We start from the raw sequence: 144179 nt of genomic DNA, 5'->3' as shown, positions 1-144179 counted from the left end.
CAAACTCAATGACTGAATTCTTTACCGTTTTCCGTCTGGGTACGTGTGTACGCTATGTGTACATATAGATTGATAACCATATAGATAAACACTTAAAGTGTTTAATTTTCAAAAGATATTGTGTACATGCAAAGTAATGCAATGCTAGGGCTATTAAATTCGAACAATGTATATGGTGAGGGTCGGACTGATACTGGTTCTGCTTGTTCTACAAATAGCGAATGTAAGACGAAGTATTGGGGTGTTATTTTTTAAACAAATATAAGTACTGCTTTCTTAAAAGCTTGCATTACTAAACAAAGTACATGTATTTCATTGGATGCAACTCAATGACTAACTTAAGAATATTGGTGGGGATGGGATCTAAGTCATATGACTTAGAAGCCGAGCTCATGATAAGTTTACGAACTTCAGTTTCTGTTGTTGATTAGAAACAGTCCAAAGGAGATCCACAAAATTCTATAACTGTGTTTAAAGTATCAGTCCCTAAATCCTCTTTTGAAATAGTAAGTTGGTCTCGGATGATTGATATTTTCCCGTTGAGAAATCTCCTAAAGGTGTTTGCAAGTTCCTCTTTGTTGTCATGAGTGGGTAAAATAAGAGCATTACTATTGTCCAAAACGTTGTTTGCTATTTTATAAAATGGTTTCTGATCATTTTCTACCTCCGCAATCTTTCCGGAGAAGAATTTCTTTTTTGATGACAGTAGTATTCTACAAAACTGTATTGATTTCCTTATGGACTGTTAGTCAAGTTTTTCGCATACGTTTTTCATCTTCACGTTTTTCACGTTTCGTCAGTATAAGTTCGTCAGCATACCAAGGAGTGTTTGGATGTTATGTTATAGATCTAGATCTCAGGGGCTTGTTGGTCCAAAAGAGTGCGCAATTCCTGATTGTAGCAACTGACTAGTTCTTCAAAAGACTTGTTGACATCTGTGAGTGTGTCCGTTGAACTCAAGTCCAATTCAAATTCTACAATTCATACTTGGTTCGATAACTTCAATTTTTCTATATTCAACTTTCCTTACTTATTTAGCAATATAACTTCATCACCTGCATATGGTGTTTTTGTCTCTCGGTTAATTCGATACGTTTTATGGCGTGAGCGGTAGAGACGCCATCAAAAGCGTTAAATAAGTGTAGATTTTTTTAATTAAAATTTGAAAACTGCATAACTGCATTGCGAGGATACTGAGTTCCGTATGTTTAATATTCAGACTTCGGCTGGGGCACACATAGCTATATCTTTGATATGATGTGTTTCCACGTGCTGATAAATTCATATTTTTAAAACCTATGGAAATAATCTTCTACATCGATGCGTCTTACAGAGAAGAAATATAAAACAATTGTTTAAAAAAAGAATTTGAAGGAAATTGGCAAAATTATTCACAGAACATATAACACTCTACAGTGTGTTACCTTATAAAAATACCACAAATTTATTGTTTAAAATAATTATGATTAATATTTGTTACGCGATACTGTGAAATTGTTTCTAACAGAATCATGAAAACGCTCATGGAATATTGGTGATAATTTTATGTGTGGTGTGTGTTCGTATGAACAACCAATGGTATGACTAAAAATAATCTTATTATAGAAACGCATATAAATAGCATAAACGTATGCTCAGAGCCACCAAGTGATGAGAACAAACCCACTTTAGTTTATCAATTTAATCAAAATGTGTTATCCTTTTCGCAAAATTGTATATTTGACGCTTTTACAAATGACTTTTCGTTGTTCTTTACAAATGAACCATGGATCCGAAATAAATGATGTTGATGGCGAAGACAATGAGTTTTTATTTAACCTGACTCATATTCTGTACAAAGGAATTTTACTTTGTGGACCAGATATCGTTTGCGACAAAAATATTTTGACTAATCTGCACATACCAAGTACCTTCAGTGCAGTATCATTATGTCCAAAGTGTTCATGTTCCGAAGAATGTATTTTTGACCAAAGCATTAAATGCTGTCCCGATGTTAACTTCAAATACGGATTCTTGGAATGCAAATTAATGAATGTTTTAACCAATAAGGCTAGCGTTCGTTATCGTGTGATTTCAGCATGTCCTATTGACTCAACCTTCAACTTATCATCAAACTGCAGGAAACAGAAGCGGGGATATTTCGAAAAAGTTTACAACCCTCCTGTTATTAGTAAGAACAATAAATTAGTTTATGAAAATGAATTCTGTGCAATTTGTCACAATGAAACAATTTATGATACATTTAATAATTTCTCTTTAGAGTGTTCAAAAAATGTAGATTTTAACTATGTTTCATCTTTAAGAGGCTTACTTGATTTAGCGAAGAGGAAAACATGTGAAATTAAGAATCAACATCCCTCATTATCTAAAAATGTTTGTTCTCAAACAGACAAAAAGATTTCGGTCTGCAATACTACGAGAAACTGGAAAGCATTTGACTACCAAATCGCAATGGCATGTCAAAGTGCATACGATTTTCCATTTAGCGCATTTAAAAATATATTTTGCGCAATTTGTAATCCACCTGAATATACAACACACTTATTGATAGAAAACTGTCAATACAGCAACACTTTTGAAGACGCTTGCTTAGATCACAATACCTTAGAGGCTTCATTTCCGTATAAAAACTTTTTTTGTTTAGCCTGCAACCATGGTAACGATGACGTTGGACATTTTAACGACGTTCACGTCCTCTCAAGTAGAGACACTTATAATGAACAAGATGATCTTCCATATAGGGTCGATATTGAATTCCTCTATTTATCAGAAAGTATACGAAATTATGTGGAATTAACTTTGCAGTCAGAAACACAGGAACATACCGCTACCAAATCGATGATGATAGAAGAACCGAAAGGGAGTAAGTTACACACGTTACAGTTGAACCGATATGTTTGCATAAGTAATGATTGGTTTTTTGGACCTGTGCCAATTCCACAATATTCAAGTGTTATTCATTCGATCAATCTAACAAATTTAGCAGAGGTCGGTTTTGCAATGACTAGAAGCAGTTCTTGCACACCAGGTTTATTAGAACCGTACACACTTTCCCTACAAACTAACTGTTCCTGTACTGTTGGATGTGTTTCAGATTGCTGTGACGATTTTGCTTTTACACAGTCTTGGGCTTGTATAAACGATATGTATCCGGGATATGAAAATGAAAATACAGATAAAAAATTTCGAGTAATAGACAAATGCCCTCATGACATAAACCCTTATTAAGACCTGTGTTCAAATAAAACTTTCTCTCACTTTTACCATCATATTCCGGTGAGAATTTTAAAAGATGAATTTGATGAGACTTTTTTGAATTTGTTCTGTTACTTGTGTGGAAAAAAGTTTGAAGATATTACAGAAGGGGCTGTGACAGATATTCGTCCATGGCCGCTTGAGATTAGTTGCACAAAATACATAAATTACAAATATAGTTCATCCTTAAAACATCTGATGGATATAATTCTGAAGCAGACGTCATGTGAGCTCAGTTTTCAGACTCCAGCTAACACAAGAAGTTGCTCGTCGTCTTGTGAGTTTGAAATAGCTTCATGTAATATATCAGGGACCTGGAAACACTTCGATGAAGACGTCTTAACAGCCTGTGAACACACAGATGTTTTAACCTTTACACCAGTTCAACATAACTACAAACTGTATAAAAATAAGTTTTGTTTAATTTGTAACCCAGAATACAGCGAAATCTCAAATCAGATGATTGATTCTTGCAAGACAGACGCAAATGAAACTTTGGCCAAAGCTTGTATGCAATTTCCCAACAGTCATGCTTGTAAGAATTACAAGAATATATTTTGCCAAAAATGCAATGACGTCAACAATGAACTAGGGGACTGTTTTGATTTCCAGAAAGAATATGAAAAGGAGAAATACACTGATAATTGGAATTCATATGAAAAGCCTGATCTTGAAGGTTTGATATTTTTCACTCTCGAAGATTTTGAAGATTCGTATGTCAAAAATCATCAAAACAACACAAAATGTTCCTTTGACCAGATTTATGATGATTTTGCTGTGAGTTGTTATTTTGATATTATTCTTTTCAAAAAAGATTTTCTATATAATCAATGATATTAGAGTATACATGTGTCTGTTCAATTTTCAAATCTTTACAATTATTTTGTGACACTGCATATAGACTCACCTTTACGTATAATTCTATATTTCAATTTATATACACATGTGCGTAAGTCACTGTGTAGCTTTTCGCTTTTCTACCAACATTACAGTTATTTTGATAACGATATCAAAACACTTATGTTCGATTGTACCATAAGATTATATTATCAATTAAAGACAATGATTGGCATTACTATACGTGCAAAAAATAGTTAATTTCTAAGGTAAAAATCTTTGAAACGGGAAAATGTGTATTTAAGTTATAGAATTGAGTCTTAATTATATCTCTCCTTTTTCTCTTATCCTTTTCTACATTAAAAGGAATAATTAAAGAAGTATGACAAAAGAATACCATTTTTTAAATATCAAATCGATATCAAAATCAATATCTTTCTTGCTTATTTTCTTTTTTCTGTGTTAAATCTTACTTGAATCTGTATTTGGATTCATATAAATACGTTCGAATGGATCTTTTCTTTTGTAGAACGTCTGCAGAAATCTTTCCTGTTTTGACGGAAAACATTTACAAAACGGTTCCTGCATCTCCTATTTGAAAACTGCAAAAAATTTGCGTTATAATCTAGCCGTTAAAATAACGTTTACAACCTTTACATCTGCCAATGCAACTGTTAAGGAAACGCTGCAGGGTTTTAAGAGTTACATAAAAAACTTTGTCAATATTACTTGCAAGAATCCTAAAATAGAGGAACTCATTCTGTTAAGCTACGACAGCTGCAATGCTATTAATACAAGGAAGGGGGATTTTTTTCTTTTTTTGAAATTTTTTGTAAATAGCAATGTTATTCGAGATGACATAGAAGCACGATTAAATATGTTCGTAAGTACATCTGCAAAATGGGACCTTTCGGAAACAACTAGTTCCAATGTTACAGTATCAAGGAGTGAATCTGCACTTCTTCTGCCACTGCTAATGTGGAAACTCGACAAAAGGACTCATTGTTTTGTAGAAGAAGAAAACCTGGAAGTAGGATCAACTGAATACTTTGATGCTGTTGTGAGCCCACTGTTGATTTGTCAGAGCCTTATTATAAAAGACTACGAATTTGGTGTTGATTGGACTAGCATTCGCAACGAATATGCTTACAAGGGTTTAAAATTGTCATCACCTCACTTTGATGCATACGATGATGGTTTAAGAGTTTGCAAAACGGATATTACAGTTTATGTGAACAAAATGAGAGAATCGAGTTTAGGTTTCGAAAATATTTTCTTTTCAATGTTTAACAAAACCTTAACTACATTTACCATTGTTTGCAACTGGTTTTCTTTATCATTTCTGTTATTGACACTGGTAACTTACATCATTTTTCCGAAGATGAGAACTCTGTCTGGTGTTAATAATATGTTTTTAGTATTATATCTAATGCTAGCTCAAGGAAGTGTGTTGGTTACACCATTATTACGCCATCCATTTTACAAAGTCATAGCGTCTGCATTTAATCATTTTTCCTGGTTAGTGACATTTTTCTGGATTCAAGGTTGTTCCTTTCAGATATTTCAAATTTTTCGATACGAGATGGTCAAAGAAATAACAAACAAAACTATCATAATAACGGTCATGAAATGTACCATATATGCAGTTGGATTATCAATACTTCTTGTAGTATCAACTATTGCAATACCATTAACCATACTTGATCAGATTTACATGAGTTATGAAAAAACTTTGTTTTTGACATACAAAACTGAGTTTATTGTTACACTGTTCGGTCCACTGGTTTTTGTCTTAATTACAAGTACTATCCTTTATATTTCTACAGCCCTCAGACTTGAGGAACCCAAACAAGACGAAACATTTAATTCTCTTCTGAAACAAATGTCGTTTTTCCCTAAGGTGCTGTTCTTGTCTTTCGGATTTTGGTTGATGAAGGTTTTAGACACCTTGGTTGATGTTGCTAGTTTCTTGTATGTTGCAGATATATTTAACGGTCTTCATGGAATGCTCATCTTTTATTGTTTCTTATTCAACAGTAAAATATGGGCAGCGTTCACATCTCTCTTCGAATTCAGTGTTGCCCATGATAGAAAAGTTGATTAGTTTAAAATCAGTAATATGTGACGTTATAGGGAAAAATCTGGAACTTTATCTTTTAATTTTAAAGATAAAGACTATATTGTTTCAAATCGTATAGTATTTTCTTCAATGATTGGAATATATATCGAATATTTTCCCTAACTCCCAAAAAGAAAATAGCCTTATTAAAATAAAGCATTAGCTAGAAAAACATTTTTTTACATTATCGAAGCTTTTTTCAAATTGAATGTAATTTTACCAAACAGTGTAAAAAATTGTTTGTTTTCTTTTGAAGCATTAATGGTGATTTTTGCTGTAGGAGTATGGTTTTTCAATTAATATGCTCTGCTTTGTTTTAATTTAAGTAAATCCTTGATAAGTTCATAAAATTGTTTTTATGTGTTTTACAAAACAAGGTATGGTAAATGCAGATTTGTCTGCAAAATATATGATATTTTCATCATTGTTTTCATTTAATTCAAATTTTAGGCGATTGGGATTGGAAGAAAAAAATTGGTTTATAAACAATGCATTGTTATAAATTGCCCTTTGTTTTTTTTAATGGGTCAAAAGATATTTCGAAGACCAATATATAATACTAGGGATGTCAACGAGTACTCGAGTATCGCTCGGTCACACCGATCATCGAATAAAATTTTCTTAGTCGATTACTCGTTATAAAAGGGAAAATGTGAGAAAAAAGTTTTATTAACGCGGCAGTTTTTTTTTGGGGGGGGGGGGCTACAAATTAAAATAACAGTTTTTTTTCTCGGCATTTTTGATCATGTTCCCCTCTGTTCCATCGAACGGGTGTCCCTGGTATATATTTGAATCGGCTAATAATTGATTATTATTTTTTTTGATTTTGTAATTCAACTAATTGTTTTGAATATATGTACTTCAGCAAACATGTATTTAAAGAATTCAAATTTATGGTTCTTCTAATCAGTTACTTATTGGATTAGATGTTTGTAAAATGAAAAATTAATCATATCAGTAATCATCTCGAAGCGTTTGTTTTAATATCATTAAACTAATTGTTCATTTGACACGGGACAATGCCTAAACATGCTACAGGTCACATATGCTTTGTCTAAGATGACATCGAGCTTAATTATGTGCAAGCGACATCAGAAAAAGGAAAAGCTAAGACATTTACTAATAGATATTTAGATAAATTAATTTTCCTCTTCTTTCGGTATAGAGTTGACCTCATTAACTGAGTGATTATAACTCCGAGTTGATACTGCGCATGCGTTGGAGGTAAGGCCGGTTTTAAATCTGGTCCGTGATTTTTGAAGTTTTTTCTTGGATTTTTACGAAATGAACTGCATTATACTTCTGTATTTACTCCAGTAAGTGATTGCGATGTAAAATGAGTGAAAAGGTTAACAAAAATAAGACAAAGAAGAGGAAAAACAGCAATAACATTAATATAAGTGGTGAGAGTGAAAGCAAAGTACACGTGAGTACATCTCAATCAGAAATCCCAAGAATTCACGGTAACGGTAACGGTAACATGGAGCCACACTTGATAAACAACGTGTGTAATCCTGGTTTCAATCCTGGATTTGTAAACCAATCTACCCCAGCCCCCCAGAATCAGTTTGTACCATATAGTCCCCAGGCCCCTCAGGGTCAATTTGCCGGGTTTGTGTCTCCAATACAAAATCTACCAAATGTAGACATACGCGAATCGCTCAAGAATATGTGCGACAAACTCGAGCAAATGTCGTTAAAGCTCAGTAAACTCGACACTATTGACAATAGGCTCAGTGATCTGGAAAGGAACATGCGATCAGTAAATACCGATGTTCAGGAAATGAAAACGAAAGTCCGCGATATGGACAATAGTATGACTTTTATGAATAGTCACTATGAAGAACAAAAATGTGAAATCAAAGTGATCAAAGAAAGTATGGCCAACTTTAATGAACAATCAAACCAGATCATGAATAAAAACAGTGAAATCCTAGACACAGTCCGAACACTCAACGGGGAGCTAAAGGAACTAAAAGAGCGCCACATAGACCTCCAAACAAGATCGATGAGGGATAAACTCATTTTCGACGGAATTCAGGAGCAAACAGAGGAAGACACGGAGGAAGTTCTGAAAACCTTCATTCAAAAGGAGATGAATATAAGTGATGATTTACCATTCCACAGGGTCCACCGTATGGGGAAAAGGATTCCAGGGAAGCATAGACCTATAGTTGCCAAGTTTGTCCTCTTCAAGGATCGAGAAAAAGTACGACGAGCGGCACCATCGACTTTAAGAGACAAACCTTACGGAGTGAATGAGCAGTTTCCGCGAGAGATCCACGAAAGAAGAAAGCAACTGTATCCGCACTTTAAAACGGCCAAACAGCAGGGGAAAAGGGCATCAATGGTGGCGGATAAATTATTCGTCGATGGGAGACAAGTTCATGTACAATTTACGGAACCAAAGGCACCTGAAACAAGAAGACACGATCCGAACGCCGCGCAGCCCCGCGCCAGAGAGCAAAAATCCAGAAATGCGACAGCACAACGCTAGGATTACCTTACCTTCATGTGGTAAATGTAAACAACCAACGTAACTCTCTCCATGTGTCCGATATTAAAACTCGTAAGTTTAAATGTTTGCGGCTTATGTTCTAAATTACGAACTTCAGATTTTCTAGAATTTATCAACGAACATGACATTGTGTGTTTAACGGAAACCAAAACCGATTGTGCTGATGTTATAGACGTGGAAAATTACACCGTCATCAGTAAACACAGGTCAAACCTATCATCTCGGGTGGAATTGTTGTTTATGTACGTAACACTTTAAGTAAGTTTGTCTCTTTAATTACCAATGAATGTGACCATGTTTTATGGATTAGAGTTAAAAAAGATGTAGTTCATTTATATGAAGACTTGATTATAGGAACTATTTATATACTACCTGTAAACTCTCGTTATTCATCTCTAGAAATTTTTGACGAACTTGAAAGAGAAATTGTAACATTTTCAACTGTTACTGAATGTATATGTCTAATTGGTGATTTTAACAGTATAGTAGCGTGTGAGAAAGACTATTTCGATCTCGTAGATTTTGAAAATCCGGTATTAGATGACAACATTTTACGAAATACATGTAGCTCTAATGATTTTATGGAACTACAAAAATATGGATTTTTTGTAGACAGAGAATCAAATGATAAAACCATTAATCAATATGGAAAGAAGCTTATCAACATATGTAAAAACTGTAATATTTTTATTCTGAATGGTCGATCCAAACATGATAAAAATGGTGCATACACCTGTAAATCTTCCAGTGTAGTAGACTATTGTATTGCAAGTGTAAGTTTTATCAAGCATGTATCAGAAATGAGGGTACTTCCTTTTTCACAGCTATTGTCAGATGTGCACAATCCAATTCAAGTTATAATGTCTTCCATTAAAAGTATAAACACAGGTTTATGCACTTCAACAAACGATTATGAATTGTCAAACAAATGTATGAATATAGATGTTGCAAAAAGATGGGTTAGTGATGACAAAGTTACTTACCACAATGTTGTAGATGGTAAAATATCTCTTATCAATAGTCTGGAGGATAGTCTTATATGTTGCACAACTGAACATGTATCTTTAGATTATATTAATAGTATTGTAGAAGAAACTGGTAATATACTTGTACAAAGTGCAAAAGAAGTTTTTGGTACACAAAAACCATATTCATGCGATAAAAAACCCAAGGCTTTTAAGAAACCATGGTTTACAGGAGAATGCAAATCTGCAAGACAAAATTTTAGAAAAGCAAAAAGATTATATAAAAAATATGGTGGGGAAATATTTAGAAATAATTTGTATGAAAAAGAAAGATTATACAAGAAGAAACTAAAACATGCAGTCGGTCACCATAGAACAATTATGAAAGATAGATTAAAGTATTTGCGAACAACAGACCCGAAGGAATATTGGAAAATTTTCAATACCAATTGTGGTAATAAGTCAACATGTAATGCTGACTTGAAGGATCTTTTTGATTTTTATAACAAATGCTGTAATACTGAAAATGATGGACCTTGTGAACATGTATTATCTGAAGATGAATTGAAATTGTTATCTGATGGGGAATTTAATAATTCTATTAATCAGCCAATTACAAGTAATGAAATTATAAAATGTATTAAAGCACTGAAAAATAATAAGTCATGTGGAATTGACAGGATTTTTAATGAATATATTAAAAATACATGTGACATTATGTTAAATTTTTATGTGAAGTTATTTAACAAGATTTTTGAAACTGGAATTATACCTTCACAGTGGATACATGGAAACATTATCCCAATTTATAAAAATAAAGGTAACAATACTGATCCATCAAACTATAGACCAATCACACTTATAAGCTGTCTTGGGAAATTATTTACTTCTATCATCAATGAAAGATTGACTGAGTATGCAAATAGAGTAGAACTTATTTTAGAAAATCAAGCTGGGTTTCGTAAAGATTACTCGACTATTGATCACATTTTTTCGTTATATTCTCTGATAGAATTATCAAAGACATTTAAAATAAAATTATTTTGTGCTTTTATAGATTTTGAAAAGGCTTTTGATTCTGTTTGGCGAGTTGGTCTATGGAACAAAATTTTGTTGAACAATATTGATGGCAAGTGTTTTAATGTTATCACAAATATGTATAAGGGAATTAAATCTTGTGTAACTGTCAAGGGTTTAACCTCTGATATGTTTCCATGTACAGTGGGTGTTAGACAAGGTGAAAATTTGTCACTTTTTTTATTTGCACTCTATCTTAACGATTTAGAAGAATTTTTATCAACATATGATGTAGAGGGTTTGACATCACTATCATACCAATTAGAAAACAAATGTAATTTATATCTTAGACTTTTTGTATTATTATATGCAGATGATACAATACTATTATCTGAATCTCCTGATGATCTTCAACATCGACTTGATGTTTTTCAAAGATACTGTAAAAACTGGCATCTCAAAGTTAATAGTGATAAAACAAAAATTGTCATTTTTAATAAAGGTAGATCACGTGTAGATTATTCATTTAAGTATGGAGACATTAGTTTAGAAATTGTAGATAATTTTAAATACCTTGGAGTACATTTTTGTAAAAATGGATCATTTAATCTCAATGTGAAAGAACTTTGTGAAAAAGCTACTAGAGCTATGTATAGTGTAATAGCCAAATGTAGAAAACACAATATGTCAATCGATTGTAAATTAGATATGTTTGACAAAATTGTGAAACCTATTTTACTATATGGATGTGAAGTTTGGGGATTTGGTAATATAGCACTTGTTGAAAAGTTACATCTGAAATTTTGTAAACATATCTTAAACTTAAAGTCTTCAACACCAAATTATATGGTTTATGGGGAACTTGGACGATACCCACTAATAATTAATGTTAAAGTCCGCATGATATCATTTTGGAGTAAACTTGTCTTTTCACAAAATAATAAAGTTGCGTCAAAACTACAATATGCAATGGGTAAAATGAACAGACCCTGGTTTAAATTTATTGTTAAAATATTGAATAATTGTGGTCTATCTATTATTTTGTATCAACAAAATGTAAATATCCAGTGGCTTAAGAAAACAGTTTTTCATATACTTCTAGACCAATTCAAGCAGTCATGGAATAGTGAAATGTATAATTCATCAAAAGGTATTAACTATAGAATTTTTAAAACTACATTATCTTTGGAAAAATACTTATTAGATCTGCCATAAAAATATCAGAAATCTTTCTGTATGTTTAGAACAAGTAATGCTAAATTGCCTATAGAACGAGGTAGATGGTATGATATACCTCGTGAAAACCGTATATGTACCGTATGTAACTGTATTGAGATAGGAGATGAATTTCATTATTTATTTCATTGTACAGATGTAACAATTAAAGAAAAGAGATTTTTATACATACCTTCATACTTCTACACACAACCAAATGTTTACAAATTTCAACAACTCTTTAATACTAGTAATAAAAAATTGTTGATTAATCTGTGTAAATTCATTAAAGTTATAATTGAGAGAGTTAGCTCTCTAGGTTAATTGTTTATCATACTTTTTTCCCTTTTTCATTTTTTTTTTTCACTTTTGTATTGTCACTCCAATGCATGCAATGTATGTATTATATGTATTATTGTTCAAAATTTTTTTGTGATTTTTCTCAACACTGTAATTTATACAGTTCAGAGAATAAAGAAATTGTCATTGTCATTGGCATTTGGTTTATTTGAAATCAAATACATCTATCATATTAAAACATTTCAATATACTCATTATCATAAGTTTTAAATGTTCTTGAGTTTAAGATACATGTATGGTGTATGCGACAGTAGCATTATTTAATTTGAAAATGACACGCAGTTTCAAATAAATCAACGAGTGCTCGACTATCGCTCGATTTAAGCCTCCGATTAATCGACTAAGCTAACCGAGTAAAATTGACATCCCTAAAAAATACGAATACGTTTACCGTAGATATTTTACCTTAAGTTATATTATTTGTAAATTTGGTAGACATATAATTTAACAATTATTTTAAATAATGTGAAATAAAAACATTGAATATATTCCTTCATTTCTAAAAACTTTTTTTAATTTTAATTTTACAAAAATGAGATTACGGAGCACTATCAGATTTTTTTGGAGTGTCAACAATAACCAAATAATTTTGAGAGTAATGTTTCTATAAACTGGGCTTGAACAGAAATCAGAAAGTAAAGACAAATAGTCCTCATTAAAATTGACTTGAAACGTTGACATTGGTGTACGTCATGAAGCAAGGATAAGTGGACACAGTATGGGTTTAACTCGGGAAAAAGCCAAAGCTTTAAGAATGACCGGTGATGCAAATAATATGTCAACAGTATTTCGTGTGTTTGTGTTGAATTGTGATATATTTTGCGGAGGCACTATTAACTGTATTTTGGACATCAAACGGCCAGAAAGAAGATAGAATATCAGTTAGCATTTGGTCTTCGAAAGAAGTAACGTCATTAGACGATCAGGGTTTTCCCTACCATGAACGAAGAAATTCAAGGTGGAAAAAAAATTGAAAACTTCAAATAACTTACGTATGATTCTCAAACAAATGTAAGCAAATAAGAAGTCAAGTGGTATATAGTGCCGTTTTATATTGTAGGGTGAAAGACACTTGAAACTAAGCGTAATGTATAGATAGGGTGTTTTGATAAACTGTGCATGCATCATATTCATTATCTTCATAGATTATAAAATGCAGATATGTTAAACTAGATTTATATTAAAAGAATTCTGATGTGTTTGTTTGTTTTAAACGGTTTATTTTTATGATTTGAAACGCATATACGATGTATTAGTTCTTGTTTAACTGTCTTTACGTCTTATTTGTCTAAGAAATCTTGTCATTAATTAAATGGGTTTTTTTTTTTGGGGGGGGGGGGGTGTATGTGCGTTTAAATTATCTTAATGTTACATCTGATACTTGTTTTAGATTTCGTTCGTACAGCTTGTTTTTTTTTTAATTGCATAATAATACATAAAATCATTTAACTACATTTATCTCTGTTAAGCATTGACAATGAAGTTTGGTATGTCATATTTGAAAATTTTTAGGTTAAAATTTGTGCATGGGATTCGAATTGTATGTATGTACATTCTTCAGCTGAAAAAAGTGTACAGCTGAACGAACAGTCTTTGAAGGATTTGTTTTAAATATTATAGCTATGATGTACAAATATATTTTTCCTTTCCCCCCTAATTCTCTTGTTAAATTGTGTTGTGCAGTATACTGTGGAATCATTAGATTTCGTGGTGGCTCAATTTTCGTGGATTTCGTGGGTTCCTCTCAGCCACGAATTAACATCCTCCAAGAATAATATATTAGGGTTATAAAGTCATATTTCGTTTTGTATGTATAAGAAAATACACGAAAGTACGTCCCCACGAACCCATAAAAGTTCAGCAATCCACGAAAATTGGCCCCCACGAAAATTAATGATTCCACAGTATGGCTTGTTTTGATGTTTAATAACACTGAAATATAAACTATTTAATGGTCATTTTATTCTATTCTAATTGCATATTTCTAGATATTTGAGAATACAAATGTTCATAAAGGGGGAAGAAATGGACAAAGGGAAACATTTTAGATACTTACTGCAAATCTTCCGAATGTTTGTTATATACATGTACAGGATTCGTGATTTTTTTTAAAAAGAGCTAAAAAAAAAAAAAAAGGTTAACTTCATACTTTAAGACATCAGAATACATGTCAAAATACTTTTCAATAATACAAATAAGGTAAAATTAGAAAGATTTTTATTATAAGACCAACTTGCACGTGGGACATACGTTACAAACATCTTTAGTTAGGATATCCTAACCTTATAAAAGAGTTCAATTGACTTTAAAATTCATAATTTTGTGGTTTAAAGGGAAACCAACTGTAAACCATTGATAATTATCCCTTTTTATTTGTATTAAATGCACCAGGTTAGGCCTATACGTTAATGAAAAATAAACGATATGATTTGATCAAATTTAACTAACATTAAACCAACGCTGCAAAGACGATGGATTTGAGAAGATGTTGAAATAGATTTGTATAATGCATCAGCTTTCTTGCAATCCAGAAGCGACAGGGGAGGCGACTGGCCTCTCTCCACCATTTTTGCAATGCATATTTGCATTTTATCGATATGAAGTATCAGAAAGATACATCAACGTTCTTGAGTCAGAAATGCTCTGAGAAATTACTTGGGACAATGCAGTATTCTTGAACATTCGTGGGACACGTATATACTGTATTATATATTACAGTCAGTTGTGCAAAAAAACCAGAAGTCAGTTCGGATAATGCGAGAGAAGAAAGTAATCTCGCGGCTGTAAGAAAAAATGATTTTATGGCTGCCTCCTGATAATATTTGATCTTGTTTTTTCCTGCGCGCATCTTTTTTGTATTTATTACTAAGCACACTTGGTTGCCTGTTGTATCACTAATAATACAGACCCAGTACAGATTTATACAAAAAGCCAACGCCACCATTCCTTTTTTTTCTTACATTCATTTTAGATAAGCAATCATTTTGATATGTATATTCCAAATAAGAAACTAAGAGAACCATTTATTTAAACTCTATAAAGTCCATTTCATTTTTTTAGAAAGTATTTTTTGGTGAATCTCAAATATCAATACATATATATTATGCTTACGTATAGCAATCGATTTGATAAAAAAAATATAACTGTTTAGAGTTTAGGATCATTAAGACCCAATGACTGTATTATCCTATTGTCAGTTAAGTTTTTTTAAACCTTTTTCAACATTCTGACAACAATATCAAGAGACCCACTTTGTAGAAGATTTTAAACAAAAATGATCACGTCAAGTCGTTGTGCATCTGAATTTATATACCCAATTTTATCTGTTGGTCACCTGACGTTTGTAATATGCGGTTGAATCATTTATATTTGTAGTAGCCAATGTTCGTTGCGAGCCAAAATTTCCTGGTTTCGTGGGAACGAAATTTTATTAGTAGTGTAATCCGAATTATTGTGATCAATATTAAACCAGTGCTTGTATATACGTTCGTTGGGGTGTAAATTCGTGGACAAGGGTTTCCCTAGAAAGCCAACGAAAATTGGTCCAATGATGATTCCACATTGTCATAGTGCAGTACATTTCGTTACAATTTTAATTGATATAAATCAAGACTAAGAACTATAACAGTAAAAGATTGGGCGTTCGGTAACATCAAAGGATGTATCTAAGGAGACTAGAGTGGACTCTCCCAGAATGTTATTTACCCCTTTGACAGGTGGAATGATCCAATGTAATATAAGGACGCGCTGAGATGTTCTCAGAGAGAATTGATCTAGCAGCTGAAGAAGAAAGACGCCCAAGAAGAAGAAGCGAAAGAAAGAGAGCAATGGTTGAATTAAGTTGCACCAGTGGTAGGAGAAGTCTAGAGGAATGGTGGTGGGGTACCAGGAGAAGTAATCCTAAATAAGGGTGAAATAACCTGGTACTCCACGAACACAATAAGAACTCTGACAAGTAACACGGTGCAGGGTGCCCGGCTCTAGGACACATACACACACCTCGCCTTATATTGTAAATCCAATCATTTATACTCAGGTAGAGTAAAGGAAAATTGTTAATATATCTATGATACCCTATTCCCTTGAAAACAACTAGTAGATAACATGTTACAGAACATTCAACAACTGTGCGTAATGATATGATTTGAAAGGAAAAGTCTCTAGATCGAGTCTTTTTAGTTTCAGATTAGTTGTAAACATTACAATATTTGAATAACTCTTCTCCGAATTTTTGGCCTCTGAGACAATAGTGTAGAAAATTGAAAATTTTATAGTCATTATATTTTAAAATACGCGGAGAGTAAGCCGGATGCCTATAATCAATTTGATCATTAAAGAGCCCAATTTCATAGTTAATATTTTTATAGATATTGTGGTGATATAATAATTTAATTCATTAATATTTTATATATAATTAATTTTTATCAAAAACACAATTCTTTATTATGTTATATTAGAATAAGGTATGGATACGCCTTATTATATCAAGCTATTGATAACAACGATAACTAAAAAAAATCATTAAAAAATATCTTCAAGTCGGGCAATATTTTTTCCCTCGGGGCAATATAATCAATGTTGTTCTCAACCCCAGTCAATATTGTTAATCAGCGACTTAATTATGTCAACATGTGAGTAAGAAGTAAACATACAAATTGATTATGTCAACATGCTAGATTGTAGACTGATTTGTAACTTTATTATGTGAGCATACAGGATTACATGTATAATGTTGACATGTGACTTCTTAATATCAACATTCGAGATTAGTATATTAGCATAAAATATCTTCGCATAAATAAATCAGATTTCAACATCACTATCAAGCATATTGATATCTGGACTTACCTTTTAAAAAATAGAAAATCATGAAAATTATTCCCTTATCATCTGTTTGCAGTTAAATGAAAAAATCGAATGCTTACTAGATCAACAATAAGATTATCAAGAACGCCGGTTGCTAAACATTTTACTACACATACAACTTAGAACAGTAAACAACTTCTTTATAACCTTTTATATTTTATTAGTATAGAGATAATCCAATATGTTTTACCCGCCAAAATTAACCAGTATTTACCTTCGAGCGAGATTCAGTGTAACATAACCTTGGGACCCTACTATTCATACGTGACTTGAAATCTATTCGAACACACTATAGATACTATATTGCAAGCATAAAAATTATAAATGAACATATATATTTCCATCCATTACGCTAACATACTTAAAATCGAAACGTCGTGACCTTTGTACTGTGTGCAGATTCAACATATACTGTGGAATCATTAATTTTCGTGGGGGCCAATTTTCGTGGATTGCTAAAATTTTACAGGTTCGTGGGGACGTAATTTCGTGTATTCTCTTAAACCTATAGAGGAAATATGACTTTATTACCCTAATTTATTAATTTGTGGAGAATGTTAATTCGTGGATGAAAGGTACCCACGAATTCCACGAAAATTGAACCACCACGAAATCTAATGATTCCACAGTAATTTTAATTTAAAAATGACATGCAATTTTTTTTAGTTTTTAAATTTCTTCTGATGCCATTTTGAAAAACCTTTAATTCATTTATAAAGCTTACACGCATGCGATAAAGGAAAAACATTATTGCACAGTTTTAAAACAAAAAAGTAGCAAACAATTTTGTTAAAGTATATTTCCTGCGTTGACGGGTTATCTATATATTTTTGTGCATTGATTGTTACCTTCTCATATAGCCCGTATTAAACATCAAGTCTTGCATTTAACTTACATATACACCTAAATCATTTAATCAATTATCAAAAAAAGATTAAGAAAAAATATTTATCATTAACGATAAGATTATTTCAAAGAAGTAATACCGATTTTTCTTTTCTTAATGTATATGTGAAAATTACACGGTAAAAATACCTTTTTTAAGCCTATAGTTAGCTAATTCAAGTCGTCTATTACGTTCGTGTTCTCAATTAAGCAAACTTGACAATAGATGAAGAATACAAAAAAACGACACAGTCAACAACAACATATAATTGACGATATTAATGTACAATGAAGAAACAATTCATCAGAGCCATTTGAAATGAAATTGATTTTTTATTATCTAGAAAAATAATTGAAAAGCAGTAGATTTTGAATGTTTAAGTTAAAAAAAAACCTCATTATTCCACATGATGACCAAGATTTGTGTATTCGTTACATTAGTACAAGAAGAAAAACTTTTCGAGCTGTCCATTTCCATTTTTTTAAATAAGTCAGTATTCTAAAAATAAATATAAATAATAAGGTAGTTGAAACTTTTTTGCACTTCCGTTTTAAGTCAACAATTCTTTTATGTGGTACAGTGATGAGAGGGGACAATGGCAACTACTCGGGGCTTTCCGGTAGATCTCGGAACAACACATCAAATGCAATGCATCAACTTCTAATGAATAAACGCCGCTTAATGATAAAAATATCATTAAAGTAACTCCATACTCGTAAAATCCTCTGATGAAAGTTGAAAAACCGAACTGCTTTCAATTGAATAGACTTTAATTTCATCAATTGTTATAAAAAATATACATGTTTTCACACTTTTTGAGATGCTAGATAAACATAAAATAAAGCATATTTTAGCATCAGGAAACCGTATATTTTATTTGTTAAAAGTAAATTTTTTGTAGACAGAAATTTGTTTATCTTGTTTAATTTTATCATCAGAAAACTAAAACTACAAACATATTTTTAAAATTATTTGTTGGGATAAGAAAAACTATAGCATTTAGACATACAACTGAGAAAAAGGTAAGAAAAAGAGTTATTTCCTCTTAGAATAGATAAAATGTATTTTTAAAAAATGGAAATTTAGGATAAAATTAAGCTGCAAAAATATCTTGAACTTAACAGTATTTCTAATTACATCCATGTGATTATTTTCACATAAAATATATGAAACTTTCTTGCACAAATTTTAAAGAATTCAAAGTTTAACAAAAAAGTATGACATCACAGAACACTGGGTCTACTTTAAGCGTTTTAGTTGCAACCTCTAATGCTATAAATTCTTGTATTGATAGTTGACAACATCAACCGCTAATGATAAATCCTCGCTAAATGATAGAGTTTTGTTATCAAGCGTCGAAAATGCACAGCAGATCTAGCGCTTAATATAACAAGTAAAACGCTACATGGTCAACCCCTAAAGATACAAACATTTTTTTTCATTAAGCGTTGTAATTGCACTCTTAATGATATAATAACATACTAAAATGTAGAACTCTGGCCAATTTTTCTATATATCTAGTAAAAAAAAAGACAAAAGAATAGATGAAAGGAAAGATAAAAGGGACAGCAATTTACGAATATTTTAAACCCTCGTTGGTTTTAAGGTATCTGTACTTATTTTTTTTAATGTTTAATTTTTTTTTTTGGCAAGAGTAATTGTATAACAGGTTTTTTCTGCGTCATGTTTTTGCGCGTTTCATAACATAAAACGGTATATAAAATTTATGCGAATCAAATTTTCACTATTTCAAAGTCATAGTAAAAATATCATTCAAGATTGTTTAAACCTATGAAGTAAGAGGGTAAAAGTATCTAAATTGTCGCTCTATGTAATTAACAATTCGGACAATGAAACCATTTACATGATTTGCTTAGTGTGAAATAATTACCAATAATTATTTTCAAAGACGCAAACAGTCATAGAAAAAAAAAAGATCATGTACCGTTACATATACCAGTAGCTCAGGTAAAATTAGACATCGGTTTACGCAAGAGGCTGTTTTGATTAGCTTGTCAATGGATTATTAAATAAACTATGAGGCTTAAATACCTACATGTATTATCTGGCGCTTGTCCTCCGGTCCCGTAATTTCTACCTCTAAACTTACTGACCACTGTTCATTGTACTTTTACATACCTGTTTACTTCTTATGGAAAGAGAGAACTATACTATAAGAACAAAACTTTGTATCAAATTTACGCTGATATATTTTCCGCGATTTGGAAATCGTCGCAAACAAAGCGGAAATTAGATACACGCAGAAAAAAACTGATATACGTTATTATACAAAATTATATCATGTAATACATTATCATATCATATTACATCAAATCATACAATATCATATTACACGATTCAATATCGTATCACATGATACAATACAATATCATATTCTACAATATCATATCAACTGATTACATGCAATATCATACAACAATATCTACAATATTGTATCATATGATACAATACATTAGGGGTGTTATTGAAGAATCTTCTTTAGATCCACTGAGTCAAATTCAATTGAAGAGGGATGATGCAGCTCCCGCAATATATATTTGTTATTTTTCAAATTTAAAGGCATTAGGATATCACCCACATTATATACCAATTTCTTTTCACTTACTCGCCTTGTTTTATTGAAATTGTTAACTTCGTTTTACAAAATCAGTTATTTTGCTGTTTAAAAAATGTATACACTGACGTTAAAGGCGTATTTTATGAAATATCAAAAAACTAGCAATATACTTAAAATAGTTAGAATAAATATAATTATGATGAGCCCAAAATATTATGAAAACACGCATGCTTCAAAATTACCATTTTAGACTCTAGAATTCATCAAAATGCGGCATTAAAAAATATCTCAAATTGTTTTTTTAAACAAGATCTATCATTGCTAATGTGCACTATAATAAACAAAAATTTCACGACCTTTATTACCATTTATTAGAAATACTTTGATAAGCAGTACACTTTACCCCTTTTTAGATTTTTAAAAACAATTCTCCATTTCAAGCAAATAAGATATATTCAGATTTCTACAGTCTCTCTAAAACAGTACTTAAGATCGTGTTCAGCTATTCTTTGATATGATATAAAATTCATTATATGTATAATGATTTTATTTTGTAGAATTTCAAAAAGAAAGTTGAGAAATTGTGCAACGACTACTTTAATGCCATAAAATAGAGGAAAAGATCTATCAAATCATGTTTAAGGTCATAATGGATAAATTGCATTAAAGCATAATAAAATCAAATCAATTATTACGTTATAACAGAGTAAGAACATCAAAGCATCATAGCAATGATATTCACAGGATCAGTGTTTTGTATCTCCTTAAATTAGGAAGAAATCATTGTTATGGGTGGAAAATTGTCTTAAATTGTTAGAATTAAGACCAATTATATTTTAAAATAAAACTAACTGCAAAACTAATACAAGAGTATACACAGTATTTAGCTATATACAAGTATAATGCAGACAAGTGTTCTACAATTAGATATATTATTTTATTATTAAGAGTGCAAATGGCATGTTTAATATTAAAATGTTTATTTTATCAAGAGTTGATCATGTAGCTTTTTGCCTGCTTTATTAAGCGGTACATGTAGGTCTGCTGTGCATTTTCGACGCTTTATGATAAAATTCTATCATTAAGCGGCGATTTATCATTAGCGGTTGATGTTATCAGCTATTAATGCAATTGAATTTATAGCATTAGGCGTTACAATTGCAACGCTTAATGATATTTTTATCATTAAACGGCGTTTTATCATTAGAGGTTGATACAATGCATTAACAGTACCGGACGTAATAGTGTATACAAAATAGAGTCGCTTCCCATTGAACAAATTATCGGTTAAACAGATTATAAGTCGATTCTGTGGTGTTTTATGGTATATTATTGATTTAAATGAAGTCTAGCTCACACCTCGACAAATCATAAAATGTGTTGAATTTATATCGTTTTATAAAGAATGCGGGAGGGGGGATGTCATGGACGCATATGTACATAAAATACATTCGACGTGTTTTTCTGAGCTCTGTCGGAAAGGCTCGAGAAGTTGCGATTATAAAGAGGAATTAGAGGACATGTGACATTGGCGTACAGAAGGTAAATTTAAAGAGTGCACAGAGAGTAAAGGGGACAACCAAGGTTGAAAAACAGTGTCCATTCATTAATAATGGCATGCAGTGTCATTGTTCTAAGAATGACAGTGTTATACAAGGATATATCTATGAAATGGGACATAGGATTACAGGGAATGTGTATATAAAATGACTGGTATAGTTCTCTCTTTCCATAAGAAGTAAACAGGTACATGTATGTAAAAGTACAATGAACAGTGGTCAGTAAGTTTAGAGGTAGAAATTGCGGGATCGGAGGACAAGCGCCAGATAATACATGTATATATTTAAGCCTCGTAGATTATTTAATAATCCATTGACAAGCTAATTAAAACAGCCACTTCTTTTGCGTAAACCGATGTCTGAGCTACTGGTATATATGTAACGGTACATGATCTTTTTTTTTATCTATGACTGTTTGCGTCTTTGAAAATAATTATTGGTAATTATTTCACATTAAGCAAATCATGTAAATTGATTCATTGTCCGAATTGTTAATTACATAGAGCGACAATTTAGATACTTTTACCCTCTTACTTCACAGGTTTAAACAATCTAAAAAAAAATTAAACATTAAAAAAATTTTAAAAAAAACCCACAGATACCTTAAAACCAACGACAGTTTAAATTATTCGTAAATTTCTGTCCATTTATCTTTCCTTTCATCTATTCTTTTGTCTTTTTTTTTACTAGAAAAATTGGCCAGAGTTCTACATTTTAGTATGTTATTATATCATTAAGAGTGCAATTACAACGCTTAAAATAAAAATGTTTGTGTCATTAGGGGTTGACCATGTAGCTTTTTGCTTGTTATATTAAGCGTTAGATCTGCTGTGCATTTTCGACGCTTAATGACAAAAATCTATCATTAAGCGGTGATTTATTATTAGCGGTTGATGTTGCCAACTATCAATACAAGAATTTATAGCATTAGGGGTTGCAACTGCAACGCTTAAAGTAGATCCAGTGTTCTGTGATGTCATACTTTTTTGTAAAACTTTGAATTCTTTAAAATTTGTGCAAGAAAGTTTCATACATTTTATGTGAATATAATCACATGGATGTAATAAGAAATACTGTTAAGTTCAAGATATTTTCGCAGCTTAATTTTATCCTAAATTTCCATTTTTTTCAAAACATTTTATCTATTCTAAGGGGAAATAACTCTTTTTCTGACTTTTTTCTCAGTTGTATGTCTAAATGCTAAAGTTTTTTTTTTCCCAACAAATAATTTTTAAAATATTTTGTAGTTTTAGTTTTCTGATAAGGTTGACAATAAAATTAAACAAGATAAACAAATTTCTGTCTACAAGAATTTTACTTTTAACAAAAAGCATTCTTTTTTAAGGTCAGAGAATTCCAGATTCAGTAGTTTCGTAAAAATCCTCGCCAATAGGATATTGTGACTTTTGTGCAAAATTAAAACAACTTTGAGCAGAATTTTTTATAGTCCAATCCACACTTTGCAAGAGTTGTTGCCTTTTCGGGGTCAACCCAAAGGTCAAAAGAGAAAAAAAACACCTTTTCCCTTTATGCAACCAAATATTTTGGCGTCCTGTGAAGAAATCTCTTGGAATTTAATTTTTTTCTTCGACCCCAACTTGGGTCAATCAAACTTCCCAGAGGAAACCGATTTCATATGTCAAATGACGAAGTTTCAACCCTTCTAACTACAAAGGCTACTGTTATAAATTAATGGGTTTTCTCAAAAGATGGCGGCCAAGGGACATAACTTTTGTAAAGTGTGTATTGGTCTATCATTATTAAAATATTATTTCTAGACATGCCATTTGAAATAGATATTTAGTTCTTTTCACAGATTTTCTTTTTGATTGTCAGCCACTGATCTGAAATGATATAAGAGAATACAAACACAGCATTTGCGAATTGCTATTCCAAATACATAAAAATTGCACTTTTGAGATGATGTTAGTGAAAAAGCTCAAATTAAACATTAAGTCTTGAATTGTTATCTCCATTCTAGAATTTTTGTTGCAAACTTTCCTCTTATAGAGATAACATTTCTATCAAAATCGAACTAAATTTAAAATATTGTAATTTTTAATCAAACCTAGGGTAGTGGTAATTTGTAAAAGTAGTGTGTTGCAATCAATACATTTTAAAAAGTAATTGGGTGTATTGTGCAATGTACTTTTTTCAATTACAAGTATTGTAACATAAAGCTTTACTTTCGTAAAAAATGCTCGTAATGATCATTTCTTTTCAACACATTGAATTATATTTAGCCTATCTCTAGACTTAAAGAGACATTTCAAAATTCTAGTAAGAATGTATAAAATGAAATCAATGAAACAAAAAGATGTCAAATTTTAAATTAATCTTATTAAAATTAATAATTTAAATTAAATCTGATTAAAACATGGTTGGCAGGAAATACCGGTGCTGCGAATTACAAGTGATAAATACCGGTATTTTCCGTCCCATGAAAGACCACTGATTTTCTCTTACCTGGGAAATACTGGGAATTACAACGAAACACAAATGAAAATTCTTTTATATTTTGTATCATTTATTCATTTTAAAACACGTGTTTAGGTAATAAAAGGTAAACAGTAGGCATTAAAACACAATTCAGTATGTTTAAAATTCACTCCCAGTATTTGTAATCTTAAATTCACCAGCTCTTTTTATTCTTTATCGCATCTTATAGCAGAATATGAATTTCAATCTCGCATTGTTCACCCAATTAGATTTATAATAATCTAAAGCACACAATAAACATTAATCCTGTTATAATTACTGTAGGTGTTGGCAGCAGCAATCAAATTCCACAAAATGTAGCAAGGAATTGACTCTTGACAGTAATGTGCTCCTGTTTTGGGGAGATATTTACTTTGGGTGGGGCTAATTGGCTTCTTTTTATTGTTTTGCATACTGAGGAAGTCACACAGTCACACATTAATTTTTCACAATTTTGGGGGGTCCATTTTTCATACATATCAAAGAATTATTTTTTTTTTGATAATTGAATAGATTGCATCTTTACCTGTTTAAAGTCCTAATACAGAATGCAATAAACAACGTTTAATTTACTTTATAAGAAGATACTGTAAACATTAATGGGTAGGCAAATGTTGTTAAAACAAAGTTGTCAAAGACAATGATAAAATGACATTGCTTCGTTAACAAGGTGAACAGCTATCGACATCCGAACAGATGAAGTATGTAGTTGTACTTCGTTTCCTAGTTTTTCTTCAAATGCCAGTAATTCCCCAGAAATACCAGTCTTTTCCACCATCCTTGGAAAAATGAGTGTTTCCTACTGGTTGCCAAACCTGAATTAGGAGATATCAAACCAGTAACATTTATTCATTACATGTACTGGTAGTTCAATTATTTCAATTCCAAAAATAACCCAAGCAAATATTACCAATTCTTTTTACTAAACGTAGACTCTTTTTGTCATGTTTACGTAAGACTAAAAAGCAACTGCAAATAAATTGTTATCAAAAATTGTCTTTGTATCATTTTTTTCTTGTATTGTGTAATGTTATTCTTTACTTTAGCAAAGTACATGTAATTGTAATTTTATTAATTAGTTTTGTAAATGAAAGTAATGGTAATTGTAATGGAAAGAGTTTCAATTCAATTGAAATTCAATGTAATTGTAATTGTCATTCAATGTATTACATTTCAAAGTAGTTGACCCCAGGTCTGTATAATTTATGATTTAAATAATTGTCAACTAAGATCATATTGAAATCATTTAAAATTGTGAATAAAAGCTCACACCACAAGTTAACGTATTTTTAATTTGATCATTTGTTTTTTCGATCCTTCTTCCTTTTGTGGGTTTTTTGGTTTTGCGTTTTGTTTTTCGTAATAAGGTTTTCCTTTCTTTTTATTTGCACTTTATATTTTTGATTATTTTACAATTTTCTTCTTTTGACGATATCAAATTACCCATCACGATTTCATAACAGGCAAATTATTGGACTTTAGGAATTAAAATTGAGATTAAGTTAATAACTCACTAAGCAAAATTGAATTTGAAAACAAAATACTAATAAGTTTACGCTTTATGAGCTTTGAAAGAAAATTGCAAATCTTGTAACATTCTTTATTCTCTGATCCATAAAACGAGAAATATTATGAAATAGCTAATCCAAGTAATCTTTACCTTAAAAAATATTAACAAGTTTCGTCTCGGAATATGGAAAAAATTCGATGTTAAGAAAGTCTAAAACTGATACATTTTTTTTAATCTCTATATGAGAGATAGATAGATAGATAGATAGTTAGATAGATAGATAGATAGATAGATAGATAGATAGATAGATAGATAGATAGATAGATAGATAGATAGATAGATAGATAGATTAGTGTAATGTAGTATAATATAAGTATATTACATGTATCTAGAACATATGGCAGTACATGTTTATTATAGTAGTACAATTAGAGAAATGTTATGAAAAAATTCACCGGATATAAACTTAGTCACTTGATCAAATCATGTGCAGCCCGAAATACTTCTTATAAAGATTAATTTTGTCCAAACCAATTGCAAGTTCATACCCGTTTAATTTTTCAATATCGTTCTCTGCATTCATTTTATTTGTACTTTTGAGGAAGCCAAAGCGTTTAAAAAAACCTGCATACAACAAATGGATAATATTGTTAATACGGTTTGCTACACATTAAAAACAGTTTTTTCAAATCGGCAGAATAATATTTTACTATAAAGATAGCATAAAGCATTAGAAGTATATGAGTCAAATAGGCGAAAATAAATTGCAATTTTTGATAAGTATTATGAGGCGGATTCGGAGGTGTCCAAGTAACGTAGTGCACGATGCACTCGCTTGTCACCGCTGCGACACGAGTTCGATCCTCGTGATCGACAGTGGTTGTATGTGATAGGGTATGGCGGTCGCCCGCTTGGACACGTGGGTTCTCTCCGGGTACTCCGGCTTCTTCCCACACAAATGACCCCCTCGCGCTAACATCCGTGCCAACGAGAGATATTAATATAAGTTGCAGAACTTGCTTATCAATCGTTGTAAAATAAATAAAGTTCAGTTTTAGGCGGATTCTTACTCGTGGTAAGCAGTTCATACGTCCGATACTCTATTCACTGTACTATGATAATAATCAGCATAAAATCGATTCATGAAGACAATTATACAAAACATGTAATACCCATTTTGTGACTGTGTCTTAAAAGTATGTCTAAATGTAGTGGGCCAGGTTTACAGTTTACAGAGACATGAAGGTGGTTGTTCCCGTGAACAAATTCTGTGAAAAATCTAAGGGCTTCTCAGAAGACTTTACACCATGTACCAACCGAGTTTTGTCCCATCAATCTTTTTAAAATTGATATTTTTATATCTAATATTGATGTTTGAAAAAGTATTAAAAAAGTAAAAGAGTAATTTTTTTTAAAAATAATAGTATTATAAAATTCAGCTTTTCTTGCCAAATGGTATTTATGAAGATAACTTAATTTTTCTCAAATAATTTTTATGTAAAAAAAAAAACAATTGCATTGTGGTGGTCACAATGCAATTGTTTTTTTTTTACATAAAAATTATTTGAGAAAAATTAAGTTATCTTCATAAATACCATTTGGCAAGAAAAGCTGAATTTTATAATACTATTATTTTTTAAAAAAATTACTCTTTTACTTTTTTAATACTTTTTCAAACATCAATATTAGATATAAAAATATCAATTTTAAAAAGATTGATGGGACAAAACTCGGTTGGTACATGGTGTAAAGTCTTCTGAGAAGCCCTTAGATTTTTCACAGAATTTGTTCACGGGAACAACCACCTTCATGTCTCTGTAAACTGTAAACCTGGCCCACTACATTTAGACATACTTTTAAGACACAGTCACAAAATGGGTATTAAAAATCATAATCCTAATAAAATTAAATCTTCATTTCTTTAGGATACTTTCACACAAGTTTCATTATTCCTGGCCCAATATTTTTAAATATAATTCTCACTTCTTACGTAAATTATTACATGTACCCATCTCCAGTTGTGGTACCATCATACCCCTGAAGCGCATGCCTTAACACAGGGGGAAAACCATCTTTAAGGAAGTCATCAAAGGTAGCTTATAGGATCTTAAAGGATATACGATCTTAAAGCCACCTTTAAGTCACCTTAAAAGCTAGAGCTTAAAGATCTTTAATGTTCAAACTTTTTTAAGCCACCTTTGATCATTGTTAAGTGGCATTTACGCTCCCTTTAAGTTGTCTTTACTCCTTCAAGTCAAACTTGATCAAACTGAGCAGTTTCATATTAAATACATTAAATTAAATCCAAGAACTCTTTTGTAGGGGTGGAAGGGGGGGTGATCCAGGTGATAATATAGTTTCCGAGGAGGAGGGTGTTCCAGGCGGTTTTAATTGTCAACACATACCATGCAGAAAAAGGTATCTACACCCAATAAATATTACTTATCTAAACAATGAATATCTCTCTCTCTCTCTCTCTCTCTCTCTCTCTCTCTCTCTCTCTCTCTCTCTCTCTCTGTAAGCAAGCAAGGTCCAGAGTACGCATAGCTCTCTCCTAGATGGGAGAGAATCGTACATGGTAACCGTGGTAAGTGACGATGGTGTTTAACAATAATACAAAGTTGCATGTACTCTATACTCTGAGTTCATTTCATTTATATAAATGCATAATGTACATGTATAATTACCTACAGTACCGATAAGAACCAACCTACCACCAGAACAGCCCCCAACTAAACCCTGGATTTACTTTCGGGTTTTCTTGGGGTTTACTCTGGGTGTGCTTTTTGAAAATATGCATCCACTCGGGGTTTACATCAGGTGCACTCAGGATTTACTTTGGGTTTCCTCGGGATTTGCTTTTGCTGTACACATTGAAGTGTGAATCAGACCTGTCTCTTATAATCTTTCCATCTTATTTCATGTACCTATACATTACAGCCCCGTGTATATTCCAAATACATATGTAGTGTTTGCTTTCAGGGTAATACTTCTGATCGGGGTTTACTCTCTGTGTCAACTCTTGGTTTACATGTACTTTGGTATTACTATGGGTCCACTCTAGCTAGTAAATCTGGAATAAACCCAAAGTAAACCCAGAAAATAAACCCAGGCTTTAGTTGGGGTCTACTTTCGGTTAGGTTGGGTCTGATCGGTACTGTACTTACTTACATGTACCATTCGAAGGAAAAGAGAAGAATAACGCAGTTTTTACACCTTCCGATCACCATTCGACAGTCAATAAACGAATTGAACGATATTAAAAAACTTGAGACGGAAGTGGAAAGTACAAGGGGGTCTGTATATGTACGTAGAACTGAGTTGTCTTCGTTAATAATTACTAAAATTAGTAATTAATATTCAATAGACACTAATATCTTTAACCCCTTCTTAAATAGGAATTAAAAAATTAGAGGGGGTCAATATTTTGAGGCCTTAATATCTGTCGCCGCCGTAGTATCTTAAGACCTCTCTCAAAAAGAATTAAAATATTGGAGTTTAATATTTCGCGGCCATTATATTTTGAATGAGTTGAAATTCTATGTCAACAACTTTAAACACGGAAAAAAGTTCCTTGAAGATTAACAAATAACCATTTCATTTTCGAACACATTTTTATTTTTATCATTTGATGAAAAAAAAATTAAAACAGCACTAAATGTTTCACATTTACAACTCCATACTCTTCAACTGAAGTTTTTTTTTATATGTATCGTCACTGATATTGTTATAAAAATTACATTCTATTTTAATGCATCATATTTACGAGGGATGCAGACTGATGTCTAACTCAAACTGAACACAATATAATTTATTTTAGCAATTTAAACACCTTCAAAAACCAGCTAAACCTCATGCTGCCCCCTTATTTAAAATGTTTTGTGCAAAACTGCCCCCTGCCACCTAGTCTGCCCCCTGCCACCTAGTTCTATGTTTGATGTTAATTAATTTATACCTATAAAATGTTGGTTAAGAACACGTTAGTTATATTACGTTTTTTTTAATAAAATCATCTACATTTTTACTTACAAATTATTTCTAACATATTATATAGTTCTTTATACCAATGAACACTTTTTAAATAAAATATTGCTTCCTTATATACAAAATAAGGAAACATGGTTGTATCTTCTTTCAGAAAAAAATCTTTAAAACTTTAGACCAAACATAAAACTATAGATAGTTCTGAAACTAATTCCAATTATGTGTTATGGGAAAAAATCTTAAATTCTTTTATAGAGCGAACAATTATAATGACATTTATATCTATATAAAGAACGATTAATCTACTTTGTAATGTTAACGTGATAAAGGGGTATGTACATATATGCTTAGCATAGCACTAAAGAGGTATTTTTGTCTATATATTTGTGTATTTTGTATCTATGTATTTTGGAGCAGATGGTAGAGTTCTGCTATTTTAGTTTTTAAGCAAAAAACCCAAATCGATGTCAATACGTTTAAGTATTCTTAAAAATAAGTTGCTTGTTCAAAACTGCTCTTTAGACCTTTTTTAGAATTTGTTTAAAATGCATATTTTTGTCTGAGTTTTGTTGGGATGCCAAAAGTTGTGTGATTTAAAACATCATACACTACCTATCAGTGCAGATCAATGATACATTTAAATAAAAATATACTTTTCATCAAATCCTGTCAAAAAACACAATATACAACACCTACATTTAAAATACCTTTATGTATTTGCAAACGTCTTATTTCCTTTATATCAACAAGTGTGTAAGCTATCTAAAGCTTAAACCCACAAAAAATATTCCAAAAATCATTTCTTTCTGTCCCTCTTCGTATCTTTAGATTTTGCTAGAGATTTTAAACCTCTAGAAATGATAACTCAATACAATAGTAGTATTTCGGTGATCTTCGTATTTGACCTCTACTCATCACAGATTATCGGTATATGTCTCCAATATTTTCAGGGACTTGATTCGACTCTTACCTCTTTTAGCATTTTAAATTCTTGCCTTCTGGTCTAATTATCCCAAGCAAACTGCCTACGTGTTGTTTCGAATATTTCATAAACTTTTCAAAAAATTTATCACCTAAAAATATTACATTTTGTTTGATAATAATAAATTTCAAAATGGCAGTTTTGGTTCCAACCCGATCGTAGTAATTATAAAAAAAAAACAATTATTTATTCAATAGAATGAATTATTTTCTAATAAGTTTAAAAAGTTTATTACTTTTAAATTGCGAGATTTTTAATGGCCTTTTTATTAACTGCGTTGTTGTTAATATCATTTTTGTACGGTTTTTTTGAGGGGGGATGAGTTTTTTTGAAATAGTAATATACTACGCATGGAGCATTTTTTAAACATCAAATGCAATGAAGTTTTGTAAAAAGTCTATAAAACTGCCAAGTGTTTTGCAACATCTCCCCTAGCACTTATTGTTTTGATAATTTTAAAATATTCCTAGAATATTGCATCAATTATCTAATAAAGCAATATATTTTACCTGCATGCATCAATTTTTTAAAGAAAATCGCTTTTGGTTCTTAATGAATATTTCAGGTAAGGATAGGGTCTTTTCCCCTATAGAATGATGATTTTAATTAAATTAGATATTCTTAACAATCATTTAAGTTATGCAAGTTATCTACATGTATAAAGGTATGCAAATCTAATATTCTATATACCTCGCATGATAGAAAATTCATTTTTCGAACGATTATAAAGTTGAATTATTAGGCATGAACCCGAGCAAAAAACAAGTTGTTCAAATTAACAACATTTTTAGATTTTTGATTATAATATAATTATAATATAATTATTTTACAAGTCAAACTTGATCGTTTGTTGATCATTTAATGCTTCCAAGCAAAGTACAAATATTTTTTAAACTATATCGAACATTTGCGGAAAATCCAAGCCAGGTCATGACAGGATAATATGAAAAGATTCCGGTAGGGGACAAAGCAAGATTTTTTTTTTTTTTTACATTTTTCCGTTTAATATTTGACTTGCCGGTTATATATTTTTAGGAACGACAAAACATGAGTTTGACTACCATGGAAAAGAACCGTGCTGTAGTGTAGATTGACATTTGTGGTTCATTTTAAGTCAAACAGTGACTTAGACTTGAATCATTATTCTTCCATCTAACGTTATGTGCTCTAATACTGGGGACCGGGCTTCATTATTTGTTCATTTTTAAACGATGCTTTGATACGATGAAACCAAAAACCATCAAGGTGTCAATAGTTTTCTTTCAGTTAGAGTAAAGTGCAAAAACATAATTATATATACTTATTCAGTTCATTATCAATTGTTGAGATTAATTTAATATATCTTTAAAGGAGTTTGTTCCCCTAGTTTTTAATTACACGGAATATAAGTCAGATGTTAAAAAAACCCCAAAAACACACATACACAAAACAAACACACGGAGCAAAACCCAAAACATTATGATGGATTTTATGCATCTTCTATTGAAACTGCATGATGCATGTATCAAATGTAGTCGGATATTCGTGGCAAAATGCAACAAAGAACCAAAAACATTTTAACCTCTTCTGAGTTGTGATACAATATCTAGAGTAACGCTGAGGTGTATACTGCATCTTTTATAAAATCGTTGGTTTTTTTTTCTTCGGAAGATCCTGCTAGCCAATCAGTGTAAGTATATGGAGTCTATATATAAGCCTCAACGGTCTAAATTTTACAAATGATGAATCAGATATTCTAAAGTCGATATTGCTTTTTGTTTTTTTCTTTATAAACAACAAAATGTTGAAGAATACTTTTGTATATGCAATATGTGCATGCCTTACTGTGAATACCAACACGCTTAACAGTGTACAAGAAGAGGAAGAAACCCAGGATATGCAACCCCCTGCTTTCAATGTTACGCATATTATTTTACAAAGCATCTTGTTTTGTGGAACTGACATAGTTTGCGATAAGACAATTCTCCAGTCACTGAAAATTCCAGGTGGACTTAATATTCCAAAAAAGTGTCCTGACTGTTACTGCGATCCAAATTGCTTTGATGGAAAATTATTAAGAGATTGCTGTCCTGATTATTACTTCCAATACGGTTACTTACAGTGTAAGGATCTTAGTGTTATTTCATCGGACATACAAGAGCTGACCGAGGTTATTGCTTCATGTCCATTAAACGCAAATGAAAGCCTTCTCGAAAATTGCACAATGATCCGATCGGAAATAGACCATTTGAATAACCCACCAGTTCGTGGTCAAGAATCATATCGAGTGTATCAGAATAAGTATTGCTCAATTTGCAATAATGAATTTGATTACGAAGAATTTAGCATGAGTGTACTTTGTCCAGAATTGGAAGATTTTAACTTTGTTTCATCGTACGATGAATTTTTCAACGCTGTAAAGACAAAATTGTGCAGATTAGATTTCTCACTCAAATGGTTTTACACGCCCCTTTGTCCTTTACACTACGATAACATGATATCGTCTTGCAATGTTACTGGGACATGGAAACATTATGACTACCAAATTGAGAAAGCCTGTATTAGTGCGTATGAAGCGTTTTATGGAATCTTCAAGAACATTTTTTGCGCTATGTGTAACCCTCCCGAATTCATACAAAATTCGTTCATAGATAACTGTACATATTTAAACCCACAAACTGAGTTGTGTTGAAATAATCCTAGTATAGAAGCATCGTTTCCCTATAAGAATTACTTTTGTTTTGGTTGCAATGATATTCTTGAAGACAAGTATGAAGACGTTCCTTTATATTACATATCTGAAAATTATCTTGAAAACGAGTCAATGCCTTTTGACACAACTGTGTTTTTTAAATTAAGTGTGCAGCACTTTATTAACTATTTTCAGAGAGCAGATATTGAATCAGGTTCCATGGTTTTAACAACTGAAAAAGAAGAAACAGTTTCCACTACATTCGTAAATAAACAAGGACAGACATTGAATGATGATATTGTAAACTTCCCAACAAATCGTCATTTTTGTTCGAAATTAATTGATAAACACTACAAATTTGTCATTCCATCCGACATTGATCGCTCAACTGCCTCTTATTCAATAAATATTACTAATTTAATATACACTAGTTTCGCTGTAACAAAACATGGTACCTGCACACTAGGTTTACTGCCAGCGTACACGCAGCTTTTACAAAGAAATTGTTCCTGCAGTGTAGGGTGTACCTCAGAATGTTGTGAAGACTTTGCTCTGCAACAAAGCTGGACTTGCATAAGCAAAAGTTACCCAGGAACAGAAAATTACTTTCCAAATGAATTTCGTGTTATAGACGGATGCCCGTTTACTAACAGATTTAAGAGTTTTTGCTTACAAAGAAATAATTCCGATTTTTATCGAGCATATCCCGTCGATGGATTAAGTGAATTTAATGAAACGTATGTAAATGTGATGTGTTACCTATGCGGATTGAATGTAGATTCAATTAATCAAGATTTCATTGCTTACTTTTTGCAGAAAGTAAACCCATGGCCGTTAAATTTCAGTTGCAAAAAGTATACCAATTACAGAAACTTTAGAAATATTAGTCATCTTGTAAACCACCTCAAAGGGGTCAACTGTAACATCAGTTTTAATCCACCAACCACAGCTATGAGATGTAGTGACGTATGTGACGTAGACATATCAACCTGCAACGTCACTGGAACTTGGAAAACCTTTGATGAGGATGTCTTCAATGCATGTGAAAAAGCTGATATTTTTACATTTCCACCGACGTTTTCTAAGAAGCGTGTATTCAAAAATATTTTTTGTCTCGTTTGTAACCCTACTAATGTTTACCATTTAGAAACAAAGCAAACCTGCATACAAAAAGAAGTTCCAAATTTAGTAAGGGCTTGTGAAGAATTCCCTTCCGTGCATCCTTGTTCCAGATTTAACAATGTATTCTGCGAAGAATGCAAAATTGATAATGTAACTGAGTGTAGCACCATTGTATACAGAGAAAAAAAGAAGTTCCAATTGATATAACTATTTCAAACGATGAATTGGTCTGGAGTTTCCGTTTTACCTTTGGTTTATCGAGTTATTCTGATTCCAGTGATTTTCCAGTTGAGAAAAATCATTTGGTGTGTTTACCGAACCAAATGTACGATAAATACCATGTAAGTCTTTATTCGTGTTTTTTTAATCGATAATGGTATGTACATCTCATTTTTTTTTTTATTTTAAAGAGTTTTGATAGTTATTTTGGTATAAAAATTTAAAACAACTTTCTCATAAACACGTTGTTTACGTGGAGGTTTAAGACGTCTCAAGATCAAATTTATTCATATGTAATAACAATTGGACATTTTGGTATACAAATAGTTCAATGTTTGTAAAAACTTCCTCTGACTTGTCTATTGTTGGAACAATGGTTGAAGAAATTGAGATACTTTATAAGAGCAAAACTCATTCTTTTCTTGGTACAAAGAATGAACTGCAAGTAAAGATCTGTCCTTGCGGCTATATACTATTATTTAGGCATTCAATAAAAAAAATAATATTTAATGCTAAAAAAAAATCAAGTATAATTTTTCGTTATTTTAGGTTTCTTTTGTAATTTCTAATACATTTCATTTTCTTTTATATTTATAAAAATAAATAGATTTTACATAATGGCTATAAATATTTGTCTCCTATCTTTACATAAAGATAACGAACAGAAACCTTCAACCTCATCTGGCTAAACATGGACGGTATCAATAACCGAATATTGATAATTTCTGTGGCTGATTTTGTTTTCTTTTCATTTGATGCCTTTATATTTGATTATGGCTTGAATTTTCTATAATTTTCTGTTACTAGTTCATTACCACACATAGTTTTACTTATTTCTAATACAAATACAGCCACAAAATCTCATCGAAAGGGGTTAGTAAAAACTAGACGTGTTAAATCCTTTAAAATACCAATATTTTCTTACAAATTGATACTCTCAAATTATTGATTTTATTTCAGCATACTTGCAGAAACTACACATGCTTTCCGGGAAAATATAAACAAAACGGAGCCTGTTTATCGTTCTTTTCATTTAAAAGTCAGCTAAGATACACTTTAACGTTGAATATGAAGTTTATAAAGCTCACAGAAAATAATGACACACATGAAGTTCTGTTACGAAGCTTACAAAAGCAAATCATCTCTACGGTGGAATCACTAATCAGCCAGACTATTTTTATAGAAGATTTGATTATTATAAGTTTTTACACTTGCAGTGCCACTAATGTGAGAAATGGGGATCTACTCGTATATCTTAAAGTATTCGAATCAGATACTCTCCTAAACAGGGATGCAGTGGAATCCAAGCTAATAAACTTCACTCAAACTTCATCAAACTGGATGCTTGACGATAACGTTGATGTTGCTGTCACAGTAACGAGGAGTGGAGAATCACTTATGTTACCGTATCTAGCATTGAAACTTAGCAAAGAAGAAAATTGCTTTATAAAAGCGAATGAAGGATTAAAGTTTTCGAGCGTATATAAAAATATATTGGTAAGTCCGATTCTAACGTGTCTACAAATTCATTTAAAAGGCAATGAATTTGGTGTTGATTGGACCGATATTCGAAGCGAATATTCCTTTTCCAGATTTTTTATTTCAGTTCATAAATTTGAATCATTTTTTGATGGTGGATTAAGAGTTTGTGCCAAGGACATACAAAGGTACATACAGACGCTTGAAGAGGTCTTGATTCATGAAAATCGAACTTTGTCATTTTAACCTTGACACTTATTTGTGTATCACTTTTCTTTTTGTTGATTACATTCCTTACCTATTGTGCGTTTCAAAGTCTGCGTACACTTCCAGGTTGGAATAATATGATTTTAGTTATCTTTTTGTTTTTTGCACAACTTTGTCTAGTAGTCAGACCATTTTTTCGCTCAACGTCAATGATTGTTGCGTCCGCTTTGACTCACTTTTTCTGGTTATCAACGTTTTTTTGGCTTCAAGTGTGTTCTTTTCATATGTATCGTGTTTTTCACGCAGAGACACGCAGCGTACATACCAAATCGTACAGTAGATTGACTATTTTAAAATATCTCGCGTACGCCACCGGTATCTCGGTTTTTATAGTCTCCGCTAATATCACTGTGTCGTTGACTATTACGAACGGCGAGTTCACTGGTTATGACAAACTGATGACGTTGATGACGAGTAGAACTGCTTTTATTGTCACACTGATCGGACCTTTGTTGATCGTCTGTATTACTAATATCACGTTTTACATAATGACTGCCTACAAGATACAATCAACACCAAACGTTGATAGTACGACAGGCTATCGTATTCAACTCACAGTGTACGTCAAACTGTTTACTCTAACGGGGGTGTCGTGGCTTCTTCAGGTTGTGGACACTTTCATTGGCGTGTCTGTCCTCTCCTACATCATTGCTATCCTGAATGGTCTACAGGGTTTGTTCCTCTTCACAAGCTACGTGTATAATAACAGAGTGTTTAAATTGTACAGAAAGGCGTTCAACAAGTTTGGCTCGTCCCGACAAAGTTCTCGCAAAATCAACGCTAGACACGAACACTAAATCAATTTGAATATACATTTCGTGGACTTTCTTTTTAGAAGAAAATAGAACGGTTAACGATATTAAAGCAGGGTCACGGTGTATAAATTAAAAAACATACATATGAGGCGAAGTAGCTTGCGCGTTATAAAAAGTTTCAGAATAAATTAATATTTAAGTTCTATATTCAATGTTTATTTCGTTTTAATCCCAATTTCTTAATTGATTTCATACACGATATTTTGAGCATCTTAATCAATGATTCACTAGAACATTAATAACAAATTTTCTGAATCATAGTGTATGAATAATCATACATAGGAGTTGATTGATTAGAAATCAGGATGAGAAGGAAAAATTTAGTAGGTTTTGGCATTTTCCTTTTAAAGAAACGTGACTGTGTGTTCCAACGACCTCTCGATGGATCGTCAGTTGCTTTCGTATGCGGGTACCTATGCCGATCACTACTTTTCATCTTTTTAAAGCTCAAAACACTGGTTAAAAATTGCATATATAATCTTATAAACTGTTACATTGCACCCTTATTTTATTAAACAACAATGTATTGTTAAAAAATCAATCCTGTTGGAAGTCCATTGTTTTAATTAGCATGTGCAGCAAATAAAGATTATCATCGGAAGTAACAACAACAACAGACATATAGTTGAAAGTCGTACAAATGTTTGTACAATGAACTTTTGTGTTTGTTTTTTTATATTTTAAGGTCAAGATCTAGTAAATGATTCCAGACTCTCTTTTTGGTGCTAGAACCATTAATATGTATTACGGTGCGACCGTTGGGGCAAGCGCAGCATGTGATAAAATAATGAATTAGGATAAAACAATAAAAATAAAAGTAGCGACGTAAAGTAAATGATTTTGAATGCAGAATAAAATAAACATGCCTATTTTTTCCAGTAAATTTTCATTATTCATAATTCATAAGATTTTGTTATCTATTTATATATAGAATTTATCTCGGATAAATTTAAATGTTATTGAATAATAAAGATTTTAACATAATGCACATTACAGTTTATTTTCTCTTTTCTTGCAGCAGACATTTTTCTTAAACTTACATAAAATAATTGACTTATCACAGAGTCCCCCTTCCCCCGTTTTAAAAAAAAATCAAATTTACGTACAAAAAAAAACTTGCTGATCATATAAGGAAAATGGATCCCCCGGGAGCATCTAATAAATGGAAGTGAAAATAAAGACACTATTGAGCAGCTAAAGAGCTAAAGGCATACTGAGCACTCCCAATTCTTCACCCGGATTAGAATTTTCCTGATTTTGAGAATTTTTTTCTTTTTGCTTGCGAAGAATTTTTGAATGATGTTGCCACGCCCCCTTTTAAAAAACATTCCTGGAAATTACCGTAAATATAGTGAATAAAATAAATGTGAGCATTCATCCAAATAAGAGCAAGTTACAGCTGTTTCCTATCTTTGAAGAAATGTCCCCATTCGTTAGCTATGCAGGATTTTGAGAAGATTATGGTATTTATATTTCAGCAGATTTACATAACTACTTAGAGTATTTTCCCCTTATTGTAACGTCAAAGTTCACGTCGGTCAAGTGTTGTCTGTCTCTTTGAAAACACCCTAAAAAAAATAACTCCGCGAAATATACTGTTTTGTTTACATAAAAGCATAATGTTCTTAAAATTACATAATTTGTCTGTTTCTCAAAAGTTTTACTTTGATTCTCGCGAGATGGTATCCAGTCTAGTGAGATCGTCCGAAATTTTTGCATGCGAATAAAAGCTGGTTTACTATTTAATAACTACCGTGGACTATATCTAAGGTTAACAGCAAAATATTTTGTATACCAGTTTAACCATATTTCAAACTATTCAGGATTGCCTATATTTTATTATATGCGCTTTTTTCTTAATTCTGTTGGTTTTTTTACCTAGTATAAATCTTACATTTTTTGTTACTATTATATTGATTATATTGAAGTGCTATACTGACAGAAAAAAATAGGTTTATAGGACTATTTTATTTTGTACCGTTCAAAATCATTTTTGTCCATAAAATTTCAAAGCAGTGCATTTTTGCCGTTACAGCGAATTACAGAATACCGGTAGAGTTTTCAATAGCTTGCTAGATTGATCAATAGGGTATTCAATTTGGTCAGCAAGGTATCACATTAGGTTTAAATCTAGGTCATGTGATTACTCAGGTATGACAGCAATAGAGTGAGTTAATCTGGTTAACATTTGTACGTTTTGGGCCTTTTTGTTTCTCTCTGTTATCCTACATTACTGCTATAAAAGTCTGAACTAATTAAGCAGTCAGCACAAAAAACCTATCAGTGCTGTAAGATGCACCAGGAATCAGGGAACCAAAATGTTTAATGATTTTTTGCAGGGAAAAATATCTCCTTTTTAAAGTTATTCTTTTCTCTTTAGTTTGTTTCTTCAGAACTGCCTTTTGATTTACATTTTTTGTAAAACAAAATTCAAATAACTCCAAGCAGAATTGATGCTCTATAGAGTCCAGTGCTGTCCAGGTGAACATTCTTTTTAAAAGTCTATGAATAGAATAGCTAACAATAGGAGAGAGTGTTCTAGAGGTTTTCTTTGTGTTAAATGAATGGGTTGAGTGCAAAATAACAATCTACACTTGAGTAACCACAGGACCTAGATTTAAACCTGATGTGATACCTTGCTGACCAAATTGAATACCCTATTGAGCAATCCAACAAGCTATTGAAAACTCTACCGGTATTCTGTAATTCGCTGTAATACTGTTGTTTTTTGCGTGTTTATTTTGTTAGGTATAATAGAAATATGACACAGTTTTTTGGGGGGTTCATCTTAACGACACAATGTTCCATTCTTGTTGTAACAAGATTCAACTTTATAACAAAAACACATTGACTACTATCCACGGGGACACTAGTGTAATGAATGGGTCACTATATAAACAGGAAAACATGTGGTTTAAAATAGGTTATTGTTTGGCTTATTTGTATTAAAGTTTAAGCTACACAAATTTTGTTGTTCTCGCCATATGCTTTAAAACTAATATGTAATTACTGCTTCTTTGAAATAAATAAGATGATTAGGCTATACGAGACTAGCAGGTACCTAAATCATGGCATTAAAAGATGCTTTATAATAGGATTTAGCGATGGATTCCAACAGCGTATCAAATTGTGAATCATATAGCAAACTTGCATTTTCGTTTTAATACGTTGAAATTGAGATGAAAATTTATCATGAAGAAATGAGATATAAAATCTTATTTTCATCAATAACGTGCAAGTACCATTATTGCCGAAAAACACACAATTTTCTCTAGTACTCTCTTCATGTAAGCTGTGATGTAAAAATTTCTAGGCAAATCTCTGCGCTGATCATTTTTTTTATTTTGAGGGATAATTTATATTTTATTTTCATCAATATCGACTTACTTCTGGCTAAAATTAAACCATGTCGATGACCTTCGATTTACAGGAAGTTCGAGTACCCATTATTGCCGCTCAAATCTGTTCGTTATTTTCCAGTAATGAATCGGTAAAAAGGTCAAACTTTTAAAAGAATTTATCAAATTAAGATAAAATGTAAAAATATAACATAATATCATAAACGCAATTCAATCATATTATAAGCAATATTCTATTCAATGTCCCTGCGGCCACGTGCACACAAACGGGGGAACATGTGCTTTACATGTCTCGGGACAAATGATTAAAAATTAAAGAAATGCATTGTTTATTTATTAAAAGCTTTTTAAATGTGTGTGAAAGTTAATAGCAACGCCTCTGATTTACACCGCAGGTGCGTGTGGATAAATCTTTGATCCGCCTCAGGGTGCAAACAAAATGGTGTCTTACAAGCAAGCAGACGCTCGGCTTTCTTTCTTGAATAGTGTGTAGTAGGAATTGTATCTTGCGTATTTTTGTCAAATATCATAACACAGATGTAAATACTAGTATTCTTCGAATTTGGACCCAAACAAAAAAATGCCCTGTCATCAAAATGGATTACAAGTCAAAGATTTAGTGGCATGTGTCATCGCACGGATACAGCTGAGATACGTTACTTTGTTAAGGTGAGTTCCGAACTGTTTGAAGTAAATTTTCTTCATTCCCAACTCTTATAGTGTCTTAAAAATTCTATTATTTATTTATTTTGGTTTGTAGCTGAAAACTACAAATAGATAGCGGAAATCTTGCTGTTTTTATAACAATCGGCAATAATGGGAACTCACACGTTACAAGAATAATGTGTGTTGTTATACTTTCATGTTGAATACTGAAATCGGATTGGTTTAGACGCAGTTCATAATCCGTTCTATTACCCTCAGCATTAGCAACGCACTTAGCAACGGGTAACATTATATAAATAGTGCCTGTTTGGGAGGGTAACAGTTGAAATTGACACCCCGAGAAAACCATTGTCAACCGACGCGAAGCGGAGGTTGACAATGGTTTTCGAGGGGTGTCAATTTCAACTGTTATCCTACCAAACAGGCACTAATTATTTTGTTATACTGAATGTCTTAATTTTAAAGAAAACTGCTTTTACATAGGAATAACGTGAATTCTACGGCGAACCGTACGCGCATAATTTTCGCGCATGTAACAATTTGTAACGTTACCCGTTGGCAAGTGCTTTGCTAATGCTGAGGGTAATAGAACGGATTATGAACTGTGTCTAAACCAATCAGATTTCAGTATTTAACATGAAAGTATAACAATACAAATTGTTACATGCGCGAAAATTATGCGCGTACGGTTCGCCGTAGAATTCACGTTATTCCTATGTAAAAACAGTTAAGTTTTCTTTAAAATTAACAAAAGTTTTCTCTAAAATTAAGACATTCAGTATAACAAAATAATTAGTGCCTATTTGGTAGGATAACAGTTAAAATTGACACCCCTCGAAAACCATTGTCAACCTCCGCTTCGCGTCGGTTGACAATGGTTTTCTCGGGGTGTCAATTTCAACCGTTACCCTCCCAAACAGGCACTATTTATATAATGGTTTTTCCTTATTTTATTTTAGAGTTATTTCCCTTTAACCCGACCGGGCGTGATATGCGCGTGCCGGGACTGTAGAGCCCGACCGGTCGGGGTGTTTTTAGTCAGTCTTTAACTTTATCATATCAGATACAGACGAACTTTCGGGGATTAGGGCTAAATTTCATATTCATCTTTAATAACGGTAAATATCACACTCCCTTGGATTTTTATATGATACTGTTTCATACCTGTAACGTTTATATTTGTTTATGTCTGTTATTTATTACAGAATATAATTTCTAAACACTGAATATATATACTCGTTATCCTTTTGAACTCGGATCACATACATATGTACGGGACTTAACCCTTAGACGGCCCCGACTTGCATAAATATTTGGGGGCTCGCTCCAAGGATAATTGAGCTATTTTTCAGTGTTTTACAGTGTATAATTTACGGTTTTTGTTTATTGTAGACAATGTCATTGTGGGAAGGGATTTTAGTATTGCTACGGTTTTTTCTTCGAAGTTTTCTTTTGAAAGGTAGTTACGATGACAAATCCTCTACATTTGAGGATAAACGTGAAATGAAAATCAAAGAAACTGTTCAAGTTTCAGAAAACACAGTAAATTCTGTGTCCGCGCCTCGTAACTTACTTGCTAGCGACTCAGCATACGACACGCTTCAAACCTCGTTTTCTCAAAATCCATCGATTAATCGTGGAGATCAATCGGAAAGATCAGTTCCAAAATTTGTTAATAAACCCGATTATGAGGGTAAATTGTCGAGTTACAGTCCATGTTACGAGAAAAATGTATATTTTACCCCAACAAATATAAAACGTATAACCAGATCGCCGGATCACGTGACCCACCAATATGAAACTATTGAGGACAGTCTGGGTACAAATTTTCGCGATTCGCGGGAATTTAAACAGCGAGATTTTGCTGTGCATTCATCGGAAAATGAAAGTATGAGACCTGAATTTGGTTTAGATAGGGATTCTGAGATGAAATTAAATTTTCATGATAGATCTGATAATTTTTCAGATTTTCTGAATCAGCAAAAAGGATTCGAAAGTACAAAGAACCTGATGTTTATAAGGGGGAAAACGTAGAATGGCCCGATTATTTATGCCATTTTGAGTAAGTGTCGCTTTGGAACGAATGGACAAGGTAAAAAGGCTACTCAGCTGGCCATTTGTCTTCGAGGACGAGCTCAAAGAGTTCTAAGTGAACTCACAAATCGCGAACTTAAAAACTACGTTGAGCTTAAAAGCGCTCTTACACAAACATTCTGTCCAGTCGAGCGTGGAACCGCATACATGTGCGATTTTGGAAACCGGCGTAGAAAGTTTGGTGTATCAGTATAGCGGATTACGGGTACACGCTAAGACGACTAGCTAGTCGTGCGTTTCCATCCTTTCCACTCGAGATTCGCGAAGGTCTGACAGTTTAGCAATTTGTTAGGGTCTCAAGAGTTAAAGCATTATGTGCAATTTTCACACCCAAAATCATTATAGATCGCGCGATTTCTTTAGCCCTGGAATTTGAATCATTTGAAAGTTCGCAGGATGCGTTAAGAAAACCGAGAGACACTGAAAAACTGCCACAGCGGCAGTGCAGCGCTTTGATCTCGCCAAAAAGAAATGATTCTGGTAATCTTACAAACAATGAAGATCTAGAGAAATCAATTGATCGATTAGTTCAAAAGACACTTTCTATGTATGTAGATAAGAAACCAGAGAGTCAATCCAGGCGATTTGTGGGATCAAGAAATGTTAAGTACTATACATGTAAACATAGTGGCCACATTAGCAAAAATTGTCCTTATAATCAGGGCAATGGAAGACAAAATAGATTAGAAACCGGAAGTGGAAATTACATTAGTCATTTAAACTAAAGCGGGCTGCGCTCGCGGCCACAAGCCCAGCCCCACAGAGTCAATTAACAAAGTAGAAAATAGGCCAACTAAAAATGTTCCTGTTCGATTGAATTCTATTTCAAAGAGTTGTTGGTTTATGGAAATAAACTTTACTCGAGAAAGGTTTGTTTTTTGGTTGATACTGGTTCATTTCTGAGTTTAGTGTCAGAAAACATATTTGAGTCACTTCCCGAGCATCTTATTATAGAGGAGTTAGATACAAGTTTAATGACTGGGAACGGAGACTTGCTTTCAGTGCAAGGGAAAACAAATGTCACAATATCATTTGCAGGTCACGAGTTTAATGCGTCTGTCGTAGTAGCTAAACTCGACGGTTTATCTGTAATCATTGGACTAGACTTCTTAGTGAAGTGCAATGGGATCTTATATTCGCCTCATTTTGGTGAAGTTCCCTCACTTAGGAAAGACTGGCTCCACAGCAGATGTGCGCGTGTTCATTTGGCAGAAACAGTTAGTGTGCCCGGAAGTAGCGAAATGTTCGTTCAGGGCAAGATAACTGATGAATGTCCCTCTGATATAGATGCTTTACTTGAACCAGAACTCGATGATAAAATGCGTAATCGTATACTGATGGCAAAATCAGGTGTAAAAACGAATGAATCGAACGTTACGTTTTCAGTATTTAACCCCACAGAGGAGACAATAATTCTTAAGAAGAATGCAAGGGGGTCTCATTACAAACTATTGACTCTGTATTGGAATGTAATCACATGCAAAACAAAGAATCTCACCTAAAGTCTGTAGATGCTGAAACATTACCAGATCATTTTAAGACCATTGCTTGTATTCTACTACAGCACGCGTAGTGTAGAATAGTTTTGTTAGGATTTGTACTCTTTAGGTCACTGGGGTGGCTGTTGTCCATTTGACATATATGTCTAACTCTGGATAGTTTATTTTTCTCAGCATGTAAAATGTTACATGAATAATTCTATAAATTCTATTTTTATTAATTACAGATGGGAGACGATTTTCTCGACTTGTTTGCAGACATCGAAGAAGTCAACGAAGTGTTACGCCAATGCGAAACGGAGTTTCTTGAGGTGAAGTTTGACCCCAAAGGCATGGCTTGTCCTGTGAGTGGATGCAATGTGATAACGTTTCCCACCAAGACCAAGTTCACCAGACATTAGGAGGAGAGGCCCAGGATACAGGCAAGGAAGTTCTTATGCCCCGTGGCTGGTTGTTAGGCAGAGTGCCGCCGCAAGTCCGACATAAAGGCTCACCTGAGGAGCAAGCATGAGAAGAATCCACAACCCCTGAAGGCCATATTGCTAAAATGTCACTCGGTGGTGTGGGAGAATAAGGGTTACATCGACCCAGGACTCTTTTTTTCTTTTCAAGGGTGCCTCAGCCACCGAGGAGACAAAGACTGTCCTTCCGACAGTGAAGGAGATTGCTGAGACGGCTTAAAGTGACAAGGACCGGACAGGGTGTATCAGGACCAGATTCTGAGCGACCAGGACCAGCCTTTACTCAAGCGGCAGAGGATTTTGCTGGAGGAGTACCGGGATAGAATCACTGCCAAGAAGGAAAGTTTAGGGACCCCCATGGCAACCCAGACCTCCTGGAAGGACTATCCAAGCCTGTGTCTCCCTGCCCTGCCAAACACCAGAAAAGAACTACAAAGCTTTCTGGCGTGGATATATAACAGTACGGATCAACTTGGCAGGGCAAGGGAGATTACGAAGAGGAGACTCGCCGACCTAGAGGGAGGATAACTACATCGTGGGAGAGAGGCTAGGAGGTTGCTGGAAAAACGAAACAGGGAACTAGAGAAGGAACTTACAGATGCTGAAGAAGAGGGACGCCCTTTTTCTTGAGGAATAGACTATAGTGAATTGACTTTAAGTGAAATGAACACTCTATTGTTTTATTGTTTATAAATTTTATATACATTTTGTTTGTACATGTATACATATATTTAATAATTGATATCATAACTTGAAAAATGCTGTTTCTATTGTAATAGTATGTAGCATGTTGATATATATATTGTAATTTAATATTGTTTTTGACTAATGAGGAATCCACATTAGATCTTAAGGGAGGGGGGGGTGTAATGGTTTTTCCTTGTTTTTATTTTAGAGTTATTTCCCTTTATTCCGACCGGGCGTGGTATGCGCGTGTCGGGACTGTAGAGCCCGACCGGTCGGGGTGTTTTTAGTCAGTCTTTAGCTTTATTATATCAGATACAGACGCACTTTCGGGGATTGGGGCTAAATTTCATATTCATCTTTTAATAACGGTAAACTTCACACTCCCTTGGATTTTTATATGAAAATGTTTCATACCTGTTACGTTTAATATATACTCGTTATCCTTTTGAACTCGGATCACATACATATGTACGGGATTTAACCCCTAGACGGTCCCGTTACATATAAATGTGGTGATGCATGGACTTTGACTCTCTCTCCAATAGTTTGGACATTAAGGACCTATAAATTGTCCTTAAAGGTGGCTTAAAGATAGTCTTTAAGCTGCCTTTAAGCCATTTTTACGCTTTCTTTAAGCCACCTTTAAGCAACACATAGAGCCTAAAGGTGGCTTAAAGATCGTCTTTAAGCTACCTTTAATCATCTTTAACCTATCTTTAAGGAGGACTTAAAGATGGTCATTCATCCTGTGCCAGTAACCTTCTTTCATTTCTTGTTGCTAGTGTAGTTTTGTTCTTGGTCTTTAGGTTCTCATGCAGATTCGGCATTGGCAACTCAATTGTCAACTAAAATTTGAGATCTGACATAGATTCAATTTGTATACATGTATGAGACCTCTTTTTTTGGAGAAGCTACATAAAATCATATCACTCATTTTATTTATAGTTTAACTATAAAGAAGATGTCTCTAAATCTATTTAAACATCAGTTCAAATGTATCTGGTTTGTAATCTAAGTGCAGATTTCATGGTCTCTTGACATTATTAAATTATTATTTATGATCATTTTTTTAAGAGACAATCTGACGGACTAAGAAATATAATACTAAACTTATATTATAAAAGCTCGGGATGCTATTCTGTGAAATGCGCTATTCTGTGCTATTCTTGAGAAAATATGCAATTCATAGTATTCAGTTGATTTAATTATTAACAGCAAGCATTTTCTAAGCCCTTTCTGATTCATGAATATGGGTAAACTGGCTAAGAAATCAGAAAAGGAGATTACTCACGACCTTTAAGTTAACTGGTATGGAAAAAGTCTAATTAAAAAGACGTTGATTACCCAAAATTAGACACTCAAAAATGACTAATTAATGGTCATTCAGTATTTGGTTTGCAAGAGAAAAAAAAAAGCTGCCACGGAACCAATAAAATGGCGATACAAAGAACAATTTTTATAAAATGTTACGATGGCTCTTTTATTTTGTATGATATGAAAGTTGCACGTGTTTTATTTTGAAATATCTAAAATAAAATCAGGTACCAAGACTAAGTTTTCTATGCATGCAAAAAAATACATGCATTTACAATTTTGTCAGACCACTCTCTTTCTTGACAAAGTAATTAAAGGAAAACATTCAACAGTTACTTTATCCCGGAAGAATCTAACTGATGATTCAATATAACGTTACAAGAAATTATGCAATTAATCTCCAAGGTGTTCTGGTAAACGTATATTCTAAACAAATTTTTGAAAGTGCATTTTATTTTGATTCCAGCTATACACACTCATGACACTATTGCATTTCATTTGAATAATGACAATGGACAAGCACTGAGATCATAAATACTTTTCGTATATTCACACATTTTTTAAAAATATACAAAGCATTATAAGTTCCAATACAATATTAGTCAAAATAATGGCATGATATAAGTATTATTCAGCAGTATAAAGAACAGAAAAATGACGAATATTCGCGATTACATTAATAAAACATATTAAAGTGTCGTTTTTGCAGTATTAGATGATCGTGATGAATGCTGACGATTGGCTTTGCAACAAACTTCGGCATACATTGTCAATACTCGTCGATTGCAAACATAACTAATAAAAATAAATAAACCTTGTAGGCCGTTTAGTATGGCCACAACGTATGTAAACATTGTTGTTTCTAGAAACATATCAATGATCTGTAACAACCAAGACAAACCTGTGATAGAAAATAATTTGATATAAACGCTAAAATGCATTCTGTTTCCTGTTTTGTTTTCAACATTTGGCGTAGAATGAATATTGTAAGCTGTCAAGATGTAAAAGAAAATGTTTGTCATGCACACGAAAACAAGGGGCACGATGACAGTAATGATGAAAGCTTTTTCGTACGTTAGCAGCGTTGATATTTTATCATATCCCGAGAATTTACCGCTAGAAACTATCAATGTACTAATGATATTAGCGCCAACTATTAATGCTGCCAAACCAAATGCATATATTCCATATTGTGTCATTACTTTTTTAGTCTGACTTCCATGAAATGTCGATCGCGATTTTGCACTAAAAACGCGGTACATGTGAAACGAGCAAACCTGAAGCCAGAAAAAGGTTGCAAGCCAAGAAAAATGAGTGAAAGCAAATACAATTTTGTGTCCCGATGAACGAAATAAGGGTGATGATATCATAAACAACTGTGCCAGAAAAAGAGAAATCACAAGGCACATATTATTGAGACCTGGAACTGTTCTAAGGCTGGGAAAAAATAAATAAGTAATGAACGTAACCACTAGTGATACTAAAGATATAACTATACAAGCAAGGGTTATGATTTCTAACGCTGTTTTATTGGTATTAATTAGCTCTTTCTTCTGCGTTTGAAGCAACAATAACAAATCGTCAACACATATTCTAGTACCGCTGTTTTCTAATTTTTGGTATGGTTGAACAGAAAAAGTCAAACCTGGAAAAGAGAACTCCTCTTTCATATTTGCCCAGTCAATTCCGAATTCGTTATTATGCACTTCAAACTGTTTGCAGCTTAACAGTGGACTTACAATCGTATTTCTATACAACTTATGAACGTATCTGTCATTTTTAAACAGCACGACGCAAGTTGTATTTTTATCAAACTTCCCTTGCAACAATGGCAAATAAATGGATTGTTGACTTATAGCAACATCAGCAAATTTCCCTAATGAATCAAAATGCAGCACTAAATCAGAATAGGTATGGGTAAAGTTTAAAAGCGCATTTTCTACTTGTTCTCTCTGTATATATTGGTCAATAAAAAATTTGATATAAAAGTATATATTACGAAGGTTTATAAAGGTTGTTGAACAAGCCTCAGTACCCATGAGTATTATCTCTTCAATGAATACATCTGTGTTCAGCGTACGTGCAAAAAACTCATAAGAAAGGTAACCAAGTGTACTTTTCAATGCGTCTTTTACTGTTATATCGATTGAAATAAAAGCAGAAACATTGATCGTGAGTCCCAAAGTATAACGCAACTTTGAAGTAAACGGAAGAAGGGGAACGCACGTGTCATTTATCAAATGTCTTCCTGGAAAACACGTCAAATTTCTGCAAGTGTGCTGAAAAAAAAGTGAAAAGAAATCAGTACTTATAAAGGTTATAAAGGTTATAAAGGTTATATAAAGGTTCTATACTTACGTATATATACCAGTACTTATAAAAAAAACTTGTACTTATAAGTTAAAAACTTGTACTTATAAGTTAAAAACTTGTACTTATAAGTTAAAAACTTGTACTTATAAAAAATATATTTGGCAAATAAATAACATTTAAGCTGAGCAGCACTTACATGTACGTCATCATACATCTGATAATGCTGACATGTATCATTTGTTTTGCGACCATCGATGTCGTCTTGGTTTTTGTAGGCATCTAGTGTGAAAAGTGTTCTGAACGTAGGAATTTCTGGAATAGGTGGGGCTGGACTAGGTATTCCTATATATCCTGGCGATCCTGGATATCCTGTGATTTCTGTGTAACAGTCGGGAATCATTTTGCCACGGCTACATGATTTACAGAAAACATTTTTATACGGAAAGCATGATTTTATGTCTGGGAATTCTTCGCATGCTTTAGAAATGCTTGTGTTTTTAAAGTTAATGTCACATCTTTTACCTAAAGAATTAGAATTGAGAGGATTGCAGATTCCGCAGAACTTGTTCTTATAAATAGCTTTTCCAATTTTTATCAGAGGAAACCGGAACGGTTCTGCATATTCACATGCTTTGCGTATATTTTCGTCAACTGATAGCCAAGTCCCAGATACATTACATTTTTGAATCGCTCGTACTCGGTATTCGTTACAATGATCACTGCATTTTGATGCAGATGGGGGCGGAGAAAAACTCACAATACACGAGTTTCTGTTGGCAAAATCAATTAGTTGTTGTAATGACTGGAAATTGCGATAGTTTACAAATGTTCTGCAATCCAACAGCAAAGGCCAAATCCTGATTTTGAATCTCAAATTTAAACTTCTTTTGACGTTGTCGCTGTTTACGTATTGATTGCAAAAATAACAAAATACATTCAAGTAGGTTTCAAAAAATCCGCTTGTTGTTGTTACAGGAAATGCGTGATAAAAATTCTCATTGAAACTTCCTTTGCACAAAGGCTCCAACGTATGGTCCTTAAGACATCCGTTAATAACCATAAAGACTTTTTCTTTGCTATCTCTTTTGTATCGGTTATCAATGCAAATCCATGGTTGTTTAAATGCAAAATCATCACAACAACTTGAGGTACATCCTATATCGCAAGAACATGGACGTTGCAGTTGTTTGGTGTAATTCGGTAACAATTGTTGTGAACACACACCACGGCCCGAAAAAGCAAAACTTTTCAAAATTAGTTTTTTAAGATTTATTGTTGTATTTTCCTCTGTGGGGGTTTCCATTGGTTCAAAAGAGTCCGATACTGAAAGAGACGACAATGAAACGGGGCTGGTCCCTTGTGGCGGAGGAAAAGGGGTTTCGTTCTTAGATAGACAAAACATTTGACTTTTTCCTAAAAAACCGTATCCTTCTTTGCTCACTGGAACCGGAGACGGAATTTTTACAGATGAGTTGCTGATGTATTGATTAATATAACGGTTCAAATCATCATTGTTGTAATAAAAGAATACAATCAAGCGAAAGGGGTAGTTTTTGACAAGTGGTTCTTCATTCAAACGTTCATCAGCCCATTGGAAACTAACGTCATTAAAAAAGGTTTGATTTTGTTCATCAAAGTTACATAGAAAGCAAAAGTGGTTTTTAAATGGCCGAGACGCATCTGATGAAGGGAAATTCAAACATGCGTTTCTGTAGACACTGCTGACATTGGTACATTCCTCGATCATCAAATTCTTCTGATACTCGGGAGGATTACACATCATACAATACATGTTTTTAAAAATCCCAATAGGAGCAAAATATGAGCTCTGACATGCTTTATCTATTTGTTTGTCGAACTTAAGCCAGGAACCTGATACATTACATGTTGAAATAATTTTGTCTGACTCTGCTAAACAATCGGGGTTTAAAGTAGAATAATATCGAATATTGCAAGATTCTCTGGTGGCCAATTCTATTATTTCTTGATATGTTGATAAATAATTAAAGTCAGTTTCATTAGGGCATCTGATTTTTGCATTCCATTTTATCACATCACCGACTTTGTTGCATGTAGCACAATACTCATTCAGGTATGTCACAGATAAGTCGGAGTTATTCACAAGCGGGTTCAGCAACAATTCGACTTTGGATCGCTTCCTTGCGCATTCTTTCGAAAGAAACTCGTTTGTATCTACAGGACAAGAAGATATGATTTTTGTAAAGATTTTTTCACTTGATAAAATGTTTACATCCAGGCATTCTCGAAGTCCTTGTCGAAAATAAATATCGGGACAACAGTTGGAAGGTGAATGGAAAGTTGCACAATTTTCGTGACACGAACAGATTCCACATCTGTTTACACTACTAGCTGGCAGATTCGATAAATTAAACGAGGCCAGCAAAGACTTGTTGCAAATAATATTTGGCCCACAGTACAGGATACTATGAAATACCACATGGGTAAAGTTGAAAGCAAAATAAGTCTCATCGTGGTTTGGTCTATCTTGTTCAAAGCTAACTTCGATTCTTAGGCAAATTACTATCAATAAACTGGGAAGCAAGTACATGACTCTGTATAAAAAAACAAATTCTGTTTATAGAAAATAGTATAAATAAGTGCACGTGGTTAAAAACACTTACAATGCGACTACTATTATAAACGTTATTTCGTTTCTAAGTGATGTTTCCTGTTTTCAAACATATCATTTACAGTTCTGCACATTCCATATATAGTGCTCTTCTGTCATATTTTGTGAATATACGTACATGTCCATTACGAATGAATTGATCTTTCCAGTATATCAATTTCGTGTTCTCTCAGTAAGAATCGACCATTTGCCTGCTCGTTTACAATTGTTAAATATTTATATTTTAAACAGTTTTGTCGACGGACAAATGCCCTTATCACAAGCAATTTCTAATAACATTTAAACTGTATTTAAATAATTTACCTTCAGAATTGTTGTTTTGACTATGGATACAGGGATATTAGAGTATTTCGGCTCTGCTGTGTTCACTGTGGATACTTACATGTAGAGTGATCAAGAATCACTCTGCAGCGGCGAGTGCAATTTCCTGTTTAAAATGTCAAGGGAATTAAAACACAATTTTCTATAACACACGGGCCATTGTTCGTACAAAATCGTTCTTTATGTAATGTGAGTGGATTAAATACGACCGAGCTGATAAAATTAAATGAACCCAAATAGCTTTATGATAGATTTAATCACGACAGGTCGTATTTTATCACCTAATAATGTTCAAAGAACAGCTTTGATATATTTTTCATAAATAGTTCAATAAAGTGACATTTTCATGTAATTTTATTTCGTATAATTATGCAAACTCTGATTGCACCCCACATAAGGCATACGACATTTGGGTCATTGATAAGCTGTGTTGGGTGATACGATACAAATTTGATTCCTACAAGATAAATATATGTATACCCATGTATTACTGTGGTTTCATCAAAATTCGTTGAACACAAATTTTCGTGGATTTCGTTACTAAGTTGATCCATGAAGTTAACTGTTCATTGATGTGCAATTTGTATTGATATGGTCATTAGCCACGAATTTACGTATCCTTAAAACTGTGTTTTTCACTTTATCCACGAAAATTGATACCCTTGAATATTAATGAAAACCACAGTATTAAATAATATAGGTTTTATTGTCATGGTGGCTCTTGCCACCTACAGTTAGTGTAGAGTTTTCTATTTACCGGTAAGCATCCATAGACAAAATAAAAGTTAAACAGTTTTACAGTTTAATACACTGCATCGTGCATGTGTGTGTGTTTAGTTTAAACAATATTTATTTAGTAAATTTCATCATACATATTATGATGACAGTACACAGAAGATTGAGAAACAAGCCAAAAGGCTTATGTTAATCTCGCTCTTGTGTGTGTTTGTGGGGGGAGGGGGTGTACTGGAATATCATAGATAATGTGTTAAATAAAAATTATTAATTTAATAAAACTAAATGTATACAAGTGTACATCGTTAATATTATAGATATAAATGTATAGTGTAAATGTAATTGCACTGGAAGCAGTGCAATGTGTAGTTTATTGCATGTTAAGAAGATTTTGATCCTGATTTGGTTTAAAATATGTTATCAAAGAAAGAGGTATATATATTCCGAAGAGAATTGTAAGAAAAATAGCCCGGTTAACACATGAATGTTTTGAGATTTTTATTATCAAATATTTAATACTAAAAATTCCAAAAGAAAAACAATAAGATTTTGGTTGAAGGGTTCAAAAAATCTTCAAATATGTTTCAGTATATATTTACTAAAAATCAATTTTTTTTTCCAATCCAGATGCAAGAAATTATAATATGTATTCCAATCAATTCTTTTACACAACGACAAAGAGTTCGAACACTTTCATTAATTGAGAGTTTCAATTCATGAACTAATACACCAAATACCTGACCGAGAACTCAAACTTTAATATTATATTGCAAACTAAGAATCCTATCACCTCAAATATATATTACTTTTGTGAATCTGGTATTAATTATTTTGTATCTGTATTTATACTGAGTGTAGATTCAATACACCAGGAAAATAGCTCTAGAAATCGCTTCTTCATACTTTTACAGGAGATAACTACCAAAGTGAAAAGTTTACAGTGCTTTCTTTTCTTTTTATAGATAAATTAAACTTAGAATAGCACAATATTCATAAACAGAGGATCAAAACGAAAATGTACATTGTATATGAAACATTTATCGAAATCAGTTTATTACATTTAAACAATTCATAATGTTATATATAGATTTAAGATAAAATAAAACATCCAATGTAAGCGATATAATGATGAGATGTGTCTTAAATAATAATACCTAAAGAAAAATGCATTTGGATATGATTGGTAATTTTTTTACTTCCGAGTCTCTCCTTAAAACCTCAAGTAAATGTGTACACGTTTACACATGCCTACATAACACTTCTTCTTTCAATGTCCTAGGGTACCTAGGAAGGGTATAGTTCTTTTCTTTGTGAAGAATGTGCCGAAACTGGGTTTTTGTTTGGTTGGTTTTCATTTTTAATTTCCTCTCTTGATAGCGTTGAATTTTTTACTTTTAATTGTTACAAATTGCATTGATTTGAACCATCACAGACAGAACTATTATCGATGGTAAAAAAGCTATAACACGATTTTGTACAAAACTTTCTTTCTTCATGATGACAAGACACATGTATTGTCCTGATGGAATAACAGATAAAATGGTATTAAAGCAGACAAATGTCGTCTGCAACTTTGGAGACCATTCACGATGCTTCATTTCTTGACGACAGAACGAATGTAACTTGCCTGTAAAGGCATATTCATTTTAATGAGAAACTTTTTAAAGCATTTCACCGTTTAGTCTGTAAGGTTCTTCTGATACATTTTGCGATACACTTAATGTTACTTTGCGGATAAAGCTGCCTTTGGATGTCCTGATCTATTGTCAGTTTTAATGTGGCTAAGTGTGTACTTCAGAATTAGTTTTGATATTAAACATGGAGCATTCCCAAATAATTCTGTCGAATTAAAAAGATCGGTTGAATCTGCTTTTAGCATCCCTAAAGCTCGACGTATTTCTATAAGTGAGAACACAGTTTCTTATACGACGCTAAACTTGTCAATCAGTGTCATCAGTCGTGTTCGATTTCTATTCTTTCATTCTAATGTTGATTAAACCCCTAGAAACTTTTTTCAGCTTTTATGTATCAAAAACAACATGTATCAAAAACAACATGTCATGATTAGATATTCATATTGGGTGGGCTTTTTTTTTTAGTTAATCATCAAATGTTTAGAAAAAATGGAAAAATTGTCATTTAAAGTAAGTATTCTAAACATGATACATACAAAAATGATTGAAAAAAAATATTCGATATCCAACGCTTTAATTGATAACAACTTGTTTTCCACAATTGTGGTTTTATTGAAATAATTATATTGTACCTATATAATTTATGATGAGATATTGTAAAAATGGTATATTTAGATAAATAGGTATTTGTAGACGAAGCGAACAGAATTAATCAGAACTGAAATATATTTTTTTAAAATATTTATATTGCTGTGTTTTCAGTGTTAGTACTAATATTTGACGATGTGTTCTGGCTATTTTTCTTGTGGCATACATCAGCATACATTTTCCATGTTTTCTTATTACAAACGTAACTAAAAAATATGAACAACCCTTGCAAGCCATTAAGAGCATACTATGCATGTAAAGAACGATAATTCCACAAATATAAAACAATTTGTAACACCCACGACAACCCTGTCAAAGAAAACAATTTGACGTAAACAGTAAAATGGAGTCTACTAGTATTTCCGGCTTCCTTTTCAACGCTTGGTGCAGAAACAAATTTGTAAGCAGTTAGAAAATAAAACAGAATGTTTGTCACACACATAAATATTAGTAGTGTTGACTTTTTATAATATCCCGAGAGTTTGAACTCAGAAACTACCAATGTACTAATGATATTAATTCCAACAATCAATGCTGCCCCACCAAATGTATACAGAGCATATTGTGTCATTATTTTTTTTTACTTTTATTCCCGTGATATGTCGATCGGGATTTAGCACTGAATACGCAGTAAATGTGAAAGGAACATACTTGAAGCCGGAAAAAAGTTGCAAGCCAAGAGAAATGAGATAAAGCAGAAACAGTTTGGAGCCCTGTCGAATTGAATACAGGTCTCACGGTCATTAACAACTGTGCCATGAATAGACACGCCACCAAACACATGTAATTAGACCCCGGAATTAATCTTAAATTTGGAAAAATGGAATATGTAACATACGTCATTGCCTTGGACACTAACGATATACCAATGCACGCGATTGTAAGAAGTCATAGTAAAGATTTATCTGTTTCCATCGAGATTCTCTTTGTTAAACTTTCTTATGACGGGCAAAAAACCTTCAATACAAATTCGAATTTTTCCCATCCTTTATAGATTCATATGGATTAGCAGAAATGTTCATATCCGGGAAGTGGAAATCCGTTCGAATATTTTTCCAATCAACCCCAAATTCAATGCTTGGTAGTGTAACTTGTTTGCAGTTTAACAACGGGCTCAGTCGAACATTTTTAATATTTGTTGTTCTACGTGGGTCGTTTTTACAACAATGAAACAGTTCGTTATTTGTCGAGCTTGGTTAGCAATGACGGCAAGAACATGGATTGTAGACTTTTCGAGACGTTCACAACCTCTTCAGATGATGGTAAACCCGTTAAACGTTCAAACGCTTTGGCTAAACCAGATGATGATTTAGTGAAGCCAAGAAGCCTCTCCTCCATGTCTTTTCTTACAACATTACTTTTGATGAATATGGTCAAATACAAATACACCTCTTGAAGTCTGTATTTCCCACATTCCTCTGTACCCATGAATATCAAATCTTCAATGTAAACCTCTGCATTCAATGTATTTTTGAACGTATAAGAAATGAAGCTTTCGGCTATATCTAGTACACCACCCACTGACATAAGCAGGTGTGGGGAACTGTGTAAAGCAATTTTAAAGAGAATGGAAGCAAGAAGATGCAAGTGTCATTCACTAGATGTTTTCCTGGATAACACGTTAAGTCTTTGCAAGTTTGCTGAAATAGAGAAATAATACATTGATACATAAACAGAGGGATATTCAAAAACAAAGGTACAAACATTTTGTCAAGTTTCAAGAATCGCATTTGGGATTGCACATGGAAATGATCTCCTTCGTGGACTATTTTATTTAATTCAAACTGTCAAGTTAAACTAACAACTAACTTTTCTATCAAAACTATGAAATGATTTTGATCATGACAAAAATGTTAAAATGTTAAACAGTGCAATGTTAAACTTGACCCCAAAAATCACTACAGCCGTCGCCCTGAGGTGCAGAATCAAAAGGATTGCAGATTTTGCAGAATTTGTTTTTATAAACAAGTTCATTAATGTTGACCATGGGGAATCTGAATATCTCTGTATATTCGCATGCATATAGAACATCAACGTTAATTGTAAACCATGTTCTGGAGATGTCGCACTTTTCGATTGGTTTTATTGGGGTTACCCGACACTTTGTCTTTGCATTTAGATACTTTACCCGACACTTTGTCTTTGCATTTAGATACTGTAGAAGGTGAAAAAAAAGTTAGTAGACACGAACTTATATTGGTAAAAGCTATTAAACTTTGAAGAGATGTAAAGTTTCATTAATGAAAAAATGACTTGTAAACAATCACTTATGGTCATACTTTAACGTTCAGTTTAATATTGTATGTTATGTTACTGTTGTCGTATTTTCTTATCTTCAGGTTGCACAATTAAATAACAGAATATGTTCACATAGGATTCATTTAAGAAAAGTAAGGGGATAGAAAGACGAAACGGGGTTTCCACTGCACAACGGTTCTAAAATCAGGTTCTTAAGGCATCTACCAATTGCTTTCAGATCTGTTTCATTGCTGTCTCTATGGTAATGGCTATCGAGACAAGTCCAAGGTTGTTGTAACGCAAAATCACCACAGCAATCTGACTCACACCCGATAGAAGAAGAGCATGAAAGTTCCAAATGTTTGATATAACTTGGAATCTGTCCTGCACAAGCACCGTGTAGTGAAAGCGCAAAGCTGCTTAACATCAAGTTGCTGATGTTGATATAGGGGCGTTCGATAAAGGTAAGAGAAGTTTTAGACGACATTGGGTATATGCCTGGTACAGGTGAAGTAACAGTTTTCTGGGAGACCGTTTTGCATGTATAGTTTGACTTTTCTGAACAATTACTTTGTCTTTTGTGACTGACGAGATGATGGTGTCTGCTGAATTGGACGTTTTAATGAATTCATCTGCAATGTTGTTTACCTTGTCATCCTGAAAAGCAAATGAAATAGTAATCTTGAAAAGATGACGTTTGCTCTCAGCGTCCATTAACATCAAATTTACAAAGAAACTGTAATCTTGACAGGATGACGTTTGCTTTCAGCGTCCATTGAATACACCCCTGATGCCGACTGGAAATTCACATCCTTGTAAAATAGAAAGTTGTTGGCATCAAAGTTAAATACAAAGCAAAAGTAGTTTTTATACGGACGAGAAACTTCTAACGAAGGGAAAATCAAACATGCGTTGTAATATAGTCACTGCTTGCATTGATACAGTCTACCATCAGTGAACTCTATTAAAACTCTGCTAGATTACATATCGCACAAAAAATGTTTTTCAATTCCAGTAGGAGAGGAATAATAGCTCCGACAAGCTCTGTCTGCCTGTTTGTCGTATTTTAACCATGATCCTGATACATTACATGCTGATATATATTGGTCACATTTGATAACATAATGTACTTGAAGAGTCAAATCTATCATTTCTTGATAAGTTGATAAATAATTGAAATCAGTTTCCCTGGTACATCTGAATTCTATTTTCCATTTTGAAAATTCACTTACTTTGTTGCATTTATCACAATGTTCATTCAAGTATGCAACACCGAAATTTGAAATAGTGACCGGAGGACCCCCAGTAACAAGTGAACCATGGATCGCCTATTCGAGCACTCTTTTGAGAGATACCTATCTGATCCGATGGGACATGATGCAATGACTTCGGAATTGTATTTTTCTTCGGACTCAACCTTCAAATCCCGACACTCTCGAAGTCCATTTCGGAAATATATGTCGGGACAGCAAATGGAAGGCGAGCGATGGAAAGCACACACCTCTTTTGCATGAACAACTACCGCATCTGTTTGTACCATATTTGTAAGATAGGCGAGAGATGTTGAACGCGGCCAATAGAGACTTGTTGCAGATGATCTTAGGTCCACAAAATAGAATACTTTGAAAAACTAATTGGTGAAGTTGAAAGTAAAATCCGTTTTATCGTGGTGGTTGGGATTTTTCGTTTCTTTCAGAGTTGATTGAGAAAAGTTCGTGCAGGAAACGACGACGCTCCCTTAACCCTGCTCTGACGTCAGGATACGTTACCAGTTACATCATTTCATTTTTTTTTCATCGGTCCCTCCCGTTTTTGCGTGAAATAAAAACGCACAAAAACAGCGTAAATCAAAAATTTAACACCTCCTTTTCTGTTGGAGTTAGTATGCACTGGGTGTACTTTGATGAACAGCTTCCGTGAAAAATTCTTCAAAATCGAAATATCCTGCATTTAAAAAGCACGTTTTCATGGTTACTTAGTTAAATCATTTATGTACGTGTGGGCTTTTTTTTTTGCAATCAATTGCTAGATGAGTGTTGTAATTTAAAGTCCGAGAGAACGCATAACATGCAATTTTCTTAAATATCAAGTAGCAATGAAATGTAATGTTGACTTTCTTTCAGCTCATTAAATTCTATAAATGAGGATTTGGTCAAAATTTAGATAATAGCTAAAAAGTATTGATTTTATGATGATTTATTCCAAATCAAAGAAAAAAAGAACTGTAGATTCTAATGAGGATTGAAGATAAACTACAGTGATGGTCATTGTTTTCTATTAGGAAAACATAGCTTGAATTAATACATCTTTCAGAACCCCCGGTACCCCGTTTATTCATCAGTGTCGTTACCTTCTTCATAAATTGCGTTCCAATAGATTGAAATCATAGTTTATTTGGGATCAGTATACTATTACATGTACATTAATGACCGCGTGTGCAATTGAAACTCATTTTTTTTTTTCAAACTATATGTTTGTAACTGACATTTATATGTAATTGTTAACTCAATCTGATTAAAATTAGACGTTCTGAATCTGCTACCGGTAGCGGATTCAGAACGTCTAATTTTAATTAGATTGTTGTTAACTCCTTTTTCGACTATTTGCTCCAAAAATGCAGTTTTTACAGACGCATGTGCGGATCCAGAAATTTTTATCGGGGGTCCAAGGGATATTTTTTTTCGCAAAGGTTGGGGTCCAAGGCTTATTTTCGGTAACTTTACTATGTAAATTTAAAGAAGTTTGAATTTTCATTGGGGGGGGGGGGGGGGGGGGGGCGGACTCCTACCCCTCCTCCTTCTTTTTTTTAATCTGCACAGGAGACATCTGAAATATAATATAACCTTAATTTTTTTTAAAGTTTAACAAAACGTTGAAAATACTTTGAATATGACTTTTATCCACGTTGATATATCAGAGTATCATATCACCTTAACATTCAAGCTATTGAGGTGATAAGAAGTGCATTGAAAAGGACGAGTGTTTGAATTAGCCTCTGTCAAAAATTGGGAAAATCATGGCCCCACAGTCAGGGGATCTGCAGGGAACTTGAATAAATCCGGCTATATGAATATAATGAGGAAATAAGAAATACATTCTTCTCTACACTTCTTTAATTCTATTCAAACGGATAAGCAAATTTTCATCCACCAGAATATAAGATGTATTAAAAAAAATTATGACCTCTTGGGTCATGGTCATTATTCTTTTACACCCCCTTCTCCTTCAGCGGAAATACCTTTAATTTAGCAAGTATATTCAAAGATGACGATTGATATATCAAACGCAATATTATATTTGGTTTAATCTGGTTTAAGATTAATCTCCACTTTAAATCTAGTAAGACAGATATAGTATCACTTCAAACTTTCAAGCAAATTCGAATCTTGGCCCAGTTACGATTTTCTCGGATGAATTCAAAAGAAGACAAACTTTCTTTTTTATTTATTTCAAATATATTCTACAACATATAAATAATGAATACAAAGTATAAATCATATCACATCGAAATTGAGACTCCTTGATGGGTGTTAAATTATCTCACTTCTCCTACATATTGTCTACAGATTCCTTAAAAACTAGCACACCAGGCAGGATCTAGTATTGTCCTCAATTAACCTAATTAATTAAACCAGTCTATTTATACACATTTACACTTAAATGTATAAACTTAAGTCCTTTTGTTCTCAACAGATTACTATTGGTAAAGTCAGTTTTACCACCGTGGTCCAAAACTTCCAGGAGCATTGGATGTTAAATAAAAAGAAAAACGTTCTGGCCTTTCATAAAAAAAATGATGATCCTATCTCAACTCCTTTCAAATCATTCCCAAGTTGAAGAATTTGATATCTACAATCTTTTGGGATATGAATGGTCCTCTCAGCCTAATATCACAGAAAGGGGATCATAAATGTTTCAGGTCGTTCTCGATTCCGTACATTTTGGATTTGAGATTTTTCAGTTCACCCATCATTTTCTTAGATCGCCCAGCTGTGGCTCGCACATTCTTCAGTATCTGCAAATCTAGGTCTTCTGGGCGTTTCATATCCATGTCTTCTGCAAATCCCATAGTCACCTGCAAGAACAAAAAAGGATGTGAATAATTTGTCTGTTTCAGAAAGATTACTTACTTCGGAAGCAAATTGAAACATTAAAAAGAATTTCCCAGGAAGCTTTGAAATCAAACTTTTAGTGGATACGAATTTTGATGCAACAAAATACAAAATACAGGTAGTGTATGTTCACTTACATATTATACTGAACACTACAGTGTAATGAATCTTGTATTTTTATAATTTATTTGACAACAAAAACACATTGTAAATACATGTAATACTATTTCATAAACTGTAAACGTATTATATTTGGCGTGTACAATATTTGGCGGAAATTATTTTTTGAACAAGTTATGCATGGCCTTTACCGATGCACTTGATATAGCAGAAGCCGCATTCCGCCAAAAGCGCTTAATAGAATACACAGCTAAATGTAGTACGTTTACAGTAATTGCCTTCTGTAAGCATTCTTTTGTATGCTTTCATTATACAATAAAAACAAATTGTACACATAAGCAAAAGCAGTTCATTGATTTAAACATAGATAAAAAAAAAAAAACCGCTTTAGCATATATATTTCCTTGTGAGATAAAACTCAGTTAAATGTCTGTCCTTAATATAAAGACTCTTACCTTGTACAGCTGTCTCTCTACATCCTTTAACCTCGAGCGGAGATTTTTGATGTCGTTTTTGAATCCTTCCACCTCGAGATTTCGCCTCCTTTCCAGATCTTGGTACCTCTGGTTCATGAGCTGAAGGCGTTTGGTCATTTTGTCACTTCGACCCTAATAAACAAACGCACATACATGTAGAAAACAAATCAGTCAAGTGTGGACATACTTGTAGTTATTTGCAATGAAAATTACTAGTTCATGTATCTTTATTTTCATTCAAAGAGATGACTTTGATTATAGGCTATTTTGTTTGTGTGAAAATTAGGTAGATATCAAATTCTCTATGTTAAGAATGTGAAAATTACGTAGATATCAAATTCTCTATGTTATAATTTTGTATCATTTTGCATAGAAAATGAAACAGTGTGGCATTAATTACAACAGAATGTTAAAAACCCTATAGTAACCAAGTTAAATGCTTCAATTTTAACATAGGTCCTATTATGAGATCCAATCAGTCAAATTTACTGTTTTTAACTAGATTTTATTTATTTCACTATTTCTTCCATTGTGAGTATCTATGGTCGAATATACATGTAAAATCAATCAGATGTTTAAATGCTGTTGAAAATCACACAATCTTAAAGCATACTCAAAACCAAGGTACAAGTTAATCAATTATAATTAATTGCTTGGGCCAATTTTTATGGGTGCGAGGGGAAGTAATTTTGCGGATTCATCCTTATGAATCATAATTATCGACTAATTTCATAGTTGTTTTAATATGTTAATTTGTAGGTAAGGGTACCCATCCAAGAAAAATCATTCGATTCAACAGTATAGATGTACATGGCATACTTTGAAAATTTCCCTGGTGACGTCCCCTTCCTCTCGTATCCGTGACAACTCGTCCTCTAGCTGGATGACCTGTTCTCTGTACATCTCGGCCAACTTCTGCGACTGTGTCAGCTGGTACTCCAAAGACTGTTAGTAAACAGGCAAAAAACAAATAAACATTTATCTATCAACCTCAACACCTATCAAATGATTTATGTCCCCTATAAATGAGTACTCACAAACCAGAGACTGATAAGTAACTGTTAATTTACAGGCGAAAACAATTACTTTGATGTTGGATTTTCAATAAGTTAGTGTAGATTTGATTTTGTGCATTTCTGAATTAAATGACAAACAAAATAAACAGCCAAGTGTAAAGCAATTAAAGTATTTTATCATTTAAACAATATCTAGACATAGCAGTCGCAAATTATAAAAGTTGCTTTTATTGCCGTATTTGAATGTCTTACCTTCATCTCCTCCACACAGCCCGCCCTGTCTAGGGCCCCGTCAGACATGTTTAACACTGGGTCTCTGTTGGGGTGCAGCTGCAGTTTGACATGGTCTAGGTCTCGTAGAAGCTTGTCCTTCTCTCCCATCCACTGGCGCTCATTGGATCGACCCTGATAACGCAGCTCTAGGAAGTCCTTCGTGCTCTCATATAAAAGATCCTGAGTTTTGTGTAATCTGTTCAAATTTTGAAATAAAATCAATTGCTACAAATGATACTATGTTTCACTTATGAAAGGTTTTATATGTATTATGGCATTTAATTGAAAAGAAAACACAAATTTACATGTTCTTTCTCTTGGCTTATATCCGCTACCCCTCTTCAAGCCATTATATCAGACTTTCAGAACACCACCCCTCCCCACCACCACCACCATCCAAATCTCTCCCCCAACCATCAATCGTTTCAAATTCTAAGACTTCAAATCATGCATGGCCCCTCCAACCTCCCCTCCCCTTTCCACCCCAAAACAAAACTAAAACAGACTTCAGGCTTTCCCAGCATGCAATAAACTCTTCCACTTACTTTTCTGTAAGTGTTGCGATTTTGGCTTCGTCTCTCTCCATCCTAGTCTGCATTTCCTCTTCCTTCACTTTCCTGTCCTCTATCAGGGCCTCCACTTGTTCCTTGGCCAATTTGGTCTGTTCCTGGAGCTGTGACTGCAGGGCCTCCACTTGAAGAGCCAGGGACTCATTGTCATGTTTGTATTTATGCTCTGGGATGGCCTCTATGGAACCTCGCCGATCTGATAACGGCACTGGTTTCTTTTTTATTCCTGTAAAAATAATTTTTCCCCGAAACATTTTTAACAAGAAAATCATTTCTTGATATTTCGAATTTCAAGGTTCTTAAACTTTTTCTTATTACCAGTAATGTAATTGAATCTTGTATATACTTGTACTTGTAAAATGTACATGTATGAACTACCAGCATATATGTAAGTGAAACTTAAACGGTGTACACTTGGCTGTCTATTCTATTTAGCGCTTTTGGCGGAATGCGGTGTCCGCTAAATCAAGTACATCGCTAAATGCCATGCACATATGTATAAGAATAGTCAAATTCAGGAATACGCTAATTCAAATCCACGCCAACTTGTTCACAAACTAAATTCCGCCAAATATCGAACACGCCAAATATAATATGTTTACAGTATTTCTTTTCATTATTTTGTTTAACTTTAAACTGATGGAATAAAAGAAAAAAAAATTATAAAAGAAAACTTAATGTCAAAAACTGCAACAATTCCAGAATTCAATTTAATCTCATTTGAAATTCACCCTAAAGCTCCCCTTCCCTCGCTCCTACAAACCCCCCCCCCCCCCCCCCCCCCACACAATAACACTCGAAAAAAAAAACAGCTAAGTTTACATCTGACATAAAGGTGAGAAAGAAAAGGGGAAAAAGCATGAGACAGAAACAAGTAATGACAAAGAAAGGAAAAAGAATGGAGACTGTGAAAACTTCACCTCGGTTTTGTCTGCTGTCAGCAGCACTCTGGGGTCGTTTGTTCTTGGTCTTCTGCTCTACGATGGCCTTCGCTGGAGGTTCCTTCATGAAGTATGTGGTCTCGCTGTCAGGGGTGCTGGACAGACTCAACAGCTGCTGGATCTTCTTCTTATCCTCTAGCTCTCGAATCTGGTAACGAAACAAGATTTCTTGAGTCATACACAAAATACTACCGATACTGGTTGAAAAATTCATTGCCAATTGGGGGGGGGGGGGGGGGGGGGGCGGGGGGGGAGAGAGAATTTCATTAAAATAATCATAAACACAATACTTTGCATAAAAAAAATCCTAAATTTTTCTAATATTTGAATATCATAATAATTATACAGAATACTTGAAATGGAAAAATTATCATTTTCCTTTTTTTTTTGGTATTTTGTCAAACAAAATAATCATACACAAAATGATTTGGCTAGAAATATTATCAAAATCAATTTTAGTAACGTAAATTTTATAAAAATAACTACTGAATTTTCATGACGTATTAAATTGAATAATATTGCAGAAATTATCACCATGCAACACTCTTTTAAAAAATTTGATCAAAGTAACTGTTGATTTATCATGCTGCATCTCTCATTTGTAATTCATAAAACCAAATAGGAAAACTATGTAATAGATTTTGGAAGTGTGTTCAATTTTAAAAAAAGAGCTAATTTCTTTTTACAGCATTGATCAACTAAGAGATTCAATGGTAGAATAACACCCTCACAAAAATTAATAATTAAAGTGAAGGAAATAACTTGTAGTGAGGAGTTCTCTACCTTGAGTCTGTCATTTTCAGAGTAAAGGCGTAAGACGTGTTCCCGCTCTTGAAACAGATAGACCTGCATGTCGCTAAGTGCTTTCTGAAGCTCCACGATTTCTTCTTCTCTCTGTCTCAGCTCCCATTGTAATTTGTGCTATTAAGAAAACATAGCATCTTGACTTAATTACATGTATCAATAGAGAAATGCATAGATCAAGTTTAAAAATCATTGTTGAGAGAAATTCAGAGAGTTCTAACTTCTATCATGAATATCTGGCATACTTTTGTTGATAAAATGTAATTTCAAAATCACCACCAATACTGCTGTTTTTTAAAAGCGACTCAGTTCTAGGTAGGTAATAGTCATTGAGCAATACGTGGCATACATGCAACATCCATGATTAATAACTCATTAATATAGTCAAAATAAATTAATACGGTTTTTTCTCTTATCATTAGAAAATCCATGTAAGTATAGGATAAGTGGGCAAAGTTTAGTCTCAACATTTTAAAGATGTTGTAAAACTTGTCAGATGGCCCATAACAAAAAAATGAAAAAAAGACAGCAATTAACAAACTCATGCAAAAGCTTCAAGTATCAAAATTTTTCATCATTGACATCAAAGTATCATAATGTATTCTTACTGCTTACACCTTTACCTCTATCAACAACTTGCAATAAATTCATAACGTACAGTACATTCCTCAATGTGTCTTTCACATGATGTTAGCATTCAAATGAATTTCACATGAAATTTTCATTTAAAAAATTTTTGTAAGGTATATTTTGCAATACCATACCCGATAGGCATTGATACCAGTAATGAAGAAATTCACTACCACATGAAGTTTAAATGAAACCTTTGCAAGGGCTCTTTTCAGGTGAATTGCATGGAAAAATTTTCATGCAAGGCATAATGCCTATGCAGCAGACAAAGAAGAAAATACCATACATTGTTGCAAATTCAGAGTGGTTGAGTTTACCTGTTCCTCATAGGTTACACGATAATCTTCGAGTTTGCTGACCATGTGATCGTGTTCTTCATCATATTCTGCGATTTTTTTCCTGTAATATTCCAACAACTCTCTGGAGGGGCGTAAATGACCTTAAAATACAAAATGGTCAGAAATTACAAATATAGTATTTTTTTCAAGTCTGCCTGTATCCAAAACGTTTTCTCAAAATCATTTACTGAGGTATATAATACTGAAATTATAATTTAATTGGCATCGTTTTTCAAAATAGAGTTTAGGATCAACATCCCTCTGTACATTCATATATAATATATAATATAAAAATTCTGGATCAAACTAATTTAATAAAAATCAACACCAAAAAAGTGACAAAAGAATAGATAGATTTGTACAGAGGTCTTTCAATGGGCACAAAATAAATGCATTTTTCTACCTCCCAATTTCGTACAAACCTAGTCTTTCGTTGATGTTAGGTAGACCTCCGTCACTTTGGCGGGCAGCCTTGGAATCTTCCGAGTCCAATTTATGGTTGATGACGGAAACATTCTTTTTGTGTTTTGGGGATCCTTTATCACTGAGAACAGAAATTAGAATCGACTAAATTGACAATAAGGATATTGATAAAAAAATATATATAAAAAAAAACACCACAGCATAAAAGACCTTTAAAAATGCTTTTTTTGAAAACTTCAGTGGTTCTCAGTCATGGTTTATAGTATCTGTTTTCAAACATTATACAAATCAAACACCATAGTATAGGTTAATCTAATTAAAATTAGACCACGTTGATTTTACAACTAGTTCTACAAGTCTTTTTTAATTATATTCAATATAATTGAGCACAAATATTCTTGCAGGACTACTTTAATGCTTTGAAAAATTCATGCATTCATTTTCAATTCATATTTGGTCCTTGTTAAAAGAAAAAAAAATCATGGCAATTAAGACTAAAGTTTAACAATAACAGCAAGGGTTGAAAATATTAATACACCACCAGTAATGTTTGGCTCATAGCACCATGAAAATGTACTATCAGAGAGAGACTCTGTTGTTGCAGCTAAACAAGCAAAGTGAATCATCTATAATTCATCTAGATTTAATGTTTACACTTTTTTCTGTCCCGGACATTTTGACGAGCAAGTAAAAATTTGTCTATGAAAATTTGCAAGCGTTTGTCCGAGTGCAAAGAAAACCACTTGCTCTATGAGAAAATTAGTCTCATTAAGTATTTTCTAATATTTAACATGTGTAATTTTGAACCCTTGATGACTTCTAAGACATTATTAAAATATTTACCTCATGATTATTGTTCTTTGCAAATCCTCTGCATTACATGAACATGAATTAAATTACTCTATGACTGTAGCACCATACTGCTTCATGCTTAAAGAAAGTAAAATGAACAAATGAATTTAAAGCCAGTTGATAAAAAAAAGCAAGTATACATAACAGGTACACATGTGTTTGTTGTATCTCTGCAAATAGGTTTAAATCTGAAACAACTACTAATACAATATATGAAAGACTTTTACACATTGAGCATTTTGGATCATTTTAATCAATAGACATCATTTTAACATATTTCATAATATGTAATGGGATGGTAGATAATAATGACGGACAAGACCTAGATTTGAATCTGGGCCACTTGAATCTCTAGTCAGGTGCTCTACCCACTGAGCACCAGTATTTGAACTGGTCTGACCGTCTGACCATCACACTCTCCTCTTATTAGAGTCACCATTAGATGGTCATGCTCTTTTTCCCCCGACAGGAGTTAACCTGTCAGTTCCAGGGTCTGACACAGCACCAAATATAATGGGATTAGAATATAAAAATTACAGACCAGACATATGCCTCCTGATTCTTTAATTATAAATATCTGACACCAGTATTCAAACCAAAATGGCTATCTTATTTACAAAAACATTTAGAAAGTTGTTGTTCCTGGCTTCGTGATAGTTTCAAATCATGCTCTATGCTTTCATCTATCTATAATATTTGTCATTTTTACTGTCAAATTGCGATGAAATAAGTGCACACAGTTTGCATAAAAATATCTACATTCACAATATGCATATATCTTTTAGTTATATGAAAGATTCGAAAGCTAAAACTTCATTTTTGAACTTTTTTGTACTTACAAGAAAGTCCCTAGAGAAAGATTCTATTCTATATATTATCATGAGAAACTCATTGAAATGGTGATGTTAAAAGTTTCTCTCAATTTTTAACGACTTGACATTTATAACTAGCCTAAACAAATTCATCTATGAATCGATGACAAGCCCAAACAAGTTTTTTTTTAAACGAAGTTGTTCATTTTCCAAAACAGAGCGAATTCTATGAATTTTCTAAATAGAATTAAAAGAAAGTAACTACGTGATTTTTTTCTAGTTATTGAGAGATATTAAAGCTGTTACATTGAATCGAAACACTGTGTTGGTGTTTTGTTGTCATAAAAAACTCTCCACAATCGCCATTTTGAAAATTCCGCTGCCAGTACAGCAGCGAATAATATATTTTTAATGTTTGTCAGAAAAAATTGTATAAACATTAGAGAGAAAGTCAAAATGATAAAAATGTCACCATGTGCCTTTCAGAATGTTATCCAAAATTTAATTTTAAAATTATTAAAGGTTTTTTATTTTTGTTGCGAGACTAAAAGAATTTTAAATGACCAATCATGACCTTGTTTGGCTATATTCCTACGCAAATTAAGATTTCGTTGATTTTCTAACTATTTATGACAAGTTTTACATTGTGTTATACATCATTATATAAATTATATTTAAAATGTATACAGTTTTGATGACAATTTGATTGTTTGTCGCGTATGCAAATCTGTCATTTGGGACTAATTTCTATAGCGCAAAGTCCTTGTATATGAGTTCCTGGGCAAATACACATATTGGATATTGTTGGCTTTTTATGATGTGTAGAGTTTTGTTTCTGAGTGTGTAGTGTTGTCAAATGGCCTAGGTCCGTTGTTTTGTTGGAATACTAGAAACACTGCTACGTGTTTATCATGGATGAACCGTACATTAATTTCATTCCTCCTCCCGAGGCACCGGTTTTCACTCCCACTGAGGAAGAATTCGCAGATCCATTGGGATACATTGCAAAAATAAAACCCATTGCCGAAAAAGCAGGAATATGCAAAATTAAACCACCACCGGTTTGTTATTCATTTGCTTCTCTATCGTAAAATCTATATTCTCGTTTTATTTGAGGTAGTCGCTATTGTTGAAAGCATGATAAACGTCAGGTATGGGTACGTGCATTGTAATAGAGCAAACATGGCGACGCATTGTTTGACCATAAGAGTTGACAGATGCTGCTGAATAAGCGTGTTGTCAAAAATTATGTGACGTGCGACCAATTCCTCAGATAAGATTGCAATAAAAGCAAACATTTCATATATAAACTACATTTTGCAATATTATGCAATACATTTTTTACCCAAATTTGTTTTGCAAGATTTGCCTTTGACCATATATAGCACCTCATTAGCATATTGTTAGGTTACTTTGAAATTATATCTGGCTTTAATCATATGAAATAATGTTTAATTATAATAAAAAGAAGCTTGCTTAATTTTTGGTAGTTATTTTTTAACTAAAATGTTTTGGAAGAAACATTTTTCTAAATGAAGAACTTTTTCTTATTTAAAAAAAACCCTCTGTATTGTTTGAAACATGATTAATTCGTTTGTAGTACTCCTTTACTAGTCATGAACGTTATAGGATCACTTCATATTTTGACTTCATGTAGGTGTTTCTTTTGTGGAAAATGTCAAAACGAGACAAAACTTCTTCTTTTTTTAATTTGTTAATATTTCATCCGTAGATAGCATAATTTTCTCTCAAATATGCTCTATAATTCATTTTAACAATTAAATATTATCCTTTTGAGTATTTTTATTTCTTGATATAGAAAAGAAATACTCTTTTAAAAGTTTATATATCATGATAATTTTTCATCTAATGTTTAGTCTTAAAATCAAAAGGAAAAAATCCTGTTTTCTAGTCTTATTTTTTTATGAAAACCAACACATTTTTAGCATCTTGTAGAGCAAGTTAGTGTATTTAAATGCTCAACAAGTCCTTGAAAGTTTATATTCAAAATATGCATACATTGTTTCATATCCTGAAAAGGTCATAGAAAATACATATCTTAATCTTCAAGGTGGATTTCCATATATTTATCATTTGAAATGAATTGCCATATATAAAATTTTGCATCTTATGGTTTACAATCTACGAAGTTCTACATAATATATCTGAAAACCAGGTTAAAGGAAAAGACTGGGCAAGTCTCAAAATCCAATATGGCTGCCTGTGACATTAGGAAGCCATATTCTTTTGTGTATTTGTATGTGATGTTGCTTTCTGGATTCAAATTTGTGATGGGATTCCTGTTGGATGTTTATTTTAGGATTGGCAACCACCATTCGCAGTGGATGTGGATAAATTTAGATTTACGCCTAGAGTTCAGCGTCTAAATGAACTGGAGGTAAGGCCCACCTTTCATTTCTCTCTGCTCTACTTTCAATCCGTGTTGCATTTGCTAGGAAGGTGCAGTTCAAGTTCTATAAATATTGATTCTGGCCCAAATGGTGATGCATCTGTCTCAATATGCTATCAAACATGATATTTGATATTTTAACACAAAGTCTTAAATTTCAAATGTGGTAAAATGTAGAAATAAGTTTAAAAATTGATACAGCTGTTAATAGGATCAAAACGCATTACTTTCATTCATTAGCATTTTGATGTAGAAAACCCAAAATTTAGTCTCAAATTGTTCATTAAACTGTAATAATATATCATTTTAACTTCACATTTAGTACATGTATACTCTAAAGGGTTTATAAATGTAATCTTTGCAAGACCAACTGTTCCTGTCCACTGTAACTTGATACATTAAATTATCTGAATATTATTTCGTTCGTAGAAATGCACATGCAAAATAGAACATCTTATTTGGATAGATTGCAAGATAAACTATAGCTGCAGTAGATTAAATTACAATCTCATTTGTTTTGGTTGCAAAATTGACTCGGTTCTCATACTCTCTTTTATAAATAAAAGTACATCCAAATTCTTTGTGTTTTTTGTGGTGATATTGATTAAAAGTCTCGCTTCATTTTGGCAGTATTGAATGTTTTGATCATGTTAAAGTCAAAAAGTTAATATTTCGTATCGAAAGAAAGTGATCAATACTTGGTAGGAAATTCAGGTTAAAATAAAACATTCAGTCAGTAACTTTTAGATCTATGTGATTGCGCCCATGAGAAAAGGGTCCTTATGACATTTTTTTCACAATTTCAGATTTTTATGGATTTATATCTATATTTGTCAGAAGATTAAAGTTATGAAGTTTCATGAAGATCCAATAACTATAAATATCTTTATTTGGCTTTTAAAGTTACGGCATTTTTACCTATGACGTTGTTCACCTTGCGACGTTACGTTATGATTTCATCAACGTCATTTTTATGTTAGGTATATAGCTCCATAGTTTTATTTGTCAATCATATATTTGCTTTTCAAGATATCATTACTAAATTCTTTTTTGATTCCTTGTTAATAACTTTAAGTAATAATAATGCATTTGTAAATATCAATGCATATTTTTTACACAACTCGTGCACATTGAAAATGTAATTGTCACTAAAACAGTGAAGTTTTTTCAACGCACATTCATGTTTTCTGAATAAATCATATCTTAGTCGTGTAACGAACTACTTATATAAACTACATGTACAATTCAAATAATTTTTCTTAAGTTATTCATTATCAATAACTAAGTAAAATGAACATGGCATTTTTCATTTGCATGGTGTTAATACAATGTATATGCACACTGGACTCTTAAGCACATGCTATATGAAAAAAAAAAAAACTTTGCCAAAAGTAGATTTTTCCTTTCTTTATTTTGCTTTTTTATTTTTCTGTACACATTTACACATGATTGACACTTAGCGTTTTCATATCAATGGTTATAATTTTTTTTACTTTGATTCGTTCGCTTTTATTTCTTCATGGCTTACTAAATTCTATGTTGCTTTAATATTTTTGTAATCCGTAATAATTTAAATTACTTTCTTTTATGTTTACTCTTGTTCCTTACTACATTACTATACCTAAAATTGTCTCTATTCACACGTGAATTCGATCAAGTCGTTTAAATGAAAAGTCGCATTTTAACCAAAGCGGTAGTGCATTTGCTGTAATACGCAGCAAGCTTAGTAAGATTGCGGGACGTTTCGGTGTTAGAGACAATTCGCGCCGGTCATTTTGCTCCTACGTGCATCAATAAAAGATACACCGAGTTCATCAAATTCTAATTTAGTTTATGTCCATATAATGATAAAAATCATCTTCGCAAGCTTGGCATGGATTTCGAGAGTTTGACAATTAGCATAGGCATCTGCAAAACTAAATGGGGACTACATATTGAAAGTAAGCATGATAATGTGCGATGCAGATACATGGACATTTCAATAAATTCGTAAATGTGTTTGAGTTAAAATTAAAATTAAAGTTAAAAAAGAAAATAATATTTATCTAGTCAAAGTATAAAATGAGATATGCTCTTGTTTGATTTCAATTAAATTTGTCCAGGATCGAACGTATGTTTATTTTATCTCATGTTTATTGCCACAATTAAAACTCTTCATCATAGTTAATTTTGTTTCCTTTTTATGTGTAAATCAATATGTAACTTTGCTGATATAACATATTTTCATATTTTATGCGAGCACTTATTCCGCATTGTTTCTGTTTTGTGTGAAATTGCAAGAATATAAAATGATCATGGAAATCGTGAGCACCAATATTTTCATAAAGTTAACTACAACAGTTTACAGCATGTATGACAAATAAAAGCGTAGTGGAATTGAAAAAAAAAGTTGGTTCCATTTTAATAGGGGTGATATGGAAATGATATTGTACAAAGGTATCGAATCGTGAACCTTGATTTATTTACCCTCTCCACTCGACATTTCTTTAACTGAAATCTCAATACAAGCACTAAAGCTTGTGATTTTCTCTCGTAGCATTTTCTTAATGTTTTTGTAGCACCAACTACTTTTGTCAAGACAACATTGTTTATTATTTAGATTATCAAGTTCCTGAAGCAATAAATTATAATGTGATTTTATCAAAGAATAAAATCGGGCACAAATTAAATACTCTTAGGTTTAATGAAAACTATAGTTTACGTCTAAATTTAATTAGAATGTAATGACTCAAAGTGTACACATGTTACTACAATGAGTTGGCTTATTTGTTATATGGGTTATTTGTCGACAAGTAATTAATGTGATTAAACACACGTTAATACAATGAGTTAGCTCATTTGTTAACATGGGGTATTTGTAGACACATGCTTATATATGTAGCTCAAATGTCCCGTAGTTTTTGAATTAACAGCACACTAACCTTTTTTATACAGTCAATAAGTAATTTACACTTAGATATCCCCATCTCTCTGGACTTATTGTTATATGGGGACAGTAGTTTGCCTTATAACGAAAATGTTGCTATATTTAAGATTGTACATGATTATATATTAGCTACCAAAAGATTTAAGTTTTAATGCATTATTCACAGTGCCACTCAAACAGCTGAACTAGCTGCTAGCTTTCTACAACTATTTTTCATTTTGTTCATAAATAATACCCGGTACCAAGCATTTTGATTCCACTTATATTTTCCTTTATTTTTCTCTACTATATTCTATTGTTACATTGTTCCATCAATGTTTGTCAAATTGACTGTTAAAGGAGAGGGCTCAAATAGGCAGATTGCCTGCTGCCCAATCCTATTATGTAATATTTTTTTTACATAATAAAATATTGTTTAAAAAACACTAACCTTTTTTAATTAAAAACTTTTTTTTCATGTTTTTAAGCGTCCTCTAAAATTACTAGTATCTTATCTGCCGAAATGCATCTACGTATATTATAAAACAAACTGAGCAGGTTATATTCTAAAAGCTATTTACAAAAGATCTTGTACGCACAATTTACATGCATATGCCGTTTGTCATCTAGGAAATTTTTCAGAAGAAATCGGTTAATACCTCTCCCCCTCCAAAAGAATATATATATTGAAAGAAATCAGGCTCCCAAAACTTTTGCACAACTAATTTGAATTTGAAAAAAAAATCTAATCAATTATTGTTTAATTGTAATCAATACAGTAGCTTTAAATAATCTAAACCAGTACATGTACATCGCTAGCCAACATAAGTATTTGAAATATTAGATCACTGAATCGCTGCACCAAAAGGTTCTATAAACGTAACTTTGCCTTGATTTTTTATAAATGTTTTATCATTATATACAATATACATGTACGCTTTTAAACACATTTTGATGACTCAGAAAAAGTAGCCGATTAAATGTTCGTGGTCAATGTCTATCTGTTCTTTACAATTTTGTTGCACTCAAATAAATGAAGAGTTGAAAAAAAATATTTTAATTTTTATTCGGAATAATCCGCACTTTATAAGCACCTATTAAATAATACCGCTATTGTGGCTTAATATATAACTGGCCGACTACAGGAGAAAAAGAGCGGGGTCAAAAAATAAGGTGTTGGTTATATTGTATAAATCTATATTCGCAACAAATAAATGACAATTGTAAAGCTCACTTGCGCCTTTGCGCCTAAATCTGTACGCAACACATTTTATACTTACATGTAAACATTTTTTATAACATTAAGTTAAAACAATTTTCGGAGTGTATATATTATCTATAAAATCTCTAGAAAGTCTGAATAATAGACGGAGTTAAAAAGAAAACCTATTATTATCTATTTTAAAAAATCAACAAAATTGGCTTTCTAAAAAGCAACATCAAGTTATATCAATTGATAAACGACTGGATCTACAAGTAGTATCAACCTATAAACTAAACACCTATTTTTGATAATAACTCATTCACTAGTCTATTTAATTCAGATTTTAAGAACACTCATTAATATTGAACATATGAAATAAATTGAACATCTTATTTAATATCAGTTTCCCCGTGCGGAGCCTCATGGTATTTTCTACAGAAGTGGATTATCTTTCTTGTTTTCCGAAATGCCTTTATAAACAGTGATTAAAATATTTATCTTGTAATAAAAAGGCTATTGGTTTCACCCAGATTGTTAAACTTCTTTGTGGACCCGAATCTTCAGAGATTCAGAGCATGTTTAGATGAAAATGGAAGACCTACATGAAGTTAAAGTCGGTCGCACGAGTAAACAGATGCCGACGGGCGGATCAACAAGTTATAATCGGTGGAAAAAACGTCGTCGTGATTATAATGATTTCTCATTAACCGGTTACTCTAAAATTATATTATATTCAAAACATTCAGAAATCAGATTCAGTACCGCAAGTTAATCTGCGGAATGTAAACTTTTTAATCGTGTTATTCTTTCCGACACTGCGGTATGCAGTACAAGTTTTTCTTATGCGGATGATCAAGAGTTGATTTTTTGTTCGTATCAAACAAGCACGGAATCTACATTCGATCGTGACTTATATAAATGAGTAAAATATTAAAAAAATATCAATATGTTCATTTTATTTATTACAAAAGATACTGCAGTATGGGGCACTGCTGTTAAACACGTTTCAGCATTAAGACACATGTTCATAAACGAAGTAACGAAATTACAGCGCTGCTGTTTTGTACTTTCAGACGAAATTTTTTTCTTTTACGTAACGTCATTTCTTTATGACGTTATTTCTCTGTTTTATACAAAACGTCATAAGGACCCTTTTCTCATGGGCGCAATCATGTATTTTTGTTATAATATGAGTGGAGAAAATGAACATGTGTACTGTAATCGAAAATATTTTACATTTTCCAGTGTCCCTCTGTGATAAAACTAAGAACTGATTTTGTAAACTAATGTTACTAATGTGTATTCCAATACATTTCATTAATGACTGTTTTAATATTTAATCATACAATTGCTGATGAAAAATTATATAAATATAGATAATAAGGTGATAGATTAAGGTCGGGTGTGATCAAACTTATCACAAAGCCCTACTGGATTTGATCACACTGAACATATTTGATCAACGCATAATACTCCAAAAATGTTTTCTTTATTCCTGAAAAAAAATCTATAGAAATTGCATAATTTGTAATGAAAGGTAAATAAATATTGTTACATATAAATAATTAAGCAGAGAAGTGTGAGTAAAGTGGCAGATCTGTGCACGTGAACTGGTAATATGACCCAAGTTGAATAACGCTAATACATACACTGTAGTTTTGATACATACATAATGTAAAAGTCAAGTTAAATCCTTTCAATAACTACGAACTGAATGTAGTCACTGGTTCCTAAAATATCATGTTTTTTTTCAAATACAATAATTATGGTAAATTCAAACACCTGGAAAATCTTCTCTTTCCAGGCCTTCACAAGAATAAAACTGAATTTTTTGGACCAGCTTGCTAGGTTCTGGGAATTGCAGGTAAGATGGTGTTTGTTTGTTTGTATTCAATTAAAATTTATCCATAGAAAGTTAAACATGTTAAATTGAGGTACATGTAGTGGTAAACTTCACTGAAATACAAGATAAGTTTAAGACCTCATCATTTTTGTACATTCATGTTATTGTACACTTTAGGGTTGCTCCTTGAAAATTCCTCATGTTGAAAGAAAGCTGCTGGATTTGTACAACCTGTACAAAGTAAGTAAACCCTCTTCATAATTGTTCCAAGTTTTCAAATTTCATTTAAAAATCAAGAGATCTAAATATGGTTTGTTGGGATTATTAAATAATGTTCAATTACGGATTTAAAGAACACTTTAACACATGCTGATGACAAGAAAAGATTATTATGGATACATAAAATATAATTTAAAAATGTATAAAATTTATGCAGCTTTTGGTATATATTTTTTGTGACATTCTAAATTGTTTTGAAAATACACAGATGATTTCTGGGTACAGCTTTAGTCACCATCGAAGGGGAAAGTGAAACAGGCCACAGATTGTAGTACTGAGGGTTTTGTTTGCATGTTGTAGATCGTTGAAGAAGAAGGGGGCATGGAACTAGTTTCCAAAGAGAGGAAATGGTCCAAAATAGCTCAGAGGTTGAAGTACCCCCCAGGAAAAGGGGTAGGGGGTTCTCTGCGGTCACACTACGAGAGGATCCTGTATCCATTCTTTGTCTTCAAGAAGGGAGATGCTTACCCTGCTGAGGTAGTTTTCTCTATTCATCTAAAGAGCATTCATTGTATGCATGATTAAAGCAGAAATTGAATAATACACGTATGGCTAATGAGATGGAGAAATAGCTGAACATTACAGTTTTACCCTAGTTGCAGCAAAATAGATATCTATTGCCTTAACACTGAAAAATAATACTGCATTGTGCAGTATGTCAAAAATGAAATAGATTTTGATTATATGTATCATCGTATATATTGGTGTGCATATTTTGATGTATGATTCATGGCTCTGTGATTTTGTTACAGCAACCCAAACCAGACCTGACTACCAACTTGGAGGAGGACGACAAGTCCGACAAAGACTACAAACCACACGGCATAGCCGCGAAAACCGCCGCGGGGGGATACACTCGTAAGAACAAGAAAGAAAGAGCACAGAAATCGGTAAGTGCAAGAGGCATTAAAGTGGGATGGATAAGTCAAAGAATTAACTGTTCTATTGACTAACACAGTTCTGTACTTACACAATCTGATTCTGTTAATGGAAATAGTTCAAGATGTTTTGGGTGGAAAAAACACATAATGTGAAAGAGATTTATTTATTTGTTTCATATACTGTATTTCCTAAACTGTAGTTACATGTATATTTCACAGTATATGTGTAATTTGATTATTGTTCATTTGGTAAAACTCTCCCTCTCTTTCATTTTTTGTAAAATTCGGATATCTGTGTTTATGTTAGCACTTAGCAGTAAAATTGTTCAGTATCTCTGTCATATCACTTGTGATTATGTTGTTGCTAAAGTATCTTACTGGCTAACTACATAAGTAGACATGTAAGCACATTGTACCTTTCTCAATACCTATGAATATGACTTGATTCTGCTTAGACCAATGTTTTTGTACTATGCGTATTTAAGCTTGTGCTCTGTCGAAGAGAATTCTAAACTAGCCTTTTTTCTTCAAGCTTCCCCTTGACACAGAAGAAGTCCCCCCAGTTGTAGTGAGTTCCGCTTTTGAGATATCCCCCGCATCAACCTTGCTGTTATTTTTAGCTTCTCGTTGCCATTGTTACCAAGATGGATGGTTGTTTCAGCTTTGTATAAAATGAAATATCCACAAACATATATATATCTTCATCGGTGTTTTTGGCAATTGAATTAACAAAAGATCCTTCACGCTCCTGTATTTTATTCTCTCTGTGAGATTGTTAGATCCTCACAGTGACAAATCAAATATGGAAGTAGGAAAAACCTTATTTTAATTAGATTGGTTTATTGGTTTTAAAAATTTTGAAAAAAGACATGTAACATAAATGGACCATTATTTGTGCATTTTATCCAGAAGACGAGATTTTTAGAAGAAGAGATAATGGATATATATATTCACATTTGTGGAGGAAGAAACTTTGTGAATTTAACTTTACAAGGAGATATTTAGGGATCATTGAAGCTAAAAATAACAATGGACTGATGTACATGTACTTTACCAATAGAAAAGAAAGGTCAATGAATGACCTTAGACTCACTGAATTTTCTATTAATCTCTAATACAAAGTTAACCCGACATGTAGTTGATTAAAATGTATGAATGCAGTGTTCATGAAAACTTATTGATTAGTTTATTTAGTATGTATAGTTTTAGTTCATTTACAAAGTCATGGTTACTAAATTTCATAAAAAATGGAAGAACCTAAGTCTTGCTAATTTATTATAGAATTGTCCACTGAATAGTCCTATGTAAGGAAATCAGGGTTTGTTTTTAATGTTTTGTTACATATAAAGACTGTTTGGCCTCATCAGACTATTGACTTTTCTTGAAGACTGCTTTTTTCGGGGATGCCAGTCTATAGATATATATTAAGCAGTTTTTGACACATCATACATATACATTTAAAGGCTGTTGGGCTTCATCAGACTAGTGAGTGATTTTGAAGACTGCTTTTCATGGGGATTGAGGTCTATGATTATATGTATAGCAGTTTTGTGTGCATCATACATGTATTTGTAGAAACAGTAGTCCCAGCAAACTATCAAATTATGGTTTTCATTTTTTCTTTAAACTATTGAGTGCTGCAATTTCGAACGAAATTTGCCATTCAAAAGAGTATGCATACCATATTTTAAAGTAACCACTTAGCACTGAAAAGGCTTGATAGATATTTATAAAATTAAAAGGGAATGCTGGAATTTAGTTAAAATATTTGAAGGCTTTAAAATTGAAGCCAACATATCTTTGATTATTGATGAGACTTTCACCATAATATCCTTCCATGAGCAATCCAAAGAAAAACAAAATTGTATGAAACAGTTCTTAATGTATTTTAAGGTGATGTAAAATATACATACACTGTAATGAAATACTAGAACATCTATGATGTTACCACACTACATAAATCTTATATATATATATACAATAATGTACACGTTGTATTTATACTACAAAATCCTGTCATACTACATGTAGTATAGAATGCACATATACCAAAACATGCACAGCATATTTTAAAGAAAATTTGTGAAGTAAAACTGTTTCAGCAAGAGCCCAATAGAATGATAACGGTTACCACAGAAAAGAGGATTTCAAGTGAAATGATCCAAAGACAACATAAATGCACCTAAACCTAAATTAAAAAAAAAAAAAACATCTTTTGGTACATGTATTTAAAAAAAAACCACCAGAGCATTATTTCTCCCAATTCTTTTCTGTAGGAAAAAATGGACATTGACTATAGTGTAAACTCGGAGTTGAAGAAACTTCAGTTTTTTGGAGCAGGGCCAAAAGCTGCAGTACCCCAAGGAGGAGAGGTCAAAGGTGAGAGAGCAAATATCATGATTAGATCAAAGGTCATGAATGGATTTTTTTCCATTGCTTGTTATGAATTCACTTTATGGGAAAATGATTTTAAGTTCATGCGTGTTTTGTTGTTTTCAGAGGAGAACACAGTAGAAATTGTTGAGAACGGAGGAGGAGTTAGTACCAGACACAAGAATCCAGGGCCAGGGGCATACACCACTGTAAGTTTGGAGAGGGGGGGGGGGGGTGATAAATACGGGTTTGGGGGTTGGATTTGAGACATGAAATGAAGCACAATGCACAAGAGAAAGTGCTTTATTTTGTGATTTGAAAGCTTGATATGAAAAAATAGTTAATGAATCATCTTTTTAAAAAATATTAAGGACTTTCAATTTACATGTATTGTTACAGAGAGAGAAAAAATTATGAATGAAACATCTTTTAAGCCTATTTTTTTAATGATTTATATATTGTTACAGAGAGAAAAAAAAACCATGATATAGAAAATGAGTATTTTCCAATTTTTAAAGGTGGACTTGTACATCTGTCACATGTGTAACCGTGGCGACGGAGAGGAGTACATGTTGCTGTGCGACGGATGCGACGACGCATTCCACACCTACTGTCTGATCCCGCCCATGCCGGAGGTCCCCAAGGGGGACTGGAGGTGTCCTAAATGTGTGGCCAAGGTATGTATACACTGTGAAATGGTGATGATGCTTCAATGGGTGGGATGGGGCAATGAGTTTTTTTTTAGACATACATATATATTCTTTGGCTGTTTTTCTTATCCACTTTGATCTCTACTGTAAGAAATATTTGCTATTTCATGTACAGTACAGATCATTTGCTCAAGTAAGTGCTTTGAATTTCAAATTCTAAAAAGACAAACAGCTTTAATTTTGTTTTTTGTAGTAGTTTTTTGTGTTCTACAACGTTGATGTTGTTTTGCTGCAAATTATTGTGTTCTCAGAAATCTGACTTTAATTAATTTTTCCCCTTTCTCTGTTACTCTTTAAGAGTTCTTATAATAAAAGAGTTTATAATGATTTGCACCTGTGAAATGCATTATGCATGTAATAACTCTCTAAGCGTGTGTGATAATTTTCACGTACTACGGGAAATCTGTTGGTTTTAGGCCTGTTGTCGACCAATGAATCCGTACGGATTCGAACAAGCCAAGAAGGACTACAGTTTACAGAGTTTTGGTGAAATGGCCGACCAGTTTAAATCCAACTACTTCAACATGCCTGTTCATGTAAGATTGTTTCTTCAAATCATTGGTGAAAAATTTATTTGTTAAAAGGATCCGAAAGGAATGTTTTTTAAGAAGGTCATTTGCCTATGTTAGAAGTGAATACTACTGATGAATGATGGTTAAAGGAAATTATAGTCTTCAATCATTTCAGCATCATTCATACTTTATAATGTAATTTTAATTTAAGACAATATGAACAAGGAAAAGACTTTTGATTGGAGACTTTGATAGTAAGGCTATATGTTAAGAATGTAATTGATAATTTTTAACTGTAGATGGTGCCATGCAAAATACATTTGCATAATTTGTAATGTATAAGACATTGGGGTCTTTTAATTGTTTGAAAAGAGGTTAAAAATATTATTTTTTTAAAAATTATTGTAGATGGTGCCATGCGAAACAGTGGAGAAAGAATTCTGGCGATTGGTGAACTGTATAGAGGAGGACGTGTCCGTGGAGTATGGAGCCGACATCCACGCCTCGGAAATGGGAAGTGGATTCCCGACCAAGGACACCAAAGACATGTTTCCGGAGGACGAGGTGAGAGTTTCTTTTAGGGAATGCAGTAAAGTACAGTTGCGGCTATTAACACAAATGCATTGCACATGTTATTCAATCCATAAGATGTTGGGAAAGGAGAAAACCTTGAGCTTATATTTTGTTCTGGATCAGTATGCACGGTTTTATAGAAAGATATTTTGGAGATTGTATAATTGATGAGGAAAGCTGGAGAGAAATACATGTGGTTATTTTTGCATATGTCTACTTTAAGGAATACAGGAGATTGTATGAAATTTTTAGAGAAGCAAGAGATTTAAAGTTAGTTTTGCATTTGTTTTTTGGTTTTTTTTTAAGGAGTACATGAACTCGGGCTGGAATCTGAACAACCTGCCTGTTCTAGAGCAGTCGGTTCTCTGTCACATCAACGCAGACATCTCGGGCATGAAGGTGAGTCCTAATGTACACAGATATACAGTAAAACACGGTTATAGCAAACACGCTTATAATGAATTGACGCTTACAGCGAAGGGAATTTCATTCCCCAAGTCTCTATTTTATGTTGTAAACATGACGGATATAACGAATTACGCTTATAACGAAGTTGAATTGCCCGTCCCTGGGACTTCGTTATAAGCGTGTTTTACTGTACACTGATATACATGTATTTGTCTTCAAATTGTGAAAATATTTCTAAACTGGACTGATGACTCTTTTTTTACGCTTGTACTTCATTCCGAGATACACTGTTTAGCATCAAATCACGAGTTTATAAAATCATGAACACCAGATTTGTTCAAGAGTTGCGTTTAGTTTACATCTGTTCTAAAAATAAAAGCGAGATTTTAAAAGCCCCGATGTGCTTCTCGTGATTTTGAGCGGATATATTTTGTCCCGTTTAAGTAGGAATCTACAGAATATCTATGAAGATACTGCCGCGTTGTATTTTTAATATCAGGGAATTAAGCATTCTGAACAGATGTCAGTTTTCAGGTTTTTTAACATTTAAGTTCCACTGATGATCAAAGTTAACTAATTTACATGTAAAAGAATAGTTTTCCTTTTTTTAATGTACTTTTTTCCCTAAGTTGGATAGTGATGACAAACTTTCGTGTGCATGATACACACTGTATAATGCTTTACTCTTATGCTAAATGCCTGGGATCTATTTTACAATTGACAGGTCCCCTGGTGCTATGTGGGCATGTGTTTCTCCAGTTTCTGTTGGCACAATGAAGACCACTGGAGTTACTCCATCAACTACATGCACTGGTAAGTCACAGATTCATTGCTATTGCTAAATGATCAAGGTATTTCTAAATGGACAAGGTATTTCTAAATGGACAAAAAGGCACAAATCCATTGTAATTTCGACAGGTACACTGGTATTAAAGGCACAAATCAATTGTAAAATCTATAAGCACAAATATATTGTAATCTCTACATAAAGTGGTAAAGAACAATCAATTGCAATCTGCATATTCAAAGTCATTTTAATCATTAAATACACAAGGCATCCGTAATATCTCTACAGGTACATACGATACTTAAAATGAAAATCTATTGTAATCTCTATATAGTATACACAAGGCATCAGTCACATGCATTTGCAAGGCATAAATCCATTTTAAGCTTAGAGAAATGTTTGTTCGTACATGGGGAAGCTTGAATCATTAACTTGACATTATTATTTATCAATTTTCTTTCATGAAGGGGTGAGCCCAAGACTTGGTATGGTGTCCCCGGGGCCATGGCCGACCTGTTTGAGGACGTGATGAAGAAGAGTGCCCCCGAGCTGTTCGAGGCGTCCCCCGATCTCCTGCATCAACTGACCACGATCATGAACCCTAATATTCTCATGGACCACGGGGTCCCTGTAAGTGTATTCTACACTCTTGTTTTAGAGGTTTGGAGGGTTGTGGACATTTTAAATCTTTACTTACAGTATCTCCTTGAGAAGAATAGCTTTGTATAAAGATATAGGAAACAATTCAAAAAAATTAAATTATTAGGAAATTTTCTTCACTGAATAATAGTTATTTACCGAATAATAGTTCATGGATAATAATTAGGGGCAAACATTCAATAGTTTGCAGTATTTTACAATTTCTTTATCTTCTCCATGCAAGCATGTGTTTTAATAGTCTGTGTAATTAAATCACCAGTTTTAATGGAGACCAAATTGTTATCCCTTTGTTTGTTTGTTTCACAGATTGTCCGTACCAACCAACATGCTGGGGAGTTTATCATCACCTTCCCTCGCGCGTACCATGCCGGCTTTAACCAGGGATACAACTTTGCGGAGGCAGTGAACTTTGCACCGGCTGATTGGGTAAGTTCTGTCTACCAGGGCCTTAACATTGTTGATGCTGTAATCAAAAATACTGTAAATATGTTTTGGCTTTTATGATTGGCGAAAATTGATTTTTGAAAAGGTTAGCGTGGATTTGATTTAGGGTATTCCTGAAGGCACCTATTCTTATGCATACATGTATACATATGCATGACATTTAGTAATGTATTTGATTAAGGGGGAGCCATTTTCCCTTAAAACTCTAATAAGAATGCACAGCCAAATGCAACCCATTTACAGTTTTTAGATAAAATAATGGAGTCGGGATATGTACATGAAGGAAAATTATTTTATTTTAGACAGCCTAGCACTAGTGGGAATTTTTATGTTCTGTCACATATTGCTTCTACAACGATCAGAAATATTTATCTTAAGCAAAGGTAAAATAAATTTATAGAAATTGTTCACATAGTAATATTTTTATCACTGCATTAAACTGGTCATTTCTGTTTTCCAGCTTCCCATTGGACGGGCTTGCATTGAACACTACAGATCTCTGTGTCGTCAGTGCGTTTTCTCACATGAGGAGTTAGTGTGTAAGATGGCCGCTGATCCTGATAACCTTGATCTGATTATTGCGGCTAGCACACACAAAGACCTGCTCGCCATAGTGGAGGATGAGAGGAAACAGCGCAAAGTGCTGCTGGAAATGGTAAGCCCTTATGAAGATTGTTAAGATTAAATAGAAACCTAAGATTATACAATCATGTTTTTTTGCTATAAGGATACACATATACATGTACCTGTTTTGTCAACGGAAATTTAAAATAGAAGGTGCTTCAAATTCATGGACAAAAATTACGATAAATTAAAAGTTGGATAAAGGTTTTTTGTTCATGTACATGTATGTTTGATCGTATTGCATATTAAATTTCTTTCCTTGTTAAGCTGCTAAAAATCAACTATCATACTGTACCTAGTACCTAGTACTATAGAACTTGGATAAGCTCACTTTTTATTGAAGTCTTACTTTTACAGTAGAAATATATATTGGACACCGAGATCTGAGATCATACCGGTACATGTAGATGAATTTCCCTATGTTTAATGGCTCCAGGGCCAGAAACTTGAAGCTCATTTTGCAGAAATATCAAGAAGCATATCAGAGTTTGAAGTTTTATGACAGCATCTAAATGTTTGTCTTGCAGGGAACAAAGGAGGCGGAGCGAGAGGCGTTTGAGTTGCTGCCGGACGACGAGCGACAGTGTGACTACTGTAAGACCACCTGCTTCCTGTCTGCCGTCACCTGTCCTTGTAAACCAAGTGAGTCTCAATCCATTACTCTGCTTTTCTCACCTGTGTTATTTTCCATTTGAAATTTTTGATGATTGCTGTACCATGCCATGTTAGGAAATAGAATTCCCACACTTTTTGTGGAAGACTTGAAGTTCTTTGAAATACGAGGTTGCTATAATACTGGAATAGGTTTTCTATGCTTTATAGTTTTCAGAATTTATTTGAAAAATTGGATATTGTATGTGTAAGGGAAGAATACTTAAAAAAAAGAAAATGCTTTTAATTCATGTCATTATGCAGGAGGACTTTTGAATTAAGATTTCTGTGTTGCAATTGGTTTTAACTTTTGGAGGAAGACTGTGTATTCATGTTTTGATGTTGTTTTGAGCAATTCAAAGTTGACTCACAAATTTTTTACTCCCACGCTTTCAGACAAGGTGGTGTGCATTCATCATGTGAACAAGCTGTGTTCCTGTAGACCTTCGCAGTACTGTCTGAGATATCGCTACACACTAGACGAATTACCCACAATGCTCCACAGGCTTAAGGTGCGAGCCGAATCTTTTGACAACTGGACAACCAAAGTCAGAGCAGCTTTGGAGGCAGATGTGGACGAAAAAATTGGTAAGTGAAATTTGTGTGATTTTCGAAGGCGGGAGTAACTGAATGAAATTGTGGGGCTGGGATTATTGTATGAATGTATCTGCTGTAACTGTGTCTTAACGTTGCAGACCTTTAATGCTAAATAAAATTAGCATGCTTAAAAAAAGAAAGAAAGAAAACTAAAAAAAAAAAGAAATAAAACACTGTGTCCGCAAGCTTATCTGGTTAACCCATGAAATCTCATTTTTATGCTCCAGGTTAAGTGTTTAACAATAGAAGCGGTTTTCACCAGGTGAACTGTTAGTGATATTTCTATTATCTGTTTGTAGACCTGCCCGACCTGAAGGAGTACATCACAGAGGCCGAGGAGAAGAGATTCCCAGACTCGGAGCTGATGCAGCAGCTGGTGATGGCGGTCAGTGAGGCGGAAAAGTGTGCCAATGTGGCCGCCCAGCTGGTCTCCAAGAAAGCAAGAACCAGGTCAGTGGATCCTCAACAAAAGAGGGGGGGGGGGGGGTCAGAGGTCAGCAAGGACCTTATGAACAAAAGAGATGTTTTATTGATATCAAGTGTTAGAATGCAAAAAAAAAATAGTTCGTGTTCTCTAGTATGAATTTTTTTTTAAATTGCAAAATTTTTTATGTATTTTTAATTAAATAATAAAAAATGTTATTGACATATATGAAATATGTAATGCAAATTATAACTATGAATAATCATGTAATGTAGAATTGTAGTTGATTGATGGGACAAAACCTGGATAAACGTGAACAGTAAGGGAGTACTTTATGATAAATGTTTTACAGGAACCGCCACAATGACGGGAAATACATAGCTAAGCTGAGTCTTGACGAACTGAACTGTTTCTATGAGCAAGTGGCCAGTCTGGCCTGTGTCATCAAAGAGGCTAAATTAGTCAAGGTAGTGTATTCCTCATTCTGCAGTCAAAGTGTATCAACCCTAGGATAAAAACAATGTGACAATGTGCTCATGAGTATCATACAAATACAGGTTCTGACATCCAGTCCGAATTGAGAATTGTATAACGACCAAAAAAAAAAGGAATCCATTCAAAATTTACTTGCACTAAAATACATGTAAATATGGGTACTTGATTAGATATTCATGGACCGTTGTCTTCACTTCTGATCTCTGGTTTTGATTGAGCTTTGATTTTACAGGAGTTGCTGGATAAAGTGGTCCAGTTCCAGAAGGATGCTCAGGAGGCTTTGGATGCGGAGACTCCGGACTCGGAAAAGCTAGAACAGCTGATTGAGTTCAGCGTCACGCTCGACGTCGATCTCCCCGAGATCCCAAAACTCAAACAGGTCAGTGTTAAACAAGACTCGGGTGATTGTTTTTCTGTTTTGATATTTTAAAGATTCAGTTTGAATAATTTTTACTTTTCTGTTGACTTTTGGAGTTAACAAGATTTGGTGACCTTAAAGGTTAAAGGGGTGGTCACAATTAAATTGTTGGTTAAGTTTATGGTCATTTATCAAACACAAATCAAATGCTGCTTCATCTGAAGAAGAAAAGGGCTGGGAATCAATGTTTCTATTTTCGATGAGACATATTCAAAATTTTATATTGTATCTCAAAGCCTGCTTAATATTAGAAGAGCTTCTTTATTTTGACATAGTCACAATATCCAAAAAAGTAATGACGGGATGATGATGATGATGATGATGATAAGATGATGTTGATGAGTTTACTAGTACATAGTTACATGATAGACTGATGATGATGGTGGTGATGATGATGATGATGATGGTGATGGTGATAATGATGTGTTGACTAGTATATGATTATGGTTTTGAACAGGTTCTGCAGCAGGCCAAATGGCTGGATGAAGTCAAACTGACCCTCCTGGAAGACCAACAGCAGGTCACCCTGGAGTCAATGAGGAAACTGATGGAGGCGGGGGTGGGACTGGCCCCTCACCCTGCAGTGGAGAAGGCCATGGCTGAACTACAGGAGCTGCTGACCGTGAGCGAGAGATGGGAGGAGAAAGCCAGGATCTGTCTTCAAGCTAGGTAGGGGAAAGGGATAAGATCATTTCTATGCAAACCTGCAAAGTATGATAGAGGAAGGGTACAAATTTATAATTGGTTGAAGTTAGATTTTTCTGATTTGTAAGGAATGTATGATATCCTGTATATAAAGCATGCCCTTTTTTGTATTGTAGACCTCGCCATGTAATGGCTACATTAGAGGCGATCATCAATGAAGCCAAAGGTATCCCAGCATTCCTGCCCAATGTCAGCGCACTGAAAGATGCTCTCAAAAAAGCCAAGGACTGGACCTATAAAGTCGAGACTGTACAGGTATGTCTGCAAGCTCATCATGCACAGGTATTTTTTATCTTTCATCAAAATTCTACTCTTTCATACATATTTTGCTCCTACAAATCTCAGCAACTTGTACTTTCATTGTTGTCAGCAGTTCATACATGTATTTGGTGTTTGATTTACAGAATTCAGACTCATATCCTTACTTGGATGCCCTGGAGAGCTTGGTGAACAAAGGCCGTCCCATTCCAGTGAGGCTCGATCAGCTTCCACAGGTGGAGTCCCAGGTAGCTGCCGCGAAGTCATGGCGAGAGAGAACCGCACGAACCTTCCTCAAGAAGAACTGTACATACTCACTGTTAGAGGTTGGTACAACATATTTGACTTGCAGTCCAAACATAAGAAATTAGTTTTATATCTTGTGTGTAACTTTAAAAGTTTGGTTCTTTTAATGATATGTAAGGTATGTTGCATCGCAAATTCTTATGAAACTTTCTGCATTTTTAACACCCAATTAACAATTTCCAAGGAACAAGTATGTTGGGAGGATTGAATATTTAGTGTGCATTTTATTTCTCTGAAATGGTTCTTGGTCCTGCAAAAAAGGAAGGATGTTTTTTCTCTATTTTTCTTTCTGATTTATTTTTGATTAAACTTTCATGTATTTGATTTTACATTTGTTCATAGGTTCTGTCACCTAGAGCCGACATAGGAATCTACAGCAGTAGTAAGAAAACTAAGAAGAAAATCAAAGAGGAGGGTAGGGATCGCCGCGACAGTGAAAATAACAACCAATCGGATTACAGAGTGGACGAACAGAGAGATCCTGCTGCCATTGTAATTACATCTTAGTATTAAATACATGTATACATTAATCCATACAAGATACCATTAAGAATTTTTAATCAGATAGCTTTTCATACATATACATGTGTGTATAGAAGTTATGCTGATTAAAGGTAGATTTTATTAGCACCGAAGAAAGAAAAAAAACTTATTAAACATAATAAGACCATTAAATTACCCACAGTTTCTCAACATTTTATGCACAGGTGGCTGCTTTTAAGATGGCAGAGCAGAGAGAGATTGAGCTGATGAGGGAGCTAAGGGACCGTAACTCTGCCAAGCTCCGACAGCCCCATGGTGAGGCCAAGTACTGCATCTGTCGGAAGGAGGGGGCCGGGTTCATGTTACAGTGTGAACTCTGCAAGGACTGGTTCCATGGTAAGTAAACAAGGAAACAAAAAGATAACTTGATTCATAGTTTAGAAATTTTGTACATGAAATTTACAGAATAAAGTTGACTAGTGATGTTGTAGGGTTTTGTGTGGCAAATAAGAAATTGCTGTGAACAGTTTCAATGAGATGCACTTTATTGTGTATTGCTCCTTGCATGAACAGCAAAGATCAAGACAACTTAATCAAGCTGTGATTTGTTCTTATGCAAACATGGTTCAAACAGTGTGTTACAACATTAATGAGAGAGTATCTTTATAAATTGAGCACAACTTATAGGAAAAACATTGTCTGCCATATCTTTTCTCCTGCTATTTTGCAACTCTTACATGCATGTAAGCCTCTGACTTCTTAACAGTCTGATGTATTTTTGCTGTTCAGGCTTCACCTGTGTTATCTCTTATTCCAAGCCAGGAGTAAAGTAACAACATATACACAGGTTAATGCATTACAAAGAAATGGAATCTGCATAATCCAAGACAATCTAAGATATACTACACGTCTGCCATGAGTTCCATGTGTGCATTCAGGTGTGATAAAATTGAAGTGTTTTTGTATTCCTGTGCTGGTTTCAAAAATAGTACACTTGACTTAGAATGACATTTGCCTACATTTACTGTGTATGTTTGAGTCTACACTTGACTTAGAATGACATTTGCTTACATTTACTGTGTATGTTTGAGTCTTGTTCAGCGTTTTAGTGCAGTTTCTTCAAGAGCTCATAGAGTTGGTAGAGTGATGTTTTTGAGGGGGGGAGGGGAGGTTTGTGGTTGTATGGCATATTGGAAATTGCTGTCAAGTTTTTTCAGTGAGATGCACTTTATTGTGTATTGCTCTTAGTATGAACAGCAAAGATCAAGACAACTTAATCAAGCTGTGATTTGTTCTTATGCAAACATGGTTCAAACAGTGTGTTACAACATTAATGAGAGAGTATTTTTATTTATAAAAGTGTTGTTTATTACAACAAAGTAAAGAAAAAACTCAATAAAACCAATATTATGTCGTATTTTAATTATTTTCAAAATTCAATTGATATATTTCTTTTTCTTGTAAAACTATAATGGAGTCAAGTTTCCTCCATATTTTATAATGCACTTTACCCTCATTGATCTCTCTGCAGGAACATGTGTGCCATTACCTAAATCTGCCAACTTGAAGAACAAATCTCAGCAAGCTGCCGCCGTCCAGGCAGCCAAGGATCTCAAATTCCTGTGTCCCCTCTGTCTGAGGTCTAGGAGACCCCGACTGGAGACCATCCTGTCCCTGCTTGTCTCTCTCCAGAAGCTCCCCGTCCGCCTGCCTGAGGGCGAGGCCCTTCAGTGTCTGACCGAGCGAGCCATGGCCTGGCAGGACCGAGCTCGACAGGCACTCACAACAAGCGAGCTCGCCTCAGCTCTCGCCAAACTCAGCGTTCTGAGTCAGAGAATGGTCGAGCAGGCCGCGAGAGAAAAGACGGAAAAGATCATCAACGCGGAGCTGATGAAGGCTGCCAATAACCCGGAACTGCAGGGACATCTTGCTAGCGTCACACAGAGTGCTTTTGGAGGGTCATCTGGGGTTGTAAATGGGAAACAGATGGATTCCGGATTTCTGGACTCTGAAAACTCCATGTCGCCACCCATGTCACCGGAGCAGAATTCAGATGATATTCAGATGGAGGTGGAGATTGCCAGCACAAATCACACTGGAATGTCAGAACATGCTTACTCCACAGCATCAAAAGGAGGATCTAGTTAGTTGGGTTTTTTTTCAAAAATATTTGTACCATATAATGAAACGTTAGGTCTAATGAATTACCTTAATTTAAGAAATTTAATCAAGAATTAGAGTGCATTAGCTGATATGAGGTTTTCCGACACTTGTGTAACACTAAGTAGAAATACTAACTGTTGAGATCTCTATTTCTATAGATGCCTCCCCTAGGAAGCACCAGAGAAAATCTCCATTAGTGGCCAGGTCTGGCCTGGAAGCCCCGGTTTTGGAGCTCTCGCTGACCGCCAAGAAACAGTTGGAGGAGCTGATGATGGAGGGGGACCTGTTGGAGGTCTCCCTGGACGAGACCCAGCACATCTGGAGGATCCTCCAGGCCTGCCAGCCCAGGGGCGAGGGCAAGCTCCTGGACCTAGACATAGGGGATAAGGTATGGGCATAGTAAATACATGTATCTGTAGATGGGAAGTTAATAGGTAGAGATAATTATATGTGGATCTAGGGGGAGTGATAGGCATACAGTAGTTACTGTAGAGGATGGGTGTCAGAAGTATAGAAGAATATCTGTAGATCTAGGGGGGAAAAGGGGGGTGGGATCTAGGGGGAAAAAGGGGGGTGGGGGATAAGAGATATAGAGTAGAATATATGTAGATCAAAAGAGGGGATACTAGGTTAATAGGTATAGAAGAGAATATATGTAGATCTAGATATGGGGGTTATAGCTTTGCATTGATGATTGCTGAAGATTGTTGTTGGCTCAGATCAATGTATTTATTATGGAAACTATCTGTTATCAGGGACCTGAAAACATTGTGCCTAAGGAAAACTTTGAAAGAGAAAAGATGGTTGTGAAATTCAAGAAAGAGAAAGATCCAGAAAAGAAAAAGAAGAAGCGAAAGAAAGAGGAAGAAGGCGGGGACTTGTCCAAACCAAAGAAAATGAAGGACGGGCCAGAGGGAGGGGACAGACCCAAGAAAGTCAAAGTCAAAAAGGAGAAAACGGAGAAAGAAAAGAAACTGCAGAAGGAGTTTGAACTCGTGCAAGATCAGAGTAAGTGGGAGAAAGGATGAAATTCAGAACTCTCTATCATTCTTTAAAGAATTTTAATTTTGGCATTGATAATGTAGTGATAAGTTAACAAATACTTTTTCATTATTTTTAGGTTGAGTAAAAAAAAATTTTACTACAAAAAATAGATTGATATAAACTGTGTTTAGTACACATGGAAAGACATGTCTGCTTTATTGAAACTGCTCAGGACAGCCAAAGGTTGTTGACAAGACTTTTGGTGTATGTCTGGTATCTGTAGCAGAGAGTAAACTCGGTCTACTGGAGCCAGACTCTCCTCTCATGATTGTCTGGTTCAATACGTCTGGGACATTGTTTTTTAAACCGACTCATACATACAGAATATAAAGCAGAATGTCTGTGAGAATGATATAAAGGAATACTTTCCATGTGGAGTAATTAATTAATTAATCAATGGAATATCTGTCTTTACACTGGTTTGTTTTTTAATTTTACATGTACTTATATGTATATATACTGTATACAGGGTTATTTTTGCCCCATGTTATTTAGGGTGTAAGGGGTGAAAATAAAACAGGGGCAAATATTTCCTTGTAATGTATACAGCAAGTAAGTGGGGGGGGGGGGTGTTACTCCACAGTTTTAAACTACTCAGTACTTTTACATTGTCATCTTTATATTTTTAGCATTTAGAATACTTGTATGTTCTGTAAACTAGGAAATAAAAATTAACTTCAGTTAAAATATCAGTATATGTCCCGGGGACAAGAAAATAGAATGTTAATGTTTTATGTGAAATTGTGCCTATAGCTATAGTTAAAATACTGCTCAAGACCGCCATAGTTTGCTGACAAGACTTATGGTCCATGTCTATTACCTGAAGCAGAGAGTAAACTCAGTCTACTGGAGCTAGACTCTCCTCTCATGATTTTCTGGTTCAATATGTCTGGGACATTTTTTTGTCTATTCTATACATCACATTTACTTCATTTACAAACTTGATATCTATATATCTACATTATTGATAATTTGCAACCCATCTGCTTTCATCATGTTGACATAAGGAAGTATGTGTACATCCTGTACCTTATAGCAACATACAATTATACAAAATATAACACAAAATCTCATATGCCAGTAGATAAATTGGGAATAATTTATAAAAATTACCCAACTCACTTGAAAAAATATTGCCACAATTAATAATTGACAGAACTACTTTGTTTAATTTAATTGCATTATCAAGAATTTCAGGTTTATAGAGATCATGAAAAGTGAACAGGTTTTTGTGTGTCTATGTTTTTTTTTAACTTGATATGAAGAAAATTCGTCAAGTACATGTACATGAATAAAGCATTGATAATTATGTGTCTCTCTCTTTCTTCTCTTCGAAAGTAATTTCCGAATCTGCAGCTTCAGACATTGAAAAGATCAAACTCATGGTGGACCTAAATGCTGAAAAACTGAAGAAACTTGAAAAACCAAAGAAAAAGAAAATGAAAGTAAAGAAGGAAACGGGGACAGAGGAAGTGGTCACTGAGAAGAAGAAGAGGAAGCCAAGGAAGAAGAAGGAGAAGGAGTGTCTGGTGATGATGGATGAGGATGGGGAGGAAGATGATGATGATAACTGTGCTGCCATCAAATGTCTGAAACCCACAGGTCAGTGCTGACATCTTGGAGGATTGGGGATTGTTATATTGCAAAGGATTTTTTTTACATTAATTTTGTTAAGGTCTGATCCTGCAAAACCATCTTGTTCATTGAAGCTGAGGATGCTATTTCTTTGGTATTTTGATGACAGTAATGAAAATACTAGTGATTAGAGCCAGAATTATTGCTATAATTGTAAATGTTATGTACCTACTGGTCTTTTGACCAATTGTCACCAAGTATCCATCACCACTCCTTTTTGTAAATTGTTACATTTCATTGCAATGGCAAGAACTGGTACTAGGCAGGAATGAGTCCTAGGCCAGTAATGAGAGATCCCATAGCACTTATATTTATGCACTTTCTGACTTTCAAAACTTGTTGCTTTGTATGTCAGTTTGTTTACACTTCAAAAACTACTTAATGCGTATACCATGTATACTGAATTATTTTCATACAACTACAACATATATTGCATTGTAAATTGTTCTGATAGACATGACTCTAATAATACTGTGGTGGTTGTTTCAGGGGAGGAGGTGAACTGGGTGCAGTGTGACCGCTGTGAGGAGTGGTACCACCTGCTGTGTGTGGGTCTGGGCACAGACGAGGTGACTGAGGACGAAGAGTACGAATGTTTCAAGTGTAAGAACAGCGACAGTGGTTTGACTTATGTCCATTCCTCCTCTACCAGTGTGGAGGGAGTGGTCAACAGCCTAAGGGAAAGCATGGAGCACTCATCCATGACTGCCAATTCGGAGGGGGTGGTTCGGAACAGCATGGTGAGGGAGAGTATCACCATCAGCACATCATCGGGGGTGGCGGCCACTCGCGAGACAGAGGTTCTCTCCCGAGAAGACATTGAGGTCGGTCCTCGTGAAAAAACAGGTAGTGTTTCCGCTCAGATTCAGTCACCCATTAAGATTCAGGAGTTCTGCTCACAGAAATCTCTTGCGAGTAGCAAAGTGCTGGAGGGTGCCGTGTTCAAGTCAGTGACTGAGAAACCAGAGGCGGAGAGTTCTGTGATATCCGAGGAAGAGGAGGAGGAGCTATTGGAAGACAGTGTTGAGGACAGTGTTCTTCAGGAAGTGGACAGTCCTCAAGAGGAGATGACTATGCCTGAGGAAACTCCACAGAATATCAAGGGTGAAAGCCCGACCGATTCCGTCATTGTGGCAGACATATTGGACGGGATGATGACGCGTTTAGACTCGCCGATAACTGTTAAAAATTCGGTCACGGAAGAGAACAAAGAGACGATACAGGAAGTAGAAACCATGGAACGAACGGCCGATGAATCATGACCTTAGATCTCATCCGCCTTGTTCACTGGGATTCGTTAAAATCTGAATTCACTCATGTATCTGCAAACCAATGCCATGTTTGTCTGTTTGCCTGACCACTCACTGTTGGAGGTATCAAATGAAGTGCTTGCCCTTTTGTTAATACAGATCTTAACCACAATTGGTCTGCTGTGGGGGGAGAAAAAACCTTGCTTTTTTCCCCTTAAAAAAAAAGAATACCATGAAAATTGTTGATTGTTTGCTTATTTTCATGTTTAACATATATGAATTTTTGCATTTCATTCAAGACATTGAATTCATTTATTGATGATGAGACTTAGACTCAATGACTATCCTTTGTGAAAGAATTCAACCTTGAACACTTGTGGTTCTCAGTTGGATGATCGTGAACATGTACAGTTTATCATCTGTTTATTAGGAGCCATTTTGTGTTGTAAAGTTTTGAGTGTTTATCATTTTTTGGAGTGCTACGATTTTTTTATTAAAATCTCTCAGTTAAGATCACTGTCCATTTGACTTTGTTCATTACACGTCGCTGTGCATCCCAAATCTTGTTATAAAAGACAAATTCATTTTTATTTATTGTATTCAACTTTTCCCTGTATATACAACATTCTGGTTTTTGTTTTCATTACATGCAGAAATCTATTGGTTTTTTGTTTTTTTTTACCAATTGTTTTGTTGTACATGGGATATGTATTTTATAATTTTGTTGTAGATTTCAGAGGGAGAGTTTAACATGCATGTACGTGTATACATAGTTGTTCTCCAGCAGTCATTTTTTTTTTCATCCCTTTGTTTCTCGAAGATTATGTGTTACTTGACCATTTTATATACATGTACATTTTGAACAAGTCATTTATTTCAAAAGAATACAGTGCTGTTGTGGATTGGATAGGAGGTAGCTTCTTAAGGATGCTCCGGCTTAATTTCTTAGCTGGTAAATGAAATTTATGGAGGTGGGGGAGGAGAGATGAAAAAGGTCTCTAAATATCAGTCTTGCATAATTGTAGTCTCATAGTATTGTTCAATGCATTATTTCCATGCTGGGTGACTTAAACTAGTTGGCTATCTGATTAAATGAAAAACAAGAGAGTTATCAATATACCTTTTACCTTTGATTTGTGTGGAAAGAAGGAAAATCATAGAACCCTCATATTAAATGAAAAAAAATATCTTGTTTTTAAAATCACAATATACACAGATGTTTCAGGAAGAAAGTGAAGGGGTGAATAGCTTGGGTTTTTTTTTCTCATTCTCTCTCTCTGTTGAGTTGTCAATTGCGGGAGGAAGCTTACAGCAAAACCAAACTTCTTAGTGGACTGAAATATATGTACATGCACAACATTGCAACATTCTTGTGAAATAGTGACATTGTTTTGTATCATTTACATGTAAAGTTGTATTGTAATTTGTGAAAGTTGGTATTTTGGCACTAATTGTTCATAGGATTTCTCAAGAGATTTGACCTTGCATTGTACATGTTGTAATTACAAATTTAATTTTTAAAAGAAGTAAAAAAGCATTTGAGTTTAGAAAAGTAAAGAATAATATGACATACATATACAAATTTGTATGTATGATAAAAATTATTCTATGACAAATTAAGCCAAAATATTGACTTCACAATTATCATAAAATTTATCTCGTTTCATAACATGTACTGTGTGATGTTTACATGTACATATGAAGTCAAATATTGTGATTTGTTTTTTTTTTTTAAGAGTGACTAAATTTGGACTAATGTATGGTATGGAATTGGTTATGAATGGATTTGAGTAATAGTGTGTAGATGAAAAGAAACAGCAAAACCACTATATTAAAGATTACAGTATAACAAGTTTTGTCTGTTTTTTGTTTGCTTGTTGAATTTATATGATTTTCCGGAATAATACTCATATGGAAACTCTATTAAAAGCAATGTCAGAGGTTACCAAGATTATGACAATCTACAATACTCTGACCCCACCTAAGCAGTTCTTTTGAAATTTTGTCGATGAGTTCCTAAATGTAGTTTGCTTAGCAAAATACAAGCCATCTCAATATATATATATATATATATATAATTATGAAGAAGTTGGTAATTATGTCCATGTATGTGTATATTTTGGCAATATATTGATAAACTTTCAACAGTTGTAACTACTAGGCCATTTCTGCTCACAAAAAGTAAACCTATATACCAAATTTCATTTCAATATGTGCATCCTCTGCGGTGAAAATGAATGGAAACTGTTGGTGGATCGACAGACAGGGCAGTAAAGCAATATGCCCCCCATCCCCCCTTTGAAGGGGGCATAATTACAGAAAGACGGACCCAATTTGCTTTATGCAGGCATATCGTGCACCTTAAAGAAGTGATTGTTATGAACATTGAAATTCTCATCATTATGTTACAATCACTAAAAACACAATGAAAAATCCATTGCAGAATTTTTTTAAAAATTATTTTTTCTCTCACGAGGACGCTAATTTTCTCCATTATGTTTACTTGAAAAATAACAGTAATACAGTTTTTGCTTCCCCCCCCCCCCCATCATTTTCAAGTGAAATAGAGAAGTAATACAATTTTTGAACTGGTCCCTATTAAATATTATTTGATCTTATTATATCTTGTTTTCGGATTGATTTTCATGATCATATCTTTTACTCATATAAAATTTTCATGGAAATCACTATTGTATCATTGAATTGGGTCCGTCATCTTTAAGGTACTGTGGTGTCATCAATATTCGTTGAATACCAATTTTTGTGAACTTTGTTGTGAAGTTCATCCACGAAATTAATTGTTCATTGAAGTGCAATTTCTATTAAGATTTGTATTGATAGGGTCATTGGCCTCGAATTTACGTATCCTTGAAACTGTGATTTTTACTTGATCCACGAAAATTGTTACCCTTGAATATTAATGAAACCACAGTACATGTATCCTGGTTGTATCCTGGTTGCACTGCACCAAAGTTTTACACACAAAAAAAAATAACAAATCCAAGTCATACATGTACAGTAGTTTGAAGTTTAATACTTTCAACAATCATTTAAATATGACATTAACAAGAGGCCCATGGGCCACATCGCTCACCTGAACAGCAGTTCCTTGTAACATTACATTTCGTAGCATATGGTTTTTTATTTTAAACATTGAACCCCTTTCTGGGGACCCAGTTATGGTCCGAGGTTTATGGTTGGCTTGAACAACATATATAGTAACATAGGAATGAAAATGTGTAGCACTGTGGTGGGACCGCACGTACACAACCTGAAAAACTGAACGTAGAAGAGTTCCACTTCAAGAGAAATAACTCTCAGACTGTACAGAACATCAAGAGAGATAACTCTTGGTTCCACTACATTAGATTTTACACAATTTGAGGATCCTTGCATAGAAATCTCACAAACTGTAGCATTATAGTTCTCGAGAAAATCTTTTTAAAAACATTTTCAATATATCTTTCTATGTTAAATTTTGAACCCCTCTTGGGGCCACAGTATAAGTCCAGTGCTAAAGTTTTAATTATTTGGAATCTACATTATTTAAGGATGCTTGCATAGTTATCTCACAAGCTGAAGCATTATAGTTCCCTAGAAAAAGATTTTTCAACATTTTCCCTCTATATTTCTATGCTAAACTTTGAACACCTCTTGGGGCCCCAGTATCAGATTGAGGTCACGGCTTTTATAATTTCGAATCTACACTATTTGAGGGTGCTTACGTAGTTATCTGACAAATTGATGCATTGTAGTTCTCGAAAAGAAGATTTTTAAACATTTTCCATATATACCGGTACTTCTACATTTAACTTTTAACCCATCTTGGGTCCCTAGTATTAGTCCAGGGGTCACTATTTTAAAACTGTCGAACCTTCATTATCCAAGGTTGTATGCATGATAGTAATCTCACAAATTGAAGCATTGTAGTTCTCGAGAAGAAGATTTTTTAACATGTTACCTTTATATTTCTATAATAAACTTTGACCCCATCTTGGGGCCCCAGTATTGGTCGGGGGGTCACGATTTTACCAATTAGGAATCTACATAAGCGAAGGATGCATGCATAGAAATTCCACAAACTAAAACATTGTAGTTCTTGAGAAGAAAATTTTTAAACTTTTCCCTTATGTTTTTTAAAATGTTTAAATTTTGAACCCCTCTTGGTGCCCATCAATTGTCCGGGAGTTACAATTTTTTGAATCTACATTATTTAAGGATGTACATGTATGCATAGTAATATCCCAAACAGTTGCACTATAGTTCTTGAGAAGAAGATTTTAAAACATTTTCCTATATATGTTAAAATCTAAACCCCTACTGGGGCCCCAGTTTTTGTTCGGGGGTCACAATTTTTACAATCTTCACTATATATACAACCTTTTGTGTATGTATTGGCATTTTTGTTGAAGTGGTTCTTGAGTAGAAAATTTTTAAACATTTTTCATATGTAGTTCTATGTTAAACTTTGAACCCCGTCTGGGGCTGCAGTTTTGGTCTGAGGGTCACGATTTCTACAATTCAGAATGTTCACTATGTATACAAGCTTTTGTGTAAAAAATTGGCATTTCTGGTGCAGTGGTTCTTAAAAAGAAGATTTTTTAAACATTTTCCTATGTATTTCTATGTTAAACTTTGAACCCCGCCTGGGGCCCCAGTTTTGGTCCGAGGGTCACGATTTTTACAATTTAGAATCTTCACTATATATATAAGCTTTTGTGTAAATATTGGCATTTCTGGTGCAGTGGTTCTTGAGAAGAAGATTTTTTAAACATTTTCCTATGTATTTCTATGTTAAACTTTGAACATCGCCTGGGGTCTCAGTTTTGGTCCGAGGGTCACGATTTTTACAATTTAGAATCTTCACTATGTATACAAACTTTTGTGTAAATATTGGCATTTCTGGTGCAGTGGTTCTTGAGAAGAAGATTTTTTAAACATTTTTCTATGTATTTCTATATTAAACTTTGAACCCCGCCTGGGGTCCCAGTTTTGGTCCGAGGGTCACGATTTTTACAATTTAGAATCTTCACTATATATACAAGTTTTTGTGTAAATATTGGCATTTCTGGTGCAGTGGTTCTTGAGAAGAAGATTTTTTAAACATTTTCCATATGTAGTTCTATGTTAAACTTTGAACCCCGCCTGGGGCCCCAGTTTTAGTCCGAGGGTCACGATTTTTACAATTTAGAATCTTCACTATATATACAAGCTTTTGTGTAAATATTGGCATTTCTGGTGCAGTGGTTCTTGAGAAGAAGATTTTTAAAGACATGCACCCTATACTTACTGTTTCGCAATTATCTCCCTTTTGAAAAGGGCTGTGCCCTTTATTTTAACAATTTATAATCCCCTTTCCATAAGGATGCTTTGTACTAAATTTGGTTAAATTTGGCCCAGTGGTTTTTGAGAAGAAGTTGAAAATGTGAAAAGTTTACAGACGGACGGACAGACAGACGGACGGACGGACGGACGGACGGACGACGGACAACAGGTGATCAGAAAAGCTCACTTGAACCTTCGGTTCAGGTGAGCTAAAAAAATATTCTTAAAGAAAAAAATCATAAAAGTCTATATAAAAAATGCATTGATGAGATATTTTCTACTATAATGAAATGTCTCAAAAACTAGAACTGTTGCAATGACGCTCCATGGCCCATGTCTTTGATATAATTACTGTTCTGTTCTGCCATTTTTCTCCTCTCACAGTATCAAGTATGAACACAAGCACTTGACCAAGTACACAGGATTTAGAAATGCTGCCATGAATAAAAAACAACTGTCAACATCTCATGTCATGTCAGTTTGTGTCCATTTTCTCAGTACCTTCACCCTCTTTGGTCTCATCCTCTGTAATATAAAAAAAATTGAAATAAATAGTATGCATTTTCAAATAACTTGCTTTCATTTTAAATTTGATATACAGGCATACTAGTATTGGAATATACATGTATTTTAATTTGTCAAAAAATAAAATTCCAAACATTGATGGATCATTTTGACAAGAAATGCAAGGTAAATACAGAAGCTAGTAAGTGTTTGTCTAATTTCTGATTGAACTAGAAAACTGACCAGTCAGGAAGGGCCCCGCTATAACAATTAATATAGAGAAGTGAAAAAAACTTTGAATTCCATCCTCTTTATATTAACAATGATGAAAAATAAATGCCCGGCAAAAGATGTAAAGAACTGGAATATATAGGATCTCGTGATTTGTAGTTGGATATGATTTTCATCCAACAATTAAAGTGTTTTTTTCTTGAGCCTTAGTGAGGGGATAAAACATACAAGTTGGATAAAAATCATATTGTACTACAAATCATATGAGATTCTATTTATCCCATGTTTTATACACCACAATCAATGTTTACACTGTTTATAAAACTCCACATTATTTTACTTCATTATGCCTGCGCAAATCCCATTGTAAAGTCACAACTGTGGGATATCAAAAAAATATCCAATGAGTCATATCCACGGGATAAAGGGGGTTAACATGGGATGAAATAAAATTTGTTAAAAAAAACAAAGAATTGATACCAATGCAATGATACCTAGGCTTTGCCTCAACTTCAAACAAACATCACTTGCAGACACATGTGTACGGTAATACATATAACAGATAAAGACAGACCTTAGATTTTCTGAAACAGGCAAGATAATTAATCTCAGGGGATTAATCATCCTGCTCTCATCCATTTATTGAATTTAATCAGGGCTTACAGAAGGAACATTTTCAGGTACTATTCTTAAGTTATATAGCAACCAAAAACAACAACAACACCAAAACATCCATTAAAAAAGAAAAAAAAAAAGAATAAAAAAACTGATATCTAATAATATATTCTTTTTTAATTTATTGTAATTCATATATTTTTTTTTATTTTACAGAATATAAGTATTTGGACTAGAATGAAATATATTCTTTATCAAATACCATCCATTAAACTGAGGGGTAAAAATATTAGGGTGCAGCTCATGGAATGAGAGTTTAATTTGCTTCAAAACAAACATCAGTGCAGACAAAGATGTTCATTAATCTTCATATGACAGATAGAGATAAGCCTCTAAATTTTCTGCAGCAGGCAAGATAATTAATCCCAGGGGATTAATTGTTCTGCTCTCTCATCCTTTTCTTCTAAATTTACAATAAGATTTTTTTTTTCAGAAATGACAGAATGGGGCTATTATCTGATTACCTGTTAAAATTAACAGCATTTAAAAAGGCAGAAAAAAAAAAAAAATAAATAATTAAAAAATAAAATAGTGAAAAAGGATATCTTAATATATATCTTGATTTTAGAATTCAATAAAATTATCATAAATCATTGTGTACGGTATTTCAACGAAAATAAAATATGAATATCATATTTTAAATCCATATTTCAAAGAATGTACATAATACTACACATCATTCAAAATTGACCTTAACTTCAAAACAAAGTTCATTTGCAGACACAGGCAGTGCAGTAATTAATCTCAATGTGACGGATAAAAATAAAGCTTAGGATTTTCTTACTGTGGAAGGTTAATTAATCCCAAAAGACAAATATTGCACAGCCTTCCATGTATACAATGGTAACATTCTCAGCAGTTATCTCTCTTTGCCCATTCATTCTTAGCAGTTATCTCTCTTTGCCCATTCATTCTTATGCATAGTTAGGAATCTACATCACCTCCCCAGCTCCAAACCAGAAGACAAACTTAGCATCAAAATATGTATTTCTGCCTACTGAACTACCACACCAAATTTGAACTTGATTGGGCAACCATAAAAAAAAGTTATTAGAAAAAAACACGAAATTTGTGGACGGAAGAGTGACAGACGGACGGCAGACAGAAGGACGGACAGAGTGATTACTATGGGGCACCCGCAAATCCTTGCGGGGCCCTAATTAATCTTTCTTTAGGAAAAAATGCAGTGATTTTATTATTTATCTGACTCTTTCGTGTTTTCTTAATATACAGTTTTAAAACAAATAAGTTGCCTTAACTTGCCCATTAATTTTATATTTTCATTCATACATATAAGAATAAGTAAATACTATCACAAGTTTGGATATAGGTAAATTATGGTTTCGTTTAATGAAACATTCAACGTACATGAACCTACAAATTTTATATGTCAAATTTTAATTAAATCATATCTCAAAAAAGAGTTTTCCCAGCAAAGTTTCTGGTACTAAACATTAAGCCACAGAATTGCACTACATGGTATGTTTTATGGCTTTTCCCGAACCATCTATAATTCATATCCATGACTAAAAGCATACATGTATATAATGGCTTTACTACAACATTATTAACAAATTTAAATAGTTTTATAATAAATACAATCATGTACCAAAATAAATATAAGCACTGAATGCTTTTTTTCATATTGTCTGTCCTCTGACTTTAATAATAGGCCGAAAATACCAAAAAAAAACAAGCATTCTGAGAGTATTGCATAAGCAATACACGTCCCCTACCAGTTTGTAGAAATTGTGAAAACAATGCACTGTTATGCAGAATATCAAACCCGAACATTAAAAAATTGGAATATAAAAAATTAATTTTCTCGAAAATATGTCAACCAGATGCTACAAAAGTGTAAACTTGATCTGTAGTTTGACATTTTGAAGCTGTTCAGCAAATTTCATATTATTCCTCAAACGCATAAAGATAAAAAGTGTGGAAAACTGAAGTGGGACAGACAGACGGACAGACAGACAGACGGACGGATGGACAGACGGACTGACGGACGCAGAGGAAAGCTATATATAGTCCCCTCTGGTGAAAACCGGTAGGGGACTAATAAGCATTCAATGCTTATACAGTACTTCATTTATATTTATTAAAATATAAATGCATTTGAAATAATTCTCTAGGATGAGTTGTGATTCATTAGAATTAATTAGATAAGAATATACCAGGTATATACTCAATTTTCACAGATTTCTTCAGGTCTTTTGACTAATTGATTTTCAACTTTATACTCCATTCATAATGAGATAGTCATAAATATTCATATTGTACTGATAACGAGGCTAAGGTCGGTATTGCAAAACGCATGCATGGTGGAAAAAATAAAAGCATCACCAAACATTTCTCATGATTTGAATGTTGCGTCTTCTTATATTCAGATTTGTAGATGAAATGGTGAAAAAAGTCATTGCCAATTGGTAATTGAAATCCTCACTATAAAATTTTAAAAAAGTAAAAAAAAAAAAAAAAAAAAAATTTATATTTAGCCCCTTGAAACTATGGTTTAATTCATTCTGTTTCACTGTTTTTAACTCAGTTTAAAAAAATTCAAATTGAGAAAGAAATTGACATGAATGTATGTATATTTTTTATACACTATTATATAAGTCAGACTTAAAAATAAGTTGTTTCAATGTTTCTCCAGATACATATTTTCTTCCCTCTTTACTCAATACAATAACTTCCTGCATTGGCAATTATTCAACTTTGATTTAGACATGATAGGTAATTCTTGTGAACTTTCTTTTAAGTTTGACAACCACAAATTACATGCACTTTATGCAGGCGCTATTTTGACAGTATTAAAATTTGAGGGAACGGGGTGCAGAGAGTGGTAGGGGTGGGAGCTTGCTTATACAAATGGGAAATGGGAAGACAGGAGGCATGGGGGGTGGGGGGGGGGGGGGGTGTGGAGGGGGTTACTAGCATACCAAGACTTAGTTTGATATCAAGCAAAAGGGTTCTCAAAAATGTTGATGGGACATAAAAGGGTCAATCGATATATCAACCAACAGGTTCAATTCAATATATTTACATTTGGATATATTTTATTACATTTGGAAATATGTTTCCTTGTATAAACCTATAATCCTGAGACACTTGAATTATTGTAAACATAAGAATACGATTACGTATATAATTCTGAACGATTTGCCTTTCTGAAATGCAAATATAAGTAATAAACATCAAAGTTAAAAAGTTCACTGGGATAGGAACTTGGTTGCTATGTTATCTAATCATTTGAGAAGCCCTCATGCTTCACAGGTATTGATCAGGCAACCGACCAAGTTCCTATTCTAGTGAACATTTTAACATGCTGTTTATTTCTAAAATGCCCTTTTTTGTCAAAAGGGGGATATAAAAAGACCCATACATATCACATACCTCTGAAGTGAGAGGAAGGAAAAAATAAAGGGAATGCTTTAGATTCCTTATTTTACGCGAGTACATTATGTACTTTTATTCTGAAATTCCATCATATTGCAAGAATATGCAATCGCAATTCAGTCCTAAACTTTTGTTGTAATTACATAAAATTCACAATTGTCAGAAAAATTACTTAAGGAGGCCGACTTTAGTTTGCATTGCGCATGTTTTTGCGCATTCTAAAATAATACAGCTGATTTATACTTCTTATGAATTTTTTTCGATATCATTTATAAAATTGAACACAATAAACAAAATACAGATAAAAATATTTAGATTTTTAAAGGAAATTTTTATTTTTAACACAATTTTTACGTTGTGTGGTAGGGGAGCATTGCCATTGCGCTTTTATGACGTTATGATAAAATGAAGCTTTAAAGGAGTACATTATAAGAAATAACATAAAAGAAAAAGTAAAAATTGTACGCTGTTGAAATTTTATATACAGAATGATGCTATCCTCGAGGACATTTTCCTCATTTTTGGAATGAATCCATTATACCAATCATCATTCGTGATGATCCGAATATATAGCAAAATTTGGTGCATTTTAATATTTTGAGATGGCCCCCACTAAAAACAAGACGGTAGAATTTTGTGGTTTTTACATATAAGGTAGGAAATGATATTACTAATCATATATAACAATTTGAGAAAAAAAGCTAATGTAGTATTTTTTAAAAACTGCTTTGATGTGCGGAAAATGACAGTTTCCTATATATTCCTATAGTAAATGTACCTCTATTTTGAGATGGTCCCTAAAAAGAACCAGAGGTCGATTTTCATGAACCTTCGCAAATAAACTAGTAAGAGTTGGTTAAAATTACATATGGTTAAAAAATAAAGAGTTATGCTATTGTAGTTTTTCCGCAAAAAAACCCAAATCGGCCGCCTTAAAAGCAACTAAAAGTCTGTGAAAAATGGATACTTAATGCTTGGTCAACGTGTTTCTTAAAGAATTCTCAGTAATTGAAATCTTACCATCTAGAATGCTCTCCAGTTCGTGGATGGCTGCAATCAGAACGTGGAACTGTTTTCTCCTTAGATCAAGCTGATAAAAAGAATGACAGAACGAGTTACATAGTACAAGTACAGTTGAACTTCGACATCTCGAACACTGATATCTCGAATACAATGGATATGTCAAAGTTAATCGTAAGTCGCAACCACTTATTTTTTTTAAAGTATTTTACCCTCGTTATCTCAAATATCTATGTTTTTAAAGTCCCATCTAGTTTGAGATAACGAAGTTTGACTGTATTACATTAAAGAGGAGGTATGTAAAACATTATTTTGTTTTTGAAACACATACCAGCAATATGCAACTCGTGAATAACTTAAATAATTATAGTAAATTTTTATCATAAAAGGGTAATATGGAATTTTAACATCCCGATTAGACACTGAGCAACATTTATTTTATCGATTACCTTCTGTTCCAGGGATTTCTTCTGTTCCTCCAGACTGGATACATCTTTGTCTAATCCCTGTAACTGCCTATATAACACGTAAAACAGTCCGTAAATGTTAGGCTTTTATCAACACTGTACATATCTACCATATAACAATAGTGACTCCTGGTAGATTGAGATCATTCAGCCATTTGTTACACACAAGCAGCATTTTCAATTTATGTGCAGGATCTATTCACAATAATATCCTCATAATCATGTCTTTGCACCACCAATCCAGTGATTTTTGAAAATTCCAAAAAGAGAATTTTTAAATGAAAATACATGTTATCTACTAGTTACCAGTACAAATGTACACCTCATAATGCATTTTGCAATGAATTTTTGTCTTATGGGTCCTCCATTCCCTTAGGAAAAGTTCTTCATACAAGCCCATACTTCTAAATTACTTAAAGATATGAATTTCTAGCATGTGTTCGGCTTGAGTTTGGGCAAAAATCATCTTTTAAAAATTTACCCCTATTCATGAAAATAAAAATTCCTGTAGTATTCAGACTCTGATCTGCAGGTCACTCAGTAGATTGAAGCTATACCAATTGCACTACAGAGGTAGACACAGAATATTGGTGATAAAAGCTGTTTCATAATGAGTTAAAATTGCCATGTTGTGACGTACTGTACTGTACCGTACTGACATAATAAAAAAGCAGAAGTCACGGGTATCGAGGATCCTTAATTTCAAGAAAAACATACTTTAAAATTTTTAGTATTTGAAATTACTACATGTATTTGAAGATTGATTATAGGAACCTTACTTTGTTGTTTCTTGTCTATCTGGATGCTGCTGAATTACTCGTGCCAACGCATCATACTCTGGAAAAAAAATGACACAATAGACTAGAATACAGTACGAAGTACGATCAAACCTAAGGGTTACTTATTCACTACACGAAAATACAGGAATTCTGTGGCAATGAGTGTGGAAGGTGAACAACATCACAGTTTCAACACAAGTCGAGCTGAAGCAATATGCTCTTCTTTTTTCACCTCTTTGAAACCCAGTTCCACAGCACATACCCTGTTGGCCCTTACTTATCAATAAAGCAGGGGGGGAGGGGACAAAAGATACCTAGTTCCAAAGCAAAAACATTTTTCTTTATCCAAGCCCTGTTGTTCCCTACCTAAATCAATTTTGATTTTGGGGCATCCATTTTGTCCTTTTTTTTATTACAAAGTTGGATTTTATTGTAAAAACTCTCCCAAATTTAAATCTAACCTCCGGTTCAGATTGTGTACACGTATTATGATTCTTCTCTTATTTCCAAAATTGGTGTGACCTGCTTAAATTCATCAACACTTCAGTTTGTTTAATTCAGTCAATTTCTATTGATTATATATGCTAGTCCATCTATTTTTAAATTAATTGAAATCTGCCAGCACTGTCGGTAATTAATTTCTCCCACCTACAAACTGTCAAGCCCATTACCTTGGCGATTTTTGCGGATTCGTTTGGCCTGAGACAATTCGTTTTTACACTCTGAAATCTTCTCAGTGGCTTCCTGGATTTTGGATTCTGTAAATCAAATCAAAGAAAAGTACTCTATAAAATTACCAATATCTTGACTAATTCTTTAATCCATAGTTACAGATATTTTAACATAATGGTTGTTTTTATAATTACCAATATCTAGACTGACTTTTTGGTCTATTATTACCAAAACATGTATCTTGACTAACAGTTTGGTCTAAACACTGATATCTTAACAACCATATTCACTGACATCTCCACTATCACTTAAGTCTATAATAACAGAAATCTACACTAACAGTTTGGTCAATAATTACGGATATCTATACTAACAGTTTGGTCTATAATTTCTGATATCTTGACAATTACTTCTGTCCATAATTACAAATATCTAAACTCATTGTCTAAAAGTTCTGTCTATAATTACCTATATCTACACTTACAGTTTGGTCAATATTTACAGATATCTATACTAACAGTTTGGTCTATAATTACTGATATCTTGACTATTACTTCTCAACTTCTGTCTATAATTACAGATATCTACATAATCAGTTTGGTCAATAATTACGGATATCTACACTAACAGTTTGGTCAATAATTATGGATATCTATATCAACAGTTTGGTCTATAATTACCGATATCTTCATTAATGGTTTGGTCAATAATTACAGATATCTACACTATCAGTTCTGTCTATAATTACCGATATCTACACTAACAGTTTGGTCTATAATTACTGATATCTAGACTAACAGTTTGGTCTATAATAACCAATATCTAGACTAACAGTTTGGTCTATAATTACTGATATCTTGACTAACAGTTTGGTCTATAATTACCGATATCTAGACTAACAGTTTGGTCTATAATTACCGATATCTAGACTAACAGTTTTGTCTATAATTACCGATATCTTGACTAACAGCTTGGTCTATAATTACCGATATCTAGACTAACAGTTTGATCTATAATTACCAATATCTTGACTAACAGTTTGGTCTATAATTACTGATATCTAGACTAACAGTTTGTTCAATAATTACCGATATCTAGACTAACAGCTTGGTCTATAATTACAGATATCTATACTAACAGCTTGGTCTATAATTACCGATATCTTGACTGAGTCTGTTGTAGTTCTCCTGTTCCTTGGTGTTCATGTTGTGGACCAGCAGTGATTTCTCCATGGTGTACTCACACTGTGTTAGAGAAGCCATCATTCTCTCGTACCCGAGAGAACTGGAAATAATAAAAGATTGAATATGAAGCACTACAGTTGAACAGCATTGAAGTCTACATACAGTGAATCTGGACTAAGTCTTCTGAATTCTTGAATTCAATCACTATATGATGATTTCCCTGATAGATAAGCATGATAGAACCATTTTAACAAGAGCTTGGACTTTGGGTAGTAGTGTCAAACAGCAATGGGATGTAGCCTGTCTATTTAATTGTAGGCAACTCAGCCATGGCTCTTTGAAATCAACAAGATTTTCTTGGCTTTTAAGCTACGACTACAAAATCAGTGTATATTTCACTTGAAACAAGCGTCACTATTAACTTGTTTTGTGCAAGAAATTGATAGCTACCATACGCCCTACTGAAAGTCCAAGGTCTTGTTAAAGTGGTTCTAATTCTGATACAATTAAAAAGATATTATAGTCAGACAATGAGAATATTGACTAATGGAAAGACCAATTAAATGTAGCAAGAGCCTAAATTATCAAAGGCCTTGACAGGCACAAACATTAAATCTTCATTATGAAAATAACTTTAAAAAATACCATTTATCAGATGCATGCCATTTTTGCAACCATGGCCAAAATTGATGATTCTCTATCATCCAATAGAGGATAGCTATGCAGACATTGTATCATGCCTTGAGACAATGAATTGATGCCAACTTGTTAAATACATGTAGGTATTAATTAATTTCCATAGAAAACAAAACATGTTGATAATAATATGTTAGTTATCTGTAATACAGCATTCAGTTGACTTTGACAGTTTATTAAATCCTCAGTTTATTAAATCCTCACCAGGTAAATAAATAATCAATCAACTACTGGGGTATGTGTTTTCCATTGATGAACTGCATCAAATGTCATCAAGACAACACAATAATTGAACTGAATGCAGATGGACCCTGTATTCTTAATATATTAATGAAATATTTCTTTGAAAAAGTAACTTGAATACTGGTAGTTTCTCTGTTTGGTGAAAAATTAACTCTGCTCATGTTAACAAATCTACAGTATAAAATCTAGAGATACATACCCCCCGCTAAGAAAAAAATCATAACGCGTGTATTTTTGCTATTATAGAAAATATTGGATGAATCTATTTCACTGTCCATTTTCTATAAATAACAACTGCTCTATTTTTTAAAACTGTTAATGCTAATAGGAGTAAACAAACCAATTTCTATCCTTTAATTCCATTTTATTTAAGTTAACTGTTAATGCATGAGGAAATTTACATCCTTCCGTTAACAACCATGACTCGAATCAAATGAAATCCACATGTCGAGCAGCATTTAATATCTAAACATTTTGAATTATTGATATACTGAGCCCAATTTTTTTCCGAAATTTTTTTTCCACACATTTTTTTTTCCTAAAAAAAAATTCATCGGGGCAGGCCATTTTCAGAGAGACGGAGATGAGAATCTAAAAATAGTTTTATGTGGCCTGAGACAAGCAAGCTTTGTGTCAAATTTTAGCCTCTTATATTTCCATTAATACAAGACATGACACAGACAGAATTTAGCTTTTTTGAAACAATGACCTTGAACTTCCAAATTGACCTTTGGTCAAGGTCATAAGCAATATTTGTGTGAAGTAAGAACATTCTATGCTTCTCAATAAGGAAGATATGGACCGGACACGAATTTTGCACTTTTTCTGCCAGTGACCTTGCCCAAATGACCTTAGGTCAAGGTCATGACACACCCTTAGGTCATAAGCAATCTTTGTGTGAAATAAAAACTTCCAATGTTTCCCCATAAGAAAGATATGGACCAAACACGAATTTTGCATTTTTTCTGCCAGTGACCTTGCCCGAATGACCTTGGGTTCAGGTCATGACACACCCTTAGGTCATCAGCAATCTTTGTGTGAAATAAAAATCTTCCAATGTTTCCCCATAAGAAAGATATGGACCAGACACGAATTTTGCATTTTTTCTGCCAGTGACCTTGCCTGAATGACCTTGGGTTCAGGTCATGACACACCCTTAGGTCATCAGCAATATTTGTGTGAAGTAAGAACTTCCAATGTTACTCCTTAAGAAAGATTTTGGCTGGACAAAAATTTTGCATTTTCCTGCCAGTGACCTTGACCATGCACGAATGATCTTGAGTCAATGTCATGACACACCCTTAGGTCATAAGCAATCTTTGTGTTAAGTAAGAACTTCCAATGTTTCTCCATAAGAAAGATATGGACCGGACACGATTGCACAGACAGACGGACGGACAGATGGATGGACGGACAAGGTGATTCCTGTATACCCCCCCAAACTTTGTTTGCGGGGGGTATAAAAAAAGGTATCGTAATTCGCCACAATAAGATATTTGAATTTCCTAGACATCAAATTAAGTCCATACATGTACAGTAGAACAACTAAAATTTAGAGTCTACTTACTAGGGATGGGACATTCCACCGATGCGCCAGTGCATCACAGTATTTATTTTCACGATAAGTAATTTGCCAAAATTAGTAAGTTGATAAATCTAATAAAAGAGCATTAGTTTTATACAGTAGGACAAATATGGAGTCTTCTTACTTTTCCTCCGGTGACTCTGTAGAATTGCACCACCGAATGAAGGTCTTCATCAGGCTGTTGATTCTTTTATCATCACTCCCTCCATCGCCTTCATACAACAGTCGCCTCTTTATGACTTCATCTTTTTGTAATGATAAAAAGATAAACTTAAATCATTTCAATTGTTTAAGTTATTAATCTATTCATAAGTTAGTAAGCAGTTTGAAATGAAATGGCTCTCACGTTCATTTGAATCACTTTGTCAAACAAGAGGCCCAATAGGTATGATAAAATCAGCTCAATGGAGTCATAATACAAACTATCTGGACAATGTACAATAATTCATGTAAATCCTGTATAAATAAAATCCATTTCCCTTGGATATTCTTATATTTATAATCATTAGTCCCTTTTCTAACAGGATGATTTTATAGTCATATCATATGTTGAGTATTGCAGTTCTAAAAAAGATCCCTTACAATAGTTTATATATGGGATATAAACGTTCATCAAACTCTGAACCTTCTCGTGAGGCCAAAGAATTGTCCTGGGGCCAAAGTCTTAACAATTATAAAGAATCATCTGACTGATTAGTTTCTGAGAAGATTTTTAAAGATTTACCCTATATATTCCTTTGTTAAACTTTGACCCCCCCCCATTGTGGCCCCACCCTACCCCTGGGGATCATTATTTTCACAACTTTGAATCTACACTACCTGAGGATGCTTTCACACAAGTTCCAGCTTTCCTGGCTGATTAGTTTCTGAGAAGAAGATTTTTAAAGAATAACGCTGTTTATTCCTATGTAAAACATCGACCTCCCATTGTGGCCCAAACCTACCCCCAGGGGTCATGTTTATCACAAATTTGAATCTACACCACCTGAGGATGCTTCCACACAAGTTTTAGCTTTCCTGGCTAATTAGTTTCTGAGAAGAAGATTTATAAAGATTTACTGTATATAATCATATGTTAAACTTCGATCCCCCATTGTGGCCCCAACCTACCCCCAGGGGTCATGATTTTCACAACTTTGAATCAACACTACCTGAGGATGCTTCCACACAAGTTCCAGCTTTGCCGGTGAATTAGTTTCTGAGAAGAAGATTTTTAAAGATTTTCTTTTTATATTCATATGTTAAACTTCGACCCTCCATTGTGGCCCCACCCTACCCCCAGGGGTCATGATTTTCAAATCTTTGAATCTACACTACCTGAGGATGCTTCCACACAAGCTTCAGCTTTCCTGGCTTAGTTTCTGAGAAGAGGATTTCTAAAGATTTACTCTATATATTCATTTGTTAAACTTCGACTCCCCATTGTGGCCCCATCCTCAGGTGAGCTAAAAAGGTTAAGTTTACAATTAAATAAGTTGGTTTCTGGAAGAACGGATTTTGAAAATTTTCGTAATAAATATTGACAATTTTTTCTTCTTTTTAAAGCGCTAAGCATAGCTCAGCGCTTTTTTGCCGTTAGACTTCAACTTCCGGTACATCGAATAACCACCCCCTATAAGCAAAAGTATACATCATTTAAACTGGTTAGGGAACCAGTTTCAGGAGTTTATGCACATAACTGCACGGGCTATTGTGAATCTAATTTACGGGCTATTGTGAAATTAATGTACGGGGCTTACATACATCATTGCAGGGACTGTCATGCAGTGATGAGGAAATATAGTGCGTATACAGAAGCTGAAATGCTATATACATATATCTGTTATATACATACAGAAGCTGGGTTAGCGCTTTTCAGTACTATCAGTACTTTGATTTAATCTTTAGCTTTTAAGATCTGTGTACAAACATAGAATTGTGAGCAAATCTCTGTATCTTGCTTATAATTCGAAGCTTAACACTCAAATATGGTTAGTAAATAGAAATTGTAAACAATTAAACACAAGAAACATGCACTACATGTATAACAAATAAAGAACACAATTTATTTTTTCGAAATGAATCATATATATACATGTATATACCTACATATTTCAGTAAGCGATATCAAACTCTATTTAAACTGAATAAACTAGAAAAAATGCCGAGCATCTCAACAAAACCTATTGCATTAATCTACCATTACGCAAAAGATAATGCCGAATTACCGATAGAATGAATTGTATTTCAGTACTCCTACATCAGATTTTGCTTAATTTGCGCAGGTAAACAGTTAACGTAACTGTTTGATTTACAGAAGTCTCTGTTTGATTTGATACGTAAAAATCACGAAATACAGACGACAGTTTCCAGGTTACAAAGCATAAATAATGAAAACGAAACGAAAATCAGAACAAGCTAACATCAACCTCATGTGTGAAAACTGTCAACGCATTGAAATATTTAGCCTCAATTTACTTCACAAAATCGGCACCGATATATTTTTCATGTTTCAAAATTTCCCTTCATACGCGAACTGTTGCACAACAAGCAAATTCATCATAGTCAGATCGACCCTTTTTCGTATAATGTCATGGCTGCTTTAAACAAAGAACCTCGTTTTAGAAGTATGAAATACGAGTCTTGGTAAAATGGGTATGCAAACTCGGGCCGTGGCAAAATAAATGCTGGGGCAGATCGGCAATCGTCAATTCCAAATACGCATTATTTTGCAGCAATACCTACAGCGAATACAAATATACTAGTCCATCAAATATCCTGAAATTTTAATGAGATTGGCAGATTAATAACTGCCAATCTTTTGTTTTGCCCAGGCCAAGTCTTGCCTACCAATTTTACCGGATGCCGAGCCCGAAGCTATTAAACTGATTGAAACACGCCTTTCCTTTATTATTAATTTCGTAATAACTTAGATTTGAAACAAAATTACCCCTTAATTTTTGCAATTTATATTTTCCTTCCCATAAGGATAATTTATGCTAAACTACGTTGAACTTGCCTCGGTAGTTCTTGAGAAGAAGATTTTTAAAAATGCACCCCCCTTTTTCTTGTTACAAGGTTTTCTCCGCTTTGAATAGAGATCGGACTTTTATTTTTGCAATTTATATTCGCCCTCCCATAAGGATGCTTTGTGCCTAATTTGGTTGAAATTGGATAAGCAGTTTTAGAGAAGAAGTTCAAAATGTAAAAAGTTTACAGACGGACAGACAGACAGACGGACGACGGACAAAATGTGATCAGAATAGCTCACTTGAGCTTTCAGCTCAGGTGAGCTAAAAAGTAAGTCCAAGTACTGTTAATTCCTTTGTTTACGCGAGCACTTAATTCGCAATTACCAATTTTTGTTATTATTTTCTATAGTTCAAAACTCTCGGAATTTTTTTTAAATCTGCGAGGCTTGCTTCTCGCCACTTTACACAAAAATTAACACCATGTTAAATGCCAAACATATGCATCTTTGCTAGCCAAGTGTTTTCAGTCCACTTCGCTCCCTACAAACCCTTGGCAGATCTCATTACGAAAACTAAGTGACAAGCTCCGTTTGATGATTGGCTGCAGCTTTGAGTAGCTGATCCATTTGCCTGATTTGAATGCTGCAATTGGATCAGCTACTCAAAGCTGCAGCCAATCATCAAACGGAGCTTGTCACCAAGTTTTCATAATGAGATCTGCCAAGGGTTTATGGGGAGCAAAGTGGACTGAAAACACTTGGCTAGCGAAGATGCAAATGTGTGGCATCTATTTTTACACAGAAGAATTTACACTCAGGAACAAAAACAGATTTCTTTCAGAGATTTATGATTGGAAAATCTGACATCCTTTTTTTTTAAAGAATTTTATGATTGTGATAATTTCTGCAGTTAGCCTTTTGAAAAATGTTTTTTTATTAAGGGGATTTGGGAAATCCCAATTAGTCTAAAGCTTTGAGCATGACAAGAACTAGAGAGAATAATCTTTCTGTGACCAGGCTATATACGCTCAGGTCACAGTAAGAATTCATCCCATATACTTGCAATGTAGCAACTGCGAAACGGATCAGCTTCGCGTCGATTTTAAGTCTGTTAAAAATATTCTGCATGGGAAAAACACATTTTTATACATCACAAACTTTTATGAACATGCATATGTACTTTAATCCACAAAATATCATAATGAGTCGTACCAAGGCATTTTGTAAATATACACGTTTGAATTTGTCGGAAATCGCATTCGGAATGTCTCGGATTTTATCATAAACATGGCGACCATAAAACTTTAAAACATGATGTTAAAAGTGGCAGTGATTTCGTTGCAAAAACAGTTAATATGGTAATATAGGATTATAAAAGAGCAACAATATAGGTATTTGAGACCAATCATATGAAAATTTAGGCTAGATACAGTGCGATATATTTTTTTTATTTGCTACGAAGCGAGTATATGGGACGAATTCTATCGTTAAACCGGGTCCATAGGACATCTGGCATTTTAACGACAGAACATTCTATCTAGACAAGAACATGAAGAGCTATAGGACAATTAGTTTCTTTCTTCAATTGTCATTGATTTCATTCACTGGACGAGCACTTCAGCATTGATTGTATATTTTAAACAAGGAAATAGACGCGTTTCTTATATCCTCTACAAAGACTTAAAGTCTGTAGAGGATATAAGAAAAGCGTCTGTGAAATGTGGGCATGCATTGTTCTGCTGATCGTCATCAATAACCATGTACAACATTCTCCTACAACCATGACATGTTTAACAAAAATGAAGTTTTGATTTCGTAAATACATTGTCCTATCGAAATCTATTTAAGAAGTTTTTTTTTAAACTTTATCTCACCATCATTTACTGCCATCTCAAAAACGTGAAGCTTGTCAGGCCTTTCTGCTACTTGGCCGCTTGTATCAATAAAACCGGGTAATAAAAATACTACCAAATATTGCAACTGGATGAAAAAGATACATTGTTATCAAAGATTTTATGTATTTTTAAAATTATGATATGTTCATATGATAACAGTCAAATTGCTTTTTAAATAATAAATATAGAGCTATAAATATTATGAATGATGCAAGCGGAAATTATTTTCATTTTCTGCGAAAGAGCACGAATCTGACGTCATTGATATTCGGTGTTTTCCGTATTGGCAGAAAGCAACAAGAAAGTGCAAAATGGCGACCCTGGACGATAGTCCGTCGCTATTTATTGGCAAATCTTGGTCCGAATGGGCCGAAAATGTCCCTTTGTCACCTTTAGAGGGTAAGATAAGAACCCAAAGATGGAGTTATTCAAATAAAGTTCTTTCTTTTAAAATTATTTTTCTGAACATGTTGAAGAAAACGTTTGATTCCGAATCCGTGAATCACGAAAATTTAACTTTTTGCGACCTGTCATGATGTTTTAATTCTCCCTTCCAGAAAACGAAGCTGACGGATCCCTTGAAAAAGACAGCGATGAAACGGATAGCATGCGTTTGCCTTTTGAGGGTAAAAATTTCGGTTGCAAACATCATTTATTTGCAACTGTTGTAAGAAAACGAGAACTGATTTTTTTAGATGCAGGACATGTCATCTTTCAAAAAACTATATTATCTCGCATATTTTCTTAACATGAAACTACATTTACGCTCATTACCAGTCTGGTATCGCAATATATCAAACAGAAACACATTACTTACAAACAAGGAACTTTTTTATATAAAAAAGATATGAAAAGTATTTAAAGAAAAAAATATATTCTTGTTCACGAGACCCATTTATATTATTTTAGTTATATAAATGGCAGTATTTTTATGTTCACTTTTTGATTTATCTAAATTATTTACCTAATGAGTCAACTTGCAATGCACAAATGACCACTTGATGTTAGCAAAATTGTATTCAATTTTGTATTATTCTGAAATCCCAATTTTTATTTTTGAACATATAATGAAGTTCTTATGATATTATCAATATATGTTAATAATAATGTTTATAACATTACAATAGGCCCAAGGAGTACATGAAAATTCTCATTTGATAGTTAACAAAAATATTGTGAGTGTACATATTTTTAAATTAATCAAAATGCAATTGTTTTGTAGCATTAGTATAATACATATAGTATTAGTGTGATATGATGCTTTTTGTTATTCTACTGAAAAGACCGTCTTTTTTTCATAATTGATATTTGTAAAAATGATACAGAATTCGATTTTAGAATCTTATTAGTAATTCAATAACAAAAATAAAATTAACTTCAGATATGCACATGTTTGGTACCTGCCCCTCACAGGATGAGTTCTATCTGGTCATGTGTGAGCGATGTCAGAAGGTCATCAAGCCACAAGCTTTCAAGCAACATCTCTGTAAGTCTGCATCATGTGTTTGCGGGAGTGAAAAAGTGTGACTGAATCCCTAGCAAAAACAGCGTGATTATGTGTCTTTAAAAAAACACCTTTTGTCAGCAGTAGATGTGGATTTTGGCTTATACTGTAAACCAAATTTTATTCGTGTGTGAGAAATTTTCACGAGCTTCACGAGAGTATCGTCGTCGCGAATATTTCTCGCCACAAACTAGTCCATGTCACATGGTTGTTATAACAAGACGGGTCTGGAGAAGGCTTGGTCGCAAACATTAGTTGTCGCAAACCAGTTTTTAGGAAGTAAATTGCGAAATAAAGTTGTCGCGAATAAAAGTTAGTTTACAGAATGCAGTACAGTTTATACTTTGAAGGTGAAAACTTAAAAAGTATTTATTATTAGAAAAATAAAATTGAAAGCCATGAATTTCAAGACTCTTTAAAGCAACAAAAGAGAGGAAGAAGTTTGAACAATTAATGTTCAAGCTATAATTATTTAATTCTATGTTTCTAGTAAGCACTGTGGGTTTTTTTTAAATTGAACACAATATTTGTAGATTTTATCATTTTGAAGATTACAATAAATTAAATGAACTGTAGGAAATAACAGTTTTGAATCATTTGCAGGAATGACCATTGAATTATTTATATTCTGCATTAGAAAGCATATAAATCTATGAGCATGAATTACATCACCACTGAATATCGTTTGCAGTTGAGCGACATGGAATCACAGAATCCAGCACGTCACCGACAACGGAGTCTTCATACCCCACCTCCAAGCTCTCCTCCCCTTCCAAACTAACCTCACCCACGCGGACAAATTTCAGACATTCAGTCCCGACAAAAGCTAGCATGAAGGAGGTGCCTCCTTTAGTCAGTAGTACTCAGAAAATGGGTTTTGGTGCAAAGCTTAAGGGGCTGGACAGGTCAAGGAGAAATCACTCCATGCCCGTGGTTAAAGTTGAGCGCATGGAGATGAAACGAGTGGCGTCCCAACACTTTGATTCCCTCTCTTCCAAGCCCCTCTCTGTCCTCTCTCCACCCTCGGGCTTGGCCAATGGGAACGCAAAAGACAATTTTTACGAGCCAGCTGACAAAAAACCGGTAGTGTCTGGCGCGGACAGGGTAGTCGCCGAGGCACCAATCAAATCCCTCTCAACTGGTTCTTTGCCCCAAACTTCTGTCTCGCTCAATTGTGCAACTGTTACCATGGCAACTACAACGCTGACCACGGCTTCCACTTCCTGTGTTACAACCACTAAATCAGTGGTTGGCACCACCACTGTTGCTGTGGTACAGTCACTGAATAATTCTATTAACTCGTCCAGTAGTAAAGGAATTATCGGGACATTTGGAAGCAGAAGCAGTCTCAGTATGCCCAATCTGTCAAGTTCTCTCAGTTCCTCTGGATCAAGTTCATCGTCGTCAAGTAAAAAGAAACCATTCAAGTTCGAGAAGCCGGAAAAACTCATTCCATGCAAAGGTACATTTGTATTGATTTTATTTTAGATTAAGATGATGGGGGGGGGGGGGGAGGGAATTCATTTTTTAAAGAATTTAAAACAAAATTTATAACATGTTTAAGCAAAGGGGAATGAATATCCATAAATCATGGGGCCTGATAAAAAATTTTAGTGTAAGTTTAACACATGTTAAAAATATTGGAAAAATATCTTAAAGTGTTAAACATTGATTATGTTGTAAATATCCTTCATCCAGCTAAAAAAAAATTTCTCTTTTTTTGCAGATCGTGAATATGACTGTAACAAACATTGTGGGGTCATTGTTGAAGAGACAGGAAAAGCATGTACAAGGTCACTCACCTGCAAGGTATGTAACCTGTTAATTAATTAAAGGAGACAACATTGATTAAACAGGGACTTCCAGAACATTGCTGATCATTGATTTCTTGAGATCGATGGCCGGAATCTGTGATCAGCAGAATCAGCGAGACTGTTCAGATCCCCTGCTGTAAAGCTACATCAGGCTAAGCAGTACTTAAACTTAAGGATGATTAAGAAATCTATTCTTTGTCAAACTCATAATATTTTAGAAGCCCAGATTATGTGTGTACTTTTGAACACTTCGTAAGGAAATTGAGAGATGAATGTGATGCTGACAGACGATGATTGTTGATCTCGCCTGTAACATGAATACTTAAGCTCTATAGGGTTGTTGACCTTTCAATGTCTTTAAGCTCCATACATGTCAGCTTGCATGTTAGCATCTTACTTTCTATGTAGATTGTTTCATTAAGCAATGTCAGGAATATATCAAGGCTAATATTTACAACTTGATTAATTGTACTGTTCTTTTTTTCAAAAGAAATGTCAAAATTCCTCGTTTTGTTTTAAAATATAAGATTCCTCGATCAAGCACATTAAATAAAGTTGAAATTTTGGTTGACATAGATATCAGATCTAAAAACGACATCCGGAGTGTTTTTGGAATGCAGGATTTGGCTCAATTTTTCTAAAAAAAAAAAAAAAAAAAATTGAGGGGGAGGAAAAGGGGCACGCCTCAGGACCCCCACCCCAAATATATTCCCTCCTACATGTCCTATGGTGTGCCCAATTCTGGCCTATGGCTCTCAAACTAACATGTAAAATTTGCCAGATGAATTCCACTGGAATACTTGTCATGCTATGACAACATAGGACACCAGGGACCCATGTTGTCTATATATACTATTGAATTTCAATGCCATAGGTCATATCAGGAATCTTTCCTAATGTTTTGCTTGATGTGAAACAGTTTTTCTTGAAGTTGCAAGCTGATACATAGATCTGATGTATTGTTTTGCTGTTACCATTTAAACGTGTTATTGGATACACTTTTTGCAAAGGATAGGTGTTATGTCTTTTTTTTCTGTCTTTGTTATCAGGTTATTTAGTGTACATTTTACATGAATTGTCTTTCAAACTCGAGACTTTAGATATTTGAAAAAAAAATTCAATTATTTTGTTTATTTTTTTTTCTTAGACCCATGCTCTATCTCTAAGGAGGAAAGTCCCAGGTAGGCGTAAACCTTTTGATGATCTACTCAAAGACCACAGAGAGGCCAAAGAGATTCTCCTGAAACAAAAAGCTGAACAAAAGGCTGCCCTGCAAGCAGCTGCTGAAAAGAAGGCTCAGCAGAGCAAGAACCCCCCAGTTATCCCCCCTGGAAGCTCCCAACTGGCCGCCCATCTACTCCGCCCCACCCCACTTCAGTCCTATAACGATCAGCACCGAGATAAGGCATCGCACCCTCCTCAACTCTCTCCAAAGAAAACTGCCAAACCTCCTCAGAAACTCAACACTTCACTATCACACAGGTATGTGAACCGGTTTACTCCACTCTGTACAGTATTAAACACATTTAAGTGCATGAAACGATAAGTCAAAGTGCTAACAATAACTTGGGATTTGTGAAATTTTACTTAAAAAAAGAATTTATTTACCTGGAAATCAAAATTTTAGATTTGCAATTGTATTAATTAAGCGATAAAGTTACAATAATTCTAAAGAAGATAATGCTGGGGAAATTGATTTCTACATATTTGAACACGTTCAATGTCATTATTTTGTTTTATCAGTATATCACTTCTATCAAACTTTTTACTAGACCAAGTCTCACAAGCCTTCAGTCCCCGCTGCTGTCCCCCACTAAAGATGACCTCGGCAATGGCCCCTCACTGGACGGTCATGATCGTCTGAGTGATGGGGAGGGGGAGGAAGAAGAGGGGGACAAGTCGGACAGTTCATTTATACCCTACCAGCCACGCCCAGCTGCTGTATGTACACAGTCTTAATAACTTCAGAAATTAGTATTTAAAATTATCAGTATGGTATATTTATTTTCCAGTTTCCACTTATTTTGTTTGTGTGGAAAGCTATTGTAGATATAACCGTATAATACAGACAGGGTACCCAACGGTTATATTCTGTCCCGAATTTTTGCTTCCACCACTTTTTGCTTCAAGATATTTCAATAATAGTAAATACCTTTGTGCTCAAACTACGTTCATCCACTAATATGAAAAATGTCCAGATTATCTGTTTTGAAACGCCCCCTCTACCGCTTCAGGTTAAAGTTTCAATACACATCCCAAAATTGAAAGTCTACGGAGATTTTGCATTGCATTGCATCAGCCATTAATAAGCCCAAATGATAACGTTAAAAAATTGCGCAAGGTATCCCGAGTATTTCCGAATGGAGAAAAGATGTTAACATTTCCCATTATAAATCTCTGTAAGAAAATTGTTTTCGTTCCTATGAAATTTTAGGAGTGAAAAGGGATAATTGTTCAATGACAATATCTTGGATATGTTCCCTTTCATCGATTTCAATTGTATTTCTTTCACAGGTATGTGTATTTTTATTAAGAATTTCAAAAATTGATGGAAGCAATAACTTGGGACAGACTATAAATGATGTTTTAATGTGATGTCACAAATGTTGAGCGCTGTTAACGTGCAATATCATGAGCTAGATCAAAGTTCATGCTTGTGGAAAGTGTGTTGAAAGCTACCGGTACTGCAGATATAACACAAACAGGGTACTCAAAGGTTAAATGAGGAGTTTAATTATGGTGTCACATTTTCAGACAAGGCAAGAAGTTCAAAAACTGTAAATATAAGCATTAAATCATTACCGGTATTTTCTATTAAAAGATGTAGTCTCATAATTGAAAGGGTAGGTGCAAACAAATTTTCATAATAAGCTAACGCACATCACTGACTTTGTATGCACACTCTGTTGCAGTTATGAGACAATATCTTTCAAATATAATGATTCAATGCTTAAATATTTGTGGAATGTTAATAATGTTGTATGCATAGCCAATACACATATGGTTAGTCAGCATTATACTTGTTTGTTTTATATGCTGTATATGTACACTGTATTTTTACAATTAACTCTTTGTAGATGTGTACATTTGGAGGTCGTCTGCACACAATTGGTGGCCGCCGAAGTTACGTGTTTGGGCGTAAAACAGACATTCTCAGGGCAGCATTCCTCAATGTGTTGGAAAAGCAGCTCAACCCCCCACCACCCAAGTAAGGGATCTCGTGTTTTGCAATCTTAGGAAATATTGTTGCATCATTCAGTGTTATATACGAGAGCAGATATCATAGATTATCAAAATTTTACAAGTTTAGAGAAAGAAAAGTTCTGCAGAATTATTTTTTTGTTTGGTTATTTTTTTTCTTTTGGTCATTGATGTAATTTTAGGACACTTTTGGGATGCATTGGTCCACTGATTCTGAATCTTGTAATATCTTATGAATTTACAGTATTCTCACCATGTCAAGTAATGTACCTGTACATGAGAGGGCAGGCTCTCAAAATGAAATTAATCTTAGATACATGATTTTTTGTGTACCAGAAATGAGAGAAAAAATAAAATGCAAAATTATTGAGATAATAAGGTAGGAAAAAAATATCCATTGGTGAATGATTTAACTTTTTTTACAGAAAATTGTGTGTGGAATCCAACCTCCCAAAGGATCCCCAATTGCTTGGAGATTCTAAAGATCCGTACGACTTCACTGCCATAGACCCCCGAACACAGCAGAGACAGAATCCAGTATTAAATTCCAGTCACAAGTCAGGATCCAAATCAAAGTCCAAATCATCATCAAATCTGAATCGCAGCAAATCAAAAGACAGTTTACCCGGGTCCAAGAGCCCGGCTCAAATAAACAGTGCTATCCCAGCAAGCAGTGCTGGTGTGCCGCCACTAAAGCGCAAGCGCAGTGGGGGTGCGCTGACCAATTCTAGTCCTTCATCCCTCCCTGCTGCTGCCGCGCCCGTTTTTACTACCGTCAGTATAAACAACACCTCGACCGGTCTGACTGCAATAGCCATTCCCAGTGTGAATCTCAGCAACGCTACGCTCGGACATTTTAATGCCAACCTGTCGGCTGCCTCAGCTGGCGGCGGTGGGAAAAATGCCAAGAACAATGTGTACAAAGACCTCGGCTTCGTGGTGACCAATTTAGACTCGGCTCTCATGAACGGACAGTACATGATAACTAATGCTCACCAGACCCAGAGTCTGGACGAAAAGTCGCTGCAACAAGCGCATGTGATAAACAGTAAAAACAGTCCAAAGATTCTGAACCTGGAGACTCTACAGGGGCTCCAGAAGGGGCCGCACAATCTCATCAGCATGCCTCCCCTGTTACTGGACGGATCTATGCAGCCGGTTACTGCTGTTTTAACCCCTGTTTCCTTGACAACGACCCTCAGCAATCAGATTGTGTCGGTGGGAAGTTCTACCTCTTTAACAGCGTCCCATCAGAATAACAGCATTAGGGCAGTAAGTAGCTATGTGTGTCGTCTTGTGGAAGTTTAAGTGTTTTGCACTTTATATATGTAAGAAGCATTGTTGGAAACTGACCAGATTTTTTTTTCTTATTAAATTGGAAGATTGTTATAGTTCTGGGGGTGAGAATCCATTATTAATATCTCCAAAACCAACACCCAACACCCCCTCCCCCCAAAAAAATTATCATTAGATATTAGAAATACTGTAAAGTTTTTTAACATCGGTTTACTACAAATTCAGTTTTAATATTTACTTTATTATATCAAAGATTTTAGTCCCATGTTATCATTGTTATTGGAGATTAATTTTTCTTGCCCTGTTCTTTTACAGGGAGCAGCAAGTCCACAGGTTGTCACATCTCTCCACAACGGATTGATGCAGTCTTCCTCAGGTAACTAATTTGATGCGCTCTCTCTCTCTCTCTTTTCTTTCTCCATCTCTTTCTTCATCTCTTCCTTTCTCAATTTTTCTTGGATGCACACCAACAGTTTCTATATTGGGCAGTCAGAGTGGTCTACCCTTTCATTTGTAAAAGCATAACCTGCAACTAACAGTGTATGAAGTACTGTGGAATCATTTTTATTCGTGGGGGTCAATGTTCGTTGGTAGCCAAAATTTTCTTGGTTTGTGGGGACATAATTTCGTTGGTAGCAGGTTCTACTTTGTCAATAAATATTAAACATATTCTTGCATATACAATCGTGAGGATGTAAATTTGTGGGCAATGGTTACCCAAGAAAGTCACGAACGTTGGTCCCCCACGAACAATTATCATTCCACAGTAATTTGTTGTCTGAAAAAGTATTCTAAACAGTGTATTTAATTACATTCTTGTGTACTTTGCATGTATTTTCTCGAAGCAAAATAAAGTAAGCTAAGTAGATTTCTGTTCATTAGCACCTTGTTGTCTTTCAATATATTTTTTGGAGAACAACAGCTTATGCATTATGTTGAAAATGAATTAGATAATCATAAATCCAATATGTTTGGCTTTATGCTATAGAATGATGTGTTCTCCAAAAAAATATTTTTTCATATAATGAGCATCTTTAAAAAAACGACCTTCATGTACACACAGGTGATTTATACATGTAAATGTTGTGCCACAAATGGGCTATCAATTCAAGAGAAAAAAATTGGACAACCCCATTCTTTTTACTACACATACATTAAGAATATGTATTTCACGTTCTGTAGATAAGCTGGTCAACAATCGACACAACTTGCTCCACCACAAGAAGCCTGTACATTCCCAGGCAGCTGCTGGCCATGGAGTGATTGGCAGCACCGTTATAGCCACAAGCACCAACCCCCAGGTCAGCCAGATCTATGCCACCCATCTCCTCAAACCGGGCAACCTCCTCATCGGCAAACCCTCCAATAAGTTTGCCGTGCCCCAGGGTTCTCTGACCTTGAACGTTGCCAGCCTGGGGATGTCGGGGGTGGGGCAGCAGCCCACCCTGTACATAGCCAGCAACGAGGACATGTCACAACAGCAAGTGGTCAGTTCTCCCAGTCACATGACGTAGCATTAACCATTGGTGGGAAAGTGTCTCGATATATTCCCACAGACTCCGCCCTGCTCTGTGGCATGTGACCAATGGCTACAGGTTTTCAGTGTTAGTGTCAACGCCTGATTGGACAGGCTGGTGCATCAATCATTCATTTAACCCGTCCCATGAATGGAGATTAACTCAAGTCACCCTCACTGCAATTCATCTCCTAGACTTATCTCTTTACAGTGAAGATATCCAGAATTGGCAACATCTTCTGACAACAATTGTTATACCAAAGGTTAATCGTATACGAATTTTCAGGGTTGTTTGGACTTCGGATTTTTTCTCTTATTCTTACTGAAGATGTGTGAAAGTGAGAATTAGTCTTTAACAAATGGAATCATGGTTAGATGTTTACTTGAGTCTACGCATATATACAATAATATCCCCTGCTTCTTGCAGTTTCTCATGCACCATTCCTGTTTTCCTGTAGAAAATGTTAATACCTGTACCATTCTAAATTTGATTATAAAATCAGAATTGTTTTTTCTACTTAAAAATTCAGTGGAAATTTAGGAGGTTTTTAGGCCAAATGAAAGCAGAGTAATTTTTTTTTTATTTTTTTTGTATTTTGCAATAGAGAGGGGCAATATGCTTCAGTTTTATCTAAAATTCAAGAATGAAATATTTCTATAATACTTTTTATGAGGTCTATTTTAAATCTTGTATTTACAGAATCTGACATTTAGATCTACAGAGGTAAATGTTTTGACAATCACACAATGAAGATATACATTTTTGTTTTTTAGTCCGAGAAGTTGCAGAACTGTATAACTAGGTATTTTCTCGGCATGGTATTAACATTTTTGAAAAAGGTATAGATAATGCATGTATTAATGCAATGTGGCTAAATTCACCTATTTACCATTATGACCCAAATTTTTGGGGTGGGGTGGTTCTATACAAATAGGGGTATTTATTGTGAAATTATTCTTTAACAGTTATTGTGTACTCAAAGAAATGAATTGACTTGTGAACTTTCTAATACAATTGACAATGTTTAATACATATATTTGGTCTGGTCAGTAATACTGTATGGAGTTTTATATGTGTTACTAAAAACTACAGCATTTTCAGCCATGAAGACATTTATATACACACTTTTGTAAAACTTTACATTGTGCGAGTGTTAAGGTATTTTGAATCTTTCATGATTGAGTGCTTTCATCTATTGAAGTTCTCGTACAAATTTTTTTTCCTGCCAATATTTTTATCATTTCATATCAAGATAGCCAGGTACATGATTCATTTTTCTTCTCTCTGTCATTTTTTCTTTCTATCATCCACTTCCCATCCACACCAAACAATTAAAAAGGAAATTTGTAAGATTTGCAAGCAATTTGGGGTGAGTTATTTTTTTCACAGCCTAGTTAGTAAGAAACTGAATTAAATTTATTTTTTGATCCAAACTCATTGATTTAACACTAAGCATAATTTTCTTTAAAACAGAGTTTGGTGATTTTAAGTACTTTAAGTATTTTACCTATATGATGAATTACCATCAACGATGCATGTATGTGGTAATTTTGAGAACGTATATATATAATGAATTGCCATCAATGATAATACATGATCATGTGATAACAGTTCACTTCAACCTATAAAAAGAATTAAGTTTCTTTTCAGGCGATAGTGCTATAGTGTTTAATGAATGCTGGTGTATCCATTTCAAGGGGGATGGGGTACTCTAATATCTGCTCCCCCCAACCCCCAACCCCCCAAAAACAAATGTCTGTGATATAAATTTTATTCCATGTCCCCGCTGATGTTAATATGAAATAATGAATGCAACAGTTTAGAAATGACAGGAATATGGACAGTGATATATCTAATGTACATACATGTAAAAAGCAATTTTATTTATGAAGCACAAGCATCCTAATGATATTACATGTATTAAGATTGTTAATATATAGTTATTAAAAATGTATGAATCGATTAAGACTAGTGGTGAAATTTTTTTCTCTCTTTTTTGGTTCCTCCGTTTTTCTCATGTTGATTCTATGCTGATCTTGGAAACTTTTTGATAAAGGCTTGAAATGTGCAACGAGTTACTCCTTTGTGACGTAGTTTAAGGGATATATTTGTACAGATTAAAAGGAGACAAAACTGTAGTTTAATATTAAAAATGATTTTAGAATGTTTTACATGTATATGCATCAAGAAACAAATAATGCAGAAGATATAGGGCATGTTAATTAATGGGGTCTTGCAATTCCTCACCATTTAACAGTCTTGTTACAGTAGGTATGTTTTGGTTTTCTGCCTTTGCTTTGGAGGGGGGTCGTATTTTTTATTTAAAACTTCACAAAATGATGATTTTTCTCTACAAAACAATGTGTCATTTGGTAACATGTGTCAGTCCTCACTTTATGCATGTACCTCAGTTTTGGATAAATTAACTACAGTTTTCTCCAGTTTTTGCAATTGATGTCCTTGTTCACTCAAAATATAACTGCAGATCTCAGGAAATTTTTCATGGTAAAATAATTTGCAGCATTAAAGGAAAAGATCATTGCCTTTCAGCTTGCTATCCAATGAATGAACATTTTGAACATGCAAATTTTAATATTATTCCGAAAAAGTAATATTTCAGTCAATAGTCACAAAACATTTATGCAATCTGATGGTTTTCAATATCTTTTTCGTTTTTCATGGCTTCAAATTTTCAGGGGTTTTCTTTATTACTTTGCAAAAAAAGATATATTTTTTGTTCTAGAAACCAAGGATATTCAATTCACTGCATATTCAAGCTGCTGATTGTCTTAATTTTAGGGCACTAGAATTCAATTGAAATGTTTGTGCATACTGTGCATGGTTTTATCGAAAAGTTGTGTATGTAATGCTTTCATTCATGATTTTCAGGTTCAACAGTCAAATCTCTAAATTTTGTTTGTAAACTGCCTTAAATTATCTTAATTTCAAGCCAAGATTAATAGCTGCCCATTGCCCGATAAGGCTATGGAGAATGCATAAAAGGGGAGGGGTTGTTTTCCAAGCCCATGAAACCTTTTAAACCCCATAATGGAAGTTTAGGGGCATATGGGTTTTCTCTTTTTTTAACCAAGAAAGGGTAATGTGTGTAAGATCAGCATGTTTCATCTTTGCTTTATAAGAAGAGAACTGGTTGTTTTGTAAAATCATAAATGATATTTCCTGTATTTAAATTCTTTGGGTTTAGTTTTTATTTGGATCATTTAAAAATACAAACATAACCCAACACCCCAACCCACACTCACTTTTATTTTTTCCTAATAAAAAGTAAGTTAAACTTTCTTCTGATCTCGGATGCATAATTTTGAATGTTCTCACCCTAAGGCGGGTAATTGTGACCATTTTTAATATCATCTGCACATTGTTTCTGGAAATTGTATGACCAGATGAACTCCTATCGATATTATTTTAAAATCTGCATAATAAATTTTTCACAAACATTTATCGCATTCGGAATTGAATTTCATGTTGGGTTACCCAAACGGTATTGGATTTGTTTTGAACCTGTGGATAGGAAAGTGATATACCGGTACGTTTATTCCCCTTGATCTGGTTTTTTTTTTTTTTTTTTTTTTAATGAACTTTGAATTTGACAAAATTTGGTTAACCTTAACATTGACAGTTTATGAATGCCTTTCATAATATGACTATTTATGAAATTCCTGTTGATAATTTAATTCACAGTCATTCAATGCAGAATTTTGAATCTAAAGAAATTAAACTGAATATGTTGTCCATTGTTTGATCTTGCCTTTTCTTCTTAAGGGTGAATTAAAAATTCTCTGAACAGCCTTACATATTAATTCATACAAATTAGTTCTGTAATTCATCCTAATTAAAACCAGCACCTCCTAGCTGTTTCTAATGTTTCAGATGACGTTCACGATCCAATGAATTCCTGAAAAAATTTTTGGAAAATTGTATGTTTCCTGGTTAATTTTGTTTTAATACAGATGATTATCGTACTTGGCTTAAGGTTTTCTTTTCTTTTTTTGACCGGATATGAATTTGATGGGGGGAAAATTGGCTTGAATTTCGTGTTATTGCAGTATTTCAGGACAAACTAAAATTATGCATAGATGCGATTAATTGTTTTTTTCTGAACACAATTTACAACCAAACCTTGATATATATATGTATGTAATTTGATAATTGTACTAAAGTACTGTAACAGTAACTGTTATGGCATTAATAAAGTCATTTAATGCTTTGTTTCAGTCACATATCATCATCATCTCATTTTTCAAAGCAATTCAATATTAAGTCATTTCAGACAAAATAAAACTTAATTATAGCATTTTATTAATAAATGAATTCATGCATCTTTTGCCATTCTAGAGCAAAGCTCTTGAATCAAGAGACAAAGGATGGCTCTTTTTTACCATGTCATGTGGCAATTAATACCAATTGTTTCATTGTTGACTATTGTACGATATGTATTCCATTTTGTTGGACTTTTGATAATCCTTGTTACTTCTGTCGATGAATGTGTCATTTGTACATATAAATTATTTTTCATTTTTGATAACTGAATGTTTCTGTTACAGACTTGTTTTTTTTTTTCTTAACATAATAATATATTCTGAGAGGAATTTTGAAAGAGGCCAAATTGTGTGTGTTTGTTCGGATGTTTTACATGTGAAAGAGAACAAGATTGATATGAATTGGTATGAGAGCTGTTCTGTTCACTGTACATAATGTACATGCTATGGAGCAATAAAGGTGTATTACCAATATAAAATGAAGAAAGAAAAGTATGCTCTTGTTTTCTATTGTTATTCTTAAGAGGGCTTGATGGTCGCGGCCATTTTTAGACTATATTGGTCTCCTTTAAAAAAAGAGCTCTTGATGAAAATATAGGAAAATATCAATTTTTTTAAAGATGAAATATATGGATTTTTTCTTTTCTAAATAAAAAGTTAAATCTTAAAATGTTAGGTAGATCTGATGGTTAATTTGTTGAGTCAGACCATCTAGTATCCTTAAGGAGACTGGTATCATCTCTAGCCAAGGGTCTATTATCCACTATTTTCCTCTCTAGTTTTGGAGGGGAGAGGATCTTTAACCCATGGCTAGTGAGGATTGGAGGCTGGGTAATCAATAAGTTGACCATCTACTCTCTTGATCCTCTAAATCATGACTTTTTGCCATACTTATTGTGATAACATAGTTAAATCTTACACATATGGACTTTTATCAAACTTTTTGTGGTACATGTACTGTGGTATCATTGAATACTCATTTTGATATTAATTTAAATTAAGGGTTTAGTGAAAATCACAGTTTCTAGAGGCGTGTTCAGCAGAGCAAGCGCTCGCCAAAATTTGTGTTGCTGGTATAGGGAATTTTGATAGCGCTCACTCTGCTGAACACGGCTCTGATATCTGTGTGCCGGATGATCCTACCAGTAGGATATATGTTATTATCTTTCATGGACCAACTAAATAACGAAATCCGCGAAAATTGGTTGTCAACAAATTTTGATTAATCCACTGCAGTACCATAATTGTATGCTCTGTAATTGAATAGTATGAGAGCTGGTACAACAAAATTGCAATATAGATTTAATGTACATGTATTTGTAATTAAAGGACCACTGATTTCTTATAGCAATTTGTAAAGGACCATTAGATATATATTACATAATGAGCACACTTTGAATGAAACAAAAATTGGAATGGACAAAATTGAAGAAACATACTCATAACAAAGATCTGAACTTTGACTTAATTAAGTCTCTTAGTTGACCTATTTATGTGGAACATAATTAAACTTGCATAAGACAAGTATTTTGTACATAGATATATAGTGTTTTTTTCCTTGAACTCTGAACCAGAAAATCTGTTTCCCGGTCAGCACAGAAAATCTGTTACATGTGATTAGTATGAGCTACAGAAAACCAATGGCAGATGGGAGAAAAAGCTGTACAGTCAAGGATTTTTCCCCTTGCCCTTTGACCCATTAAATCTTTTACCCACAAGTATAAAATGGTTGACCATGAACTTTTAGTATTAGATCAAGGAATGCAAAAATATAAGTGATAAATTAAAGAGGCAAACTTTGACTCTCCCGTCAACCCACGACAAGCATATTTTTGGTCAAGTATATTTCGGGTCAAGAATAAGCCAGACAGGAGAGTAACAATGGAAAAGACAAGACAAAAGTGCAAAAGGCAAGGATCTCTTATGACCTGGATCTCTGATCTCAAATTCTTGCATTAAATAACATTTGACTAAAAGAGCATTTTATGGGAATCGTACTGGTGTTGTATAGTGAGATTTCCTTCTTACTGAGACATAGTGAGGCTGGCTATATAGTGAGACACCCCCCCCCCCCCCACACACACACACTCCCTGAATGCTGGCTGCATGTATAGTGAGTCCTGGCGGTTGTTATTTAACAAATAATTTCGGACTAAAGAAAACTGATAACCGTTCATAACATAGTGGTATTATAGCAATTAATCGTTAGTTGTTTGTTCTTTATAAAGTATTAGTAATTATTTTGCAAAAATGTAGTGGAAAAGATGTACAAATTTTTATGACAAGCATTATGATATAGGGCCTACATGTAAAAATTTTAACACTTTGCATCTGTTTTTCTTCATTTTTCCAACCCCATTTTTAGCTATGTAATTTACTACATGTACTTATTATCAAAAAATCTCAACAATTAATTTACAAGTTCTGTTTCTACAATTAGTTTTAAATAGAAACTCCCATTTCGCCTTGCAATTTTTTAAAGGCGAAATGGGAACACACCGTCCTGGCTATATGATTAGACTTTTCCCGGGAAAGTCTCACTATAAAGCTATTCGACTAACTGTATACTAGTAGCCACCCACCCTCCCCTTCATAGCGAGACTTCCCCTTTCAGATAGTTGGGTGTGCGTACTGACGCTGTTGGTGTTTGAATGATCAATTTTTTCTTCGTCATATAAATTAGTTATAAAATTTGAATCACTTTTTAACAATATTTCAGGATTAAAAAAAAAATATGTTAGCCTTGCATGATTTTAGAATTTTTGAAACATGTAAGCGATCGAGATCAATGAAAGAGAAAAATGACCATACGATACCTTTATAGTTTTGTTGTAATTATTAATACTATTGAATTTTCCTTGATGATATTTTGAATACTCATTAATAACTCAATACAGTTGCTAATGCACATAGTTATGCATCATCGAGTTTATAAAACTCGAACCGAACACAAACTTACTAACTGTATACATCGTCCGTGCAGTTAATTAAAACCCAAACAGAACACGGGGGGGGGGGGGGGGGGGGGGGGGGGGGTGGGCAACATTTACATTGTATTTACAAAAAATAAACTCTTATCTTTATTCTTTTTATCAAAATTTTGTTGCCGTGGTTTTGTTCTTTGCGTTGTGGTTTTTGTTTGTCTTGTTTTTGTTTCTTGTTATATGTTTTCTCATATTAAGGAAATGTATAAACGATTTTTTTTATACAAGCGAACTTCCTTCTCCATATAAAAGGAACCACGGGAATGAGGAAGTAGATTTCAATGTCTGAAGATATTACCGCTGTATAAACAGGCACGTAGCATCGGGGGCGGGGGGGGGGGGGGGGGCAGGTGGGCCTGCCCCCCCCCCCCCCACTTTTTCTCGCAGCAACCAATTTGTTTAAAATTAACATATAAAAAATTGAATAATCATGGAGTTGGCCCCCCACTTTTTGGGAGTATGTAAAAAATTGATATGAAAAGAAAAAAAATTGGATTGAAATTGTAGTTTTATACTTCGCCCCCCCCCCCCCCCACCCACGGATTAGGATTTTGACGATTTTGGGAAAGTCCTAACTCCCCCCCCCCTTTTTTTTTTTGCTTGTCAAGATTTTTTGGATGAGTCTGACCCCCCCCCCCCCACTTTCAAAAACGATTCTACGTGCCTGATAAAGAGGTTATAACTTGGAGCTAGAGCTCGACACTTGGATCAGAATGATAACCTATAATTAAACCCCCAACTCAACAATCTATCAAAATACTATGGAGGCGAGTTTTCAATATGACATGCAAAGGTAATAAGGTTATAAAACAGAGAGGGGTAGCTGAAAGTGATGATACCAAAGGTAATGTCATGAGATACAGAGCCGATTACAAGAAATGCAAGACGGAAGTAAAACCAATAGATTTTTGTTGTTTTGGTGGCGTGTAGAAAAAACGAAGATTTAATAAAATGTTGCATGATCAAGACACAGAACAGAAGTGATACTGAAATAATGGTGCCAAAAACTATCGCAATGAAGTGTTTTGAATTGTTTTAAGAATTTTGAAGCAAAACAGGTAAATATAAATTGCCTCACTACGGCATGACGTACAGACAGAAGTCAAAAGCATGCAGATAATATTCAAATAAAATTGCACAAATACAGTATGTCAAATTTTGTTAATTCATGTAATATGTTGATGCAAGCAGAAAATGTGAAAATACATCAAATTCTATGCAACGTCACAATTAAGTTTGATATTATACAGATAACAGAGAGAATTTTTGTATAGGTAACACACAAAAACCTAGCTGTAAATGAAACACAACGACCTACTGTATATAAGTTTACACAGTGATAAACTGTATAGGTGACACAGTGATAAACAGTTCAGATAATACAGTGTTTAACTGTACAGGTGGCACAGTGATAAAATGTACAGGTGACACAGTGATAAATTGTACAGATAACACAGTGATTAACTGTACAGGTGACACAGTGATAAAATGTACAGATAACACAGTGATAAACTGTATAGGTGACACAGTGATTAATTGTTTGGATAATACAGTGTTTAACTGTACAGGTGGCACAGTGATAACATGTACAAATGACACAGTGATAAATTGTACAGGTGACACGGTAATTAACTGTTCAGATAACACAGTGATTAACTGTACAGGTGACACAGTGATAAAATGTACAGGTGACACAGTGATAAATTGTACAGATGACACAGTGATAAACTGTACAGGTGACACAGTGATAAACTGTACAGGTGACACAGTGATTAACTGGTCAGGTGATACAGTGATTAACTGTACAGGTGACAAAGTGATTTACTGTACATGTGATGCAGTGATTAACTGTACAGGTGATACAGTGATTAATTGTACAGGTGACACAGTGATAAAAGGTACAGATGACACAGTGATAAACTGTACAGGTGACACAGTGATAATGTGACACAGTGATACATTGTACAGGTGACACAGTGATAAACTGTACACGTGACACAGTGATTAACTGTACAGGTGACACAGTGATTAACTGTACAGGTGACACAGTGATAAATTGTACAGGTGACACAGTGATAAAGTGTACAGATAACAAATTATACACCATACAGGTGACACAGTGATAAATTGTACATATGACACAGTGATTAACTGTTCAGGTAACCCAGTGATTTATTGTACAAGTGACACAGTGATTAATTGTACAGGTGACACAGCGATTAACTGTACAGGTGATACAGTGATTAACTATACAGGTGACACAATGATAAAAGGTACATATGACACAGTAATTAACTGTACAGATGATACAGTGATTAACTGTACATGTGACACAGTGACTTAATGTACAGGTGACACAGTGATCCACTGTATAGGTAACACAGTGATAAACTTTACAGATGACACAGTGATAAACTGTACAGGTGACACGTTGATAACTGTTAAAGTGACGCAGTAATTAACTGTACAGGTGACACAGTGATAACTGTACATGTGACACAGTGATAACTGTACAGGTGACACAGTGATAAACTGTCAAGTGACACAGTGATAAACTGTACAGGTGACACAGTGATAAACTATACAGGTGACACTGTGATAAATTGTACAGATAACACAGGGATAAACTGTACATGTGACACAGTGATAACTGTACAGGTGACACAGTGATAAACTGTCAAGTGACACAGTGATTACATGTACAAATGACACAGTGATTAACTGTACAGTTGACACAGTGATAAACATTGCACAGATGACAGTGATTAACTGTTCAGGTGACACAGTGATAAACTGTACAGGTGACAAAGTGATAAACTGTACAGCTGACACAGTGATAACTGTACAGGTGACACAGTGATAACTGTACAGGTAACACAGTGATTAACTGTACAGGTGACACTGTGATAAACTGTACAGGTGACAAAGTGATAAACTGTACAGCTGACACAGTGATAACTGTACAGGTGACACAGGGATTAACTGTACAGGTGACACTGTGATAAACTGTACATGTGACATTGTGATTTACTGTACAGGTGACATAGTGATAAACTGTACAGATGACAGTGATAAACTGTACAGGTGATACAGTGATAAATTGTACAGGTGACACAGTGATTTACAGTATAGGTGACACCGTGATAAATTGTACAGATAACACAATGATAAACTATACAGGTGACACAGTGATAAATCATACAAGTGACACAGATGTCTTCATGTACAGATGACACAGTGATTAACTGTTCAGGTAACACAGTGATAAATTGTAATGGTGACACAGTGACTAACTGTACAGGTGATACAGTGATTAATTGTACAGGTGACACAGTGATAAAAGGTATAGATGATACAGTGATAAACTGTACAGGTGACACAGTGATACATTGTACAGGTGACACATGATAAACTGTACAGATGCCAGTGATTAACTGTACAGGTGGCACAGTGATAACATGTACAAATGACACAGTGATAAATTGTACAGTTGACACAGTGATAAACATTGTACAGATGACATAGTGATAAACTGTACAGATGACAGTGATTAACTGTACAGGTGATACAGTTATAAATTGTACAGGTGACACAGTGATTTACAGTATAGGTGACACAGTGATAAACTGTACAGTTAATCACCTTGTCATCATTAAAGTGAATCCTCGTGCCACCTGTACCGTCAATCACTGTGTCATCTGTACAGTCAATCACTGTGTCATCTGTACAGTTTATCACTGTGTCATCTGTACAGTTTATCACTGTGTCATTTGTACAGTTTATCATTGTGTCATCTTCACAGTTAATCACTGTGTCATCTGTACAGTTTATCACTGTGTCATTTGTACAGTTTATCATTGTGTCATCTTTACAGTTAATCACTGTGTCATCTGTACAGTCTATCACTGTGTAACCCGTACATGTACAGTTAATCCCTGTGTTACCTGTACAGTTAATAAAATATACAAAGTGATAAACTGTACAGTTGACACAGTGATAACTGCACATGTGACACAGTGATAAACTGTACAGGTGACACGGTGATAAACTGTACAGGTGACAAAATGATAAACTGTACTGATGACACAGTGATTAACTGTACAGGTGACACTGTGATTTACTGTACATGTGACATAGTGATTAACTGTACAGGTGACATAGTGATAAACTGTACAGATGACAGTGATTAACTGTACAGGTGATACAGTGATAAATTGTACAGGTGACACAGTGATTTACAGTGTAGGTGACACAGTGATAAATTGTACAGATAACAAATGATAAACTATACAGGTGACACAGTGATAAATCATACAAGTGACACAGATGTCTTCATGTACAGATGACACAGTGATTAACTGTTCAGGTTACACGGTGATTAATTGTACAGGTGACACAGTGATTAACTGTACAGGTGATACAGTGATTAACTGTTCAGGTGACACAGTGATAAAAGGTACAGATGACACAGTGATAAACTGTACAGGTGACACAGTGATAAACTGTACATGTGACACAGTGATACATTGTACAGGTGACACATGATCAACTGTACAGATGACAGTGATTAACTGTACAGGTGATACAGTGATTAACTATTCATGTGACACAGTGATAAAATATACAGATGACACAGTGATAAACTGTACAAACGATACAGTGATTTACTGTACATGTGACACAGTGACTTAATGTACAGGTGACACAGTAACCAACTGTACAGGTGACACAGTGATAAATTGTACAGGTGACACAGTGATTAACTGTACAGGTGACACAGTGATTAACTGTACAGGTGACACAGTGATTAACTGTACAGGTGACACAGTGATAAAATGTACAGGTGACACAGTGATAAACTGTAGAGGTGAGACAGTGATTAATGTAAAGATGACACAGTGATTAACTGTACAGGTGACACAGTGATAATTTGTACAGGTGACACAGTGATAAACTGTAAAGGTGACACAGTGATTAACTGTACAGGTAATACAGGGATTAACTTTACATGTACGGGTTACACAGTGATAAACTGTACAGATGACACAGTGATTAACTGTAGAAGTGACACAGTGATAAACTGTAAAGATGACAGTGATTAACTGTACAGGTAACACAGTGATAAACTGTACAGATGACATAGTGACTAACTGTACAGGTGACACAGTGATTAACTGTACAGGTGACACAGTGATAAACTGTACAGATGACACAGTGATAAACTGTACAGATGACACAGTGATTAACTGTAAAGATGACACAGTGATAAACTGTACAGATGACACAGTGATAAACTGTACAGATGACACAGTGATAAACTGTACAGATGACACAGTGATTGACTGTACAGATGACACAGTGATTGACAGTACAGGTGACACGGTGATTAACTTTAATGATGACAAGGTGATTAACTGTACAGGTGACACAGTGATAAACTGTACTGGTGACACAGTGATAAATTGAACAGATAACACATGATAAACTATACAGGTGACACAGTTGTCTTCATATACAGGTGACATAGTGATTAACTGTTCAGGTAACACAGTGATTAACTGTACAGGTGACACAGTGATTAAATAAGCAGGTGATACAGTGATTAACTGTACATGTGACACAGTTGCTAAATGACACAGTTGCTAAATGACACAGTGACCCACTGTACAGGTAACACAGTTACTATCTGTACTAACTGCACATGTACATGTGATACATTGACCTAATGTACATATGATACCGTGACTAACTGTACAGGTGACAAATTGGCCTTATATATAGGTGACACAGTGATTAACTGTATAGGTGACACAGTAACTTGCTGTACATGTGACACAATGAATTATTGAACAGGTAACACAGCAACTTTTTTTTTTTTTTTTTTGTGAGTGAATATTTTATTGGCTCAACAATTATGGTACATATATTTTTAGAACATAATTCAAAAAGTTTCACACAACTTACTGTAGAGGTGAAACAGTGATTTACTATGTATGTGACACAGATCTGACTTATAAACTGGTTAACTGTGCAGGTAACACAGTGACTTATTTACTATACAGGTAACACAGTGACTTACTATACAGGCAAAACAGTGATTTACTGTGCAGGTGATATAGCGATTAACTGAACGGGTGACTCAGTGGCTTACTTTACAGGAACATACTGATTACCTGTGCAGGTGATACAGTGGCTTACACAGTACAAGTGACAAGGAGAGTTACGTACAAGTAGTCTCGACCAATCAATAAAAGGGGCGTATATTAAGCTAAGTACGCGTTCGTTTCTATAGAGCTATGAATGAACAATATATTTCCATCAGAAATAGATTTAATCATCCTCGATAGATGTAAATATATGGTTTTGAGAAAAAGATGAATTGAATTAAAATTGAATAATCTAATAATGAAACAATTATGACGTACGATCGAGAAAAATATCATGCTGTCGTAACTACGAGATCTTTCCTCGTACTAGCGACAATTTGGTCTAAACAAAATGTTTCATTTCTGCAAATGTAAAACAAAGGTTATAAGACCAATTTATATCCGAAAATGTTCTTGTGAAATTTCTGACTCGTCAAAAGGGCAAATTAATATACAAGATTTTAAAGAAAAAAATTAGTTATGAAAATTACATTAATATATTATTGCCACATAAACTCAGAAATAAATTTAGAACCGTAAGCCACCATATCCCAATGGAGACTGGGAGATGGAACATTTATTATTATTATACTTTCATGTTTAATATTGAAATCTGATTGGTTTAGACGCAGTTGATAATCCGTTCTATTACCCTCAGCGTTAGCAACACACTTAGCAACGGGTAACACAACGAATTGTTACATGCGCGTAAATCATGCGCGTATGGTTCGCCGTAGAAATCATGTCATTTCTATATAAAAGTAGTAAAACATTCTCTAAAATTAAGACATTTAGTATAATAAAATAAATAGTGCCTGTTTGGGAGGATAACAGTTGAAATTGACACCCCTCCAAAACCATTGTCAACCTCCGCTTCGCGTCGGTTGACAATGGTTTCCTCGGGGTGCCAATTTCAACTGTTACCCTCCCAAACAGGCACTATTTATATAATATTCCTCTAAACCAAAGAGTATGTAAACTCTGTAATTCAGGTCAAATTGCTGACGAATTTCATTATATTCTTAAAAGTAAAAAGTTATTGACGTTTTAATAGACATAATTAAATATCTTGATGATAAATATAATTTAATTCTGGTTGTAAAGCGGTGTATTTGATTAGATTGAAAAAATCAGCTAAAGTTGTATAACCCGGTTTTGATCGTCACAAGACACCTTACAATTCACCAACGTCCAAAACGTATTAATCCGCTTGACGTTACGTTTGAATTTTCTTTTTTTAAAAGCCATTGAAATGTATAGTAAATTACAGAAAATTAAGAAGAGGGGGGAACAAGATAGCGCAAATGCCCATTTGGTTTCGTTGTGAAAAACAATTTCAAATTCAATTTTTTCCAACTAAATACACTTGATAATGTAATACACAATGAATTACAAGTTTACAAAAGCACACAGTCAAACTATATTAATATTTTAACCAACGATAAGAAAACAAAATTAATTTTGAAGTTATAGTGGTATTGAACCCACAATCTAAAAACCCTATCTATTGATGTTACGTATTGTCTGGTTCTCTAACCACTGAGCAATTTCAGTAACAACAAACCTTATTGTTAAATGCTATATATGCGACTTCAACCACGAATTTAGGCACTTGTAGTATTTTTCTAAAACGATACAAAATGACATCTTTAAAGTATAGTGGGTCATCTCTCCACGTTTTTATTGATTGAAATTGGTTTGATTTCCTTTAAACCTTATATAAGCTATGACAAAAATATGGAGCCCAGAACCACCCTGTAAAAGAAAAAGCATTGAAGTTCTAAAAATGACACTATTTGGAGGTTTTGACACGCATACGCCAGTTTAAATCAACCTAGTATTCCAAATATTTAACATATAATATGTTTTACGGTGCGACCGTTGGGGCGAGCGCAGCAGGTGATCAAAATGAATTATGATAAATCAATAAAATAAAAGTAGTGACGTAAAGTAAATGAATTTGAATGCAAAATAAAATAAATATACCTATTTTTCCAGTACATTTTCATTATTCATACATGTAATTCATAAGATTAATTATTTATTTATATACCAATCTGATTAAAATCAGATCTTTGTAACGCTCCGAAATTCTGATAGTCGCTAACCAAAGTGTAGCGGAATTTGTCGGAACGGATCAAAGATCTGATTTTAATCAGATTGTTTATATACTGGTCGCACGCCAATATAGAATTTATCTAAGATAAAATGTTGTTGAATAATAAAGATTTTAACATATTGTACATTGCCGTTTATTTCCTCTTTTCTTGCACCAGACATTTTTATTAAACTTACAAATAAAAATTGACTCATCACAGATCCCCCCCCCCCCTCCCCCGTTTAAAAAAAAATCAAATTTACGTATAAAAAAAAATTGTTGATCACATAAGGAAAATGGATCCCCCGGGAGCATGTATTATCGTAAATAGTAGTGAAAATAAAGACACTTTTGAGCAGCTAAAGAGCTAAAGGCATACCACGCACTCCCCATTCCCCACCCCGATTAGAATTTTCCTGATTTTGAGAATTTTATATTTCTTTTTGCTTATGAAGATTTTTTGAATGATGTTGCCACGCCCCATTTAAAAAACGTTCCTGGAAATTACCGTAAATATAGTGAATAAAATAATTGTGAGCATTCATCCAAATGAGAGCAAGTTACAGCTGTTTCCTATCTCTGAAGAAATGTCCCGATTCGTTAGCTCTGCGAGATTTTGAGAAGATTTTGGTATTTATATTTCAGCAGATTTACAATAACTATTTAGAGTAGTTTCCCCTTATTGTGACGTCAAAGTTCACGTCAGTCAAGTGTAGTCTGTCTCTTTGAAAACACACTAGAAAAAACTACGCGAAAAATACTGTTTGGTTTACTTGAAAAGCATGATGTTCTGGAAATTACACAATTTATCTGTTTCTCAAAACTTTTACTTTGATTCTCGCGAGATGGTATCCAGTCTAGTGAGATCGGCCGACATTGAGGAATTGCATTGTGGGTCGAAATTTACTGACTCCGAAAAATTCTGTCGGATCTGTAAGAAATCCATTGTGACGTCACTCGAAAGGACGATAACTCCGGAAATTGG

General features: G+C 33.9%; 6 protein-coding genes across 11 annotated transcripts; 3 read left to right on the top strand and 3 right to left on the bottom strand.

Annotated features, from left to right (window-relative positions):
* The first annotated feature begins 36960 nt into the window (after positions 1–36960).
* LOC136274293 (latrophilin receptor-like protein A) lies at positions 36961–37734 on the top strand. The gene has a single exon (XM_066080732.1). The coding sequence runs from the start codon at positions 36965–36967 to the stop codon at positions 37682–37684; it is 720 nt and encodes a 239-aa protein (XP_065936804.1). The 5' UTR covers positions 36961–36964; the 3' UTR covers positions 37685–37734.
* Positions 37735–48217: 10483 nt separating this feature from the next.
* On the bottom strand, positions 48218–53192 carry LOC105334166 (uncharacterized). 2 transcript variants are annotated; one of them, XM_066082017.1, is made up of 4 exons: positions 53049–53131; positions 52864–52936; positions 50292–52668; positions 48218–50061 (listed from the first exon to the last, which is right to left on the bottom strand). In XM_066082017.1, the coding sequence occupies exons 2-4, from the start codon at positions 52869–52871 to the stop codon at positions 48472–48474; spliced, it is 3975 nt and encodes a 1324-aa protein (XP_065938089.1). In that variant the 5' UTR covers positions 52872–52936; positions 53049–53131; the 3' UTR covers positions 48218–48471. The 2 variants fall into 2 exon arrangements, with proteins under 2 accessions (XP_065938089.1, XP_011435826.3); XM_011437524.4 differs by lacking the exon at positions 52864–52936 and having other exon boundaries at positions 53049–53192.
* An 8556-nt stretch (positions 53193–61748) lies between these two features.
* LOC105334169 (coiled-coil domain-containing protein 77) lies at positions 61749–70076 on the bottom strand. Of its 2 annotated transcripts, none has more exons than XM_034448525.2 (11): positions 69994–70076; positions 68867–68953; positions 68023–68144; positions 67580–67701; positions 66612–66749; positions 65808–65976; positions 64864–65113; positions 64298–64514; positions 63849–63974; positions 63009–63161; positions 61749–62396 (listed from the first exon to the last, which is right to left on the bottom strand). In XM_034448525.2, the coding sequence occupies exons 2-11, from the start codon at positions 68869–68871 to the stop codon at positions 62226–62228; spliced, it is 1473 nt and encodes a 490-aa protein (XP_034304416.2). In that variant the 5' UTR covers positions 68872–68953; positions 69994–70076; the 3' UTR covers positions 61749–62225. The 2 variants fall into 2 exon arrangements, with proteins under 2 accessions (XP_034304416.2, XP_034304417.2); XM_034448526.2 differs by lacking the exon at positions 69994–70076 and adding an exon at positions 69715–69855.
* Positions 70077–70448: 372 nt separating this feature from the next.
* LOC105342266 (lysine-specific demethylase 5A-like) lies at positions 70449–98582 on the top strand. Of its 4 annotated transcripts, XM_011449158.4 has the most exons (33): positions 70449–70748; positions 72008–72085; positions 78011–78070; positions 78227–78289; positions 78629–78805; positions 79081–79218; positions 79742–79777; positions 81486–81588; positions 81709–81791; positions 82101–82259; positions 82408–82425; positions 82709–82828; positions 83213–83368; positions 83684–83776; positions 84510–84598; positions 85040–85202; positions 85539–85658; positions 86137–86331; positions 86828–86942; positions 87348–87539; positions 87848–87998; positions 88325–88439; positions 88700–88846; positions 89343–89554; positions 89707–89845; positions 89995–90174; positions 90497–90646; positions 90862–91033; positions 92169–92780; positions 92959–93188; positions 93556–93808; positions 95183–95446; positions 95969–98582. In XM_011449158.4, the coding sequence occupies exons 1-33, from the start codon at positions 70599–70601 to the stop codon at positions 96739–96741; spliced, it is 5706 nt and encodes a 1901-aa protein (XP_011447460.3). In that variant the 5' UTR covers positions 70449–70598; the 3' UTR covers positions 96742–98582.
* A 3805-nt stretch (positions 98583–102387) lies between these two features.
* On the bottom strand, positions 102388–118477 carry LOC105342267 (THO complex subunit 7 homolog). Its single transcript, XM_066082014.1, has 8 exons — positions 118334–118477; positions 113634–113754; positions 110958–111085; positions 109801–109887; positions 109130–109187; positions 108333–108399; positions 107884–107953; positions 102388–102579 (listed from the first exon to the last, which is right to left on the bottom strand). The coding sequence occupies exons 1-8, from the start codon at positions 118347–118349 to the stop codon at positions 102530–102532; spliced, it is 597 nt and encodes a 198-aa protein (XP_065938086.1). The 5' UTR covers positions 118350–118477; the 3' UTR covers positions 102388–102529.
* A 130-nt stretch (positions 118478–118607) lies between these two features.
* Positions 118608–132458, top strand: LOC105342268 (ataxin-7). The gene is made up of 11 exons (XM_034449108.2): positions 118608–118753; positions 118912–118980; positions 119736–119840; positions 120550–121320; positions 121585–121667; positions 122820–123154; positions 123445–123613; positions 124750–124880; positions 125299–126145; positions 126485–126545; positions 127352–132458. The coding sequence occupies exons 1-11, from the start codon at positions 118666–118668 to the stop codon at positions 127681–127683; spliced, it is 2991 nt and encodes a 996-aa protein (XP_034304999.2). The 5' UTR covers positions 118608–118665; the 3' UTR covers positions 127684–132458.
* Positions 132459–144179: the final 11721 nt, after the last annotated feature.

The sequence above is a fragment of the Magallana gigas genome, chromosome 4 (assembly GCF_963853765.1).
Source record: "Magallana gigas chromosome 4, xbMagGiga1.1, whole genome shotgun sequence".
In the NCBI taxonomy this organism is placed as follows: domain Eukaryota; kingdom Metazoa; phylum Mollusca; class Bivalvia; order Ostreida; family Ostreidae; genus Magallana; species Magallana gigas.
The sequence above is the reverse complement of the archived record's forward strand: the minus strand, read 5'-3'. Positions and strand labels throughout refer to the sequence as shown.

Coding starts and splice junctions, on each gene's coding strand:
- LOC136274293 (XM_066080732.1), top strand. CDS start 36,965: ATGATTTTAGTTATCTTTTTGTTTTTTGCACAACTTTGTCTAGTAGTC.
- LOC105334166 (XM_066082017.1), bottom strand. Junction 50,062..50,291: donor AGATGTATGATGACGTACAT/GTAAGTGCTGCT, acceptor CTTTTTTTTCAG/CACACTTGCAGAAATTTGAC.
- LOC105334169 (XM_034448525.2), bottom strand. Junction 63,975..64,297: donor GCTGTGTGGAGGAGATGAAG/GTAAGACATTCA, acceptor GTTTACTAACAG/TCTTTGGAGTACCAGCTGAC. Junction 62,397..63,008: donor TAGAGAGACAGCTGTACAAG/GTAAGAGTCTTT, acceptor TTGTTCTTGCAG/GTGACTATGGGATTTGCAGA.
- LOC105342266 (XM_011449158.4), top strand. CDS start 70,599: ATGGATGAACCGTACATTAATTTCATTCCTCCTCCCGAGGCACCGGTT. Junction 78,071..78,226: donor CTAGGTTCTGGGAATTGCAG/GTAAGATGGTGT, acceptor TGTACACTTTAG/GGTTGCTCCTTGAAAATTCC. Junction 88,847..89,342: donor AGATCCCAAAACTCAAACAG/GTCAGTGTTAAA, acceptor GGTTTTGAACAG/GTTCTGCAGCAGGCCAAATG.
- LOC105342267 (XM_066082014.1), bottom strand. Junction 111,086..113,633: donor ACAGAGTCACCGGAGGAAAA/GTAAGAAGACTC, acceptor TATTATTTCCAG/TTCTCTCGGGTACGAGAGAA. Junction 109,188..109,800: donor AATCCGCAAAAATCGCCAAG/GTAATGGGCTTG, acceptor TTTTTTTTCCAG/AGTATGATGCGTTGGCACGA.
- LOC105342268 (XM_034449108.2), top strand. CDS start 118,666: ATGGCGACCCTGGACGATAGTCCGTCGCTATTTATTGGCAAATCTTGG. Junction 121,668..122,819: donor CAAGGTCACTCACCTGCAAG/GTATGTAACCTG, acceptor TTTTTTTCTTAG/ACCCATGCTCTATCTCTAAG. Junction 124,881..125,298: donor CTCAACCCCCCACCACCCAA/GTAAGGGATCTC, acceptor CTTTTTTTACAG/AAAATTGTGTGTGGAATCCA.